This window comes from Anabrus simplex, chromosome 5 (genome assembly GCF_040414725.1).
Source record: "Anabrus simplex isolate iqAnaSimp1 chromosome 5, ASM4041472v1, whole genome shotgun sequence".
Lineage (NCBI taxonomy): Eukaryota > Metazoa > Arthropoda > Insecta > Orthoptera > Tettigoniidae > Anabrus > Anabrus simplex.
This window is the reverse complement of record NC_090269.1, coordinates 357,521,728-357,665,906: the sequence shown is the minus strand read 5'-3', so window position 1 is coordinate 357,665,906 and position 144,179 is coordinate 357,521,728. Positions and strand designations below refer to the sequence as shown.

Below are 144,179 nucleotides of genomic sequence, written 5' to 3'. Positions count from 1 at the left end.
CTGTGGGGAAGAAAACTAATGATTTAGAGGATAAGGCGGAGAAAGAGCGCCTCAAAATGCCCCAAAAGACGGAGTGGAAGTTGAAAGCGAGAGGCCACAATAACAAGAAGTAAATCAAGTAACGTGGCAAAGGGGTGGAGAAATAAGGTAGGAAGTGATGATGCAGGGCAAGATAGGTTATAGCTAGATTGGAAGATAGATTTTGTAAATATTGAAGGACTGTTAAGTACGATGGACAACGAAGATGTAATAAAATTAGTAGAAAGCTTCGATATTATGGTGCTTTTAGAGACATGGATAGAAATAGAGAAGGTTGTAACGTAGAGGTTTTTTGTTCAAGTATAAATTACAAAGAAAAGAGCGGACGAAGGGTAGAACTTCGGGGGGTATAGTTGTTTTAATAAAGGAAGGAATTAGTGAATTAGTTGAAGACATTGGAAATGAGATTGAGAAGGTGGTCTGATTCAGGTTCAATATGAGAAATGAGAAAGGGAGAGAAAAGAAGGCGTGCTTGGCTTTTCTGTATTCCGTACTGTCACCCAAAATGCTCCACATTACGCCAATGAAAACGTTTTGAGGTTTTATTATTGGAAATAAATGTCATAGAAGGGAAATGTGAAGATGGAATTTTGTCATTCGGTGATTGGAACGCTAGGGTAAGTGACCTTTTTCCAATAGAGCAAAGAGGATACGTAAATGAAGAGGGGAAGAAGATGTAGCAAAGATAAATCAAGGAATAGTTATGGGTAAAAATTCTGCTGCCGGTAAATTTTAAATTTTGAACGGCTGGTGGAAGGGGATAGGAAAGGGAAGCTGACGTATATTACATCGCAGGGTGGAAGTGTTATTGATATAGTGATTAGCTCGGAAGACATATTAACGATAATTAAGATAGAAGTAGGGGACTGGATTGAATGCTCCAGTTTGTGCGAAGATAAACCAGTGAGATAGAGGAAAAGAAAGGAGAGAAAAAGAGGAGTTTAAAAGGGGGTAGATTTATTAAATATAAATGTTCGGAAAATATAAGGCGGGATTTAGATGTCCTTATAGAAAAGGAACTGCAATTCATTAAGTGTGGATGGAAAGTAGCGGTGAGAGAAGACAATGTTGAAAGAGCTCTGGAATTAATTGAATACCCAATTAAGAAGGTAGTTCAGACAGCTAGATGTAAGGAAATAAAGACGAGAGGTGAAGACTGGTGGTACAATAAAGAGTGTGAGAAAATGAGTAAAATAGTCATGAGGTCTCTAAAAGAATTTAGAAAGCATGGAGGAATGCAAAAAGGGAACTTTTGTAAATTAAGAAAGGAATACAACCTTCAAATTGCTGAGCGGAAGAAAGTACGGCTGAGAGAACAAGCGGAAACAATTAACAGGGAGTATATAATGAAGAAACCTGAAGGGGTGTGGGACAGATTAAATACAATTAATAAGGGGAAGAGGGTTGACAAACCGAATATCGACTACGATTTAATGGTGGACTACTTCCAAGATTTATTAGGAGGAAAGGATAGATGGAAAGATACAGGGGGAGAAAGTCGTACATAGGGGAGTGGATATACAGATATGTGAGCTTGATAAAGAAATATCAGAAGAGGAGGTAATTAGGGTGATAGTAAATCTTAAGGGTAGCTCGGCTGGTGGATGCAATGGTATCAATAACTTGTTTCAGAAAGAAATAGGTAAATATAGTCAGATGATGGCATAGTAAAATTATTCAACAAGATTGTCGAGGGTGGTAGATTTCCAAAAATTTGGCAAACGGGGCTCATACCCCCATTTAACAACAAGAAAGGTGAGGGCAAACTCCCGAATAATTATAGAGGTATAACTTTACTGGACTCCTTGAGTAAGTTTTATACAAGTATACTAGCAAACACATTGAGAGACTAGGTGGAAGAGCAGTCGACACTGTTAATTTTTCAAGGTGGTTTTAGAAAATGTGGAAGGACGACATATAATATAATGACAGTCAAGATAATCCCGGAGAAGATGATCCTGAATAAGAAAGGAGGTAAAGTACTGTATATCGAGCTGCCATTGATTTTGAGAAAGATCTTGATACACTGAGTAGAAGAGCGTTGGTAGAAAAATTAGGAAGGCTGGGAGTTTCAGGAAAGATTATCAGAGCGTTTGAGGCTATATACGATAAAGTCTATTGTTGTATTAAACTAGAGGAAAATTTAGTAAGCGCTGTGATAGATTGCAAGGTTGGATTAAAACAGTGATTTAAGCTATCGCCGATTTTATTTCTATTATTTATAAATTATGTTCTGCAAGGTCTCGGAGAGAATAACTGGGCATCTCCGGTTGTTAACGATATAGAGATCCCAGGATTGATTTTTCTAATGATGTGATATTAATGAACTTAACAGGGTGGGATTGACAGAGAAGTTTGAATGTGGTTTTCGAATAATAAATCGAAAGTGCTGCTAGTTCGAAAGAACAGGTCGAGGAAAAGGAGAGGAAATGGGTGGTACAGGGGGAGATGATTGAAGAGGTAGAAAAATAGGAATATCTAAGAGAGCTTCTAAACAAAAAAGGGGGATGGGATGACCAAATCAAGACAGGGAAGTGGAATGCGTTGGCGGCTCTCTCAGTTGTTAAGATTTTGGAGACAAATTACCCGGGTATAGATTATAGTATCCAAAGGATGGTATTCAAGTCATTAGTGTAGAGCAGAGTATTTTTATGGAGCTGAACTATGGGGGCTAGAGGAACGAAGCGAAATGCTAAACCAGATTACTTATAAATTCAGTAAGATGTTGATGCGACTCCCGCAGTGTACAACAAATGCGGGGGTGATAGTAATTTGTGGGGAGTACGGTATATAGAAGTTGAATGCGCCATGAGCATACTTAATTATTAGATGAGATTAAAGAGAGGGGAGGGTGTATAGCGTTACAATCGGCTTATCGGCAACAGCTGAAAAGTATGTATGCTGGGAGTTGGCTGGTGAAGATCAAAATGTATGTGGAAAGGTTCGGTATGGAATACATATGGCACGTGGTTTGGAATAAAATATGTAGTAGAATTAGGAGATCAATTTTAATGAGGGTTAAAGATATTCAACTACAACGACAGATGGAGGAATACAGAAAGGGAGCATCCCTGAGTATATTTAATAAGACAAGTCAAGTATCAAGGATAAGTATTGGTAAAGCGGATAGAACATCAAGAGGAAGTTTACTGTAGTGGTTTTTGGGCTTATATAAAATTAACGGGTGGATTAGAATAAATATAATTCATTATGTTTATTGTGTGGTGAAGTGAATAAAGACCTGCACTTGCTAAAAAGATGGAAAGAAACAGGAAAAGTGAGAGTGAAAATATGGAATGTAAGTCAGCAGAAACTATTAAAACAGAGTAATGATCAGAAAATTATTAGGTGGGTGATAAAGGAATGGACATACCTGCCAACTTTTAGAAACTAAAAATAGATAGATTTTTAATTCTTGGATTTCATCACATATATTCCACCACAGTCTACGTGAAAAAGGTCAGGATAAAGGGCATACATATCTACAGTTACATTGCGAATTGACCATTAAATTTAAAATCTTCAAACTAAGAAAACAAAAATTGTTACGAGAGAATGTACCTAATCACTCTCATTTATGACACTTACATACGAATAATAATATTTATGTCACACCGAAACACACAACAAAATGCATAATACCGTATTTTCTCGCGTAATTGACGCACATTTTTGACATGTAGTTAAAGTTGACATTTACCTTTATACGATACATCAAATATAATATAAACACAATTGGTTCAACTCATTTGCGGTTATCGTCATTTGGCGTAAAATTCCGGCGTGAGATTTTTCTGAAAAGTCAAATAGGGTACATCAGGTAAGTTAGACACGTGAGTTTGAAGTACCGACACTAGAAAATATTCTTCTCATTACGAGCTGACAATACGACCTGAGTAACATACCGGCAAAGAAAGAAAACTCTCCAACACGAGAAGGGCCGGGCATCGAAGGAGGGATCCTGCTACAATACCCCCAAACCGTTCGTATCCAATCTTGCACGAGTGACGTGTCCATCCACCCTTTTTCTTGAATACGAACATAGATCACTCGCGGAAATTTTGCTTTAGGCATTGTTTTTTGCTTTAGAACAATGTAAGGTGCAAGTTTTCTGCCATCAGCTGTTACAGCAAGCATTGCAGTATCGGAACATCGTTGTTTTTTGCTTCCGGTAGCGCGTACGATAACACTGTATGTTCCTTTCTTATAGACTGTTCGACTTTGTGGCATATGGAAACTTATTGGCGTCTGACCTGTGGTTCCTAAAAGGTGATCAAATATTCCTTCACTTTAGGCTTCTCAACCACAAAGCGATGAAAATTGTTGAAATCGTTCGTCATTTTTTTGGCATAATGTTGTTCTTCGTCGAAGGGAAGTCCAATTCTCTTCATAAAATTAATTAAGCCTCGGCTAACCTTCAAATCCGAGACACTGATTCCCTGAGCCGCTGCTATTTATCATTCTTTAAAATGCAGCATTTCGTGAGAAACGGCTTATCCAACATTGCGTAACAACATATATTTAAGCAGATAATCCTCTACTTGCGCAAAATTGCCACTTTGTGGTGCGCGAAATGCTTTGCGAGACGAGTTGGCCGCTTGAAATGCACTTCTGTTACCGCGGTAGCGCACGTTTCATTTGGACACTAAATACTTGTTGCCCGCTGCTCTATTCCCGTATGTTTGGGTGTAAATGATCACCGCGAGTTTATATCATGCAGTATTACTCCAATACTGTGGACTGACAATTTTGAGATCACAGAATGTCTCGTACGCGAAACAGTCGTCGTAAAACTAGTGAAGTGGGATTTCCTGACGGCTAATAACAGCACGTTGCCCTGTGTTTTGAATGCCCGCTTTCGCAACAAGAAGCCTGCTACTTGAGTGGTTGACATCTTTATTTCGAAACGCATCCGGAGCTGAGTGATGGATGATGTTCGAAGTTGTGGGTGCGTCAAATACGTGAACATTTCTTTTTCTCACTTTGGACCCAAAAATATTGGGATGCGTAAATTATGCAAGGGCGTTAATTACGCGAGAAAATACGGTAGTTTCCTTTGTCAGACGGTAAAATGAACAGAAATTTATAGGTATCTCTGAAAACTTGGAGATAACGTTCGTTATAATTTTTGGCCATAAAAAAATGCCAGAAACTCTCACCTACACAACACCCTTAAAAACATTCAACTCATTAAAATTATGCACCCAAATACGCGAAACTACCACATACAAAACAATTCAGTATGTCCTATACATTATTAACATGTGACTTTGACAGAGGGGGAAAGCATAGAAATGCAAGAAAAACACGTGGCCTACAACTCCGACGAAACTACGCACAGAAACGATGTTAACAGCGCGCGAACAACACAATAACAAACTCATTCTTTCGTCCCGATTAACTGCGTCGTTAGCACGCGCTAGCCTCTTGCTCTGCAGGGCGATCGCCGCTCCGAATTCTCAGCTGTATCAAGCGCACACGCTGCTGTGTTGAGCGGGAAACACGATACACGAAGGCAACGGACGAAACACTCACGAAATAAAGTATCAAATAAATACGCTTGAAAATGAGGTCTCGTAAATTACAAAAGGACATAAGAATTTATACTTTATCCTAGGGAAAGGGTATTGGCCGTACTAGAGTTTATATTAGTCAAAAATTGGAAGAAGTAAAAATAAATCGGAAAATCGGAAGACGAGTTAAAAACCGTAAAGTTTCCGAGTAAATCGAAAAGGTTGGCAGGTATGTAGGGTAGCGAATCTGAATAGGTATTTAAATGCTGTAGAAAATTATGTGTTAATAAATTAAAAGAAGTGGTCGTGTGAGATTGCTAATGAGATAATTGGACACGAAATTAAATTAGTAGGACATTATATGTGAGAATCTGGAATAGTGGTTTTTGTATGATTAAATATCTTGCGTTTTCGACATTAGATTTCTAGGTAGTAAGTAAAAGAAAAGAGGAATGAAGGCTCAAGACTCAGCAGATTATAGGACCCATTAAGGCCCAACATTGCGTTAACGCAACATTTTAAGGTTTCAGTGAATTTTAATTTTAAGCATCGATATATTGAAGGAACATCCTAGAAATATTGTTGATCCAGTTGTCCACACTAAATACATGTAATGGCATTTTTTCCGAATTTTTTAAGATTGAAAAAATCGCAACATGTTACCATGTTGAGTTCGGAATTCTTTTTTTTCAGAAATAGAGTAAATATTTTGTGTCTGTTTTTAGATATTCAAATTTTATGGACATACTTGTAAGACAATAGGTCTTTTTTACACAATTAATCTATCACGTGAAACCGCTTTTTGGAATGTACATTAATGTTGCGTTTACGCAACTTTGGTATTAACAAGGTTGCATTCCTGATTCATAAACTGCGCACTTGACTGTACTTGCAACTCTGTTCCTTCCTTCATTGTTGAAGAGTGTGTTTGTAGTGCAGTGAGGAAGCAGAAAACTGTGATTGTGTGCTGATAAAGAAACGATATCGCAAGAAAGGTACCATATGATAAACTGTATTAAAAATAAATGATTTTATAAATATGACTTTTTTGTTTGCTGTGGAATTATGTATAACATCTTTCGTATTTATATAAGAATTTCATTGTTTTCCGACATGTGTTACATGTACCAGAAAAACTAACTGTGGCGGAACTCGTAGCTATCTAAGTAGAAGGAGATGATGATGATGAAGATGATGATGATGATGATGATGACTTGGTGAATGCAGATAACATTGACGCTGTCTATATTTCACATGATGTCAATGAAGTAACAGATGAAGAAGACTGTCTTGTGGAAGAGGAACAATTACATGACGTGGCTGGTACATTTGAAATACATGTAAGTACTGAACAAGAACCGGAGTATGAACCTGGAGGGTCAGCTCTAAAGAAACCTAAGAATCAAGCAGAAAGAAAGACGGAGAAGCTCCCAAACTGGAGAAAAGTTGCTCCTGTCTATACTTCTTCACCAACCTCAGAAGAACAGACTAAAATTGAAGAAATATATGTCTACGTAGGTGGTAAGTTACCTTACAAAGTATTTTCACTGTACTTCGATTCACAAGTTCTGTAAATGATGAAGCAGTTACTATAGAGTTTTTACTGACTGCGTCAAAACTTTGCACCATACTGCTTCATACTGGAGCAACTTCAACATTTGAGGAGAATCAGATATACAATCATCTGCATGACAATGGCATTGCCAATTACATGATTCGAGTTAGGGGTAAAAAGTTGTGGTGGCCTCCGTTCATAAATTTGTTTGGCAGTGTCATCGTCAATTATTGGAAAATACATAGACTAGCAAACGACGAAAAAGTCTCTCAGCTGTAGTTGAGATCATACATAGCTCTGGCGGTGATGAAATATGATGGTGATGACACTAAAAATGATGAAGTATGTGGTGATGACGGGGAAGGCAATAAAGAAACTGACAGAGAAGGGAGAGACAATTCCAATTATGGGCGACTGTCAAAGGCAGCTTTACCCACGGAAGTGCGTTGTGATCAAATAAGACATTTCATAAGCCAAAAGGAAAACAAAGCTAGAAGAAGATGTCGACTGTGCAAGAGCACAACGACTTACAAGTGTCAAAAATGCAATATTCATCTTCATTCAAACTGTTTCCAACAATTTCACTCTCACAAAATGAATTTGCCTACTAGGCCCAAAGTTGCGAAAACGCAACGTTATGCTGAAACTAAACTATTTGTAAATAATTCCTGTTCCCACATATTCTGGTATTTCCGATCTAATTTCATGAGAAATATACAATAATATTAAAAAACTATGCTTCTTCAGTGCTTGGTCCTTAATGGGTTATAGGAAGGAAAAGTTGAATCAGCAAGATCTTAATACGGTGAGGTAGGTTGCGACATTTAGCGGGCAGCCTTGTCGAGAATAAATGAAATATGATTCAAAAACGAGGTGTTGCTGTGCTCTAGGTCGTGACGGGAGAGTGTAGAATGGAAGTAGATTAAGACTTGTTGATTCAACCAGGATTGGAGAGGCGGGGTATTATTCTTTATTTTTGTTTCGTTTTGTGTTTGTTATATGCCGAAGAGGCTCATTTATTAGGGTTAATGTATAAATTCACAAGGATGTACACTGACTGACTGAGCAAATGTCATGGGATAGCGGAGCACTGATGCGCAGGTGTGTTGTCTGCGCACCACACGCCCCCTGTGCCAGTGGCAGTTGTATAGGAGACCTTGTGAGCAGTGGCTGTGCATGTGACAGGTATAACATGAAACGTCGTCGTGAGCTGACACCGTTCGAACGGGGTATGGTGGTCGGTGCCAGACGGATGGGAAGTGCGATTTCGGAAGTGTGCGGGAATTCGGCTTCACGCGATCAACCGTGTCCAGGGTGTATCATGAATGGTTGAATGCGGGTGTCACCGACCACAATAGACGAACGACCGGCCATCCAGCCACCCTCGATGACCGTGACCGGCGACATCTGAGACGGATTGTCAATATGGACAAACGGGCAACCGTGCAATAAATCACTGCTCAATTCAACAAAGGCCGTGCTAGACACGTCTCCCAGTGGACAATCCGTAGGAACATGGGTTCTATGGGTTATGGGAGCCGGCGCCGCTCACGGGTGCCACTGTTAACCCAACGTCATCTGGCACAACGACGCGCATTTGTCGCCAGTCATCAGGGATGGACACTGGAACAATGGTGTAACGTGATATGGTCGGACGAATCACGATTTCAACTGCACCATGGCGATGGGAGGCAGCGTGTGTGGTGCAGACCACATGAAGCGATGGATCCCGCCTGCCTCAAAGGTGTGGTCCAGGGCGCTGGTGTCTCTGTTATGGTCTAGTGTGCATTTTCCTGGTATGGAATGGTCCCCCTAGTTGTTCTGGAAGAGACTTTGCATGGTACGCGGTATGTTGAGCTGCTCGGAGACCACTCCACCCATTTTTGGCCTTCCAGCGCGCAGACGGTTCTGCGGTGTTTCAAGATGACAACGCGCCGCCACATCGCTCCCACGTCGCCCGGGAATGGTTCCAGGAACATGCAACGGAGGTCCAACGACTGCCATGGCCACACAGGAGCCCCGATATGTATACTATCCAGCATATCTGGGATGTTCTGGAACGCAGGCTTCGTGCCATGGATCCTCCACCCACAAGCAGACTAGCATTGGCTGCCGCTCTGCAAACGGTTTGGTGTCAGTTGCGTCCAGAGGACTACCAGGGACTTGTCGACTCACTTCCACGGCGTTTCACTGCAGTTCGCAGGGCCAGAGGAGGCGCCACACGCTATTAGGTTACTATCCCATGACATTTGCTAAGTCAGTATAAATTTTGCCATTATGCCGAGGGGATTGTATATTAGGGTTTAAAGTATTAACTTATAAGGTTTTATATTTTGTCTTTATTTGTTTTTTGTGTTCTTTCTATTTTCTCCGTAGGGATTAAGGTTGGAAAACTGTGAATCAGGAGAAATTAAAGATACAGATATACATAATATAGTGGGGTATGCATCAGAAGTTAGTTTTGGGATTTTTCTGGGCACTCTATTGGGATCACCGTTTAGCACAGGAAAAAATATCTTCGCTTATAATAGACTTAGGGTTAAAATATGTCATGCATACCGAAATATTACCTATCACTTCAAAATGCTCACGATGAATGTACCCAACCCATTTCTCTCGTAAAACTTTGCCCTTAAGAAACTTAAAAGTTTTAGTATTGGAAGATCCATAATTTGAACAACAACCAGGTACTGAACATTTAGTACCCATTGTAATTATCTAACACATTTATGCATTCCACCAGACCAAACTCAGTGAAGCACCAGCAAATAATATACGGTACTAATAACCTCTAAATACTACAAGTATATACTGTACACCACTAACACATTAATAATAACTAGATAACCAATTAAAGATCCAAATTCACCGATGCAGCAGCAGCAAATAATACTGTACACGGCATTAATAACTAGACCTCGGCTTTTAGGCAAAAACCTATTTTGTTCCTTAGATAACTTAAAATGAAGTTGTATTTACATGTTTCATGTATTTATAAGGTTAGAAACGGTGATCCTATAGTGCCTAAATTGCCTAAATTGGCGTTAGAACCTATTTTGCCTATTTTCCTATAATTGCTATATTTTTTCCCTACATCGATTACAAAACGCTTTTAATTTAGCTGGAGAAGCTTAAATATTTGCCGACTCGTTTTCAGTATCTTGAATAGTATTTTCTTGAAATTCTTTTCCGAGAAAATGTGAAGCTGTAAACCTCCCGCTGTGAATAGTTCCTTTGACCCTTAGTCTTTGTGCCACTAGGTGGGGGACAGTATCCATTGACCTGCTGGAAACGAAACTCTTCATTCCAGTCTGTGAGAAACTTTCAGTGCGTCCGTTTGCTCAGTGTGTGCATTATGCCGAAAGTGGCGGCTTCCAAGACATCCTTAATTAAACAGTGGTTGCAGGAGTTTCCCCATTTCACGTCAGATGAAAAAAATTATATTCTGCGACGTTTGCAGCAAAGAGGTAAGTGAAATTTGTTTTATATTTCACTCTGAAGTACGTACTTTGGTGTGAGAGTCGTACTTAATACGTAGGTGTTCTATCTCTCTGTTGTATTACGTTTTATAACTTACATCAATTCAGGGTACATACACTAAACGAAGTATAACAGTAAATATGAATTGGGGATTGTAGCGCATCCCGATCCCTCGATTTTTTTTATAGAATCGTTAAAAACCGACCATGTTTGTGTGGTACTGTAAGGTCTATTCATTTCGGAGAAAGGCAAATTTTCAAGCAGGTTTTAGAAGAGGAATACTAGTACAAACGTATTGAAAAATGAAAATATCATGCTGCCGTAGGGAACCTAAAAATACGAGGTGGAAATTGTAAGAAAATTAGATATGCACTTTTATCAATAATTGTAGGAAGTGTATATCGGATTATCAGGGGGGGGGGTCTCTTCCCGCATCACGCTCACTTGTTTCTCTCCCTGGTCGCCTTCTGCGTGACGTCATGTGATATGAGCACCGCCGTCTCAATCCTATATATTGCCTGCTCTATGCTATGCGGTTAACATGCTTCTCAGCGTGACTCTTAGTGTCACGAACCTCCACTAGGGGCGCCAGCTAACGCATTCAACTTATCTCCGTCCCCACGTTATTGTGTTCCAGTGCGTTTGCATCGAGCATCTATTATTTTGTGTCTCTCTGGTTGTAAAATGATTGATTGTTGTGTTCCTCTCTGTATATCAAAGCAGAGAATCCAAATTCTTCAGGTGTGAGGATTCCTGTTATCCCCCAAGCAAAGAACTTTGGGAAAATTGGCTTAATGCTATATCAAGGCAAGGATCAACCAAGGGTGATCCATATTCCATCCGATTATTCTCGTATTTGTAGCCTGAATTTTACAGATGGAGATAAAAGATAAAGCTAAAATTAAAATATATTGAAGCCAGAGAGCGTGCCTAGTCAGACTTCGAATTATCCCTATTACTTTCAAACCAGAAAAATAGCTCCACGAAAGACCAGACAGCGAAAAGATATTTCTTCGGAAGAAATCTGTAATGAAACAAGCTCTTCTACCGCAGGAAATACATTGGATGACGAGTACGAAATTCATTTGAACAACGATGTATCAATCCAAGTCAATATTCCAACCAGTAAGAATGACGGCAGTGATCAGAAAATCAGACATTAGAGGCTCCGATCAAGAATTGTGAGACTGCGATAACAGCTGATGAGTAACCATAATGAAGTTGAGAGCATACAGAGACAATCCGAAGACAACCCAGAAACTGATTGTCTGAATAAAGTAAAGGAAAAACAACCGCTTTTAAAAATCAAATCCATAATTTTCTCAAGACAAAATCCGGGCTGTCAGAACAAATCACACGGTACTATGTGGCCTGGGGAATAGTAGCCTACCCCAAACGGTTACGAATATGGCAGGACTCCTGGTCTAGTGTCAGCTCCGTCACAAAGTACTCTGGACAGGTAGCCTAAATGGAAAATGTTGATAGTGTTTGTCAGGATCAATCAATCAATACTGATCTGCATTTAGGGCAGTCGCCCAGGTGGCAGATTCCCTATTTGTTGTTTTCCTAGCCTTTTCCTAAATGATTTCAAAGAAATTGGAAATTTATTGAACAATTTTTCCAGTTAGTGAAGGAATGCTGAATGTAAAACTCTCAGACCAACAGAGAGGAGTGTAACAGTGTTCGCCGATTAAATGGCTGATTAGGTACGACTCCTCTACGACCGAACCAGTGACAAGTTCGTTTGCGAGGTCAATGCTGGAGGTGTATGCGGCACAGATATTGTAAAATCTCCTGCTCTCGCGAATAAACTGTTGTGTTTACGTGTAATCCGACTTTCAAATTAGTTCTCTAGTCCTTCTGCCTGCTTCCTCGTTAAAGGCTTAGAAATCTCCGATCCATCCCTTTTAGTTCAGAAATAGTTACTGTAATGTCTTTAGGCAAAACAATCCAGACTGTGTGCATTTCTATTCACCAGCAGATAAAATACTTACAGTGGTTGAATGATGATTTCATCGAGTACCAGTACATTAAAATAATTCGGTTGGAATCAAAACGTGAAACTGAAGTGTCTGACTAATGAGACGATTGATGCTGTCTCGCTAACTGTGAAATCTATAGTAGAATGTGTGTCTTATCCGTTACAAAATCGGTTATTTTATGTTCTCACTAGATGATTTGCTGGAGACGCAATAGAAGCTCTATTAAATTCAGTGAGATTGGGTGGTGGATTTAATGACATGACGAACGCACGCACTGCATTTTGTGCTATAAAACGTATCCTGAAAACTGATCATGAACAAAGGGTCAGCGAAATAATGATAGAAATTTTTTGCGTCCTCTGCTGGTGAAATAACAGTAAGAAAAGGACTGAAAAGGTGCTTCGTTACTCGTGTCGAGAAAATTCTGAAATTTGTATGTGCCATGCAGCATGGGGTGATCCTAATATATCTACTACAACTGGTAAGATTTTATATATTTTACGTTCCTATATCTTAAGCCAAGCTCACATGTGAAGTGTTAGTGCATTATATTCTCATTTTAGTAACATGTTAAATATTTTTCATTTTATATTGGTATTACGGACCAACTCTCATTTAACCAACATGTTCTTTGGGTGCGGTAAGTGCTGCCATCTGCAATGTCGCGGTAAACGCAATTCTCGCGGCACAGGGCAGGCAGTATGTAGAGATTGAGACGGCGGTGGATATGAGACAGCGCTGTTGACACGTATTACCACTACAGTCTATAATGGTCATAACTTCTGAACCATTCATGCAAATAATGTCTTGACAAGGTTATTGTAATCCTTATAAAATACTGGAGGAGGTCAAACAATTTATCTTGATGAGGAACTCGAGGATAATATCGCAATATTTATTTAATTTTAAGGAGTTATTTTTTTACCGCGGACTGTAGCATAAATACGCTTCTAGAGGGCAGCCGGTTGGACATAGGTATGTGCAATCGCGGACTTTTTTTGCAGTTTCTATGCTCTACATTTCGTACGCTTACACTTGGGGTCTATCGTTGATGGTTCACGCAGCGTAAGCCAAGAAAGCAAGTGACTTACCGACCGACCGACATTTTTGTCTCTTTCTACGTATTTACTGTATATCGGATCACGGATACATAATGATTTTATAGTGGTTCATTACGTTAACAGTGTTCGTGTTGTCAGTATCTGAAGTAGAACCACTGTACTGATTAAAATGCCGTCAACAGATTGTGGAAACGTGTGTGGCGCTATAAATTGTCGGCACGTAAAAGAACTCCCGTGGGACGAAATTACGGCACCTCGAGTCTCAGAAAACCGTAAATGTTGTTAGTGAGACGTAACACAAATAATATTATTATTATTTTGCATATTATAAAGACAGTAACGATAACAACCATCATAGCCAGTTAGTTTGCTACGGTGATGGCATAACAATACTTCCTCGTCAGCAATGCTTGGTTGTTGAAACACTTTGTAACAAACTCTTGAATATCTCCATTATTATAGCTCGTACGGCAAAAAGGTGTCAGATATAAATGACTGAATGAAAATCATATTTTCTTTATTATTGTTATGTGTTAATAGCCGGGCTGAGTAGCAACTCAAATGGTAGAGCGCTCGCCTTCTTAGCCCAACTTGGCAGGTTCGATCCTGTCTCATTCCGGTGGTGAAGGTGCTCATATAGATAGTTAGTGGGACGTAAAATCCAATAACATTAACATTACTATGAGCTAATAACTTATATTTCTGAATATATTTCGAAGCTCCTGAAATAATACAGTATACGTGATCCAATATACAGTAAATACGAAGAAAGAGACAAAAATGTCGTGCGAGAAGAGACCTGTTACTGGATCTCGGTTATTACGAAAGGGGACCTCACACATCCCAGTCATGAGTGGTTAAATCAAATACAGTACAGACAATACGCGACACTTACGGATTTAGCCTTGCTAAAATGGAAGACAATTCGACGGTGGCGCTCCTAGTGACTTGACCTGAAAAAATCGCACTAAATTCAAATATCAATGGAAATGTATATACGGAAATGGATAAATAAATTACGTCTAGAAAGAATGTGTTATTGAGATATTAACTTCGAAGTTGCTAAAGCAATTCTGGATAAATAAATGAAGAATTATTTAAAAGGTTATTATTCAAAGACTGAAATTAGACATATAAACAAGAAGTGAAATGGACTGCTGTGAAATGGCTTGATCTTTCATTTATGCATTACTTTTTTAGCTTTAGCATTCCTTCCTGAACTCATACGGTTGGATTTGTCTTTTTTCTCACTTAAAAACATTGTATCATCACATTAAGACACTTGTCAATAAAAATATCGGCACATTCCTTATACATATGATGCAATGAATTAACATTTAATAGCTGGACAATTTTCCTCTTAGCATGAAGCCTACTAACAGAAAGATAATCCTTACACATGATGCAATGAATTAACATTTAATAATAATAATGTTATTTGTTTTATGTGCCACTAGCTACTCTTTTACGGTTTTCAGAGGCGCCGAGGTGCCGGAATTTAGTTCCGCAGGAATTATTTTACGTGTCAATAAATCTACCGACACGAGGCTGACGTATTTGAGCACCTTCAAATACCACCGGACTGAGCCAGGATCGAACCTCTCAAGTTGGGGTCAGAAGGTCAGCGCCTTAACCGTCTGAGCCACTCAGCACGACGAATTAACATTTAACAACTGGACAATTTTCCTCTTAACAAGAAGCCTACTAACAGAAAGTTAATCTATAATATCCCAGCTTTAATCTGAGAAGAGGGATAAAAGAAAGAAAAGTATGAAAATGTTGTCGATAGTGATGCTTTGAGAAATATTTACGTACAATTAGAGTAAAAATGTAACACACCCTTGGCTGTATTGACGTCCGAAACGGGGGAGGAGCTTACGGTCAGCTGTTTCCAATATGGCGGCGAGATAGTGACGGGAAGTAAACATGACAGTGATCGGGTGTGCGTCTGTAGGATTTATCAAGTATTCAAAATGTCTTTGGTGTCGTATGCGCAACTGTTGAGAGTTGTCGGAGATTTCACGCGTCCATTGGTGGAAGGGAAAGAAATATTCAAGCGTAATTACTTGATATGTGTAGGTAAAAAGTTTGAAACCGAAGATGAAACTGGTGTTGTAGCGTTGTGTTTACAATCACCCCACATCGATTCAAAACCGCACAAAGTTAATGTTGTCTTGAACAAGAGGGTGAAAATGTGAAGTGCAACTGTATATGTAAAGCGGGTTTGTCAGAGAAATGATACCGTTGACACGCTGATTCACCTTAACAGTTAAGCTACTGTAATTTTCCACTATTAGAGGTTATGGAGTAATTTCTTGTTGATTTGGTCCATGCCAAGCCTTAGCCAGGTGACGGGAGAGTGACCTGTTTTGTAAACTGTAATCTTGGGGAAGAAAGAAAATAATAATTCTACTAAGTAAATGTTGTAAAGCAAATAAATCCTAGGCTTTATACAGGCTTGTGTTGGAACAGCCCACATAAACTTAATGTTATTCCATTTTTACCATCAGCACAAAATTTAGAACTTAGAACCGACAATAATAAGTATAAAAAATATAACTACCTACAGAATATGCAGACCAAAGTTGGAAAATTATAATTTAAGAGTACTATAACCTCTACAGTCACAGATGTTTGGGGTTGAAGAATACTTGGTTTGTCCAATTCTACCAAATAATTAGGTTATGGCTTCTAATTTAAGATGACCGGGCGAGTTGGCCGTGCGGTTAGGATCGTGAAGCTGTGAGCTCGCATCCGGGAGATAGTGGGTTCGAACCCCACTGTCGGCAGTCCTGAAGGTGGTTTTCCGTGGTTCCCATTTTCACACCAGGCAAATGCTGGGGCTGTACTTAATTAAGGCCACAGCCGCTTCCTTCCCATTCCTAGACCTCTCCTTTCCCATCGTCGCCATAAGACTTATCTGTGTCGGTGTGATGTAAAACAAGTAGCAAAAAAAGTTAATTTATGATGGAAAAATACTACATATTTTCTTTCATTGTTAGAAGTATTTTATAGGCAATTTAAATGCAGCGCTTAATTACTACCAGTTAAAGATATTACTCACATGTAGATAGTTAATTTACTGTCTGCTGTTACACATATGAATAAGTTTACAAAGAGTGGATTACATTCTGTCTTACGACTTCCTCCATACCACTCATTTTTCAATGCCATCGAATTTGTATGGTCTGTGGAAAAACAGTATTATAACAAAACAGTGGCTTCAAGACCTGGTCACGGATTGGACAGAGCTACAGCTGTGTGGAGAGAATCTCTTGATCAGGTAGGCCAAGTGGAAATGTTATTTATTGGATATAGGCAAGTTGAGTTTATAATATACTTGTCAGGTTGTGATACTTCAATATATCTTATAGGTGACAGCAGAGATGTGGAGAAATGAAGTGAAACACACTGAGAAGAAGATTGTCGATCTACTGGTACATAAAGAACTCTTGCGGGACGAAATACTGGCACCTCGGTGTATGTGAAAACGATAGAATTAGATAGTAGAACTAATATTCAATTCTGCAGTGAGCTTGAAGCTGACCTAATTTCCGTTCACGTAGCTTGGCACATTAGTATTCCTATATGTTTCCTGATAACCGTGAAGATATAACCAGCCTGCAGGCTGAAAATATGCCCAATCTCTCTCCTTAGGCTACTGGTTACCCGTAATGAAGAGAGAAGGAAATGTTCGCGCAAAAGAAAGGGAAGTCATTGGACTTTCGAAAATCACACTGCAAAGACTTATTAAACAAATTGCATCGTTTAACACGCCCCTATTTTCAAGAATATGGTTATAGTACGCCTACTGCATATCAAAATAAAGACAGATATATGTAACATTAATTTGAGTGAGAAAGGGTGTTTATTTCCTAAATTTCTCATTGAGCGTGGAAACCGACTTAATTATGAATATCTTGATTTATTTCATCTTAACTTTTATCATTTACTAGGGTAGGGAAACATTTATTATCGGTGTTTACATTGAGGTTAGTTTGTTATGGTTATGTCTGGTGATTTTAATATGTAACCAGGCAGGTTGGCAGCAGTGATCAGCCATTACAAAAAAGAGAAAAGAAGAGCATCGGGCGGCGATATTTACTTTCTGGGGTATTTCGTTACGTGGCGATTACTATAGTTCTCGCCATAAACGAAGATGCCATGTGCATCACTTCAGCCAAAAATGTTCTCAAGGATGTAACCATTTCTTAAGAAAAATTGCCTACATCAGGTCTCATTATACATTTTTTGGTCCCTGTTACCTCTGCACTCGAGTCATCCGGGAAACCTGTTTACGAACAATAGGATTTGTTAGAAAAGTTGAAAGAAAAAATCAGCTTAGCTCCAGGCCCCGCTGGGGATAGAATTCGGGACAAGCTTCATAAAGTACTACAGAACCCAGGACTGTCAATGCTTCGTGCTGTGGCTGTTTTGATTAGAAAAACTAATGTTGTATGTGACATCTCCCCACGTCTTGTACCAAAATTCAAATACAGCCCTGTAACCTCTGTTGACGTTGAGCGTACTTTCTCAGCCTACAAGCTAGTGTTGTCAGACAAGGGGTGTAGTTTCACAACAGAAAATCTAGAAAAAGTGCTAGTGATTTACTGTGCATCAAATTATGGGCAGTAACGTGCTTGTAATTCAATGTTTTATTTATTTAACAGATAAAAACTCAAAAATGCGGTGAACTATTGTGTATGTGAAATATTGTTTTAACATGTTTGCTAGTTGCTTTACATCACGCCGACACAGATAGGTCTTATGGCGACGATGGGACAGGGAAGGGCTGGGAGTGGGAAGGAAGCGGCCGTGGCCTGAATTAAGGTACAGCCCCAGCATTTGCCTGGTGTGAAAATGGGAAACCACGGAAAACCATTTTCAGGGCTGCCGACAGTGGGGTTCGAACCTACTATCTCCCGAATACTGGCCGCACTTAAGCGACTGCAGCTATCGAGCTCGGTTTTAACATGTTATTGCCTTATTAAGTTATATGCATTTATATTTATTATGAATTTGGAAAAATAAAAATGGTATTTTAATTGATAAGTGCTTATTAAAATACGTAAAATTGAAGCTGCCTAAAACATATTTTTACATATTTGAGAGCCTATTAAAGGCACCTAAAAATCTGAAGTCTACTTATGACATTAAGGAAGATTGGGGGTTGTATCAAAGGATCCCCAGACAATACTTGGAAATGGCAGTACCTGGAAGGAGACCTGTTGGACGTCCCTGAAGAAGGTGGCTGGACTAAATAAATGAACGGTACACAGGAAAAAGGAGGAATGTCATATTTTCTACGAACTGGGATAATTAAATTTGAATGTTTCAACCTTTAATACTGTCTACAATAATACATGTAGATAAAGTATTATGTTATGTAAGATTAGCCTAATGTATTGGTATTGTAAATAGATAATAAAAATATGGAATTAAGTTTTATAATTGAAAAAGAAATGGAAAATGAAGTAAATACACATTTGTCATGAAAATAAAGGGGAATGTCACTTTTAACAAAACCTAACAAATAACCTGTCAATTAATAGTGAGGAATATATCAATGAATGATCCCTCTGGTCCACAAAATGATCTAAGGACATGCAGATCAGAAAATTTTGCTGCAGAGATTGGATGTGAATCTGAAATAGAAATAAATTACAAATTAAGAATCTCAATATTGCCAGCATGTTTGCAAATGTGGAGCAACTTCATGTACACTAACTCTTGCACTTACGTTCATAAGATGCCTCTGGAAAAGCAAACTCATTAACTGATGTTTCTGGGAAGTGTGGAGTTGATTTTGGAGCATTTACAACAGATCGTTCCCAATGTCTCTATATTCCATGAATTGTGAATGCTCAATGGAGATGTCAAGTTCCCTTATAGGTCTTGTTTTATAAGGGCAAACTTTTCTGTACAAGGGAGTCAAAAACTTGGTCCACTGACAAATCATTGGTTGATCAACTTTGATTATATGGAAAGTGAAGGGCTTATTTCTGGCACTCCTAAAATTATCCACCCAGTCTTCTGGCGTTTCAGCTGCAACTTTTGGATTAATTAGTGCCATGTTTCTATCGCACTCTAAGTACGAGTGCCCACGAATTGGAAATACTATTTTTACATAATTGAGGCATTTGGCATGATGTACTATAAAGTGCAGAAATCTGAAGAGAGTCCAGTTCTTGTACTGTCCACATGCAGAATCACAGAAGATTGTCAAGTGTTTTATCTCGTCCCCCAAGTTCACAAAATATAAAATGATGTAACATAGAACACTTCATCTACTGCTTTATGTGCAACTGTCTCTGGGTGTGTATAGAATACCAAGTGTCCACTAGACAAAACATGTATAATGAACGAGAACAGTGACAGCTATGGTAATACACGTCGTTACGGATAAATTCTTTTGGAAATCAATCGCTATTACTTCCCTATCAAAATCTTTCTTGGAAACGAGCCTTGCACGTCGTTTACGTATTTTTTTTTAAATGTTCAGCTTTTTAAAGGTGCAATTTGAGTGAATGTCTAAGTTATATAAATGAGCTTCAATTTCCTTACGTTCTGCACAATCTTTAAGTGATTCTAAGTTTAACCTCAGCTGAATAAGTGTCAAATGTACTGCACGTATCCATGCGAGGATATCCAAAACTTGTTACATTTGGCACAGAATATTTTCTGGGAAGTTTCATATGACACAGGACTATTGGGATTCTTATCCACAAAGCATGCATTTTCTTAACTGATAAGCTATCTGGCAAGTACACTTTTCGTGAATCGTGGAGACTATACCAGCTGTGCCTTCCTCTAAAAGACTATGTGATCAATAGAACGCAGTATTAATTCTGAAGGCTTCTTTGGTCGATTTGTATGTTTTCCGCGTCTGTCAACCTGGGGTCACTAGCCTTTAGATTTTTTTGTATGGTCTCTAGCCGTTTGTTAGAAATACCGAAGATGGACAGAAATGCTTTGTAACATTTCTTTCAACTATACTTCCATCTACTGGGATTCTAACCTTATACTTGTAACTCTAATAATGAAACTGTGCTTCCAACTCAGTTTTCCTAGACCTCTTTTGAACAACTGGCTTAATGTCTATTAGACCAGATAAGCAACTACTCTGTCTCTAGTACTGAGCAGATTAAAGTCATGAAGAAGCCTTTTCTGTTGTCCTCGGAAATGTTTGTAAAACACTGCAACCTATTGCAACGACAATCTTCCCCTTGTTCACAAGATTGTACCTTAAGTTTCTTTGTTACTTCACTCACTCGACCAAAGCTAGGTCTCCCCTTGGTTGATGCCAGCCTTGTGTTACCAATCTCTTCTTTAGACATTGTATGCAAACCACATGCTAAACAAGTCATGAACAACTAACACACGGTAAGATGAATCATCTATTAACTCAGCGTCGTGTAAAACAGTGCTGCCACATACCAAACTGACATACCCCTTTCATCAATTGTACATGTATTCTTAAACTTGTTCTATTTCCGTGACTATTCCCTTTACTTGGTTGGACATTCTCCTGACCATAAAGTATATATGGGTAGTGTTAATTCACATTTTGTTTTACAATGACATTCCTCTTTTTCCCCATGTACCCTCCAAATGCAGACCTTATCGAGAAAGGAACAACACTGCAGGATGTGAAAGGAGAGGAACTCTATGACAGGAACCGATGGAGGCATATTGTCCACCAAAGTCCTACCACGCCTGCTGGGATACCCAGATGATCAAAGGACTCGAGTGTCGCAACATTCGAAGAATTTATTACTTGTGATGATATTCTAACCTCAGAACCATAAATGGATGTTTGAGACCTATGTGATGATCCAAAAAGACGAAGTACTGAAAAGGAAGAAGAGGATCCAGCAGAACAAACTTTTGGGGCAGCAGTGGAGGGACTGGATACTGTCTGCCGATACTTCTCCTCAAACATTGATGAAGATTTCATCAACAGTCTCAACCAAATTGGGAGAAAACTTCTTTCCGTGAGACACCTGGGCAAGAGGAAGCAAACTCCTGTACTGGACTATTTCAGAAAGTGAAGGTTAATATGCTTATTCTCATGCTCTATTTTTCACAAACCTCTTTAAAATCATGTTAGGTCTCTTTTCCTTCAATTTACAACTGCAAGTCAGTAATACCTATTTCTAGTGATGGGCAGTCAAACGAGGTCCGACATTTCGAGACTATCGCAGGCACTATTTCTTGGAAGAAATTTCAAGAGCGTTGTCTCCGCATTGTGTGGCGAACAGTGTCGTAGGCATATAGGCAGCCGGAGCTGAATATTGTTTGTGCCAAGTATACAAATAGCCAACCACAAGCCTTCTCCATTCCTCAACAAGTGACTAGGGCGTTCATTTCTAGAGGTCTATTTTGACGCAGTGTAACAATTATAAAGGATACGCATTCTGGCATTGTACGCAGCGGTAAGTACACGAATGCGAAGGAAAAGTACAGAAACTGACGGCTACTGTAGGCACACCTACCTGGATACTAGAGGCGTGCATTATACGAACTCGAGACGGAGCAAGATGTGCCTTGCTGCATATGCAACCACCATTACGCATGAGTGAATCATGTAATCTGAATTGCCTGAGTTCGCTCAAATTCTTTTGACGAGTAGGTGTACATCGTTATCAGACCCCACATTCAATATCCTACGACCACTGCTTGCATTTACCTATATTCTGGTGAAAAAGAAAACTATATTCCTTACACTGTTAGGGTATTTGTGTCATAATTGGGTGCTTCCGATATGACGGTGCAGTGTGTAATTGTGTCTAACTGTACGCGACAGCTTTAAGACAATGTTCAAAAAGCAACATAAGTTGTAAATATCCGTTATTTTGAAGAGATGCCACATAGCACAGCCCGCTGTGTTGTTTTTCAAAAGTAAAGTACGTTGGCAGAAATACTTCTGGGATGAGTCGACACTTAAAGCCTCACATCAATGAAGGGAATCATCACAGAACACATCTGGCCTGGTCTGCACCACAAGAAGCTACCCTGTCGACAACTATTGCGAGGTATCCACATAGGTATATATTCCATCTACAGTTATTAACAGATAAGGGATATTCAGCTAAGATGTCCACCTCAAATAAGTCTTGAACCGTTTAAGATACTGACATTCTGTTTTCACTTTCGTTAATGGTATTAAAGGGTTCATAGTTGAACATGCAGTACTTGTCCAGGCTTTTGACAAAATTTATCGGCTCACAAGTTTTCATATGAAAACGTTATTTAACGCAATAACTGCTTATGGTACACTATAAAGTTTCCACTCGTAGTTACTGGGACGTCGCACAGGCTTCAGTCTCGAGAGTCTCGTCCAACACACCTATTTCTCTTTTCCTTGCTGCAGGTTGTGCTCCCAATGGTCAACTAAGGAATTTGTTACGTCTGCTGTTTTGTAATATTTTCTGTTATTGTGTTACTTTTGAGTTTTTTTGTATTAATATGTTCATTTATTATTTCGTGACATTACATTAGTTAAAGACAAATGTATTATTATTTCTTGTGATACACAGACTATTTTCCATGAACCTCCTTTTAAGGAAAACCAATTTTTAATGGAAGAATATCAAATCCCCCTGAGATTAATTAAAAAGGGGTTCTACTGTACTACCATTTTTCAACTTTTAGCATCTATTTAAAGTCTTATTCTACATATGTAGACCACACAGTACAAGTCCTGTTTTACTTCACAAATATATCCATTGTGCTTCACGTCTCTAACAGTGCTGCTTCTAGGCATATTCTCTCCTTTCCGTGATACTGAAGTTAAAACGCCTCTTAACTTAAAACTGATGTCGAATCCACAGTTTGGTTTAAGTCTTCAGCTAAGCAAATTGCTCCTTTCCTCTATACTGTTCTTATCCGTCAAGGACAATACAAAAGGTGAAATTTTATTTTTTAAAAAGCAGATTATTATAGTGACGCCAGGAAATGGAATGGAGGGGAAACAACTTATCAAGTTAATGCTGTAAATAAAGATGCACACAAAGAACAGGACCAAATAAAACTAATGACTATTGCTCACGGTAAAATGTTTCGTAAAATTTGTTGTACAAGTAATTTTATAAAAATTTGGTGAAAACAAGTTGTGTTGCTCACGATAAAATTATTTTATAAAATCCGTGGAAACATCAGGATGGCCATCTATGAACTCACTTCTGAACTAAGAAGTGTATGTGCTGCCATGTATCGATAAACTTTTAAACCAGGAATCAGCTGTTCAACTTACAGTGTGTTTGAGAGTATGGCTCCAACAAACAAAGCAAAACTTGCTGCTTTAGCTGCAATTATATGTTGTACAGTGGTTAAAAGGAAGAAAAGAAATGCCATGAAATGCTGGACTCTGGATTGGATCAAGAAAAGAGAAGAAGCTAGAGGATTGCTGTCCTTGGTCGAAATTAGTTGAGGTTAGAAGACCAGCAATCATATAGAAATTCGGTGATTGTGTTTTTTTGCCTCTCTTCTTGCATTTCTGTTGTGGTAAAGTGGCGTTTTAACTTCGTACAAACAAGGATATTTCTGGTATTCGTCCAGTAAAACACTAGCAGCTTCCTTAGTCCACCCGGATCATGCCATTTTAGAAAGAAGTGTTTGTTTACAATCAAGCTTTACAATCTTCTCACAACGTAGCGCCAGCATCATCGTGATGTCAGCTTCACTGATTGGTTCGTTTTGTAAAATTAATTTTACGGAATAGAACATGTCCTATTTTATGAAAAGCTGTATCAAAGGTTTTATAAAATTTGAATTTGACCATGAGCAACAGAAATTTTATAAAATTAAATTATTGTACAATAAATTTGACAGAAAATTTTACCGTGAGCAACAGGCATAAGTTATGGCTACACGATCGACAGGTACCTTCATGACTCTGAAAGCAGTTAGAATATAATACTGGGAAGTGCAATGGGCTGGGGTTAACAGACTAGACATCGCAACATGCAAAATGTACTAAGATTTCCTTTTTTAATAAGTTCTTAAATCATATCAGACAGTATGTACATTTCTCTCTCCCTCGCTCCACGCTGGAGATGAATGGGTTTAAAAACACATTAAAACCACTCTAACAGAAAAGAACAAAACATGAGACTCTCTTCAGAAAAATGATGATTTTTGTTCTGCAACCGTGGTGCAAGAAGACAAGACGGAAACATGCGGATCTCTTGATTACATCACATAGTCAGCTCCTGTGAACAGAAGAAATACCAATGTGAGTGTAAAGCAAGACAACAAAGGTACCCTAGACATACATACAACAGTTAAATTTTAACAAGGAGAAAGCTCCTGAAGCAATAAAACCTGTCATTAATCCTTGTACTATCGTGGTAATGATATACCATTACCCACGTCCAGTGCAGAGACTGCCAGTGTTAATATATAGCACATACTGAAAGCTTGAATAATTCTACAATTCCTCAATATTTGGCACAAACTTGCTGAACCAAGTTCACTCCCAGATGTTGACCTTCACTTATTCAGAGTTTCTCACCTGTTTACCGCAAAAAGGAAGTTTATATTGTTAAGCAAGAGGTTAGATGAAGATTTCTACGTGTGATCCAAAGTAAAAGTACCCTATTATTTAATTTAGAATTACATTTTTCTGCATTAAAAAAAAAAAAAGGTCAACCTCGTAGATAAGCTATGGCTATGAACTATGTTTTCCCTGGATAAGTGTGTTGTTTATGCTATGTCTAATTTTTCTTGTAATATCTGTTAATGTGTAGATGTTAAAAAGTTTTTAAAAAATACTGTGTAATTTCATTTAAAAAAAAAGCAGAGTCTTCAAGCATACCTCCTGGAAAAACCTGGGAGCAAAAAGATTAAATCTTTCTGCAAGCTCCAGGAGATAACTGAAGGAACGTTTTAAACAAAATGTGCAATTAAATATCCAATTAAAACTAACCAATAGTGACATGAAGCAACTTTATACTTTTGTTCTTGATGAGTGCATTTTACATTGTGTATGTTGAAACGGGAATGCCCTGCGAGCATTCGCGTTCAAGTATTTCTTGAGAGGAATGCGCTAACACCCGACTGTATGGATTCAAAAAGAGCGCCGAGTGCGCCGGCATCATGGAGGACAACGTGCAAGTAAGCGCTGCTACAGAGTGCCAGCCAAGGCCAAGTGCCGTCACACCGAAGTTCCGTTCGATTCTATGTCGTTTCATCACGAATGGAAGGTCAGATCGTTTTTTGGAGAACGTCACCTTGCAGGCCTGGACAACAAATACTACTACCCAAAATTTCATTAAAATCGGCGGAAGGATGGCCGAGATATAATTTTTTAAGATGCTCATATTTCCAATCTCGCCGTCCGACCTTGGGCAATAAAAGGAGGTCGTCAGCCTCGAGGAAGTCAAGGTGTCATTGAATGTGTCGGTGTGTGTGCGAGCGAGCACATTGTCGTGAACCAGTCGCCTCGCTATGTGATACGGTTCGTTACTCTGTCCGGCTTAGGACCGGGGTTTTGAAAGTGCGTAATACGAGTGTTGAAAGCCTTCTCTGTGAACTCTAATTTCGGGTGTAAGCGAAAGCTTATTCACTGTTCATATCGGTCTGTCTGTTGAGCTGTGTAACATTATTTCGTTTTGTGAATTTTATAATTGAAGAGACTGTACATTTTGAAACTGTATTTAAAGGACTTAGGGCATAAAGACTGTGCTTTAATTATTTCCTCTACAAGAGACTGTGTTAGGCTATTTTGTGAAATTGTGCCCTAGTGAAAGTACAATTCTTTTTATGGACAGTGCTATTTGTTTCATAAAGGACAGCGCCTACTTTTCTTTCAAAGACTGTGTGAATTATTCCGCGAGAAAAACAGTGCCGACATTTTCTTTTCATAAGACTGTGTCAACCTTCGTTTTCAAAAGATTGTGTTAATCCATTTCGCAGAACTGTGCTAACATTTACTTTCATAAAACTGTGCCGATATTTCCTTTCAAAGACTGTGCTGATTCGTGAAATACGGTGCCCTTATTTCTTGTCAAGAGACTATGTCAGTTCCCCTCATAAAGACTGTGTCTACATTTTCGTGTAATATTGCCTCAGTGGAAAAGTTATCTCCTGAGAAATTACGTGATTTTTGTCAAGACTGTGTTGTAATAGAACTTGGTTCTCTTTCACAAGACTGTCATAAAATGTTTTTTCTGTCTTCGCAGAAACTTTAACCTATTTCTACGTGTGCGTGTGCTAGAACATTGCATGTGCTCATTTCAAACAGTACAAAGACTGTGTCTGTGAGGACTTAATTTATTTTCTTTTGCACTGTATCTCTGAAAATTCGGGATTATTTTCATCATCTATCACTTAGAGTTCGACAATGACTATTGCACGAACAATATTAATCATTTTCATAGAACTGTGATTTTGAGTCCATCTCTTTTCCAAAAGTAATGTGCGTCCAACACCATTCCCGCTGGAACTTGTTCGACCAGTAAACAGTGTCTCGCCATAATTTGCAGTGCAGTGCGGTAGAGAAGCGTCGCATCAGATTCTATTGACATTCTGTGCGAAAGTGTTACATTTCTCTCCTCCCTTCATGGGACTTAGTGGAATACAAAACTCAACAACTATTCCACGCTGCACTATCATCAGACGACCGCCCCAGGTTCGACTCTCCTTCAACATCAAGGGCTAACAACCGCCGTGGGCCGATGCCGACAACGTGGGACGACGCTGACGCCGCAGAACAACGCCTTCTCCACATCTTCGAGAACATTCAAACCCATCGTCTGATAATTTCCACGCATTTTTTAAAAATAAACTGAAAGTTCCACTTTAAATATGAAGTCATTTCACTACCCTTCTCTCGTACTCTCTAAAGCATGGGCGTTCCTGTTTCAATGTAAAGTGAAAGCTGTATCTACCATTTCCCACGCGAGGAAAAAACTTTTCCACTGGGGCTTATGAAAGCTACAACAGAGTAATAAACAGTATGAAAAGCAAGGGAGAACAAATATGAACATATTTTGCAATAGGGCCCATAAAAGTAATAGTGTATTAATGCAAGTAACTAAAATGTGTGTAATGAAGAACTGTTAGTATCCATATGTTTTGCACCAGTGGGCTATTGTAAAGGGAGGAGATAGGACTAGTGAAAATTCCTCCTAAAATGATTAACACCATGGAAGTGGACAAAAATTAATAATTAGCTGTTAGTTTAATAAGACCAATCATACTAACCATGATAGCATTTACTATGTCGTTCTGATTATTCTTGAGGGCTTTAATGGCTTTTCCACGACTCACAAAAGCCTGGGACATTACAAGGTCCACATCCTTTTCCTCTACTCCAGTCTCATCAACGTCCTCTTCCTCAGATTCCTCCTGAATTGGAGCCACAACCTAGAAAAAAAAAAAAAAAAAATCAACAACATGAATGAAACAATTACACATTTCAATAGTTCTAAAACAAAAGTATCAGTGGAATATACTGAAGAAAGAGCATAACATTATCCACCTCACCAAGATTCCACTAAGTGAACATTCGAATAAAAAATCTTCATGAGACTCTCACTTAACTACAGAACATCTTAAAAATTAAGTTAAATGGAGCATAATGAAAATCAATGTTAAAATTCCTAGCAAGATCTTGTTTACTTCTCATGACATGGGAGAAAAATATTAAAAATCTGGAGCTGACAGATGAATCACCATCACCAGCTTCAGATGCCTTCACTCCATAGGAGCATTGTGGAGAGGTTTGGAATTGAAACCAGGCTTTTAGTATGCAAGCTACTGATTAAGAATGGTATACCATCATCTCTCCCATCCAACCGACCACATTAAGACTGTAACAAAATTTTCAATGGGATTCAAAATGGTTAACCACAGTATCAGACCGTTAAAGACTTGACCCTCTATGATCATAGATACCACGTAGGCCCGAACATATCTGCTACCGACGACATTACACCAAGGAAGATGATGATGCTTGTAGTTTAAAGGGGCCTAACATCGAGGTCATCGGTCCCTAATGGTACAAAATGAAATAGCAACAAAAATTCAAAATCATCCACTGACCAAAATAAGAAACTGTCATGAAGAATGAATGGATGGACACAAAAAAACCTTAATATTATTACTGACCAAGGGACCACTTATAAAGCATAATCCTGAATCGAGGATGCTTGATGTCTAAAGGGATCCAAAATCCATGTCTACAGCCCCACAGAATGGTACATGTCGCTAGTAAAGTAGAACCATGGTATTTGCTCACGGTGTTCCACACAACATGGTACTACTCACAAGTATTGTACTTCGTACAGGTAACGCTGACCTATGGTGTTTCTCACACAATGGAGCCACTCATAGCCAACGCAAACCGATGAGATTCCTCACCTAGGTGTACTAGTCACGGGTGCCGGTATTCCCGTGGTGTTCCTCACATAGTGGGTACTAATCACAGGCAACGCAGACCCACGATGTCGCTCATATAGTGGTACAACTCACAGGCAACGCCCAGACCCGCGTGTTGCTCACATGGGTACGACGCACGGGTACTGGAAAACCCCAGGCCAGGCTCTTGGCTGCTACTAATCACAAACCTATTTCGTACCTAAAATAGTGGTACTACTCGAAAGTACAGGCAATCTATGGTGTTCCCCGCAGGATGGTACGAATCAAAAGTAGTTTCATGGTTCTAATTCAATCATCCCTTGGTCGCCCCTTTTAGCCGCCTCTCACGACAGGCAGGGGGTACCGTGGGTGTATTATTAGTCTGCGTCCCCCACCCACAGGGGGTAAGAAGAGAGAGAAAATAAGAAGGGATCCGTCACTTTGAAAGATGAAGTAACGGATGAAGAAAGGCATGGGCCACAAAGTGCGTGAAAATGAAAGACTCTCTAGGCCTCAAATACTCTAATACCGCCGGGGTCGGAAAAGAACGGCGTTGACCAAGAGAGGTTGGATAGGATAGTCGAAAGTGAGGAGCCTGGCACAAGTAAGTGGAAGCAATGCCAAGACTCAGCTAAGGGCCCCGTGGTCGCCAATCTACCCTCCCAAGTTGACAGCCCCTTGGGCCCCTGTTCGTCGCCTCTTACGACAGGCAGGGGATACCGCGGGGGTATTCTGCATGTGCGTCCCCCACCCGCAGGGGGTACACCAAGGAAGAAAAGCCAAGAAATTCCTGAATAAAATCCAGAACAGAAGCCCTATATAAGAGGCACAGTCTGATAACTGCAGTCTGACAAGTTTAGTACTAGTAGATGGAGAAATATCTAAGTGGCAATACTGAACTACAAGAAAGTGTGAGACAAAATAGTAATGATGAATCTCATGCAGAATTGTCACCCCCTCCTCAGATAAATACTTTTTCCCCCAAATGCAAATGATTTTGATCATACCAGTTCTTGGATCAACAATTTTACATTTCAGTAGCTGCGCATATTAACATGCTACGGCTATGGAGCCAAGCTGTGCACTCGGCAGGCGAGTGGGTTTGAACCCCGTAAGCTGTTCCGAGATTTTTTTTTTTTTGTGGTTTCCCTTTTGCACTCCCAAGCAAATGCCAGGACAGTTCCTATTCATAAGCCACAGGCAATTCCTTCCACTTCCTCATACAGTTTCATTCACCATCATTCATTTCATATTAATCATCTTCTCGACTGTGGTTTGCATCAGGAACGGCACCCGGCCGTAAAAATATGTAAAATATAATCTCACTTCATCCCTGACCCCGTATTGGGCTGCTAAGAGGATGATATGCATTCCATTAATAGTATCGGTAAAAATGTATCTGTAAAAGCGCTTCTTCCTTAAAAAAAAAAATTCTTGTTTCAAAGTGGTAGTGGAGCTGTTATTGACAAGGCAACGCTAGTGGTTTGCTAAAAATAAGAAGTCAGAATGTCCCTGTGTCAGGAACAATGATACAAGCAAAAGCATTAGAATTCGCGGCAGAATTAGGTATTGGAGATTTCAAAGACTCGAATGGCTGGCTAGAAAGATTCAGAAAGCGACATGGTATCAACTTCAGAGTGATTTCCGGAGAATCATCCAGTGTTAATATGGAGATTGTTGAGAACTGGCAAGAAAAAATACCTTCAATCATAGACGGGTATGCTCCAGAAAATATTTTGAATGCCGATGAAACTGGATTATTTTCCCATGCTTTACCAGACAAAACTTGTGTTTCAAAGAAAATCGTTGTACTGGTGGAAAAGATGCAAAAGAACGTCTTATGGCCTTGTTATGTGCAAGTATGAGTGGAGAATGGGAGAAGCCCTTGTGATAGGAAAAGCTGCAAAACCAAGGAGTTTTAAGAATATGGACATCCAGACAAATAATGACAAAGTGGCTAGGACAATCGGACAGAAAAATGATACGCCAGGAGCGAAAAGGGTTGTTAATGCAGCACCGCATCCGGATACAATTAAATGGCAAAATGTGAAGATCGTCTTTTTTCCACCAAATGTAACATCAGTTTCTCAGCCGCTTGACCAAGGAGTGAAAAACTTCAAGGTTATGTACAGACGGTTACAGTGATGAAGCACACAGTACCAGAACTTAACGGTAATGAAGTAACCCTTCACGCGCTGACAAAGGGATTGAATGTTCTCCAAGCAATTTCGTGGATAACCAATGCATGGAAAAACGTTACAGCCTCAACAATTCATAACTGCTTTCTGAAAGCTGGGTTTCCTGCTAGTGGTGGACATCCCGAAATAAAATCAGATACCCTTCCTGACAGCATGAAAACAACACAACAGTTGATTAATGCAGCAGGTTACAGTGTGCAAGTGAACACCTATATGAAAATTGATTCAGATATTCGAACAGTGTGAGAGCGGAGACACGAAAACAATTCTTCAGTCAATCCAAGGGAAGAAGGACAAAAATGAAGATTCTGACAAAAGCGGGAGTGAAGGTGATGCTAACGAAGACTTTGAACAAAATATGGGAACTAATGTGGTGCCAATAACCTCGTACAGTGAGGGTCTCTGCTTTGTTAAGCGACTGAAAGAATTCTGTTATAAAGAAAACGATGAAAAAGGTAAATTTGACCCAGGATTTAATTGCACATAGTGAAAATATCATTGCTAAACCGAAATGGACAAAACAAAGAAACATTAGACTTTATCAAGTGCTTAAGTTTTACTGTTCTGTGCTAGAGATTGCTACATCTACATATTGATTTAAAGTTTCAAAAACTTGTACGTTCTTAATTTTAACAAGGTGAATGGTAATAGTGTATAGTGTGCTCAATAGAGGTATCCATAGAAGTGTTTTTGTCTCTTTAATACAGTACATTGCAGCTGCAGCAGCCCACCTACAACCTCATCGTGAAGTTACCAGTGTAGCAGAAGGCTCATCAGTTGGATTGCTACACCTTTCCAAGACGCTTGTGGCTAGTGCGTAATTGAGACACCACTGCAAGCCTCTTATGTAGGACAATGCAGGGACTGTGCACTAGAAGACGCCTGTGCCTCCACATGTATAAATGCCTGCCTTGGCTTTTATATAAAAAAAATGAGGTATCTAGAAGGAAATCATAATTTAATTGAGAGAGACAGGTTTTCTGCCCACGACTGCAATGCCGTGAGCCTCTGCACATCCAGTGTACATGCTCATATGCGGCGCAAAGAGCTCTCAATCTGTCAATCCTTCCGGTGTACAGGCGCGGTGAGGTTTCCCGTGACGAGTCAAGCCACAAGCTCCACTCGTGGTGGTGCCCTTCCATCAGTTCCTTTAAATTTCAGCTTTGCAATCATACTTCCCCAGGAACCCAAGAGCTTTGGTTTCCCAGGAGTTGCACACCGAATCATTGGAGGAACTTCGGCGGATCGCTAGCTAGCATCGTTTATGGTCAGAACTAGGGCGGTATCTGATCGCCTTTGAACCTCTATTTTCATTCTTGATTAATGAAAACATACTTGGCAAATGCTTTTGCTTAGGCCCGTCTTGCGACAATCGAAGAATTTCACCTCTAATGTCGCAATACGAATGCCTCCGCTTTTCCCCATTAATCATTACCTTTCATGTTCCTAAAACCAACACAATAGAACCGTGGTCCTATTCCATTATTCCATGCACTCAGTATTCAGCCGCAGCCGGCCTGCCTTAAGCACTCCAATTTGTTCAAAGTAAACATGCCAGGCCCACCTCGACATTCAATGAAGAGCAGCGGGGTGGGATTTCATTGGGGTCCACTTACGGCGCGCAGGAACCGCATGCGGATTAACCACGGTAATGTAACAAGTACCACAAGTACCACGAGGCATTGTAGTAGCAATCAAAGGGACGCACCATCATTTAAATATTGTAAAAAGAAAACATATATCAACACCTGCTGTCACTGAAAACGTCCGCAGCAATCCCAAGCGCTACTGGAGTCTCATCAACACACGGAGAAGGACGGAGTGGATTCCTGTCAGTGTGAACGACAACGATGCAACAGCAGACGGCGCCGATTGCAATGAACTGTTGAACAGGTATTTCTTCTCCAACTTCTCCCCTCCCTTACAAAACCAACCGCTCCCTCACGTAGGTACAGCTTCAAACAGAACCCTATCAAGCATAATTACCACATCAAGTGAAGTTCATAACCTTCTTCAAACTCTTCGTACCAACAAAGCTACAGGTGGCGACACTATAGGTCCTCCTTTCCTAAAAAATACTACCAGCACTCTTTGCGTCCCACTCTCTAAATTTTTAACAGATGTTTTGCCGCGGGCTATTTTCCTACTACCTGGAAACAGGCAAATATTGTTCCACTTTTCAAATCAGGCAACAAATTTAATGTTTCATCTTACCGACCAATTTCTATCCTCCCCACACTGTCCCTTATCTTTGAAAAAATTATACACCCGCATCTCCTCACATTCACTTTGCCGTATATCTCAACCAAGCAGCATGATTTTCTACCAGGTGGATCTTGTCTAACAAACCTGGCCACTCTGCATAGCTTTGCATTGCATGCCATTGCAGCTAAATCACAGCTGGATATCTGCTACGTAGACATTTCGAAAGCTTTCGATTCTGTAGACCATATTCTGTTGCTCCATAAATTCTCCGAACGATTTAATATACGTGGCAGTCTTCTGGCCCTTCTTGCTGGCTTTCTACATAACCGTTGGCAGAGAGTGGTAATATCAGGCACTTTATCCTCATGGTTACCAGTCACCTCCGGTGTGCCACAAAGCAGTACTCTTGGCCCCTTGCTGTTTCTTTGTTTATGGACGATCTGCCGTCCGAACTCAACGAAACAGCGAATACCCTACTCTTTGCTGACGACTGCAAGGTATTTAGGGAGATCAGGAGTCCAGCAGATGCAGCTCTGCTACAGTCCTCACTTAATGCTCTCTCGAACTGGTGCCGTACTTGGAAACTTATTCCCAATCCACAAAAATGCAGTCACATGACCATAACACTATGTAAATCTCCTCTACCGATATCATATTACCTACTCGACAAGCCCATCACCGTAGTTACGCAACAGCGCGACCTAGGTGTAATATTCGATACAATATTACAATTTAAGACCCACACAAAAACATATACAACCAAGGCTATGAAATTACTAGGCATTCTCTATCGCTTCACAGAAATTTCTGACCCCATTGCTCTTTGTCACTTCTTCCTCACGATCATTCAACCTCTCAAACTACTGCTCTCCGATTTGGACAACAGCCTCCCCCTCCAATACTAAGCAGTTAGGCAGAGCCGTGTCCTTCTTTGCTGCAATTCTAAGGAACAGAAACCCCAAGCTCCGAAATCTGTCTACGCAGCAGGTATTAATGACAATTAATATGTCATAATACCAGTATAAATGGTCCGTTATTGGACATTATAAATTTTCCAGCTAACTCATTCCTGGTTGCCAGCGTTTCGCCCCCATGTGCTAGGCTGGGCTCATCAGTTGGTACCTAGCACACCTACCAAGACGCTGGCTAGTGCATACCGTGGAGGCCACTGCGTAGGCTAATTGTAGCCTAGCCTATATTGGTATTATTAAAAATCAAGACTAGTTCGAGGAAACGACCAATAGTTGCATTTCACCGTCTACAACTAATAGATTACAGAAGCATGCCTCAAATCAACACATGAAGCAGAATATTTGCAACGCATTTAAGATTTTAAACTTTAGACACTATTGAGTTAACAGAATTTACGACTCAAATTCTAATACAATACGTCAACTAACAATTGTTTTTAAAAAACAAAGAACTTTAGAATTTTAGCCAAATCTCGTTATTGTGAAGATATTACTGTGTTTTGGATGTCAATGTTATTAGAATCAACAAATATCCCAATTTTAGCACTGTCATTTAAATTGTTAAACTGTCCATTGTGCTTACAAATGCCTATGTTTACATACTTTACCACTTAGTTTTCAGAATCATAATTAAGTACAAATTAGTTATAAGCAAATTAACAATGACAGGTCTTAACCTTCAGATAAATTACAAAGGCTGAGGATGTTTGAAACCAAGTGAAACATGTTCCTTTTAATGTAGTGTTGTAGCAATGTGAACTTATCATCATCATCATCATCATCATCATTTCCCTTTATCCAGCTGTAGCTGGGTAGGGGCAAATATGGTTCGTCTCCACTTTCTTCGGTCTTTCCACCACTCCTCCTCCAACACTGTGTCCCAGTCCAGGTTTCTTTCTATAATGCTGCGTTGGATGGTATCCTTCCATCTCAACCGTGGTCGTCCACGGCCTCTCCTTCCTTGGATTTGCATTTCCATCACCTTTTTTGGCATTCTTTCGTCGCTCATTCGCTTTATGTACCCAAACCACCTTAGTCGGCTCTTCTCTATTCTATCATTCATTTTTTCCACTCCAATTTCTTCCCGGATTTTCTCATTCCTTATTTTGTCTCTTCTACTCTTCTGTATCATACTCCTCAAGAATTTCATTTCGGCTGCCTGTATTCGACTCTCATCCTTCTTTGTCATTGTCCAAGTTTCTGCTCCGTAAGTTGTTATGGGTACGTAATACATCTTGTACATGGTTTCCTTTGCTTCCATTGGCACATCTTTGTCCCATAACATGTTTCTTGCACTATGATAGAAACAGCTTCCAGCTTGAATCCTCTTACTAATTTCAGCTTCCAGTCGAGCATTCTCCATTAATTCACTCCCCAGGTATTTAAACGTCTCCACTACTTCCAGGGGCTTGTCTGCAAGTCTAATCTGACCTTTCCCTTCTTTCTCCCCTCTAGTCATAACAAGAGTTTTACTCTTTTCTACACTTATTTTCAATCCACATTCTTCAATCTTCCTATTCACCACATTCAACTGTTCTTGAACCTTCCTGTCGTCTTCTCCCCAAATCACAATATCATCTGCAAATAACATCATGTTCATTTCTCTTCCTCCATATACTGCTTTTGCTGTTCTCATGTCATCCATTACTATTGTAAACAGGATTGGTGATAGAACATTCCCCTGTCTCAGCCCACTAATTATTTTGAACCAACTTGTGTTTGCACGCAACTACAACATTCCTTATACAATGCCATGATCATTTTTATTAATTCCTGTCCAATTCCTTTTTGCACCAGACTGTCCCAAACTTTCGTCCTAGGGACACTGTCATATGCCTTTTCAATATCAATGAATGTCATCACCATATCATTCCCGTACTCCCAATGCTTTTCCATTAGTTGTCTCATAATGAAAATGGGCTCTATTGTTGACCTTCCACTTCTGAAATCAAACTGATTTTCCTGTATCTGATTCTCAACCCTCAACTTTATTCTACTTTCCAGTATCCTTTCCATTATCTTAGCAACATGGGGTATTAGAGTAATTCCCCTGTAGTTCTTCAAAACTTTATCACCTTTCTTGAAAATTGGGATGATTATTCCTTTTTGCCAATCCTCAGGGACCTCCTTATTCTCCCAGACATTCCTGAGAACCCGATATGTCCACTGCAGGCCTACAGCTCCAGCTGCCTTTATCATCTCCACTGAAATTTCATCTATTCCAGCAGTTTTTCCATTCTTCATCTTTCTTACTGCCATTTCAATTTCATTCATTGTAATTTCTTTATCCATTTCTTCGTCAACTAATTGCCTTTCCTGGTCGTCCATTGAATGACTGTCATCCGTTCTTATGTTCAGCAGCTTCTGAAAATATTCTCTCCATCTATTTCTTATTTCTTCTGGCTTTGTTAAAATTATACCACCTTCATCCTTCACAAATCTGGTGTTTACTTGATCTCTCTTTTTGTTTCTTAAGATACCATACAGTAATTTCTTGCTGCCCTGCGTATCATCTCTCAATGTCTGTGTGAATAAGGCCCAGCTTTTCCTCTTTTCTTCCTCCACTACTTTCTTGGCCAAATTCTTTGCCTGCACATATTTTCTTCTACTTTCTTCAGTCTTAAATGTTTTCCATGCTTTCCATGCCATTTTCTTTTCCTTCACTTTGCCCCTGCCTATGTGAGTCCCATTCGGTACGGCGGAGATGGCGGAAGGGGCATACCCGTAGCGTCTGTACTCCAGAGGAGTGGCTACGAAAGGCGTCTGTCTCCATGTTAGGGGCGGCCTAATTTTGAACCTGGCAGTAGGTATAAAATGCCTTTGGGTGTGGCGAGCCCATCGTAACAATAGCCTATATGGACAAAGCAGATATGGTGCCTCGGAAAAGGTTAGGGCGTCCCCTGTTAAAAGCGACGCGCAGCTCTTCAGGTGCTGGGGGAACTGTGAAAAATGGGCAACCAGCACCAAACTACATCAAAATTGTAACAGTTAATGTACTGACACTGACGGGAAAGACAGAAGAACTGGTTGACTTCATGATAGAAAAAGATATAGCCATACTTGGACTGTGCGAGACCAAGAAGAGGGGTATAGGGGAGATCCCTCTGAGAGAAGGATACAGGCTGTATTACAGCGGAGGACCTGAAGCAAAAAATGGAGTGGCCATCATACTTAGAAGAGAAATCCATGAATATCTGGAATATACAAAGTACCTCAGCGATAGGATGATGATGATGATGAGACTCCACTTTGAAAATGGCGTGAAAGATCTACTTCAGTTGTATGCCCCACAAACTGGTTGCATAAATGAACATCTAGAGGACTTCTTAGAGGAAGTGGAGAGACAGATAGAAGATAAGGAAGTACTATTGATGGGAGATCTAAATGCACAAGTTGGAATGGAAAGACAAGGAAAGGAAGATGTTATAGGGCCCTTTGGATATGGAACTGTAAATCCAGAAGGCGAGTTGTTGGTGTTGCATGAGGAATCAAATGATTGTTGGAAACACCTGGTTTAGGAAGAAGAACAGTCAGAAGATTACAAGGTATGATTAGGAAGACAGACGAACAAAGACCATGATTGATTATATAATCATAGAGAAAGAACACCGGAAGAACCTTGTAGATGTAACAGCCATGCCTGAAGAAGCCTTTGGTAGAGATCATAGAGTTGTGATAGGAAAATTGAAAGTTGGAAAGACTGAAAAACCCCCAGGAAATGTGAAAGACAAAGAAACACACTGGTGGAATGTGAACTTCTAACAACACAAAATCAATTGTATTGAAAAGGCCGAATAGAAAAATAAAAATTTGTATGCAAATTAACGACGGTGGCTGCACATTTTCGACTTACCACCACCGGCAGGACGTCCCATGAACCATGCCAGTTAGACACTGACAAGCGATGAACCGACAGCGTGGTATTCCGACACTACCTCCCTGTGTCGGGAGTGGTAATTTGTGCACCTGCTGCCTTCTCTGGATGTGGTAGCCGTTTCTCAGGCTCCCTCTCCGGAATCAAACCCTGATTCCCCGTTACCACCATGGTAGGCATAGAACCTAGCATCGACAGTTAATATGGCAGACATTTAAGATATGTCGCTGGTACGAGCAGACAGATTGATTTTGATCTAATAAAAACGTCCCTTCCATTTCTGGTCGGGACTGTTGGCATGTATTAGCTCTAGATTTACCATAGTTATCGAAGTACAGTGGTACGATCTGAGGAACCATAACTGATTTAATGAGCCATTCACGGTTTCACCTTAATTTGGCTTGCACTGAGACAAGCATATTACTACTGGCAGGATCAACCAGGGAGCTGGCTGGCTCGAGAGCCGAAACCGAACGCCGTAGTCCCCCGCTGCTGAGTGCGGCCCGCGGGACACAGACTTGTTTTGCTCAGTTGGCCGGCAGAGTGACCACCGACCAAAATTCCTTAGGCCGCCAAACACGGGCTCTCACCTAGCCGGTGGGCCTGCCATAGGAAACAGGTCCCTTCACCATCCATCGTCACGCCTCCACTTCGTCCGCTGCTGAGGCCAGCAGGACCATACAAGAGGCATAGGACACAACATTCTCACGCCCAAGTGAAGGCGAGCGGTTACCAACATTACTGAACGCCGCATCTGAGCAAGAACACTGGGTGTGCAGAGGCTCGCAGCATTGCAGTTGTGGGCAGGTTCCTGCCTCTCTCAAATTATGCTTTCCTTCTAGGAACCATATTTTTCATATAAAGGTCAAAGGCAAGCATTTATACAAGTGGAGGCACAGGCTCCCTCTAGTGCACCGTCACTTCACTGTCCTACATAAGAGGCTTGCAGTGGTGACTCAATGACGCACTAGCTGCCAGCATCTTGGAAAGGTGAAGCAATCCAACTAAGTCTACTGCTACACTGGGGTGAAACACTGGTAATTTCACAATTGTAAAAGCCTAAAGAACTTAATGTTCATAGTATGGAAAGTAATGCAGCAGAAAGTATTTGAAAAACAAATGAAAGAATATGTGCAAGCAATGTACAAAAATAGTTGCATCTGCGCCCAGAAACATCTAGGGAGTATAGAGTAGTTTTCAAATAAAACTGTACGTCAAGGATGATGCTGTTACCACTGTTATTCATAATGGTTAAAGACGAAATGGTGAAGGAGATAATGGTATTGGCTTTATGTTCCAGAAATGCTGTGGTACCGAGCACCTTCAAATACCACCGGACTAAGCCAGGATAAAACATGCCAAACTAGGGTCAGAAGGCTGGCGCCTCAACCGTCTGAGCCACTTGATCCAGCTTGTGGAGGAGAGAAAGGAAAAATATGGGGATAGGGAGCTAAAGGTAATACTCTTTACAGATTGTATTGTGGTGTGGGAAGCAAACAGAGGAAGTACAAGGGCAACTTGACATGCTGAGTGAGATCATTGAATACTATGGAATGAAAATCAGCATGACTGAGCAGGTGGCTGTGCTGTTTGGGCAACGTAGGGGGTGAGCTGCATTAAGGAGATATTGGGTTCGATTCCCACTGCCGGCAGTCTTGAAGGTAGATTTATGTGGTTTTCCATTTCTACACCAGGCAAATGCTAGGTCTATACCTTAATTAAGGCCATGATCACTTCCTTCTCTCTCTTAGCCCTTACCTATCCTATTGTTGTCGCAAGACCTATCTGTCTTGGGGCAACATAAAGCAGATTGTAATAAGGGAAAAAAAAAAAGAAGAAAAAAACAGCGTGGAAAAGAGTAAAACAAGGGTGTTGACACAAGGAGAAAGAGAAGGAAAAAGAATGATAAAACTTAGTGAAACAAAACCTTGAAATTGTAGAGTGGTTCAGGTAATAAATAGGGAAGCAAACCAATGATGCAGGACGAAAGGCAACATGGAGTTCAGAAGAAGGATGCAACAGGGAAACAGTGTGAGAAACCTGGTGTGGAGGAAGGAAGTATCAATGAAGTGTTAAGAGGTGATGAAGATGTACTAATGGCCAATACTGACATATGCAGTGGAGATCTGGACAATGACAACAAGAGAATAAAATCCTGGCCAGTGAAATTAAATTTTTATGTACGATGAGTGGCAAGAAAGGACAGAGTAAGAAATGAAGATGTCAGAAAGGAAATCAAGAGTGTAACAGCTTGTAAGACAGAATGGAGAAAAAATAAATTTAGATGGCTTAGACATGTTCAGAGGAAGGATATTGAAGTGATCGATGGAGACCCAGATAGCAGGAAGGAGTGCAGAGACTAGCAGGTTGAAAACAATCAAGAATAGTATTACAACAAACCTGGGTTGGAACATAGTTGAGGAAAAATGTTGGTTGGATAAATGAGAGAGAAAAGTGCCATAAATATCACAACCCAACCCAGCAGGAAATGAAGAAATCTGATGATATGAAGGACGATCTAGAGCAACGCGATATTCGAGTAATTCCAACCACACTTTTACTGTGGGAAGAAAAAAAAAACTCCTTAAATCATAAATTTACAATAATATTTAAAACTTTTACCACAGTTCAAATGACAGCAAAAAAGAGTTTTACCCCCCAAGTTTTCAGTTGTGAAGGAATGCTTTTCAGTAAATACTAGCCTGTATGTTGAAAACAAGCATTAACATCACAGCCATACACACCACTCTCCTGCAGACCAGGCTTCTGGAGTATTTCTGGAGAGTAGATCTCCTGGACAGGACATTTATAACCTAGGATATAAACACAGTATTGTCATTTTTGAAGACATTCTAGTCTGCAGCTCTTTGCAAACTTTTGCATCACAGCAATGTTACTTTGCCGACTGCTGTAAGAACTAGAGATCAGCTGCATGCTGATTTTTGTCTGAGGGGCTGGAACCAAGCTGTTTTTTTTTTTTTTTTAAATTACAAAGATCATTAGGCCTGTCAATTTTCTGCACTCAAACAGTGACCTAATGTGAAACTACTTACTTCCAAGAAACCATATCTCTGAAGATAGATAGCAAGATAGCCAAGTAGGAAATTACCAGGGTTGGAACGTCAATAGTGACTACTTATTTACTACTAAAACCATACTGTTGGTTTCACAGCACAATCCTGATATTGGCCAGTACAGATGCAGGCGCCTCGCAATGCCCGCGTCATCGTTGAGACTACGTCTCGGTTTGCTCCAAGGTCTCGGACTACTAAGACGTCTGGCTCCATGGCTAAATGGTTAGCGTGCTGGCCTTTGGCCACAGGGGTCCCGGGTTCGATTCCCGGTAGGGTCGGGAATTTTAACCATCATTGGTTAATTTCGCTGGCACAAGGGCTGGGTGTATGTGTCGTCTTCATCATCATTTCATCTTCATCACGACGCGCAGGTCTCCTACGGGTGTCAAATCAAAAGACCTGCACCTGGCGAGCCGAACATGTCTTTGGACACTTCCGGCACTAAAAGCCGTAAGCCATTTCATTTTTTTCATTTACTAAAAAGAAAAAAGTGATACCTGTGTGAAATGTCTACATTCCTTCAAAGTAGTCACCAGCGTTGCCTAGAACTTGTTGAAAGTGATGTGGAAGTCGCACAATCCCCGTAGCAGTGCCTGTTCTTTTGATGTCTCTGATCGAGCGATCTGCTGCCTGCAGAATCTCGTGAAAAGTCAGGAAGCGGATGCCACGAAGTGGTTCCTTCCTCTTTGGGATCAAATTAAAATCATAGTGGGTTAAGTCCAGTGAATATGGTGCATGGAGAAGCACTTCCGAACCCCCCAAGGATTATACTGCAACAGTATGTGTTAGAATGGCACAATTGCAGTTGCAGACCAGAATCATCATAAATTTCACTTAGTAGGGGTTTTGATGAACTTTTATGTGGTGGCCCATAATGATGCCACTAATTAAATTGGCATTGAAGTTCATGTTCATATGATCTGGCTCATATCTTATCAAGTGCAATAATATGATGTAAGAAAGTATATCCTTCACAAAAATAGTGGACTAAGCAAGTGTCATTGCATCGTATCCATCACAGCACCTCCATCAACTCCAGGGAACCCGCCACAATGCAATTTCCTGCTATTATTAACAGCCTTTTTTTTTTAGAACAAAATGCAGCATAGTCTTATGTGATAACTCGTCTCATGACCCAACTTGTGTATCGTCTGATGTCAATCTGTGGCTGATAATAGTATGGCAACATCCTATACTTCCTCTTCACTGACAGTAGGGTGACCCAATCAAGCCATGTCTACTAGGCTTCCTCGTTCTTTATTAAATGTACTAATCAACCTTGCCAATCTTCCGTATGGTAATGCTGTTTTCCTATATGCCTTATGAAGACCTTCATGGCATTGCTTAGCTGGGTGGCCATGGGGCAGATTGAAATTTCAGCCAACTTCGCTATTCCTGTTTCGTGAATCAACATGGCAAACGCACAATACACAACTGTTTAGAGTGCCAACTTGCACAAGATTGACGAAGTCTCACCACAGTGCATGCACGCTGCATCGGGAGAGTCCATTTACTGTGAGGTAGGTTAGACATACACTAAGAAGTGGTATAAGGGACAATGATCAATTCCATTTTGTTTTGCATCCACAGTAGTACTGCCACTGAAGTTCCAACCCACCTACATGCAATATACAGTACTAAGGCGGTTTGAAACGTCCGTGCAAAGTCCGAAAGATGGCACCACCGGCGCGTATCGAGATCATGTTTAGTTAGTAGCATCTCTTGAATGAACGCACACCAAGTTTCAGCCATATTGGTCTATTTCTTTGTGTTTGGCATTCTTGTGAATCAAGGAAGTCGAGTGATTTTCAGGAAATGGATGAAAAAGAATTTTGTGTGGTGATTAAAGATTACTTTATGAAAGGAAAAATGCCTCAGCAGACTAAAGAGAAGCTTGATAAATATTATGGTGATTCTGCACCTTCAATTAGAACAGTTTATAAGTGGTTTGAAAATTTTCGGACTGGCTATATGGGCACAAGTGACGCTGAACGTTCTGGACGGCCTGTGGAGGTTACGAATCCAGAAATCATGGATCAAATTCATGATATGGTGATGGATGACAGAAGAGTTAAGGTGCGTGGGATTGCTAATGCTGTGGGCATCTCGACTGAACTACATATTTTGCATAAACATTTGAACATGAGAAAGCTATCCGCAAGATGGGTGCCGCGTTTGCTCACGCTTGACCAAAAACGGTATCATGTGAAGTGTTGCAAGGATGGTTTGCAGCTGTTGCAGAAGAATCCAGAGGACTTTAAACGTTTCGTCACTGTGGGTGAAACATGGATACATTACTATACTCCTGAGACCAAACAAGAATCTAAACAATGGGTTACCAAGGGGGAATTTGAACCAAAAAAGGTGAAGACCGTTCCTTCAGCCAGAAAGGTTACGGCGACTTCTTTTGGGATTCGCAAGGGATAATCCTCATCGACTATCTGGAAAAGGGTAAAACTATTACAGGTGCATATTATTTATCGTTATTGGACCGTTTGAAAACAGAGCTGCAAGAAAAACGCCCGCAATTGGCCCACAAGAAAGTCCTTTTGCATCACGACAATGCACCAACACACACCTCAGCAATTGTGGTCGCAAAATTAATGGAAATAGGATTCCAACCCGTTTCACACCCCCCCTATTCTCCAGACTTGGCTCCTTCAGACTACTATTTGTTCTCTAATTTGAAGAAATGGCTGGCGGGACAAAGATTTTATTCAAACGAGGTGGTGATTGCAAACACTAATGGATATTTTGCAGACTTGGACAAATCCTATTATTCGGAGGGGATCAACAAACTAGAACATTGTTGGACAAAGTGTATAAGCCTAAAAGGAGACTATGTCGAAAAAAAAAAAAAAAAAAAAAAAAAAAAAAAAAAAAAAAAAAAAAAAAAAAAAAACAAACCCAAACACGTAAGTAGTTTTTATTTTTGCACGGACTTTTCAAACACCCCTCGTAGAACCTCGATTATACGTTCCCAGAAACAAAGTTTTCTCTTATTGTTAGTTCAAATTACGTGGTCCTGTGAGCATCCTAAAGAAATCACGTAGTAAAAATCCAGCACTATCCATTCCTCGAAGAAACAATTTCCCGGATCAACCGTCCAGAAATTTCAGGCCCATCAACGCTAAATCCTCGTTCACGCGTTTTTCAAGAAACTGTATCTCATGAAAGGATGGCTATGGCATACTTACAGATCTTGGTGTTAAACGTCCCGTCATTGCGGTAATTTGAGGAAGTACTGCACTGGAAAAGCGATCAGCTGTGAACTTGCGAAGGGACTATCTTAGCACCGCATTCGGATGATATTGTTTAGAGAATCCTCGGAAACCATAAAGCAGTGTGTCCACAACAACTGGAAGGCGAGAGAGCGCATTTCAACAGCTCCATTTGAAGACAGAACGAATTTAGTCAAATGTTCGTACTTGCAAAACGTCTACATGATGTCCAGGGTTAGATGTTTATTTTTTTTACTTTTTTTTTCCCCGAGTGTATTGCTGAGCAGGTTTTCAGCATTTCCCTCAGGGCACTGTATAGTCACTGGACCTTTCAGGCAGGAATCTAAACGGCTCCTCCTTAAGTAACAACACAAATTTAGTATTTAATATTATCGTATACGATATCAGAGCAGATGTTGCACCTTACAGACATAAAGCTATCAGAGGTTTTGGGATTGCCTATTACTGTTTTCGTCCTAATATGAGACTGGGAATTTGATGTTTTTGTCTTAAAATATTATCAAAACTGCAAGTAGTTTTATTTGCACACGTTACATGTAAAAGCTTTGTATCATTTCGCACTCGTACCGACTTGTACAGAGAGCGCGCTTTCCAGCTGAGCTCAAGGTCAAGAATAATCGTAACTTCGGAAGTATTAATGATATTTTTTCTCTTTCCAATTTGATTGTGATTAGTGACAGGCAGAATTGAATATAATGCATTTGAGAACTTGAAGATCGATACTTACATTCAAAACCATATTCTGAAGTTCAACAAATCTTTAAAAGTCGATGTAGGCCTAATTTACGCAGTACAAGATTTCCATAAACTGACTATGAACAGCATACAGGTGACCAAATTACAATGGAAGATAAAAATGGATTTCGGCATCATATTGGGCGCTTTTGCACCTAATGTGCTTTATTTCATTAGATTAGAGAATTAAAAACTACTTGTGGCCGACTGTTGTTTGGCTTGGCATTACTGGTACAGTAGAAGTCCACTATAGCGAGTACGGCATATAACGACAACTCCGTTATAGCGACGACTTTTTTCTGTCCCTTCAAAATTCCTATATTAAACTGTGTATCGTCCTTCGGTTACAGCGAGAACCCTATCACTGGCGCATCCGTTATTACGAGCGATTAAGCACGCACGATTTTTTCCGTTACCAATATTTATACACCCCAGTGATGATATTGCATGCGATAGATTACCTTCGGCATCGTTTCCTCGCTATGTGCACTAGCGATTTATCTCGTCGACATTCGTAGGCGATGTCGGATTAGATTAGTAATACCCGTTGACAGCTATTCTGTAAAGAAAATTCGAAATGAAAGAGAACATAATTTCGTAATAAATGCGTAAATAACGTGTCCGATAACGATTGTTAACTCGAAGGCTGACTAAACTACCGCTTAATTTTGAGGCTAAATACTGCAGTTAAGAATGGGAAAAACTTTGATATACGGCAGAGTGCTTAATTGATTTCAGAGGTTAGTTTATATTTTGTTGTGTCTGGTTAAATTACGGAAGGCTATTATGCAAATTTATAGCGAGAAAGTTATAATTTCTCTACTGGCGCTTGAAGTGTGTTTTCATCACATGTATAGTACGGTTAAGTTAGGATACATGACGCTGTTTGAATAAGAAAACTGAAATGTTTGCAACAAAATGGGATCGATCATCTTCGGTACGGTACAGTTTTCTCACTTTGTGCACTTGCGATCTCTCTCGTTGACATTCAAAGGCGATGTTGGAGTTGATTAGTAACACCCATCGACTGCTGTTCTCTAAAGAAAATTCGAAATGAAAGAGGATAACACGTTTTCGTATTGAATGCGTAAATAACGTGGCCGATAGCAGTTAACTCGTTAAAAATAAAGACTGAAGTAAACGATATCTTCCTTTTAATGTTATATACGGAAATTAAGTAACAATGTAATACACCTCAAGATATGGCAGAGTACATCACTGATTTCAGAGGATATTTCATATCTTCTCACGTCTAGCTACGGCTATTTACATGTAAATTTTTCGCGTAGAGGTTACTTCTCTACACGCGTTTCAAATATATTTTCATGATAGGCTACATATACGGTTAGGTGACGCTGTTTGAAGAAGAAAGCTGAGGTGTTTGCCACAGGAATCTCTGGAGTGATGCCGTATTTTTCCGAACCAAAGACTTTTTTTCTCTCAGAATCTCATGCGAAAACTTAAGGGTTGTTGCATTCGCGGCCTAACAGTAAGTTAATTGATACCACTGGCAACTACCGCAGTAACCACGCTGCTTCCTTTCACATGCGCACAGACCTCGTTGACAATAAACGACCGCCTCTTTACTACACTATAAATGGTCCGTTATTGGACATTATAAATTTTCCAGCTAACTCATTCTTGGTTGCCAGCGTTTCGCCCTCGTGTGCTAGGGTGGGCTCATCAGTTGGTACCTAGCACACCTACCAATACGCTGGCTAGTGCATACCGTGGAGGCCACTGCGTAGGCTAACTGGAGCCAGCGGCAGTGCCAATGCACTAAGAGACTTTGTCTCATTATCAAAAATTGATGCCTGCTTGGCCATCAGATGACATAGATATTGATTCCCATAGGGAATCTGATGAGTTAGCTGGAAAATTTATAATGTCCAATAACGGACCATTTATATTGGTATTATAAATTTACTCATTCAGGACAAATATTTCAGATTCCCTATGGGAATCAATATCTATGTCATCTTTACTATGCATCGCTAGCCGCAACAACCGGTTGTGCAGTGCCTGTGTGTTTCTCAAATCTGCAGAATGGCATCAAAACATGCGGCCCTTCGAATTCTTAGAAAAGCCATGGCTACTCAGTGGCAGAGTCATAACGCGTCTATTGTACTTGACGCTTAGTAAAATTAAGGTTTATAGACAGCAGGAATATTTCCGTGATGGATAGTCGTATTGTAAAGATACGTGGAAAAGGTATTGTCGGCAAATTTTCAACGGGTTCTAGTCGATATTATGATGCCAATTTTAAGTTAAAGTTTATTAAACACTCGAAAATGTAAAATAATTGTGCAGCGGCAAGATTATACGGCATAGGCCTAAAAAATTATAAAATCCTTTTAGTAACAACCACCTACTCAATACAATACATTACTCATTGAATTATAAACACCTCATGATTATTGTTACTGAAAGGATTTTATAATTTTAATATATTGTCCTCAATACGGTTCTATTATGAGATTAATTACATGTAAAATAGGCCTAAAAAGCCAATATTTGGCGTTAGCGTGAAGACAAAGAGCTAAAAAATGCGTACTGTACAAAAAATGCATTCAGTGGTCCGCAACAAGGACACTTTAAAGAAGTCGAAGATGAAATTGTGAGGTATGTGCACGAAAAACGCAAGGGCGGTTGGCCATACCGTGGCGCAATAAACTCATTCGTTGACTTTCAACGTTCGCGATTAGGCCTATACATCGCTAGCCGCTGAATTTGGCCGAACCCGACAAGCGAGATGTGCCGGTTATATCGGACGCGGCGTAACAGTAACAGTTTTATAGACAGCAAGAATAATTTCCTGACGGATCGTTGTATTGTAGAGAAGCATGGAATAGGTATTGCAGGAAAATTTTCAACGAGTTATCTTCGGTATTATGATGCCAATGGTCCTTAAACCCGCGAAAACAAAGAATTGTGCAGCCAGAAAACAAAAAAAGGAAATACGGCGTGACGAAAGTCAATGTTTGGCGTCTAAAAATAGTCTAAAAATGCGTAGGCCTACTGTACAACAAGGCATTCGTATGATTTTACCTACTTCTTTTTGAGCTTGATTTACATTTTTTGAAGAGAAAAGTGGGCTTCATCTTGGATTCGAAGAAATACGGGACTATATTTTTTTCAGAATGAAATTAAACATACACTTTCACGTAGTATCGGATTATGAAAAATAACAAACAAGTAAGCCGTAGTGTGGATATCATCTGCGGAAACAAAAGTTTTGAACAAAATGATTGCCGTTTCGTACATATTTTAATGTGCATGAAGGGTTTTCCGACTTTTATACAAAAATCTGATATAACGACAATCCGTTATAGCGAGTGAATTTTTCGCTGTTGTGAATTCTCACTATAACGGACTTCTACTGTATTTGATTTTTGGAAGAGTTTGGCTGATCGAAGTTGCTGAACGGAAAGAAGTTTTCAGAGGAAACTGACAAAGTTTCCCCACTAAAACTGAATGTATAGTTTCAAGATTTAAGTCACGTACCGGTAATTAACGTTCAAAGCCGGCCCCGCAGTCTAACTCGCCTGCCTCTCATCCGGAGGGCCCGGGTTCGATTATCAGCCAGGTCAGGCATTTTTACCAGGATATAAGGGCTGGTTCCAGGATCATTCATTCTACCAATACCTTTAATTGAGGAGCTATTTAATGGTGATATGGCGACCCTGGTGTAGAGAGGCAGGAATAATGGCCGAGAGGATTCGGCACACTGGCCATGCGTTGCCCCGTAATCTGCAGGCCTTCGGTCTGAGGGAGGTCACTTGGTAGGTGAAAGGCTCCTTGGGGCTGTAGTTAGGTTTGGTTTAGGGGTGTTTGTAAGATTATAAGTATACATATTTAATTTTTGTGATGTTTAGCCAAATCGATGAGGGTTCATTCGTTCCCGGATTTTCCATTTTCCCGCGTTGTACGTTGTTTTTTGCGGGGTCCCTCCAAAAACAGAGAATCAAGGTTCCACAGTACGGTAAAATTAATAATGGCATTTTTTCTCCAAAAGTCTAAAAAAAAATGCAAAATAAATATATTTTTCAAATATGATACTTCAATAAAAACATGCATTTTTATGCAAATCCTTGGTTTATGTACAAGACAAATCAAAGAGTAGTATTTTTTTTTAAAAACCTTGTATTCATTTCTTTTGTCACCCATTGGGTAGTTTCATTGGTACTCATCTCTTAAGAAAGGAAGTTTATTTAAAAATTATTACAATAATACACTTTTTCCTCCAATTATATTCTTCGCAAAAACCAATGAAAAATCCCAAAGTTAATAGAATACTTACAGGTACGCCATTCCAGGGAGCTGTACTGCCACTGGCTGGTGCTTGTGACATCACCCTGAGGATAGTGCTACCGCCAGATTCAATGCATTGTGTGTTAAAAGTGTACAGTTAGCCGAGTGGTTCTTCTAGTGAATCTTGTTAGGTATTTTAATTACACTCCACTTTGTTAAGTATCTTTAGAGGACAACATTTATCATTTAAAATTAATAAGAAAACATGGCGCCTCATATCTGTAGCTGTGATGATACACTCACAGTGGCGACTACAAAATTGAGAAAACATTTTATGAACAAAGTACTCGAACTAATAAACATATAAATGAGGTAAACGCTGAATTCAGCACTTTTTAACTTAACATAAAGGACAATTAGTATACAACTTATTACAGTTAATTATCACAGCTTCAAAAGAAAGATTCGAGAACGTAGTGGAACACACAATCATCAGTAATAAAAGACACATAGCATGCTGTTCTAACATTCAAAAGAAGCACAAGAACTGTAAAGGCAGAAATTTTCCCAATGCTGCTTCAAATGCAACAAAGCTAGGACTAAGAAAACTAATACAATAATTTTTTTTGCAACACTTACTGTTGTACTGCCACCAGCTTCAGGAACAGGTGATACTTCCGGAGCTTTGAACTTCTCAGCAGCAGCCACCTGTGCTTGTTGACTCAGGTCCTCAATCTAGAAACATAAGAAGTACTCAAAGGTATGAATTACATCAAATGGAATGCCAATATTTAAGCTGTCAAACAGGGATAATTTGTATGAAAAAAGTTTGCACCAATGACACATTACAAACAGTGACAGTGAGTTAGACTTTGTCTCTCCACAACACCATGAATTCACTAAAGGTTTAGTCAAAAATAATCATCATCATACATTACCTTTTCCAGATTCTCACATTATTGTTTCTACACCCCACTAACTACAGTAGAAGTCCGCTATAGCGAGTATGGCATATAACGAGAACCCCGTTATAACGATAAGTTTTGTCCGTCCCTTCAAAATTCCTATATTAAACTGTGTATTATCCTTCGGTTACAGTGAGAACCCTATCACTGACGCATCCGTTATTACGAGCTATTATGCGTGTTCCATTTTTCCGTTGCCGATATTTATGCACCCAGTCATTATACTGCATGTGATCGATCATCTTCGGTACGGTTTCGTTTTTCTCGCTATGCCCACCAGCGAGCTCTCTTGTCGACATTTGAAGGCAATGTTGGAGTCGATTAGTAATACCCGTCGACTGCTCTTCCGCGAGGAAAATGAAAGGGGGCAACATATTTTCGTAATAAATGCGTCAATAACGTGTCTGATAGCCGTTGTTAACATGTTAAAGATAAACACTGAATAAACAATCGCTTAATTTTAATGCTAAATACCACAATTAAGTAAGAATGAGATAGGCCTACACCTCAAGATATGGCAGAGTGCGTCATTGATTACGAGGTTCGTTTATATTTTCTCGCGTCCGTTAAATTACGGAAAGGCTATCATCATGTAAATTTATAGCGAGAAGGTTATAATTTCTGGTTAAGTGTAAGACAGGGACACGTGTCCCTAACTTTGCCAGTTAAAATAAACCATATCTATTTATCTATCTATCTTATAATTTCTCTACTTCCGCTTGAAGTGTTTTCATCATACATATAGTACAGATAAGTTAGGATATGTGACGCTATTTGAATAACAAAACTGAAACGTTTGCCACAAAATGCAATCGATCATCTTCAGTACAGTATAGTTTTCGCACTATGTGCATTTGCGAGCTCTCTCGTCAACATTCGAAGGCAATATTGGAGTCGATTAGTAATACCCGTGGGGCCGATGACCTTCGATGTTAGGCCCCTTAAAGCATCAAGCAGTAATACCCGGCGACTGCTTTTCTCAAAAGAAAATTCGAAATGAAAGAGGATAAGACGTTTTCGTAATAAACGCGTAAATAACGTGGCTGATAGCAGTTGTTAACTCGTTAAAAATAAAGGCTGAAATAGACGATCTCTTAATGTTAATAGTATACCGTATACTGAAATTAAGTAAGAAAGTGATACACCACAAGATATGGCACGGTACTATCACTGATTTCTGAGGATAGTTTATATTTTCTCGCATCTCATTAAATTTCGGAAAGCTATTCTCATGTCAGTTGTTAGCGAGGTGGTCATCATTTCTCTACATACGTTCCAAATAAGTTTCCATGATATATATACGGTTAGGTTAGGTGATGCCGTTTGAAAAAGAAAACTCAAATGTTTGCCACAGAAGCCTCTGTATTTCTTCGAATCCAAGACGACCTTTTTCAGAATCTCTTGTGAAAAATCAAGGGTAGTTTTGCATTCGCGACCTGATAGTAATGAACACCACTGGCAACTACCGCAGTAACCACGCTTTTTCACCTCCCCCCCCCCCCCCCCGCGCGCACACACAAAACTCGTTGACAATAAACGGCCGCCTCTTTATCATAGACGTACATCCCTAGCCACGGCGACCAGTCGTACAGTGCCTATGTGTAACATCACTGGATCTCGGAAAATAGTGAAGAGAGAATGACATTCTACTTTTCTCTACAAAAACGTTTCTCAAATCCAGAATGGCATCAAAACATGTGAGCCTTCGAATTCTTAGAAAGGCCACGGCTATCAGTAGCAGAGTTACAACGCGTCTGCTGTACCTGACGCTTAGTAAAATTAAGTTTTATAGACAGCAGGAATAATTTCGTGATGGATCGTTGTATTGTAAAGATACGTAGAACAGGCATTGCCGGAAAATTTTCAACGTATTCTCGTCGATGTGATGATGCCAATTTTAAGTTAATGGCTACTAAACACTCGGAAATGTATAATAATTGTTCAATTGCAAGAAAATACGGCATAGCCCTAATTAAAGCCCATATTCGGCGTTACCGTGAAGACAAAGATAGCTTAAAAATGCGTACTGCAAAAAAAAAGGCATTCAGTAGCCCGCAACAAGGACGCTTTAAAGAAGTTGAAGATGAAATTGCGAGGTATGTGCACAAAAATGCATGGGCGGAATTCCCATACTGCGGCACAATAAACTCGTTGGTTGACTTTTGAAGCCCGCGATTAAGACCTATACAAGTAATAATAATAACGTAAACGTTTCCACCTTTTCAATACTAAAATATATTCACAAAATTATAAATTACACGGTACTAGTTTCGACCCATCTAGGGGTCATCATCAGCCGTATTGGAGCAAAGATAACTTTTGGCGAAATCCTAAGAAAATGTTATTTTAAAGAATAACAAGTGAAATGAGATATTATGGTAATAGTTAATAATACAAGGAATATACATACTAAGAGGTTTTTAACAAAGAATAAAGTATAAATGGGGTGTTGTAAAAATTATAATCATGGAAATCAGTAAGTTCTTGTATTGAAATGACATATATAAAATTATATATGGCTTAGGAAGAGGGCTTACGGTGGGGCTGAAGGGTGCGGGAGAAAGTGTAATTGTCTTGGAAAAGTACCTTTGATTAAATTTAGGATTGAGTTTAGGTTGGCTGCATTATTGTTTCTGAGGAAAGTGATAAATAGATCGAAGAGTATGTTGGGTTTCTCTGAGATTTCATTGAGATTGTGACTGGCATTAAAGTATTGGTCTAGGTGTATGTAATAATTTTCCATTATGTTGAGTAAAGGGCCCTTGTTTGCTAATACGAGGATGTCCATGTCTTGTTCAATATTGGTGAAATTATGGTTATAATCTTGCATGTGTTGGCCGATGGCTGAAAACCTGTTGTATTTTATTGCGTTAGTGTGCTCGTGGTATCTGATAATGAAGTTTCTCCCGGTTTGCCTGATGTAGGTTTTTTTACAGGTGGTACATTTGATCCTATAAACTCCTGATTTTAAAAAACTGCTGGTCTTGTTGATGTGTGAAGTATTGTATAAAACGTTCATGTTCTTATTGTTGGTTTTGAAGGCTATTTTAACGCCTTGTTTCTTAAAGATGTTGTAAAAAAACCTACATCGGGCAAACCGGGAGAAACTTCATTATCAGATACCACGAGCACACTAACGCAATAAAATACAACAGGTTTTCAGCCATCGACCAACACATGCAAGATTATAACCATAATTTCACCAATATTGAACAAGACATGGACATCCTCGTATTAGCAAACAAGGGCCCTTTACTCAACATAATGGAAAATTACTACATACACCTAGACCAATACTTTAATGCCAGTCACAATCTCAATGAAATCTCAGAGAAACGCAACATACTCTTCGATCTATTTATCACTTTCCTCAGAAACAATAATGCAGCCAACCTAAACTCAATCCTAAATTTAATCAAAGGTACTTTTCCAAGACAGTTACACTTTCTCCCGCACCCTTCAGCCCCACCTTAAGCCCTCTTCCTAAGCCATATTTCATTTCAATACAAGAACTTACTGATTTCCATGATTATAATTTTTACAACACCCCATTTATACTTTATTCTTTGTTAAAAACCTCTTAGTATGTATATTCCTTGTATTATTAACTATTACCATAATAACATCTCATTTCACTTGTTATTCTTTAAAATAACATTTTCTTAGGATTTCGCCAAAAGTGATCTTTGCTCCAATACGGCTGATGATGACCCCTAGATGGGTCGAAACTAGTACCGTGTAATTTATAATTTTGTGAATATATTTTAGTATTGAAAAGGTGGAAACGTTTACGTTGTTATTATTATTACTTATATATTATTCTCAGTTCAATACGGACCAAAAACATGAAATTCATAACCATTAAGACCTATACATCGCTAGCCGCTGAAGTTGGCCGAATCTGGCAAGCAAGACGTGCGTGTAGCGGCAGCCAGTTATATCTGACGCTGAGTGAAAGTAACAGTTTTATAGTAAGCAAGAACATTTTCCTGGTGGATCGTCGTATTGTAGAGGCGTGCAATGTGTATTGCGGGCAAATTTTCAACGAGTTCCCTTAGATATTATGATGCCAAGTTTAAGTTAATGTTTATTAAACCCAATGAAATAAAGCATAATTGACATAATTTACGGCATAACTAAAGCCAGTGTTCGGCGTCTACAGTCTAAAAATGCGTACTGTATAAGAAAAGACTTTCATATGATTTTACAAAGCACTTTTTAAGCCTGATTAATTATTTTGAAGGAAAAGTTGTAGTCGTCTTGGATTCGGAGAAATACGGTAATATTTATGTTTCAGAATGAAATTAAACACACACTTTCACGTAGTATCGGATTTCGAAAAACAAAAAACAAGTAAGCCGCAGTGTGAATATTATCCGCGAAAACTCAAATTTGAACAAACTGACTGTCATTTCATACTGAATTTAATGTGTATGGGGTTTTCCCCAACTTTTACAAAAAATCGGATATAACGACACTCCACTATAGCGAGTAAATTTTTCGTCATTATGAATTCTCGCTATAACGGACTTCTTCTGTACTTTGATGGTTTTCAGAGGCACCGAGGTGTCCTACAAGAGTTCTTTTACGTGTATCTCTAGAGACACGAGACTGACATATCTGAGCACCTTCAAATACCACTAGAATGAGCCAGAATCAAACCTGCCAAGTTGGGTGTCAGAAGGCCAGAGCCTAAACCCCATCTGAGCCACTCAGCCCGGCTTCCAGATTCTCTCTGGGTAGGGCAGTGTACCAAAGTTCTCCACCTTGCTTGATCTTTCTACCACTGCTCTTTTAATACTATATTGCTGTCAACTCCTCTAGTTTCAACAGTCCTTTTAGTACAAAATAGGATTCATAAATACTGCCACGAACTTGATCCGTATAACCGGAGGTAACAATGCATGGTTGTGTTGAAGCCCACCACTGATGACCACGTCTCCAGCTACTAGAAATATATTTCATTATAATGCTGAATATGGAATGAGGTGAATATGACATCAGAGCTGCTGTAGTTCTTTGCAGAAGTTTGGCAAGTCAGCAACCAATATTTTCAAAATCCTGAAAATCACCAAAGTGCTTGAATATCAAAACAATAATAATATTTCTTGTTTTACATCCCACTAACTATATTTTTACGGCATCTGGAGATGCCCAGGTGCTGGAATTTTATCCTGCAGAAGTTATTTTACATATCAGTAAATCTACTGACACAAGGCTGTCATATTTGAGCACCGGACTGAGGCAGGACCAAGTTTGATTCTGAAGGCCAGCACACTACCATCTGAGCGACACCCTATATGTAAATCATAACTTGTAAAACAACAGCTCTTCAATACGGAATACTATGAAATTTATTACCTATGATTAGTCTTAACTTTGTCGATAGATGGTACAAGTTAGCAGCGGACTGTTAGTACCTCTTAAAGTGGCCGATAAAGGGCATGGAGTTTCTTCATTGGTAGTTTAGTTTGGTACGCAGCCAGTGGTGCCAGTGCAGTCAACTATGTCACTTAATGCTAACAGATTCATAATTTCATTTTAATATAGATATTATCTTTGCTCTTCCAGGTACTCAAATGGAAGGGAGCCTTTAAGTGAACAATAAAGTGTACCTCAGACGATAATATAGATTGCTGGTTGAAGGTAGGTTAATTGAAGTGTCTCTTTCATTTGAAAAGTGATGCAACTGACTGTTCTGGGCACCTCAACTGCCAGCCGGAAAACTGTTGAAAAAGTGCAAAAACATTGTACATATGACTATAAATACATGCAACTGGAATTTACTGTGCTGAATTTTGTATCTGATGAGAAGCCCCAGTGTGTGTTGAAGGGTAACATTTTATTTACGAGTGAATGAAAACATCGAAATTAAAACTACATTTCCAAACCACGCATGGCAGTGCAGCTGACAAGCCAATTGACTATTTTTGCAATAAAATCACTGAACTTAATGAAACGAAGAAAGTGTTCATGGACAATGTTATGGGAGGCAAGGAAAGTGTGATTTTAGCATCATACCAAGTTTTCCTATTAATGGTAAAACATAGCTAAACACACGTCAAAACTGATGGTAAAAACTGCACTTGGGTAAAGAGTAGTAAAAACAACTGGGTACTATATCGCTGTACGATATCACTGTCAAGCGAATAATAGAAGAAATGACAGGAAATGTGCGAGATAAATTGTTGGATAAAACGAATTTTTAAGGGTACAAACAAAGGTTCTACCTTTACAATACTAAAAAAGTATGTTTAATTAGGGTGACATCAACAAGTTTCTGGACGTTTCATCTCTTTTGGACATCAGCCAAAAACTCTTATAAGTAAAATAGACAAAGTTACAAATACACATTAAAATACGACTTGGGTTACAGAATACTTCAAGTTAAAATGTTGGAGCTCAATTGCTTTTATGTTCTGTTGAACCGTTGCCTACGCAATATACAAAGCCTGGAAGAACGGGCTATTTTCCGCCAGAATAGCGGGGCACTTTAGGTTTGTAGTCTTAGCAGTAGATGTCAGGGTTATGGGCCGTTGTCAGTGAATTAGAGCCGTAACTTTGTATAAGATTCGCATTACATGTGATAACTTTGCAGTTTATTAATGGTTTTCATGGTATCTGTTGGGATGCTATAGCTGTATGAATTATATAAACCTTATAGATGGATCCTCTTATTGTTTTTCCTTCATTAATTACAGCTTTAATAATGTTACGTCTTATTCTGTCTAAGTTTCAATCTGCTTGGTTATTTTGTAGTTTGATGATTGTTGTTTAAAGGGGCCTAACATCTAGGTCATCGGCCCCCATTTTTTTGTGGTTTGTTCATATAATTTATATTGACCGAGCAGAGTGGCCTTCAGCTCAACAGCGGCTAGCTTTGCTAGCCTTGCAGTTCTGCTATCGGGAAGGGGAGTGTCTGGTTTTGAGGAAAGGCAACAAAAAAAAAAAAAAACCCTAGGTATTTTATGGTTACCAACAAGACTGTCGATAGTGGATAGCATTTCCTTGAATATGATTTTATTGTTAGCCCCACAAAGAAGAGGCTTCTTCCAAATAAAATATCATCCATATTTAGTGGTTAGCCCACTCAGAAACAAGTATGTGCCAAACGCAAAAGTGATCCTACCCCAGTTTAGATTAATCTAAACCAGAAAGAATTCAATCAGTGGCAGCTTCACCTACGGGAAAACCTTCTCAACCACCTAAGACCAAGGTAGCAATTCTAGTATCGACACCAACTCCAAAAGCATCCCGAAGAGCTAAGTACAATAGAAACAGTAGGAAATCTATCTTGCTGAGAATGTCAATTGATAGATATAAGAAAGAAATTCATTATCTTCGACAGAACTGAAAGAATTAAAATATGAGAAGGTAAAAACAACAAAATTAGAAAAGAAAGAAGCTAGAGCCGTATGGAAAGGAAAAACACATCAAATTTGGTGAGACTACTTTGGAAAAATAAAGTTTGGTGGCATAGAAAAGCAGCTGAAACTACTAAATAGGAATGCATTAAAATGTTACCTTGGCAACACTAATGGAGAGGCTGGAACATCTTGAAAATTTAAACAATTCTTCATAATATTATAGACTGACAGGTATGGGATAAGTATTATGTGATTTAAACAGATATTTTTTGTAATGGAACTATTACGTGTGTTCAACAATGTTATCTTCAGTTCAACCTTTGTCTACGTGATGTACAAGGCCTGGAAATGCTGGCCAGCTGTTGGGGTCACAGAGTTTCAAAATACGCCACTAGATGTCATCTTTATGGGCTGACCTACACAATGCTCTTAAATGGGAAGGAACACAGGTATATTGATATTCACCTGATAAACTCATTAAAATGCTATAAAGGGAAAAATTTACTCAGATACACAAGGCAACACACAGTCGTGAACCTTTTTATCACTTCTTAAAAAAAACTCGACGAAAGTGATATTTTCGATATTGTATGATATAAGTTTATGTGCAAATGAACATCATATTGACATATGAATTTGAAACAACTTCTTACATGTCATTATGACTGGAGTTCGTTTTACGGCCTAGCGCATGTTCCCGTGTATTTCATATTTGCGTGAATACATAAGATTGTCTACGTATTAGTAAAGTTGTCTGTTTAGAAGACTGTATTTTCTCTTTTTCAGAAGTCTTTTGTGGTAAATGGAACAATAATTTTACATTTGAGTAACTTTTAACAAAATTTATCAATTAAAATAAAATTTCATAAGAGCTCCCATTTTCATTATTGTAATTATTACTATTATTTTTATATCATACTCATTGTTGTTTTGTAATTGCAATGCACATTTTATATTAGCAAAATAGGGAAAATATAACTGTAATTCAGAAAACTGTACTTGCTTAGTTATCCATCATACCTTTCATCTATTCGCAAAACATGGTATAATATATAAACAATTTTAAAATCTCAAGTGATAGTTGACATAATACAGTGTTTTTCAAAATTAGATGCTCAAACAAGCACAAAGAAAAAAAGAATCATGCCAATATCTCTTACAGGTACAGAGATATGTTTTAAAGAGCCTTAAAAATACGCAGTCCAGAATGTTTGTTAGGGATATTAAGGCCCAGACTGGAATGGGTTAACCAGATTCCACTCATACTTTGAACTGCTAACTTGAGGCCATAATTTTAGCCATAGACTTTCTTATCGTTCATATAAGTAGGGAGAGATTACAGTAAAACCTCGTTAATTCGAAGTCGTTGGGACTAAAAAAATCGGACTTTGAATTACGTGATTTCGAATTAACCGCAATTCGCAATTCAGAAGTACCAAACCTCGCCGCGTTACAAAATATTCTAAGGCCCGTTACTGCATGCAGTTAACCTTGATTCACAGTTTATACCTTCCCAATGCTATGAAAAAAAGAACTATTTCCAAAATGTATCCAAGAAGGTGCATTTACAGTATTCAAATAATGCACTTGGATATCTCACTGGCAAACATAACCTCACGCAACGAAAGAAAGAAAGAAAGAAAGAAAGAAAGAAAGAAAGAAAGAAAGAAAGAAAGAAAGAATTAGCACGATTCAAAGACGAGCAGAAATCTATGCTGGCTCCCATGTGCAAGTGCTTTATTTATTGCATTACTATACTGTATGCATTTTATATGCCTTGTATTTACACAGAAAGTACCTGATGCCCTTAAAATCAAACTTTCCTACGACTCTATCCTTGGAATCAAACTTTCCTACGACTCTATCCTTGTACGATTTCCCGCCATGGCACTTCTCTCGTTCTTCAGAAATGTAAACACTTGCCGCGTCACTAAGACCCATTAATACATGCAATCACCTCGATTCACAGTTTAAATCTTTCAAATGCCATGGAAAAAACTATTTCCGAAATGTGTGCAACAAGGTGCATTTACAATGTTCAAATAATGCACTTGGATAAATCTCTGAAAACATAACCTCGCGCAACGAAAGAAAAAAAATCACACAATTCAAAGATGAGGATAAATGATGCTGGTTCCCCTGTGCAAACGCATTATTTTTTGGATTTCTGTACTGTTTGCATTTTTAGATGCTTTGTACTGGCATGGAAAGTGCCCGACGCCTTAAAACATTGTGAATTATCAAACTTTTCTATGACGAGAGGATAAAGTTTCTCGCTTCCATGTGCATTGCAACGCACTATAATGACCCCCATACCCCTACCCTTGTACGATTCTCCAGCTGGCACTTTCTCCTTTAAAACCATAAGACCGTTTGGGCTCGCATTAAAATAAAGCAATGCAGTTTCATCGGCAATGACAAAGTTGTTTGGTGCCTACGAATTTATTATATGAGCCATGCTTTTTTCGTCAAATGTCGGCATCGCCAGTGTTCGCAGATTCTGCTTTTCCGCACACTGCCTGTTGCGCGATATTATGGCGTTTCTTAAAAGGTTGAATACAAAATAATTCCGATTTCATTCAACTTAGCAATCATGAAGCGCAATGTAGACGCACCGAAGTGAGTGTAAGTGCGTAAAGCTACCCCTTCATGTTCCGGAACACGCGTTATATTATAACGCGGATAAATTTCGAGTTGAAATTACACTGTAACATACTATTGTTTCGAATTAAAAGTCTGAATTTCGGTAATGGGGCCGACATTGTACTTCGAATTACGAATTATCCGTATTTCGAATTAAACGATTTAAATAACATGCAAAACTGTATCTCATGTTTCCGGGAACGAGAGCTTCTTCGAATTAGGCGGGATTTTGAATTAACTGATTTCGAATTATCGAGGTTCTACTGTAAATATATTTTAAAATAACCAAAGACCTCAATGTAAGATTGTACCAACATAAACTATTTTTCTCATACATATTTTTAGACGTGTTTTAATTACACTACCCAGCATGATTTTTGCGGCAAAGTATCTGATACGTGATTTTAACTAAATAAGGTCTCCTGATTTCAGAAATGTCATTGGTTCTATTGTATCACATCTAGTTTTCGTGTTATTTGCCATTTATTGTCTGAAAATGTGTCATTGCGGCACAGTGCTGCTTTGTGATAACAGCGAATCGGCTGTTTGTGGATTCCTACAAGTGGAGCTTAAAGGCTGTACTACTTCATAACGGAAACATTCTAGCTTCGATTCCTGTGGCACATTCGATTTCACTAAAAGAAAATTGCAATATATCACAATGCAAACTGTTTTAGATAAAATGAAGTATCATGAGCAACGGTAGGATGTGTGTAGTGACCTGTGTGGTATTGTATTAGGACAACAAGCAGGCTTCACTAAATTCCCTTGTTATTTATAGGGAGCGGATTTTTATGTGCTAAAAATGTGAAAAATATTTAATTTTTATGCGCCTAAAACTTCAAAATATGTGATAAAAAATTGAAATTATTTTCCTTTAAATATCACATAAGTAGTCGCACTCAAGAAGTAAATAAGTATAATGTTTTGTATTAGAATATGGTGCTACCAAACGGGCTCCTTAAGGCAAAATGATGTCTGTGTATGGAAACGTGCTGTATGGTATATTAATTTTTGATATGCCAGAGTAGATATTATGAATAAGGCCGCCTCTGTGGTGTAGTGGTTAGCGTGATTAGCTGCCACCCCCGGAGGTCCGGGTTCGATTCCCGGCTCTGCCACGAAATTTGAAAAGTGGTACGAGGGCTGGAACGGGGTCCACTCAGCCTCGGGAGGTCAACTGAGTAGAGGTGGGTTCGATTCCCACCTCAGCCATCCTGGAAGTGGTTTTCCGTGGTTTCCCACTTCTCCTCCAGGCGAATGCCGGGATGGTACCTAACTTAAGGCCACGGCCGCTTCCTTCCCTCTTCCTTGCCTATCCCTTCCAATCTTCCCATCCCTCCACAAGGCCCCTGTTCAGCTTAGCAGGTGAGGCCGCCTGGGCGAGGTACTGGTCATACTCCCCAGTTGTATCCCCCGACCAAGAGTCTGAAGCTCCAGGACACTGCCCTTGAGGCGGTAGAGGTGGGATCCCTCGCTAAGTCCGAGGGAAAAACCGAACCTGGAGGGTAAACAGATGATGATGATGATGATGAGATATTATGAATGGTTATTTGTTTAAAGGTAATGTTTTGTTTAAATATGGCAAAAGCAACCTATCATCTTTGAAAAAAATAGTACCAGTTCGTACTAACCCATCACACGCTGGAATATTAGTTGCTAGAAGTAGTCTCAGAATTGCAGTGAACAACAAAGGTCATCCAAATTGTCCATTACAAATGCATGCCGATTATCTCTAAAGAACGCCTTACACTGCAAAAACGATCGCTTCACATCACAGGAAGTCAGACGAGCATAGTTAAAGAGAGGAATGTCACCAACAATAACGCCATCAATTTCGCCAACATGAGCACCCTCCAATACATTACAAATTTGGCACATTGTTTGAAATCCTCTGTTTTTCCTGAACAAATTTTGATATTTGACCTTTAACAGTCCCTGTACCTGCGAAGCCGGGAGTGAATCTAATTTATTTTCAACAGTGCGCACTTCCTTCACTGTTTCGGAGAACAGGTTAGTGGATTTTTCAAGTATGTCTATAGTTTTACACAAGAAGCTTAGATTGGCAGATATAAACGCCAAATCATTTTTCAAAGAGCTGTCTTTTAGTATCTCTTGAAGAATCTCAATTGACAACGCGTCGTTTTTATCTAGGACGTTCACAACGGATGCAAAACTTTCGAAATTGTCTGCGTAGTATACCATAGCGCTAAGCCAGGTACCCCACCGCGTAACAATAGGCAGAGGAGGAAGCGCAAGATCCGGGTTTTTCTCTTTAAAGAGATCGATTCTTGAGGGTGCTTTTATGAAGACTTTTTTGCCATTAGACACTAATTTATCCACTTCAGGATACTGAGCCAGCACAGTTTCACATAACCTGTATAGAGCATGAACAACGCAAGTTACGTGTATCATTTTCGGAAAGCTCACAGAAAGGCCTTCGGCTGCCTTTTTCATGCAAGCTGCACTGTCAGTAAGGAAAAGCAATACATGGTCGTATTTTATACCTTTTGGCCAAAGTAAGTGCATGGCTTCATTGAATAACCTAGCTACAGTGACATGGTTTGCAACAAGCATTTCTTTACACGCTAGCAAATAAAAATGTTCGCAAGCAGTTTTGTCATTCTTCAACACACCAACTACAACATTTCCTACTTTTCTGCCACTTGAATCAGTGGTTTCGTCAATGCTCACCCACAGTTTTTCGCTATCACATACTGCCCGAATTCTCTGTAAAGTTTCTTCGTAACATTTTGGGAGATAGTTTTTCTTAATGTGGATTCGTCTGGAGGCTCGAAATTAATGTACATTGTTAGGAAATTTCTCAGTCCCGGATTATTTATTTTACCAAGAGGAATGTCGGCGCAAACAAATGCTCTGCACACATCTAAATAATACTGGGAATATTTAGATGTGCCTGCATTTGAAGTAGCTGGTTCAGCTATTAGTAATTGTCGCGAACGCACACGCGAAGCAGCCGCAGTATGCTTATTTCCAGACAAATGCTGGATTACTTGAGAACGATCTTCACGTACTGTTTTGCCACATGGTTGGCAAAATAAATACTTTTCCATCGGTAGTGAAAATGCTGTTAAATTCCACTACATATTGTTGAAGACGCGACCTTGTACTCGACTTCTCTTTTGGCATTATTTTGCAGGTTACGACACACACATTTACGGTGAATCACTGTTTCAATAAAAAGAATAGCAGCGGACACTGAAGGAAATATTTCTTATAAATCCATACAAAATCACACGACCACGGGAATGATATATGGACCCGAACAGCTAACCTTACTCTTAGGAGTGATGAAATTCCACTACCTAATGGTGGGGCAATATTCTTCCGAGTCTCCCATGTCGTAACGAAATTACGTCACCTTATCTCTCCGTGATTGCCTTTCACTGATATTCTATAAACAAAACCCGAGAGGGCTGACTCATAAAGAGTTGGAATGACATCATGCAAAGAAACATCTTGTGCAGCAAATCAAATCGCTGTCTAAATGTAACGACGTAGCCAGTGACCAGCAAGTTTTAGAAATGGAGGGAAGTCCATAAACAGCCGAAACATTCAGATACATTATGTTAAATACACTGTTAAAAACAATACCGTAATCGTAAAATGAAAATATGAACATTGTTTTATAACACAGAAGCATTTTAAATTTTATTGATCAACAAATATTGCCGATTTATGTGCTTATTATAGATTTTCTTAAAATATGTATTTACATAAAAAAATGTGAAAATATGTGTTTTTATAAGATTCAGTTTTTACACTTGGGGATGCACAATAGGAATAATGAACTTCGTAACTTGCGTTAAAACTTACGCAAAAAAAATATATGTAATTACATAAAAATCCGCTCCCTAGTTATTTATGTGAATGGGAAGCAGAGCTAGGAACAAACACTGGTCTACACCTTCCTGGCCCAAGAGACAAGTTTTGACACTTGGTGTGAAAAATGTTCCAAATGTTACGAATGCTTCATCAGTTGACCCACAAAAAATTATTTTGCCACCGCTACACATCAAACTGGGAATCATGAAGCAGTTCGTTAAGGCCTTGGACAAAAGTAGCCCCTGTTTCAAGTACATTGCAAGCAAATTTCCAGATTTATCTGATGCAAATGTCAAGGGAGGCATTTTTAATGGACCACAAATTAGAAAGCTTCTGAAAGACAGAAACTTTGAACGGACGATGAATGCCGTGGAACTTGACGCATGGAATTCAGTAAGAGACGTCCTAATGAAGTTACTAGGAAGTGTAAAGGATGAACAATACAAAACAATAGTGAAAACGATGTTGGATGATATGAAAGAGTTGGGGCGTAGAATGAGCCTGAAACTGCATTTCCTTCACTCTCATCTCGATCACTTTCCGAAAATCATGGAGCTATTAGTGAAGAGATGAGAGAGAGGTTCCACCAGGACACCAAGGGGAGGTGGGATGAACCAATGATGGCCAACTACTGTTTGTGTTTGAAAAGAGAAGACAAACTTGATGCAGTCAGATGCTGGGCGGCCAGGCGTTCATTCCAAGGGGACATCTAGGACTGTTAAAAGTTTATTTTGTTCACATTTATGAATTCATAAAGATACTGAGTAAAAATTACATTGTTTGCTTGTAAATCACGTTTAATTGTCAAACTAAAAGGCGCTCATTGCCTCATAGTTGTTTATGTGTTTTTGTGTAAATCAGTATTATATTACAATAAATGCTAAATATTCCATTGTAATTTTATACTCAATAATTATTCACTGTATATAATAATTCTTCTTGCTAGGGGCTTTACGTCGCACCGACACAGATAGGTCTTATGGCGACGGTGGGATAGGAAAGGCCTAGGAGTTGGAAGTAAGCGGCCGTGGCCTTAATTAAGGTACAGCCCCAGCATTTGCTTGGTGTGAAAATGGGAAACCACGGAAAACCATCTTCAGGGCTGCCGATAGTGGGATTCGAACCTACTATCTCCCGGATGCAAGCTCACAGCCGCGCGCCTCTACGCGCATGGCCAACTCGCCCGGTATATATATAATAATTCAAGACAATCTTCAACTATTTCAAAATATATATAATAATACAAAGAAATATAAATATTTCCAAAATTATCAAAATTTTTCAGTACTTTTTAAATGCAGTATTCAGGTCTAGCTCTTATTTTGATATACTTATTGCGAGAAAATGTGACGTGATACGTAGAAACAGACAACGGATTCGTGTTCTGCGACCCAAAATTAGTTAAGATTACCTATCACACCTCTTGCCGCAAGAAAAAAGTTTGAAAATGCTGGGTTGTGTTATATAAATTGTCATTTGAGAACTTAACATGTCCCGTTAAATTAGTATGACAAGATATACATTTTAATTTTAAGAACCGAATGTGTATTGAATAGGTGGATGTCAAACTTTTGTAACATTTTTGAATTGATGTTTTGTTGTCGTGAAGATGGCTTCAAACAAACATGCGTGTGAGTGGGAAAAGCTCAGTAATAACAAAATTCCAAGCTTGCTAGATGTTTTAAATTCTGATTTCAGCAGTAATAAGGAAGAGAAGTTCCTTGTGATGCTCTGCACGTATAACACAAGATTTATCCGATAGTGAAAGTGATGTTAGCGAAGGGGGTGAACAGCATGTTGAGTGGGACTGGTTACATGGAAGAGAATATTCCAGTTATTAATTCCTTTTTTAGGAACAAGTGGTGCGTGACCTCTGAGTGAAATTTGGGAAAATGTAAGTAAGGGAATTCATTTTCAGGCAGTACTTTGATAACATTACAGAACAAATGAAACAGATTGCAGATGGAACCAATAGGTATGCTAGTATTGATCTAGACTTTTTACTGATGAACTTGCATGAAATACGTGTGTATATTGCGTTCTAATGGTATTAGTACAGAAGCCTAAAATTCACAGTTACTGGTGCAAAGACGTACTCTAAGAGTTGACACGCTGTATTCTGAAACTGTCTTGCCTCATGCTAGGTTCCTCGAACTGAGTAAATAGTTACATCATTGGAAATTTAAGATTTTATATGAGTTGCTTCATGTTTTAATTCTAGTTATTGTTCAGTTAGTGTATTGGAATTAATTGTGTGACATTTGTGAATAACATAAAACAGGCCATATGATAATATTTGCAGATCACCCACAGTACTGTTTTAACCGAAAGCGTGCAACACCAAAGCTGCACACTTGAAAGATGGCAGATTTCTAGCAATGTCAGTGTATATGACAGCTGGGTACATATGGGTTAAAAATCACTGCTTATGAACATTTACTTGGAATCACAGAGTGCCTAGTTTCACTTTTGTCTCGTGGATACCAGTCGGGAATGCGATGTTCTTCGGTAATGTTTTGCATTGAAATATAATATACAGACGTAGTAATGTAACTTTTTGTTGCCAGATTTTTCAATTAGAACACTTGCTGCTCCCTTCTCAGAAAGAGTAGTGCTCCTTGACATGTAAAAATACACAGGGGTTGGCAATCTGCAGGAGGAGATACAAGTTCTGCTGCCTTAAGCTAATCACGTGCCCGTGAAACTGTAACTTTATCGGAGCAGTCATGAGGTATTTTTTTTTGGCACAAAGACATTTCAGCCGCTCGACAAGTTATTACACCGCATAAACAGAGTAACCCACCCGCGATTTGCCTTGAGTAAGTTTCCCAGAATATCGTGGGATGATACCGATTTCGATTCCCTTAGGGAACCTGAAATATTTGTCCTGAATGAGTACATTCCTAATTCCAATATGAAATTAATCCTCCCGATGGTGTCACCATCTTCAGGAAGGCAAAATACATTTTCCCAGGTGTTTTGGAGGCTTGCGTGTTCAAATGATCCTTAGAGCCATGCTGGCTCCTGCAACGCCATGGTTCTGGTAGAGCCACCCAAGACGGACAGGTCGAAGGTGATGATCCAGACTAAGGCCGCGTGCACACCGAGCGCGCTTCGCATAGTGTGTGGCGTGTAGCGTGAAATGCTATGCATAGCGCAAGGCGTGCTTGCTGTTCACACCGAAACTACGCCGTGCTCTCAGCTTAGTTCGGCACGAGGAGTTTTAGGGTGGTCATAAACTAATACCGTTATCCAAGTACACTAGAAACTGTTTACTGATAGATAGCAGTTACCTAAAATTGAAAATGATAAAAAAGAATCGAAAGTGGGTTCATAAATTTAATGAAGAACGAATTACTTTCGGAGAATTCCATCGTTTGTGCAGAGATGAAATACTTTATCACGATAATTTTTTTATTACTTAAGAATGACGAAAAATACCCTTGACCTTCCAAACCCTGCAACTGAAATGTGGCGACTAATAGCAGAGAAGTATTGGGAGAAATTCAATTTTCCCAATTGTCTAGGAGCACCGGGCAACAAACACGTGAAAAATAAATTTCCGACTAAATCACGCTCTTTATATAATAACCTATAAATATTTATTTATTTACTGTTTATTTATTTAATTTACTTATAAATACAAAAATTATAAATATTTGCTATATTGTTACAATTAGCATGCACAATTTATCACCGTAACAAAAGTGGAGTAAATGTGTAACAAATATAATTCATAAACAGAAATATTTACTTCCAAGCCCACTACTAGCCTGCAGAGTGATATTCTTCACGTTACCATCCTTCGTTGGCAAAATTATAAACCGATATGACAGAGTCTGGGAGATTCTATGCACTTTGTCGCAGTGTCCGGCTACATGGCTAAATGGTTACCGTACTGGCCTTTGGTCACAGGAGTCCCGGGTTCGATTCCCGGCAGAGTCGGGAATTGTAATCATAATTAGTAAATTTCATTGGCACGGGGGCTGGATGTATGTGTGTATTCATAATCATTTCATTCTCATCACAACGCAGGTCACCTATGGGAGTCAATTCGAAAGACCTGCACCTGGCAAGCCGAACTTCTCCTCGGACACTTCCGACACTAAAATCCATACGCAATTTCATCCTGTCACAATGTTAAGCCCAGTACAGTGTGACAGTAGAAGAAATATTATTGTATATGTTTACTGTAGGAATGCCATAAAACTGTTGTAGATACTTAAGTCCACTTATTTTGCAAAAGAGTTACATTTCTATAGTTTTTGTGTCTTGGGTTCCATATTTCTTCTCTTTGAAACACTGCATGAATAATTTCTTCTCCCATAGCTTCAGAACCAGCTAGGTAACGCTAAGCAATTAACCAACACTGCGCGTTATCTGGCGCTTCGCTTAGCTGTAAGGTAGGCGTTCAGCGCAGCAGAGCGCAGACTGTATGAACACCTGGCTTAGGAACAAAGCACTGGTTAGGCTTAACGTGACGCTTAGCGTTGAGTAACACGCGACACACTATGCAAAGCGCGCTCGGTGTGCACGCGGCCTTAGAGTTATACCCCAGTCCTCCAGGTTGGGGGTTGGGCCTGAGGTTAACACTCTCTTCCAAAAAGAAAAAACACCAACACAACTAAGGTATGAAAATCCAAAGAGCAGAAGCCGGACGGATTAACAGGCGACGACATGTATCCTGGACAACGAATGGTATACACAAAATTGAATGGTAAATACAAAATAGAAAACTCACCTCTGAATTGAATGTTCGATCTGTATATAGCTCAGGATCCCTTAACACTTGATTACCGTAGTTACTCGTGTACCAGACCCCCCCCCCCCCCAGTTTTTCATGACTAAGAAAAGAAAAAAGAATCTTGCGTACAATACGCCCCAAAGATAATTCGTTGGAGAAGAATGATTCCACTTCAAAGTGGGTACTAGTCTTATTGCAGCTCTGATGACATCGCACAAATTTGTGAATAGTTTCGTCCGTATGACCCACGCAATGAAAATGCATCGAAGTAATGCGGTACATCTGTGTTTCGCAGTTAAGAAATGTCCGCCTCCATAGCGTAGACCTACTGCAGCTCTGAGGACATCGCACAAATAGGCGAATGGTTTCGGGCCAAAACCGCGCATTGCAAACATGCATCAGTCATACTATACGAGTTTTGTAGTTAAAAATGTTCGCCAGCGTAATGGTTAGCACAATTAGCTGCCGTTATCAGGAGTCTGACTTTGATTCCCGGTACAATACTGCCAGAGATTTACAAATGGCAGGAATGACAAGATGCTGATTCCCATAGGGAACCTGAAATATCTGTCCCAAATGAGCAAATTTATAATACCAATATAAATGGTCCGCTATTGGACATTATAAATCTTCCAGCTAACTCACTCCTGGTTGCCAGCGTCTCGCCCCTATGTGCCAAGTCAGGCTTATCAATTGGTACTTAGCACACCCACCAAGACGCATGGCTAGTGCATACCATAGAGGCCACTGCACGGTGCACGCTGATACATGAAATATGTGAGACCTGTTGGTTACGACTGTGTGGGTCATAATTTAAGAATTGTATCTGACTTTGTTCTCCGAACAGCCGTTCGCATTTTTATTTTCCGATGCCCTCATATGTGTGTGCGTGTTAATGAGTGAGGGGAGAGAAAAGGTGGTATGTCGGTCAATGCTTTGTTTATATCTGTGCCCTATTTGGTTCTCGGTACAGATTTGTTTATTTCATTTTTCGTCCCGTGGCGTGTGCTCGCCCGAGTGGCCGCCATGTTTGCTGCGTGTTCTGTTTTGCGCATGCCTGTAGTAATCTTTGATCTTTTTTGCTATTTGCCTCACGTCGCACCGACACAGATAGGTCTTATGGCGACGATGGGACAGGAAAGGGCTAGGAGTGGGAAGGAAGCGGCCGTGGCCTTAATTAAGGTACAGCCCCGGCATTTGCCTGGTGCGAAAATGGGAAACCACGGAAAACCCTTTTTAGGGCTGCCGACAGTGGGATTCAAACCTACTATCTCCCGAATACTGGATACTGGCCGCACTTAAGTGACTGCAGCTAGCTATCGAGCTCGGTAATCTTTGATCTATCATCTTTGATTTGGTCCAGAGATGTTTATCTCAGTTTCGTACCGATATCTACATTCTTTTTATCTGCCTTTTGTTCTCCGTGCTGGGCGGATTGTTGACGAGGTAGTGATATTGTTGATAGCATACTGGTGTAAGTAAAGACGTGTTATGAATGGAAAGGCTTCTTGTAAAAGGGGCGACCTAAATTGAGATATGAGAATGGTAATTACGCTGTCCTATGATGTAATGAAGGTGTTGTTGGAAGGCGCTGAGCTTATTAATGTGTGTGATTGAGTATTGAAATAAGTGTAATCTTGCGCTCACGCCTTTATATGGAAATATTCATTTCTGAAAGGTACGTTCTTGTTAATAACCATTACATTCCTTTTATTTTCAATTATGGGTTCTTTTCTTGTTTAATATTTGATTTTAATCTTATTAATAAACCTTAAGTTTTAATTCATTGTTTTTTTTTTATTGCTGGTAGTTGTAGTTTCACCCCTTGTTCACCGACGAGGGTCATTTCCAGCTCAGGGCTATGTCTCGGCCTTTCCTAGCCGGGGTCCACGCCTCAATTATTCCCGATGTGTTACTTTCGGTGTAATATATTGATTTTCTTGGGGATAGTATAGGGGGTGGTTTGGCACAGCATTCGTATGCAACTTACACTGCAGTTCCATTTACCTTTTAAAAAGACTGATAAGCAAAATTGGGATGTGCGATGATTATGCAATGAAATTTTAAAATCAGATTTTTGTATTGAAAATAAAGGATGCGTCTATTACACAGTGGTGACAATTATGTGACGAAATATGGGGATTGCCACATCACAAGCCCTGAAACGAGTGGGGGTTGAGCAGTAACGCACGAAGGGACAATATTTTTCTTCTTTCCTTTATACAGGATAACGTCGCTTTTCCATCAAGTTACAGCTTTGACTGTAATGCTGTGAGGTGAAAACTGTTATCATAGACAATCTGCAATACTTGACACCTATGTTAATATTAATAAATCTACCCTCAACACTCATTATACACGTACATATAAATCTACCCTCAATACTAATTACATATTGCTCAGTCTGCCAAGGAATATCATCAAGAGATTTATGATGACTATGAAACCTTAACATTCATCACTGCAGCTTTCAAAAGCTGGGCCAATAAGCTCAATGTTAGACCCCTGAAATCACACAATCAGTTTTCAAAAGCATCGACACATTTTAGGCATATAAAAATTGGGTTCTTACCTTGGCCTCTCCAAAAACTATGTAAGTATCTGAAGCTGGATTTTTGTAAACGTCTGGTTTGTTAATGACGAAGAGGATATTTTTTGACTTCCGGATAGTAACACGACTCACTCCTTGCACCTGAAAAAAAAACAACCATTCTTAATTACTGAATATGGGAAAGAAAGTATTAAACTTGGAAAGAATGTAAAAATATTGCTCAGCCTGCCAAGGGTTTTTCATCAAATACAAAATATGGTTTAAACACAAGACATCTCATCACTGCAATAAAATAATTTAAACTCATAATACATGTAAAGCACATATTTGCTTAAAAACATAGGTTTAACAATCCTTCATAATCCATATATTCCCACAGTGTCAATACTCTTCTAATACATTTCGGAGAGGGACTAAAGGGACCTCAAAAATCTGAGACTGCTAAGAAGATGACAGTGTATGAATAGATGTTATTTGTCTGTCCCTTTCTTTTTTTCTTTTCCGAACTTAGAAATGTGTTTATCTGTCATTTATATTCTTCAAATGATATAGGAAAAATGTTGTATGCACTTAGAACTCAACCTTTTTTCTATATTATTCATATTTTTGTTGTCAGAATCGTGTTCCTAACTTTACATGTCTGATATACAACATTGGGCCAAATATGAGTGCTTTTTAAAGGAATGAAAATTCTCTTGAGTTTTGATTTTTTTAAATTCCCAATTTATGGCTCGTGATCAGCGTCAGACAGATTCAAATAAAATGCATTCTACACTGAACCCAATTGGTTCATGTCATTGGCATATAATTGTTAAAACTGAATGGAAGTAATATTATATGAGGCAAAGTCAGTATGGGAAGCAGGATGCACGTTGTAATCCAGCTTGCTAAATTTAACAGTCCAATAGCGCACGTGTCAAGGTTGGAGGATATTGCATAAGAAGGTAATGAAATCTTCCACTCGAGAGAGAAGCATAAGATTTAGGCGATAGAGATATCCAAAACTAAGTTGGCAGAACTTTCGAACCAGCGAATCACAAGATAGTGCACGAGGAAAGAAGTGATGCAGCGACAGGGACACCAATATGAACGCGCTGCGATATTACCTTAAATCCACAAGAAGATATTATCAAAGATAAATAAGACTTTTACATAATTAGGAAAATTAAATTGAAATATCCTGGCAAACCTTTTAATTTAAATATGTGGCTACTGGAAGCAGGATATGATGAAACTAGTCAGGGGAATCCCCAGACCCTGTGCCACGAGGAACGTGGACGGAAGAACGCCAAGCGGAGAAGCAGACCAGTGCTGCCAACTTAGCGGATTTTCCGCTAAATTTGGTGGAATTAGAAGACTGCCGGCGGAGAAATATATAATTTAGCGGACAGCGGTTTTTTGGCGGAATTCTAGATTTATTATAGCGGAATTTAGTGATTTATCCATTTTACATTTTTTTCTAAATTTTGTACTCCAGTCCGTTTCTAAGCTATTCCGTATATCTTGTCAGGAGCTAGCAGTCACATGAGGGAAAACATGTTATTTGGATTTGATGTTATGAGATCATGTTGTCATAAATTTGTAATGCGTGGGGAAAGGGTACTTTTATCTTAGTTGACAAATGACGACATAATGAAACTGTGAGAGAGTAGCATTTATATTTATGCTATGAAGGAAGACAGTTGAATGAACTCGTCTGTTTTGTGTGTGGCCGTTGAGATAGGGGATTCACCTAGTTTGCACCCGGCACTAAAACGCCTACAAGCTTTAGCTTGCCGGCTCGCAGGCAGGGGGTTAATCCCAGTAAAACTCACAGATCAGGTGAATGCAGACATTTATTATAATTGCTCTTTTTTTGCTAATGGCTTTACGTCGCACCGACACAGATAGGTCTTACATAAAATCAGTTTCATGGTCCGTATCGCACTTCAATAGATTCACAATTAAGTATTTATTATTTTCCACCTAGTCGATACAATGATTGCTTAAGGCAATTTAATGGTTTAAAGTGGTACATGTTTCGTATTTTATCAACATCTTCAGCCACATAACACTGTTTAGATGAAAAATATATAAAATTGACAAAGTAATGCTTAAGAGGAAGTGTCCTTAAAATTAACATAAGATTGACAACATTAAAACAAACAAAAACTCAAGAGAAAATATATAAATTATTACTACAATTGAAAGCAGTTGTCAGGGAAACACTTGTACAATATTCCATAGAGAGTATGTCCTAAATGAATATTCTTTTCTTAATAATTCATGAAAAAAGGTCAAATTATAAATTATACAGTTTATAGGTAATTGTCGAAATGAAGAAAACCAGATATCACAATGTGGTTCTTATTATTAATGCAGATGAAAATATAACTAATTCCTAGTTGTCAATTCTTATTAAGCCTGCTTTCCTTTGGAACAGTAATCTGAAAGGAATAAAGAACTGTTGTTTATCCGACAACAAGCCCTCTTGAATGGTTTCAACAATAACATGATTGATAAAATAATTAATAAATTTTCGGAGAAGCAGCATTATAAATTAGCAATCGAACCTAGTAAAACTGAAAAATACATCAAGTTCACATATAATAATCCAAACATACACGTAATAACAAATTTAAGAGAAAAAATTTTCAAAATTGCATTTTCCACCAATAACAACATGAAACATAGTATTTTCAACCATGATACAATAAATCACTCGGAAAAAGATAAATTTTTTGATTCGGGAATATATAAACTCGCATGCTTCGAATGCAAGAATACATACATAGGTCAATCTGGCCGCAATTTTAAAGTTAGATATTTGGAACATGTTAATGCTGAAAAACATAGAAGATTCTCAACTATGGGATCACACATGACTGCCACAGGTCATAAATTTACCAACATAGAACAAGACCTGACCATCATAAAGAAATTAAAGAAGGGCAGCTTAATGAACACATATGAAGATCTATACATTCATCTAGACCAACTTATAAAGAAAAATGATAACCTTAATGAGGCTGTAGAATATAAGAATCCTTTATATTATCAAATTCTAGTATATTTGAAAATGCTTGAGAAAGATCACGAAAAAAGAATTGGAATTTCTCCATCTACAAATAGCCCTACAACTTATTCCTCCTCAGTTGAAGCTATAGGTGGCAGCAAGGAGGTTCTTGATACACCTATATCCCCCGCCCCTCCACCTCCTCAGGTGCAAGAGCAAGGAAGAACGCATCATCAATATTACACCAGACACAAGACTGTGAAAGAATGACAGGAGTTACTGTTCCAAAGGAAAGCAGGCTTAATAAGAATTGACAACTAGGAATTAGTTATATTTTCATCTGCATTAATAATAACCACATTGTGATATCTGGTTTTCTTCATTTCGACAATTACCTATAAACTGTATAATTAATAATTTATAATTTGACCTTTTTTCATGAATTATTAAGAAAAGAACATTCATTTAGGACATACACTCTATGGAATATTGTACAAGGGTTTCCTTGACAACTGCTTTCAATTGTAGTAATAATTTATATATTTTCTCTTGAGTTTTTGTTTGTTTTAATGTTGTCAATCTTATGATAATTTTAAGGACACTTCCTCTTAAGCATTACTTTGTCAATTTTATATATTTTTCATCTAAACAGTTATGTGGCTGAAGATGTTGATAAAATACGAAACATGTACCACTTTACACCATTAAATTGCCTTAAGCAATCATTGTATCGACTAGGTGGAAAATAATAAATACTTAATTGTGAACAGATAGGTCTTACGGCGACGATAGGATAGTAAAGGCCGAGGAGTTGGAAAGTTAGCGGCCATAATGGGAGAACACGGAAAACCATCTTCATGGCTGTCGACAGTAGGGTTCGAACCCACTACCTCCCGGATGCAAGCTTACAGCCGCGCACCTCTAACTGTACGTCCAACTCGCCCGGTTTGCTCATTTTTATGAGATCGGATTTCTTGGCGGAATTTTAGCAGATTTTCAGTAGTATTTTGAGGATCTTGAAAATATAAGTTGGCAACACTGAAGCAGACACTCACTACTCTCTTAACTTTGGACACGGATGTGTGATTGTCGCCGGAAAAACGTGGACTGAGTATTTATCACATAGAGAAATAATACTGGCTAAATGCAGAACTTAATTTGCCTGGTTTACTCCCATAAGGGAATTAATTATATTCAAATTATCGTAGATTTGAAGAATTACATAAAGTGCCGATAGACTTGTCCGTCAAGTAGCAGTAATCATGGTTTTAAGTGAAGTATGGGGCACGGAGTGTAGTTCTAGGCCCCTTTAAACAACAAGCGACAAGTGTAGTCCGCCAATGAGTCACGGTTTCGTGCTGAAACAAAATACTAATTAAACTGTTCCTGAAATTGTACGCGAGTGTGAAGACGTGTACCTAATGTGCCGTACATAAACTGTGTCAAGAACATGGACCTCAAGAGGAGAATTTTCAGACGGTAATGTCAACGTCATGATGGTGTGAGCACGACATCGGTGGGTTGACCTGATGGCCGAGATGGTGTGTGGCTGAACGTGGAACGAAACTGGACTAATATTAGTACATTTGATTATATATTATTCCCATATGCATGATCAGCTTATGTAAATTTGTAAATAATCATTTCTTGCATGTGATGGTTAAATTTCCTTTTGATTTAAATGTAGCAAGGGTCAGCTATGGTCAGATAGTTAATTTGTAGTACTACTGCCTTGGGGGGAGTGGATATTTTGTTCATATGATTTGCGTGTGTTATGTTATTGCGATCTTTAAAATATTTTTCAAAAGCATGTGGTACTGATCTTCTAAAATAATACTCGTGTGTGTGTGTGAATATTGTGACAAGGATAGACAGCATGTAGTTCATTTTAGTAGTTCTTGGGGTATGTTAATGGTATTGTGGCATGTTGCATGAATAATCTTAAATCTTCGAGAATGTTCATTGTTATTGTGCTGTGGATATGAACCAGCGACCATCTACGGACATTACAGTGAATATTTAGAGTTTGTTCATTGGTAAGTGACTTGATTTTGTTAGGCTAACGATGTGTGCTGTGAGTTACTTTATATTTTTATACATTTCATCTAGTAGTTTGTTTCGAGCTCAGTTTGGGATAAGGCACTTTAACACTCAAAACGCTAATGGTAGGCAGTGAACCAATGATAATATGGAACGAGATACCATTAAGAATATTGAAGGCAAAGAAAATAAGTGTTCTCGATGAATAACAGTGTGAATTCTGGAGAGATGTGAACCAGTGGATATGATGATTATAGGCTAGACATTGTGCATTTTGAAATCCAGAACACAAAGGAACAATTGAGATTATAAGCCCTGGGAAGGCTAAATTATGTGGAGTACATTGAGAGGAATTACAGTAGAACCTCGATAATTCGAAATCAGTTAATTCAAAATTCCGCCTAATTCGAAGAAGCTCTCGTTCCTGGAAACATGAGGTACAGTTTTGCATGTTATTTAAATTGTTTAATTCGAAATACGGATAATTCGTAATTCGAAGTACAATGTAGGCCCCATTACCGAAATACAGACTTTTAATTCAAAACTGCCTTTACAGTTTAAAACAATAGTATGTTGCAGAGTAATTTCAACTCAAAATTTATTCACGTCATAATAGAACGTGTGTTCCGGAACGTGGAGAGGTAGCTTTCCGCACTTCGGTGGGTCTACAGTGCGCTTCATGATTGCTAAATAGAATGAAATCGGAATTCTTTTGTATTTAACCTTTTAAGGAACGCTGTAATATCACGCAACAGGCAGTGTGAGGAAAAACAGAATCCGCGAACACCAGCAATGCCGACAGTTGAAGTAAAAACGTGGCTCATATATAAAATTCGTAGGCACCGAACAATATTGTCATTGCCGACGAAACTGCATTGCTTTATTTTAAAGCGAGCCCAAACGGTCTGGTCTTATAGTTTTAAAGCAGAACGTGCCAGCCAGGGAATCGTACAAAGGTCGGGGATGGGGGTCATTGTAGTATGTAGTGCATTGCAATGCACATGGAAGCAAGAAACTTTATCCCCTCGACATAGCAAAGTTCGATAAGCCACAATGTTTTAAGGACGTCGGGCACTTTCCATGCCAGTACAAAGCATCTAAAAATGCAAACAGTACAGAAACACAAAAAATAATGCATTTGCACAGGGGAACCAGCATAATTTATCCTAGTCTTCGAATTGTGTGATTTTCTTTCTTTCATTGCGCGAGGTTGTTTGCCAGTGAGATATCCAAGTGCATTATTTGAATACTGTAAATGCACCTTCTTGGATACATTTTGGAAATAGTCCTTTTTTCATGGCATTTGAAAGGTATAAACTGTGAATCAAGGTTAACTGCATGCAGTAACGGACCTTAGAACATTTTGTAACGCGGCAAGAGTTGGTACTTCTGAATTGCGAATTGGCGGTTAATTCGAAATCACGTAATTCGAAGTCTGATTTTTTAGTCCCAACAACTTTGAATTAACGAGGTTTTAGTGTATATGAATTACCGAAGACATGGAGATATTGGTGTGTTGACAGATATACCGCAGAAGGTGTGAAGGAAATAAATGTGCTCAAGTTCCAAGATAAAATTTCTTCACTGCTTTGCGTTTCATAAAGATAAACCCTGCTGTCATAGGATAATAGTCACGATGTCATTTATTATTTAATTCAAATTGATCAATTAGGTAACAGCACATAGGTGTTTATAGAGATTTAACGTCATTTGTAATACTCCAATTAAAGGCAGTGATTGTCAAGTCACTGTAATGTCACATCCCGACGGTTGTTACTTCGACTCTCGACCAGGATTTCCTGTTGGTTATTATTGATGGATTTATTGGTTTTTACATTATGGTGTTGATTGCATATTTTTGGCAATACAAATTTTGATTTGTGGTTGTAATGAGTTTTGATTTGTGGATTTAATTCCATGTGGTTGTCATGTTTGAAGCAGGGGTTCTGTCCTACTGCTGTAGACTTAGTGTAGATATAGGCTTTTGGAGGATTTTGTGTTAGTTGTAAGACCTTTCCCTACCAGTTTGTGTTTATTTTGTGTGAAATATCAAACAGCTGATTATGTATGTGTGGAATTAATACTTCGTACTCAAAATCAGATGTTAGTCCGTAATAGTTGTGTTTGATGTACTCGTCAGTCCGGGTTCGTTTTGTGTTAGAAGTTACAGATGGAAGGTATGAAGCGATGAAAGAGAGCTGAAGATTTAATATCGATTGAACAATTTATGTACAGAAGAAGTGTAATTATGTTTTGGATTGAAATGTCACTCAAATGAGGTGGATGTAAATACCACAGGTCAACTATATTTGGAAAAATGTTAATAGATTACTAGTAACAAAACCTGATAGGTGGTAATTAAATGAATTAAATTGACATTGGCAGTATCTTGTTTTAATGAAGTTGTCAATATGAATTTATTAAGTGATATAAAATATTTCAACCACTCGATATGCATTTATCTGGGTTTAGAGTTTACGAAAGAAGATTGTTGTTTTTATGTTAATAACTAGCTGATGTACCCGTGCTTCGCTACGGGATTCTCAGAAAGACTGACTTTGTGGTTTTCCTAACTGAAATCAACATAGGTCATTACAAAAACGTAAGTATGAATGTAGCGATTAAAAGCAATGCTATCATATAAAATACTCGATCAAATGGAAAGCCGCACGTTTTATCACTTTTAACAAACAGTGCTACGGTTAGATTACGATGCCAATCTAATAGTCCAAAGTTCCAGAGCTGGGATGACCAGGCTGCAGATTGCCATGAACACTCATCTGTCATTATTCCGCTAAATATGCACACTGTTCATTCCAATCAGTACCTCAGAGTAGGCATTGAATAGCCCGAATGCTATGATGACTCAGTGTGTTACATACCAGTAGTATCAGAAAATGTATAAACCAGGGGAATGGCATGCTAAAGAAGAAAGTTATCTAACTCACCAGCTACTTCCCATCAATATTCAGGCAGGCTGTTATACTCTGTCCGACTGGGCGAGTTGACCGTGTGGTTAGCGGTGCGCAGCTGTGAGCTTGCATCCGAGAGATAGTGGATTCGAACCCCATTTTCGGCCGCGCTGAAGATGGTATTCCGTGGTTTCCCACTTTCACACCAGTCAAATGTTGGGCCTGTACCTTAACCCTTTGGCTTTCAAGGTAACGATCTATCGGTACCCACGGGTCCTGCGAAAACTGTCAGGGTAACGATCCGTCGTTACCCGCCTTTATTATAATTATTTCATTATTTACGCGCCAAATAGCGTTTTTTTTTTGCATGGAATAAGATGAGTACAGTTTTATCTCACGTTATACTCCGCAGGAACTGCCGGCTAACCGTATTTATCGTTATTCTTGAGGTCTGATACATGTGCTCACTGGAGTTCCGTGTCTTGTTTACATCGTGGTTGGCGGCAAACTTGCATTCATTTCTCTCCGTTTTCATTCGTGATCATTTAGTGAAATTAGGCTGTATCGTAGGCAATATATTTAGTTTACTTGTTAGTTCATTATTGAAATAGTTTTCTTAGGTAATTAGGTGCATAGTGATAGTGAAGTGTAAGATATAGTTCATTTAGGTTAGGCCTAGTTATTTATCGCACGCGACATGGCGAAGAGTGTTCATTTAGCTGACGATGATATCACTGAATACCTTGAGAATTATTCAAGTGATGGTGATGTTTCTCTGTCCGAATCGGAAAGTGTAGACGATGATAATAATCCAGCACCTCCAGGCAGTGATGTTAGTGTGGATAGCGATATCAGATTTAAGAAATGTGTGTTTTATGCAAAAATGGCTGACATTTTTCAGTGTTACATCACTTTAAACATTTTAATCTATCCTTGGATGTAATGGACATAGAATCGTGATATTTACCATGATAGTAAACAATAATATAACCTTCCTACTGACATGAATAACAAACTCGGATTGTGAACACTATTTCCTAGAATTACTTCCAAACTTTCAAAATCTGAAATTTATAACTTTGGTTCTGTATTTATTATTTTTTAACATTATACGCTTTTGGTTTAGGGAAATGACTTACATGCAGTGATACTAAGTGATGTATATTCTATAAGTTTGCCACCTTTCATATTGATATCTTCATTGGTGTGCCTTCAATGCAATTTTAAAAGAAGTGTATGCACAGTGTGCTAAATATGGCTGTCAGTTTTCACACATCCATCAGCTGAGAGCTTGAAAGCGAAAGGGTTAATTAAGGCCTAAGTCACTCCTAGCCCTTTCCTATCCCATCGTCGCCATAAAACCTATCTATGTCGGTGCGACGGAAATCAAATACTCTGTACGCAGCAGTAATCCTATCTACCGGAGATGAGGGGCAACAGAAGACAAAAAGCACATCATGACAAACAATGGTCAATGTTATTGTTGATCAGTGTTATGAGCTTTCTATATTGTAGGCCTACATATTTAGTTTTCTTTCGACTCTGTGATTTGTAAAATATTTTATACCGTAAACTGTAGTTTCTTATTCTCCGACTTTACATACCGATTTTCATTAAATACTGTTTACCCATTTTCTCGTTACTCGGCGCTGATATGGACTTAGTAACAAAAATTCAAATTAATGAATATCTTGGTGATCATAGCCAGTACGGTAACAATGTATGAGACATGAATAACAGGAAATTTCATACTATATAACCTTAGTTATCTAGCATTCATCGACTACACTTCTAATAAGAAATATTTGAGAATTATTTTAGGTCTTCCCCTAAACTACCATTTCACTCAGCGTGAATAAAATAATTTACAGCCTAGACTATAGCGACTTATTTCCTGACTTTGCATACCGATTTTCATCAAGATAGGACTACTAATAACAACAATACAGCAAAACCTCGTTAATTGGAAGTCGTTGGGACTCAAAAATCGGACTTCGAATTACGTGATTTCGAATTAACCGCCAATCCGCAATTCAGAAGTACCAACCTTTGCCGCGTTATAAAATATTCTAAGGCCCGTTACTGCATGCATTTAACCTTGATTCACAGTTTATACCTTTCAAATGCCATGAAAAAAGAACTATTTCCAAAATGTATCCAAGAAGGTGCATTTACAGTATTCAAATAATACACTCTGATATCTCACTGGTAAACGTCACGCAACGAAAGAAAGAAAAAAAGTACAATTCGAAGACGAGGAGAAATCTATGCACGCTTCCATGTGCAAGTGCTTTATTGATTGGATTACTATACTGTATGCATTTTAGATGCCTTGTATTTACACAGAAAGTACCCGATGCCCTTAAAATCGAACTTTCCTATGACTCTATCCTTGTACGATTTCCCGCCGTGGCACTTCTCTCGTACTTCAGAAATGTAAACACTTGCCGCGTCACGAAGTATTCTAAGACCCATTAATACATGCAATCACCTCGATTCACAGTTTAAACCTTTCTAATGCCATGGAAAAAACTATTTCCGAAATCTATCCAACAAGGTGCATTTACAATGTTCAAATAATGCACTTGGATAAATCACTGACAAACATAACCTCACGCAACGAAAGAAAAAAAATCGCACAATCCAAAGACGAGGATAAATTGTGCCGGTTCCCCTGTGCAAATGCATTATTTTTTGGTTTTCTTTACTGTTTGCATTTTTATTATACATGCTTTGTACTGGCATGGAAAGTGCCCGACGCTCTTAAAACATTGTGGCTTATCGAAGTTTCCTATGGCGAGGGGATAAAGTATCTCGCTTCCATGTGCATTGCAACGCACTACTATGAGCCCCATCCCTCACACTACGATTTCCCGGCTGGCAATTTCTCCTTTAAAACCATAAGACCGTTTGGGCTCGCATTAAAATAAAACAATGCAGTTTCACCGGCAATGTCAATTTTGTTCGGTGCCTTCGGATTTATTATATTTGCCACGTTTTTTCGTCAACTGTCGGCATCGCCAGTGTTCGCGGATTCTGTTTTCCCGCACACTGTATGTTGCGTGATATTACGGCGTTCCTTAAAAGATTGAACACAAAATAATTCCGATTTCATTCAACTTAGCAATCATGAAGCGCACTGTAGACCCACCGAAGTGAGTGTAAGTGCGGAAAGCTACCCCTCCACGTTCCGGAACGCGCGTTCTATTATGACGCGGAGCGGATACATTTCGAGTTGAAATTACTCTGTAACATACTATTGTTTTAAAATGTAAAGGCAGTTTCAAATTAAAAGTATGAATTTCGGTAATGGGGCCGACATTGTACTTCGAATTACGAATTATCCGTATTTCGAATTAAACAATTGAAATAACATGCAAAACTGTATCTCATGTTTCCGGGAACGAGAGCTTCTTCGAATTAGGCAGGATTTTGAATTAACCGATTTCGAATTATCGAGGTTCTACTGTATTTGAGAATTAAATTTTAGGCCTTCCCCTAAACTACCATTTTTCTCAGCGTGAATACAACTATTTGCTAGTTGCTTTACGTCGCACCGACACAGATAGGTCTTATGGTGACGATGGGACAGGAAAGATCTAGGAGTGGGAAGGAAGCGGCCGTGGCCTTAATTAAGGTACAGCCCCAGCATTTGCCTGGTATGAAAATGGGAAACCACGGAAAACCATTTTCAGGGCTGCCGACAGTGGGGTTCGAACCTACTATCTCCCGAATACTGGATACTGGCCGCACTTAAGCGACTGCAGCTATCGAGCTCGGTGAATACAACTATTGACAGCCTAGATTGTAGCAATTTATTCCCCAACTTTGCATATCAATTTTCTTTAAAATACGACCACTAATAACAAATAGTTGAGAATTCAATTTTAGGCCTTCCCCTAAACTACCATTTCACTCAGTGTGAGTAAAATGATTTATAGCCTAGATTGTAGCGGCTCATCCCCCGACTTCACATACCGATTTTCATTAAATTCTCTTCAACCGTTTTCTCGTGATGCGTGTACATACATACATACAGACAGACAGAAATTACGGAAAAAGTAAAAAGTGCATTTTCTTGTTACTATGGACATGAACGATACAGAAATACCATTATTTTCAAATTCTGAGCAATGTACAGACAAAACTCTTATTTTATATATATATATATATATATATAGATTTTACAAGTGGAATTGTATTAACTTGAAATTAGGCCGACTTGTTTAACCCTTAGCCCTCCCTTCTTTCTGAACACTCCTGACTCTCCAGCTCCATCTAAGAATCTGCTTGCAGAGGGATAAGTGACAGCACAAACATATTGATAGCATATTTATAAAAATCAACTAAATCGAATACAAAATATAATACAAGTACAATACAGTACTGTGGATTTAACATTACCTATGAAATACATTTCCATTTTAAAAACAGGGAAAAAACGAAGTTCTGCATTCTTCTATATTGCAATCTAGCAACAGTGACAACTTACTGGCTTCAGTCCCAACTTGGACATTATTTTTCGCGCTTTCTTCTCGCCACGGCTCTGTTTTGCCTTGCTGACCATATCCATAGGAAGTCCTGCAGCTGCCGCACCAGGAAATACTCCTCCAGCAGGTCCTGTTCCAGGTTCCTCCAGCTCTGGTATTGTGTCATCCGAGTCCGATTCTGTACCAGAACCACCACCTGACCCATCTCCTCTGGGTTCAGTCATGGAGGCTGTGGCCTTGTCCAGCTCCGTTAGTTCGGGCATTGTTGTTAATCTGTAATGTAGGGAGTATAATGCCATGAAACTTTAAAATCAAGCAGAAGCAATATATTTTAAATACAGCTAAAGCATAGCCATCATGCACAGAATTTATTCAAGATATTTCCTCAACTCTCTATCCCAGACATCATACTATGTCATAGATATGACCAGTGTTTGGAATACGGTCATACCGTGTATGATAAGTACACTGAGGATATTTCCTAAAATGCCAATTTGTTCCTGTAACTGCTAAAAACACAGAGGAAGTTAAAAAGTCCATTTTAGGTCAAATTATCATATGATGAATAAAAGGCATTTGTCAGTGCCTATAAAAGCCTATTTTGACTGTTAATGCCAATTTTGCACATTCATGCCTAAAACATTACTTTAAGTTTTTTGCTCCGATGTATCTAGTCCGTCACTTGGGAGTATAGTCTGACCACATCCTTTGAAGTTGAGAGGATATTCCCTCAATTTAGGAATATCCTGACTGAAATGAGACAAATTTACACCAGAAAACCTTGAAACATACATAGCAGTCAACTGCTGAGTAACTGAAGAGCAAGTTGTTTAAAAGGTTCAGTAGGCTTATAGATTCATTCCGTCTTCACAGAATTGAGATCAATAATAAACTGGCACTTTGAAATAGAGTTCTTTCTTAGCTCTTACTTATTATCTAGGCCTGGTAGTAATGCAGATTAAGCCCAGTTTTATGGTTGAATACCCTTCCTGATGCCGATCCTATGCAAAGGGATATATTCAGTATTGCATGTTTCTGCAGTGGTTGGTAGAGGATATGTATAAAGACTATCGCAACTATCTTGCCACCAAGTTGGAAGAAGTACCCAAACATGGCTAAAATACCCTATCAGGAATAGAACCCACGGCCCTAGAAGAGAAAGTCACTGCAATGACCATTCAGCAAAGAGGCTGGACCATTTTCAAGTAGGCTACAGTAAAACACTTATTTTATATTAAGATCACTTAAATTTTAAACAGTTAAATAGTTGATAAAAATACTAGCTCTTTGGTAAATCTTACATTCCACCCTGTCAATACTTAACAATTTATTTTACTATCAACTGCACGTTTTGAGAGCTCTCTTCTTCAGTGGTACAAAACAACAAAATACTTTGGACTTAATCCATCTATAAATAATTGATTCTACCTCATTAACATCATTTATATAATTTAAACATTCATGACACTATTAAAGTATCGACCAATATTCGAATTCTCCAAATGTGTCCCTTTGACATAACCGTCAATTTTGTGCAAAATCTACCAATATTAAACACCACTGACAATGTAATATCTCGAAATGGTAAAATAATAATGATCTGTGTGACTGCTCAAGATAATTGATGGTTATGAATTTCATGTTTTTGGTCCGTATTGAACAATATATAAGTAATAATAATAATAACTTAAATGTTTCCACCTTTTCAATACAATATATTCACAAGATTACAAAATTATACGGTACTAGTTTCGACCCATCTAGGGGTCATCATCAGCCGTATTGGAGCAAAGATCATTTGTGGCGAAATCCTAAGACAATATTATTTTAAAGAATAACAAGTGAAATGAGATGTTATGGTAATAGTTAATAATACAAGGAATATACATAATAAGAGGTTTTTAACAAAGAATAAAGTATAAATGGGGTGTTGTAAAAATTATAATCATGGAAATCAGTAAGTTCTTGTATTGAAATGAAATATGGCTTAGGAAGAGGGCTTAAGGTGGGGCTGAAGGGTGCGGGAGAAAGTGTAATTGTCTTGGAAAAGTACCTTTGATTAAATTTAGGATTGAGTTTAGGTTGGCTGCATTATTGTTTCTGAGGAAAGTGATAAATAGATCGAAGAGTATGTTGGGTTTCTCTGAGATTTCATTGAGATTGTGACTGGCATTAAAGTATTGCTCTAGGTGTATGTAGTAATTTTCCATTATGTTGAGTAAAGGGCCCTTGTTTGCTAATACGAGGATGTCCATGTCTTGTTCAATATTGGACATGGACATCCTCGTATTAGCAAACAAGGGCCCTTTACTGAACATAATGGAAAATTACTACATACACCTAGACCAATACTTTAATGCCAGTCACAATCTCAATGAAATCTCAGAGAAACCCAACATACTCTTCGATCTATTTATCACTTTCCTCAGAAACAATAATGCAGCCAACCTAAACTCAATCCTAAATTTAATCAAAGGTACTTTTCCAAGACAATTACACTTTCTCCCGCACCCTTCAGCCCCACCTTAAGCCCTCTTCCTAAGCCATATTTCATTTCAATACAAGAACTTACTGATTTCCATGATTATAATTTTTACAACACCCCATTTATACTTTATTCTTTGTTAAAAACCTCTTATTATGTATATTCCTTGTATTATTAACTATTACCATAACATCTCATTTCACTTGTTATTCTTTAAAATAATATTGTCTTAGGATTTCGCCACAAATGATCTTTGCTCCAATACGGCTGATGATGACCCCTAGATGGGTCGAAACTAGTACCGTATGATTTTGTAATCTTGTGAATATATTGTATTGAAAAGGTGGAAACATTTAAGTTATTATTATTATTATTGCTCAAGATAATGGAGGTACCAGGAAGAACAAGGATGTAAAGAGAAAGGTCTGAACGGAAGCCAACGCCACAGCATCTACTGGAGCCTGTGAGACTCCATGTCAGTAGCCGAGGGTAAAGTGTTAAATTAATGTATATGTTTGTTAATAATAATAATATTGATTTTACGCCCCACTACTACTCTTAATCCCGCCTCTGTACAGGGCTGCCACAGTCTGTGAAATTAATGAAACCGTGAAATTTGAAACTGGCATGTTACTGTATCAGTGACATCTTCATTAATTCAAGTTTTGTCCTCTCTTGAATGAAAAATGTACTGCTGTTAGAGGGGGAAACTAGAGGCCCGCCGGCCGCTTCACAATTCAAACCTGAGGACTTACACCCTCAAACCAATGGTGTTGTCACTAGCAGGATGTAAGTTGGCAGTCTTGTGACATCGTGCCATGTTGGATTCATAGCCTCTCTTTCGCAAATAATCAATAACATGATAAAAAATTTGTTAAACATTTACAAGAGAGATTAGAAATAAAACATGGTGCGGATCAGAAGACTTCATGCATAATAAACAACATGCTGCAAACGTCAGTGCATTCTATGTTCAGGAGCGCACAAAACTGGAATTAATTTCTTGCCTGAACTTTGACAAAAGTTACTAGCTGATGTACCCGTGCTTCGCTACGGAATTTGACATTGTATACGGAATTCTAGGTTGGGTAGTGTACACGTAAGATTGTAATAAATTGCTTGGCTCTTAACGTTACCCTAGAAACATGACGGGGAAGTCACCCAATGTCCTTTTTTTATGTTAAGACTGGGTTAGGGAATTTTCATTGTAATGGTAGGCCCACTTGCCTACCATCAGTTATAATCGTTGGGGAATTCCATTATAATGGCAGACACTCTCCACCTGCCTGTTTACATCCTCAGAAAGGCTATCTTAGTGGTTTTCCCAACTGAAATGAACATAGGTCATTCCAATGACGTCAGTAGGAATGGCGCAAGTAAAAGCAATGTATTCATATTAAATACTCTATCAAATGCAAAACCACACGTTCTCACTTTTAACGAACAGTACTACGCTACCGATCTAACAGTCCAAAGTTCCAGAGCTGTAAAGACCAGACCGCAGACAGCCATGAACACTCTTCGTCTTTTTTTTTTGGGGGGGGGGGAGTCCCAGGGCAAAAACTATGCCCTTTTACTAATCAGTTTCCTATGAGTACCCGATGAGTTGGAAAATCTCAATTAACTACACTGGCAGGGGAAAATCTATCACACTTGGAGGCAAACTTTTTACCTCCAAGCCAGAGGAGAAACCCCCTCTTCGCAGCTAATTTGGAATAAAATGAATGTAGAATTTAATAAAAGTGAAGAGCAAGAAGCTTTTGTTAAGAGACAGCTCATTTCAGGGTTGAATTTTGAATTTTTTCATGAATAGTGGTCTTATAATTTGGAATAGGCCAAAATTGTAATTCTAGACCAGGTCATAAGTGAGCCTCTGCTATTATTCCGTTAATTGTGCACATTGATCAATCCAATCAACGCATCACAGTAGGGATCGAATAGCTGGAATACTATGATGAACCAGCGTTACGTACCAGCAGTATCAGAAAAAGTATGAACTAGAGGAATGGCATCCTAGAGAAGAAAGTTATTTAACTTCCCGGCTATTTCCCGCCAATATTCAGGCAGGCTGTTATACTAAGTACGCAGCAGTAATCCCATCTATTGGAGATGAGTGGCAGCATAACAGACAAAGAGCAACCCTAGTCAACGTAATGTTATTGTTGATCAATTTTATGAGCTTTTGATATTATGGGCATTTAGTTTTCTTCCGAATCTTAAATACCATTCTTATAGTCAGTATGGTACAACCATAGTGTATCGAGGAGGAAGTGCGACATCATCTCTGTTCGCCCGTAAGAGAGCTCAAGAGGTTGATGGGACACCCGCTTGGTGGCAGCACAGGCGATTGTGATGTCAACAGAGACCCTTTGCCATTAGCCCGTGGTATATTCGCCTTCAGCTGTTGTAATTTTTATTGCTCATTACTGTCGCTGTCAGAGATGTTTCAACAGTTTGCATTATTAGTGTATTCACGATTGAGTGGTGTGAGAAGTGTTATGTTTTAAATACCCCGGTCTTTGTCGCTATTGTGCTATAAGGCAATGTATGTCAGTATGGGAGGAAACTACCATATCATGCCCTTGTGTTTTGTACCTGGCTGCAGATCTGGATATGACCAATTGTCTTCAGGTAGACATTTCTTTAGGCCCCCTAAAGAGAGTGGGGTTTTACTGAAATGGGAGAAGGCTATCCATAAAAAAGACAGAAAATTAACTCACGACTGTTTTGTGTGCGACATTCATTTCTGCGATGACTTTCCAGTAAAAGTAGGCTCATTTACGGTGAATGGTGAAAGAGTAGAGATACCAAGACAGCGCTGGAAATTAAAACCAGAAGCATTTCCTCACGTTTCCTATCTACCCAAGTATATTTCTAAGGCAGTTAAGAAACAACTCCCCCACGAACAGGCAATCCACACGACGAGATCTCTCTAATAAAAGCCCTGAACAGATCGTAAATATCAGTGATAGTGATCAACCTGTATGCTCAGCAGTTGAAGATAGCTCTAATGTTGCAGATGCTACGAAAACAATTGCGCTATTAAAGAGGAGATTGAAGAATCAGAAACGTAATTTCATTAGAACGCAGTATCAACTCAATGCCGCTGAAGCTATGATACATTTGCTTGAAGAAGACATTTCTGATATAAAATCAAAGAGAAATTTCACTTAGTCAAAACAATTCAGTTCTCTCAGCAAAAAACAGAATAAAGTCGATACAATGTTAAAGAAATGTCAAACAAAAAATAAAAAAAGGAATGAGATATAGTGATGAATTTCTTCTTGATGCAATTCTTTTAAAAATAAAATAAAAATAAAGTCTCCCAAGGGTTATCGGCACTGTTTAAATTATGACTTCCTGCCTTTGCCTTCTGAATCCCACTTGAGAAATTTGGTGAAGGGCCTAAAATGTTTGTACCCCATAAATGCCACAGCAGATTTTTTAAATGGAAAGGAGGAACATGAACGCTTAGGGATGTTGATATTAGACGAGGTAAAGTTAGGAGAAGAAATTCGCTTTAACTCTGAATCGTTGCAAGTGAATGGTTTTGTTGATTTGGGGAAATTTACTGAAGATAAAAGCAAGGGTCAGTTGGCAAATCATGCTCTAGTTTTTATGTTTGTTCCATTTCTGTATAACTGGATACAACCCATAGCGTTATATGCAAACTGTAACGCCACCCCTGGTAATATAATTGCAAACATTCTCATTCAAGTCATCATACAATTAGAGCAAGTAGGTGTCCAAATCATTGGTTTCACATTGGATGGTAGGCAGTCGAATAAAAAGTTGTGGAAATGCTTAGGAATATCTGGTAACGAATCTGAACTGTTATATTTCCGATCCAGCTGACTCAGACAGAAAATGGACATTTTCAGAAGTGCCACATATACTTAAATGTGTAATCATTTTCATGACAAAGGACAGATTAATTATAATGGCAATATTGTTGATTATTCATTCTACAGGAGAGAGGCACGGTGTCGTTCATGTATCAGTTATGTGAAAAAAAATTGGATTTTTCGTACCAACATAACGCATACACAACAGGCTAAGAAGTTACTACAAATACCGTATATACATATACGTAGTACAGTAATTAAATTCTGAGACTGACTGCATTATAGCGCTGTGGTGCACTATAGCGCATAGGTGGCGTATGGTACCATGTCAGTCAGTCTCTCATCCCTGCAGGAGACAGTTGAGTGCATGCACTGGAAGCAAACATACGGCCGTTGTTATAGTGATTTGAATGCGCCAGTCGGACCTTTAAAGATAAAAATTTCATAATGTTCTGTATTGAAATGTATCACAATTAAATTGAAATAATAAATAAGGTAGTTCAACTTATTCAATACAAATAAATACGAAATGTAGTGTTACATTCCTATTTAATTATAAGCGGAAGCGGTACCGGTTTCGACCCCCAATCCGGATCATCATCAGCCAAATAAAACTCAAAAAACAATGCATAGGTAAGAAAGAAATTAAAGATCAAGTCCCCACAAAAACAGTTGAAGAGGCAATATAAAACAACGGGGACAGGCACTGTAAAATTCAGAAGAAGTAAAAGGTATGTCACTTAAAAGAAGCAAGGCGCAATCTTCTGAACAGCAGCATAGCACACGCAAAGTTCGGCATTGTTTCAATGTTTACGAGAAGCGGAGAACAGTTAAATGAGCCACCTTGCATACACTATCAGGCGCGAAGTCACAACACAATCCAACAAATATGAAGATCCAAAATCGTGCAGAAGCCGAAGACGAGTAGCTCAATTGAAGTAAATTGCCACCTGCCGAAGATCAGCGAGACATATTCAATGCCAGGCACTGTGCTTTCAAATGCCGATGGAACTTGATGAATAGCTTAATGATCCAGTATTTGCTTAGGTCGCAAAAATATACATATAATACAATTCAATATAATTGAAATATGTAACTAGGATCTTGTATTTTAGAACAGTGAAGAGAAAAATGGTATAAAGCGAAATACCGGAAACAAATGAAAAGCATATCTGCACAGTACGCTATTTCTTGAAGATAAAAATTCAGGTCGTAATTGAAGAAGTCAAAGTCAGCACAAGGCATGAGTTTAAATTTGAATGTGAAGACCCAAAATGCAGGTGGCACTAAAGTACATTGGTATACAGTTCAATTCGGAAAGTGGGTTTTTTTTTAGAGGAGAGGTGAAAAGAAAAAGATAGGATAAGTTAATGAAGGCAGAGGATTAGTGGATAAGAGAAGATTAAAAAGATTTGAAGTTAAAAGATGATGGGAAAGGATAAGATAGGGAAACAAAGGACGGGTAGTTTAGGGTGGGTGGGTTACTGGAGGTAGAAAATGTGGGTAGGAACTTTGTAAGGCATGGAAAATTGAATTCGGGCAAACATCAAATTCTGCCACAAATTAAGCAAAACTGCTGCCGAAATGTTTGAAATGATGCAGCAGGTTTATGGTGAGGACGCATTGAATCTCAGTGTTGTGTTTAGGTGGCACCAACATTTTGTGCAGGGACAGGACAGTTTGGAAGATGATGTGCCTACTGGTCGGCCACAAACAGTTTGAACGGAACGCAAGATCCAAGAAGTTGCAACGTTGGTGCGTGCTAACCGCTCCCAATCAGTAAACTATCTTGCAGCAGCAATAGGGGTCAGCCATGGTACATGCCACAAAATTCTGACGGATGACCTCAAAATGTCTTGTTACCCAGCACAGTGTGCCACGAATCCTGTCGAAGACCAACGTGATGATCGCATGACGATTTGTGGTGACCTCATCAGTAGTGCTGACGATGATCCGATGTTTCTCAACCGGATAACTGGAGACGAAACAGGGCGTTTCCTTTACTATTCGCAACTGACACTGAATTTGTTGAAGTGGGTTGAAAAAAGTATCCACAATAGGACACAATTCTGAATCACTTGGTTACTACAGTCCAATACAACTGAAAATACACCACTTTTTAGTCAAGCAATAACCTTCACTTTTTCTTCATTGCACATGTCTGCACAGACGGCCAAGGTTTTAGTTTTGGCAGAGCCATATTTCTTGGCAATTTTTGAGTCTGGGAACATCTTCCTAAATAAAGGACTGACATAATCAGAACAATTAACAGGCAGGTTACATTCAATAAGGAACAACATGAAATATACTTCTGCACGTGTTATACTCTCACCGTCTTACTAATAAACGGTGTATAACTTTTATACAAGGTTTATACACTGTTTATGTGAAATTCGTTACTAATAAACCTTGTATAAGCCTCCTGTGTATACATCTGTTATAGTTATTCATTGAATTGCTTATACAGAACAGGACCCTTGTATAAGCGTTATATAACAGTGAGTAGCGGAAAAAGAAACGAGTGAGCAGTTTATTTTCGTGGTATTTATTGTCTAAGTAGTGAAATATTCGACTTATCCATTTAACATTGAACACACATTGAAAGAATGGACGATAACGTTGACGATCTTCACGATATTTTAAACATCAGAAGACATACACCATTCAGAGGTTATGGAGGCTAGACATCTTCGTAAGTAAAATACTTTAAAGAGACGGAATGGCAATGAATAACTATAAAAGAAATTATGGTTGGGCGTATTTTTGTGTAATAATGTGTTACTGCTTAATAGACTTTTGAAATTGCGATTTTATTATACATTATCTGCCCCTACAAAGATCTTTCTCAAATTTGAGTACCTATAAAATTGGACATATTCCTCGAGATAAAAAATGACATAACTTGAAAACCATACGTAATATGATTTCCATACTTTGTAGTTGAATACGCAGAAATATGATGTATAAATGCCTAATAGAAACTTTTTTGATCAAACCTTTCGTTTAGCTACAAAAAAGGTTTTCCTTTCTCCTGAAAAGTAAGGATTTTGGAATTTGTACCCTTTTCAACTCGCCGATTCAATTACAATTGCTTGCGTTTTCCGTACTATCCCAGTTAGGAGCTATTGATCTTTTCTTAAGCCTTTCCATTTCTTTTTTTTTTGCGTTCATTACACAAGCAAGCTGAAGAAATGTTGATCTCAGTATAAGCCAATTTCCAGCTGTCTCACTTAGTGTTGCCACTGCCTTTTCGATATGCCGTGCTACTGTGCGACTTTCCGGAAAGTTTTGCTCTAGATAACCAGCAGAAGCGATCATAAAGGCGGTGAACGTGCGAAATACATCAGTGAACTGCAGGAAGAGATTCCTACGCCTTGGAACGAGTGTATACGTGCGGTACCGTATAGTAATACAATGCGTATACCTCGTTTATTAGTAAGAAAAATGTAAAACGCTTAGGCCTATAAAGGATTTATTCACTGTTTAACTAAACAAGGGTTAAACAATTGTACAAGGACTTTTTATTAGTAAGACGGTCAGTGTCTTCCTCCTTACACTTGAAATTAGGTTTCTTCTTGTTTTTTTTTTTACATACTGGGCATTGCTTTTATGTTTCTTTGGTAGCACGTTTTGAAATGTTGCCCTCCCCCTCCCATGCCAGATACTGAAATCACACTTACAAATGCTACAAAATGCATATGTTGAGCTTCTTCTAGATTCAGTTATATAAGAAAAATGATCTTACTACACAATTTTAAATGTAACGTCATATTTCTTTGCCATAATAACGAGGAACTGACAAAATCACTCAGGCCAAAAATCGCAATAGCCTACCAGTCTATTTAGTAAATGAATGAACAGAATACTCTTCTCTCATAGTCACAGACGAACATCAACTGGTGAGAGAGCATTCATTTATTGTAATCATAATATATGCAGTTTGGTTTTTAGATAATATAAAAATTTTTTTTTTAATATTACAAACTTGTTACATCTTAGCCTTCTGAGGCATTTACCAGACCGTAACCATGTTACCGAGTCCAGGATTCACGCTCATACTACATATGAATGGATGAAAACAAACAAAATTCTTCTCCCAATTGGTCACGGATGTCAACCAACTGCGGAAGAGAGCACCTGCCCATGTTAGTTTTATAAAATACCAAACGTATTCTTGATGCATATGAATATACGAAGACAACGAACTGCAATCACCTCCTCAATCACCAGTCACAATCTCCAAACTCCAGTCAGACAACTAATAGAAGTGAAATTGAAAAGGTTGAGATTTCTCTACGAAGAATTAAACACCACATAGAGAGAATTAGAAATTAACGACGGAGATGGACATGATGTGTATAGAAAAGACTTTGAAGACCTTTACAACTTACTGGAGGAAAAAATTATAACCTTCATAAATGCAGTAGTTAATACTGGGTGAGCAGAGTAAAGCGGAAACGCTCCATCCTGTGCGCGGGAATTCCTGAGTGAGTGAGCCGCCCGGTTACGAAATACAGTGCTGGAAGTACTCAAGGCCGTGCCCACACAATAAGGAACTCATTCTTTCGTCCCGATTAACTGAGTCGCTAGCCTCTCTTGCTTGTAGGACAATCGCTGTCCCGAATCCCCAGCCGTAAAGCACACATGCTGCTGTAGTGAGCAGAAAACAAGATACAGGGAGGCGACGGACGATACACTCTCGAAATAAAACATAAAATAAATAAGCTTGAAAATGAGGCTGGGTAAATTACACAAGCATATAAGAATTTATCCTTTATCCTAGGGGAAGAGTATTGAACGTACTGGAGGTTATATTGGTCAAAAATCGGAAGAATTAAAAATAAATCGGAAAATCGGAAGGGTTGGCAGGTATGCAAAATAGGAGCGTGGTGCACTATTAGCAGCGAGAGAATAAGCCCAATATTTTTATTTGGAAACTATCAATAGTGATAGGCATGTGCAAACCATTTTGCAGTCGTTTCTTGGAGAATTAACTGAGAGGGAAAGAAGTGTGTCATTTTTCCAGCAAGATTCTGCGATGGCACATACAGCCCACTTCTCCTTACAGGAAATCCATGCAGTGTTTGAGATAGTGTCATCACTAACAACATATTGGCTGCTTGGTCTCCCGATTTAACCCCCTGCGATTTTTATCTGTGGGGGGCATTGAAAGAGGAAGTGTACAAAACAAATCCACACACTTTAGTTAAACTTCAAAATAACATTTGTCAAGAAATTGCTGCAATTTCTCAACGGGAACTGCAGAGGGTAATGGAACAATTTCCTAAGCAAATGCCAGAAATGCTTGAACAATGAAGGGAGGCAGTTTCAACATCTCCTGGCGCGATATATGCGAGTACTTTTATTTTTTGTGTTGGTTGTTTGAAACAGCTTACGTGACAATGTATTTGCTGTGGACTTCCTGTCAGGCACGCACCTTCCGTGTGCATGGTGCACTGCCAGGCTGTGGGACTGGTTCCACTTTATGTTGTTCACCCTGTATAAATGGAATTGAATAGGTAACGAAGAAGAATGCCAGGCTTCCAAAAATAAATACCAAATTTCGATGGAGACCTAATAACCTGGCTACATTTGAAGGACACTTTTGAAAATCTAATCACTAAATATGGCCAAACTTGAATTGAAAGATTTCATTATCTCACATCGTCCATGAAAGGTGAAGGATGATAGGAAAAACTTAAAACGGTCCACCTTTTCAATACAAAATGTTATGTTTACATGAAAGGTGAGGCGAAGGACACTATGAAACACATCGTGACCAGAGCCAACTTCACTATAATGCATAAATTACTTCAGGGTCGTCTCACCACTCTTAAGCTGATCGCATCAAGCACGTGAAGCGCACCCTTGAACTCATAAATAAGCTGCGCATCACTGGACCAGAACTACACCACACCATTTAACACAGAAATTCCAAGGAAATTTAGATGCTCTGTGCATCCCGAATGATGAAGTAAACGTTCTTGATGCCATCCTACACAAACTACTATTGTCAAATGTAAAACTCAGACTGGAGTTAGAAAACTAATTTTCTCAACAAGCAAGATGTCATGCTTAAAGAGTTAATCAGTTCCAAGACAGAAAATGCCAAACGTTGCAGTTGTGTTCACCTAATATTGCAAAGAAATTGCTCCAAACTTCAGTTCAAGCCAAAGCACAAACAAGACAAACATATTTAGCAATAACCAAACAGTGTTGCTCATGTGGTGGTCAGCATCGTGTTCTCCAATATCAGTGGCGTAATCAACTAAACAGTCAGTAAATTGCACTTTTTTCAGTAATTAAGGTATAAATCTAGAATCTACCGGCGCAGGCTCCATGGCTGTGAGCCGTGCGTCTGTGCGACGTCATTGGAAGATTGAGATTTACAGTAATGGCGGATAATTTGAAAGGAGATTTGACGACCTGGTATGTTTTGGCTGTTTAACGTACAAATATAATATACAGTAGATCAAGCGTAGCAAATCATTGGGCCATTATATTGGGTAAACGTTTGTAAAAGAGAGGTTTACAATGCGGCTAACACAACGTAACAAAACCATGACCAAGGTTAGTGACAAGAACATGACAACATGAGGTAAGTCTGGCTAGCGACCAAACCATTGGTCTGGGGGAACTAGGCCGTTAGCAAGTTTCCCTGGTTATTACGTCATTAATCCTAAGTCCCAGGTCATGTCCCATTAAATACATGCTACAGAAATCTGGATAGCACATTTATGTCAGTACTGGCTAGTGAAAAGACCACCGTAATCCACCAAAAACCACTGACAGAGACAGGTTAGGTTGTGATCCACCAGAAACCACTGGCAGTGACAGGTTAAGTTGAGATCCACTGAACGCTACTGATGGTGACAGGTTAGGCTGTGATCCACTGAAAACCACTGATAGTTACAGGGTCAGGTTAGGTTCGATTACACGCAACAGAATTACTAATTGACTGACTTTGCCATTGAAACCACTGTTCGTGACAATGACAGGATGCAATAAATATAAAAGTGGAATCAATTATTGGTCGGTCAAGATTTTGTCAGGTAGAAACGCCAAAACTGGCGAACCAACACCATACATAGTTTACAGAAATCAGTAAAACAGGATATTAATTCCGGGTACTCACTGTTCTTTAAGGAAAAGAACAGTACATGAAACCCAAATCGCGAGTTTCATTACTAAGACACATTCCTCCTAGAAAGGAGATCTTGAAGCTTATCCACCATCATTTCAGTCATTTACAGTTCAAACAGGTTAGGACATTCTATCTAGCAAGTTTCCCTGCTTATTACATCATTATTTCATAGGTCCCAGTTCATGTCCCATTAAATACATGCTAAGATATCTGGACAGTACATTTATATCACTCTGTAGTATGTCCGCAACAACTCCCACCATAAGGAATTTAAATTAGCATTCCGGGCCACATTGCGTGCATGATGCACCAGTGAGAGTTAGCCAGGGTAAGGATTTGGTAGACAACATAATTTGACGGTCGCAGACTACCTGGACTACATAGTGCACTAGCGTTGGCCTACAGCTACAAGGGATTGCATTCTAGTTAGTTTGGCTACAGATAGCATCAGTCCCAAGCCAGTCTTTGCTGTGGATCTTTGATTAACTCAACAGTACCTTGGCTGATGGTTGGTGCTTTATTTTCGTTGGTAAGTGAATTGTGTAACAACGTAATTACGCCAACTGTACTTATATATATAACCGAACTGTTGGCGCTTAATTTTACATTCATATGTGAATTAGGCCTACTGTACTTACACATAAGACTAGTGGTTTGCAGGATTGGAGAAGAAAGCTAGAAAGTTTACCAATGATGAAAAATTAAAGTTTATTGAGAAAGTGGATGGTTACCACGTGGCTTCTCAAAAGGCTCCTAGATAACCAGCAAAAGCGATCATATAGGGAGTGAATGTGATTAAATACGTCAGTGAACAGCAGTGTATATGTTTAGTACAGTAATAAAATGTGTATACCAAGTTTATTAATAAGAAAAAATTGCAATGTTTACCTATACGGGGTTTATTCAATATTATAACTATACAAGTGTTAAACAACTGCAGGATTTCTTTAAATTAGTAAGACTGTATATGTATGAATACTTCTAGGAGTGGGCAATCATAAAGGAAGAATCTGTCTGCTGACCCCACCACCCTCCTCAACAATTTCATAGAAATAGTAAGTCTAGATATGAATAAAGAATAGCCCCGCGGTTCATGTGAAAAACTGACAAAAGTTGTTTTACAGTACATGTTCCGCAATAAAGGCTAGGTGTAACTCCTGCGGTTGTTCCGAGCTAAACAAACATGAGTTGCACTGTGCACACAGCTTGACACCAATCACATGAAACAAAAACGAAAGTTTACAAACCATACGCAAAAGGAGTAACACATGACTCGTGTCTAAAAGAAACCAAAAGAAAATCCTACGAAGAATAATTGTTTAAACTAAATTGTTTGCATCAAAACTTCGCGGTATTGTCAAGTACAGCACAATATCTAGATGCAAATAAGTTGAAATTCCATACTTCGGCAGTGGCATTTCTGGCAATTCTTCAATAGACTATTCTCAGTCACTATGAATTAGCCGGTATGAGAAGTCTATAGATTGAAATGTTTTAAAGTTCAACGTGAGTTCGGCAGAAATCGATCATGACTGTAGACAAATGCCGCATCCACACTCGCGACACGAATAACCACCTATTTCACTGAAACTGCAAACGGGTTGAACACGTATGCTGACCAGAATTCCAAAGTAAAAGCGAAATAAACTGTTGCATTACCTATAATATATTAAAACACACGGATGATCAGGATATTTTGAAATATAATCATACACACACTTTCATACTAACCCAGTTATGAACAAATGGCGTATGAAAGAAAAGGCGCCAGGCGGTGATAATTGTACAGTGACACCAACTGTCCTTTCTGCAGAAAGAAAAGTTATGTTAAAACCACCGCCGTCTCAATCTCTATGGGCTGGATTACACGGGTAGAGTAGCAAGGCGAGTAGAGTAGAAAATAGAGTAGCTACGTTACTCTACCACTATCTGGTAGAGATGACACTCGTGTCGTTCGTACGGGAGTAGAGTCATACAGTAGAGTAGAGTAGTAGCAACATGTCAAGACGTAAGCACATAGTAAGGAAGTGTTTAAAGAATTTTGCAAACATATTAATGCAAGAGGTTAGTGAAGCTTTAGAAGAAGTAAATGAGGAAAGAACGGCATGGGTAAGAGTCTGGCTTAGTAGCAGAGATACACTCGGGGCATCAACATTAATTCTGAGAGAACTTGCGACAGAGTATAAAGAACACAGAAAGTGTATGAGGTTGACGCCTGATAACTTTCAGACATTGTTAGATGCTACAACACCACAAATTCAAAGACACGACACAGTGATGAGAGATGCAATAACACAGAAAGTTAAGCTTGAGGTGCCTCTGAAGTTCTTGGCCACTGGTAATAGCCATCAGTACACTGTAAATCCTGCTGGCGTAAGCGTAATTTGTAGTAGCTTCTTCCCCAAAAAGACCCCAATTATTGATCTATGTATATCCTTTTTTTTTTTTTTTTGTTCGTTGCTTGTACGGCCCAGGTGTACAGTTTAAGCTTCAAGATCTGACATTGTACAGTACTGTAAACAATAATTATTTTGGATATTCCAAACAAAATATGAAAATTATTCAACTTTTTGGGGAAATCACTTTTATTGCTGAAAATGAATGGCAATGGCAAGTGACATGTAGAAGATCCCTATGTATGTTATTAATATAAATAAAGTACACAGTCCTGCACCATTGCCTTGCCTAACTTAAACACATCGAGACACATGTTGAACTCGCTGTGTAACACTGAAACTTGACAAACCTTCACTTAAAGGGACAATTCAGCTGACACTTCTTTATATTTTATGTTGCATCTTCGAAACTATTATAGGTGTAGGTATTTTTAAAATCCTTCCTAGACAATACCCCTGCATTTGTTTGACCTCCAAAGGTGTACCTCCCCTTAATATCACTCAGGTATAACGTTACGTTGTGGATGAATAAGCCTAATATACCTAGCTTTTGGTATTACCTTGCAAAATATACTTTACTAAATCACTTAAGAGGGGCAGGTAGATGGCTGCGGCACCACCTCCCGACTTCTTGGATTTACGAATTTTCATCAGTTACATCGTAATTTTTCATTTATTTTCTGTTTAAGTTCCATTAAACCAAAAACCTCTTTACCCAATTTCGTAATCAAGTCCTCTTCCGCCGTCCGTCTCATATTGTTGTTTCTGTAAATAATGCTGTTTATGTTCCATAAACATTCTTTTTCACGGTAAATTTCTACAAATTTGAATGTTTCTTCTTCCGTCCATTTCATTTTACCGCCAAACAAACGCACATATTCTCAGTACACTCAACGGAATACCATCAGAACACAATCATATGGAAATAGTCGAACGACGCGCTAACTAAAAAATCGAGCGTCCTCAGACTCCTCCGCTAGCTCTCGGAGCTCGGTTCCGGTGGAGGGGGAAGGATAGTGGTAGAGTTACTTTACCACACCGGAAACCCACTCTACTCTACTACCTACTAGCTACTCTAATCTACTTGCTACTATCCCAGTCGTTTACACTATGCTAGTAGCTCTACTATCCACTGTACTCGCCTCGCTACTCTACCCATGTAAACCAGCCTTATGTACTGCCTGCTCTGTGCTGCGAGATTTGAGTTAACAGCGACATTGCAGGTGACAGCACTTCCCGCACCCAGAACATGTTAGTTGAATGAGAGTTCGTACGTAAGACCACTATAAAATGAGAAATAATCCTTAACATGCTACTAATTGAGAAGATAATGCACATACATAAAGTAACATTTCACTTTTGAGCCTGATTTAAGATAAAGAAATGTAAAATATATAAAATACCTTAGGACGGTCCACTGACCCGCATGTTCGCCGACTTAGCTGAGTTCGAAGCTCCCATCGGAAGTGTTCCATTCTCATATCATATTTATGAGCCGCCATATTTAAGTACTGAAGCCTTGGACAGGTAGGTATATAACTTGGCGATGTAGGCATCTTTCTATTTCCGCCTATGTGGTTTTGTCCTGACCCTTATTACCCGATTACACCACTATTGATACCCACCACCTCATCTTGCCTGGTAGCATGCTGAGCATGGGGACAGGCAGATACTCCTGTAGTATCACACTTCCACTCCTCCCTGCTATCTTTCTCTTCTTAGAACTAATAGCATGTCGGAGGCCATGTAGATTGAGTCGGTGGTCACGCGGGGGGAGCGGGCTTCGGGGACCCCAAGGAAGAAAGGTGGGACCATATTGTTGTTGGGAGAAACGCGACAACGCCTTTGTGGCACCAGTAACATGGCTTAGCTCATATCCTGCCGGTGGACAGTGACGTGGAACTTCATTGTTGTTTTGTGAACAAACACAACCAGATATTAAGTCACAAGTTCGAATACCACCACCTAATAAAGTAGGATTACCAAATTGGTACGGTTAGAACTGAAGGAATGGAAACACCGAATCAATCCGTATATTGAATTTGTTAGGAGAGAGGAATACGAAATAGGACCAGAGCGCGTGAACATGATAGCTAATATGAATAATGTGTCAAGTCAAGTCAAAATACCCGTCTCCCCTAATCTTGACAACAATAGATTAGGGAGAGGGTATTGTTTATTGTAATCGTTTCATAATTTGTGATACATGCAGTATACAAAATTAGAAGGAGTAACCTGAAATAATTCTTAAAATTGTGTTAAATGATACATTCAATGAATATTAATATAAACGCAGATGATTAGAAATTGAACAGAGAAAGGATAACCTGAACTGAATGTTGGAGTTGCGTTGATAGATGGCACTTTGAAAGAAAACCGAAACATCTATGAGTATTAATATCTTCTCAGATTATAAACAAAACCTCAAATAATCTCAATATTGCCTTTTGGGATTATTGAGAAAAGGGGAAAAACATTGAAATTAGTATTCGGCAATACGGAAGACTAATAGAACTATAGAACTACTTTTTTTTGCTATTTGCTTTACGTCGCACTGACACAGATAGGTCTTATGGCGACGGAGGGACAGGAAAGGCCTAGAAGTTGGAAGGAAGCGGCCGTGGCCTTAATTATGGTACAGCCCCGGAATTTGCCTGGTGTGAAAATGGGAAACCACGGAAAACCATCTTCAAGGCTGACGACAGTGGGACTCGAACCCACGATCTCCCGATTACTGGATACTGGCCGCACTTAAGCGACTGCAGCTATCGAGCTCGGTAATAGAACTACTACGACAAAGTAGTTCCATACTATACCTTAAGTCTACGTACCTAATAGCTCTAGACTTCAACGCAGTTATATTGTCTAGGTTACCTTAGGCAAAATTCAGTTCCTGGCTGACATGCATTTTGCGATTCTCCCCGGGTGCATCCATTCCCTGTTCAATAACTTTACGATTGTATACAGCTGATTTTCTTTCTCAATTTTCCTTAAATCCTCCTCATCTATAAATTTTCCTCGCATTTGCTTTGTCATTGAACAATCTTATAAGGTGTGCCCATCCCATTTCTTCAGAACATAGTAAACATTTATTTTCATCTCTGTTTTGTCTGTATACCTTATTTTTATGCATCCCCATTAACCACCATATTATACCCCTCATTCCCTCTTTTGTTATAATCTCTACATTTATCCTCATTCTCCCATTTACATTACAAAATTCTTATAATGACCTCTTAATTCTACATTGTGCAGCAATACTTTGCTTTTCTATATCCTCAACTCTTAGGACTATTTTTTTTACATATTCTCATCTTCTTTATAGTACAGTCTCTTTTCCAGTAATATCCCATTCCTATCGTTTCCAAAATATTCCGTACCCCATCCACCCAGTATCCTTGGTTCGGATGTTTCATTTGGTGTTGATATGCTATCTGTAATACTTCGCCACCTTCTCGCAGCTTTAGCCTCAGCCAATACTTTATTATCCTTTTAATAATATCCGCTTGCAGATTTATATCATTGCACATCATTCTCACTCCACAGTTAGCCGTACAACTGGGTAGACCCATAATTATTTGACCAAATCTACTAGTGATTGTATCAAGTGAATCAACCCTCCCTTCAATTCCCCACATTTCCACTCCGTACAACACTCTAGATTTAACTAATGCATTAAAACATTTGTATACACTCTGTAATCTGTGTTGGGCATCTTTTTCTCCAGTATGTTAATGGCTGACAGTGCACTCATACTTTTAATTTAGCTCTTTTTATTTGCTATGTCCATTTTCCATTTCTACTTAATATAAACGTGTAGGGGTAGCGTGCCTGCCTCTTACCCGGAGAACCCGGGTTCGATTCCCGGCCAGGTCAGGAATTTTCAACTCTGAGTTAACTGACGGTGAGATAGCGGCCCCGGTCTCGAAATACAAGAATAACGGCCGAGAGGATTCGTCGTGCTGACCACACGACACGTCGTAATCTGCAGGCCTTCGGGCTGAGCAGCGGTCGCTTGGTAGGCCAAGGCTCTTCAAGCGCTGTAATGCCATGGGGTTTGGTTTGGTTTAATATCAAACCCAAATATTCCACTTTCTTGACAACTTCTAATCTCGTCTCGCCCATCCACCATTTTTCATTCTTTGACAGTTTATATCCTTTTTACACGCAATTACATTGGTTTTCTGTGCATTGAAAAATGTGTCCGATGGCGTGCTTACGTCAATACCATAGACAGTTATGTCACACGTAATGATAATTAAATGAGTGACTACAATAAATTACATTTAATACATATAGGGAGAAGAATAAAGAGATCGTGTGCCCAGATTAAGTGGAAAGATACACGATAGTCGCTCAGAAGTATGGCAGACCTGATAAAGGTATGGAGTTGTGAAACTTCAGGGGAAGAATAAAAATTTTCCCATTATTGAGGATGAAAAGACTGGACAGAATTTTTAAAATTCTTCTGGTTATAGTTCTATGCCGAAGGGGATGCATTTATAGCAGGCCTTGGTAGTTTAGGGGACACGTCTCATGTAAACAAATTAGATACATACATACATACATACATACATACATACATACATACATACATACATACATACACACATACATACATACATACATACATACTGTAACCTTTCCAAGGCGTCAGTACATGAACCAGTTACCATTGTTCATAAATATGACGTTAGAATGGAGCACCATCGGTGAACTTCGAACTCAGCCCGGTTTGTCGAAGCCTCACCCTCCCCTACTGGAATAGTTCGCTAGCCGAGTCGGTATCGCATTTTCGGGTCTGTGGACTGTCCGATGGGGCGGTAAGTCCTTTAGTAATAGTCTCTATAGTAGGGGGAAAAGTTAATTATAAAAGGAATACCATTTCATTACTAGTGAGAAGAGAGACAATATCTTGTATAACAAATCTTTACTTATACTAGTGAAACACATTATCTACATGAGTATGCCATACAAACACCTTACATATAGTAACTTGGGTGATCTTGACGTTTAAATGTTCGGTAGTCCTTTTCTACACTTCATTATACGTTTAAATATTCAAATTAAGAAGGCGTTCCCTCTCGAACTATTACACTACCTCAGACTTAGAGAGGCGTTTCTTCTCTAATTATTTCACTCTACACTTATATTGCATCACACACATATTTAATCATTATGGACACACCCCGCTGTAAATCTGTTTACCTACCAAGAATTAATATATTCAATTTGCATCAAATTATGATATAAGTTTGCTAGTATCGTATGAACTGAAATAGGCAATTTACACTCCCAATCCTTTGAAAGTCGCGTTACAACACTACCTTAAGTTAAACGTTGCCAAATATGCAGTATGATAAACACGCTCATTTCATTAGGATTTTTATCAACACATATATCAGGACATTATTTACACAACGATGTTACCTATGGACAAGCATTTAGCGACTTCAATACCAGACATCATAAACAAAGTATTATAGCACTACCTGCAACAAATGGACAAGAATATATACATTCCACATACACACAATGGGCCGCAGGTGGCCTTATTTACCTGCCGCTTGTGACAGTAAGCTTTACTGTCTCCTGCAATGAACTCAGGATCTTCTGAGACAGGGTATATCTGACCTGGAATTCCCTATACGCTGTGAATAATTAAAGAAATAAATTGGAGGGATCCTTCATTTAATGCTCATTTGGAATCTCTGCGACGTTGGCTCTATTTAAATTAACACGCGTAATCTTTGTACCAAAAAGGAAAGAAACTCGCCACTTGTATCTGTTTACTTTCAATGTAGAAAACACTTCTCTTCGTCCCTACAGCCAGGCTCGTAAATCTATTCAGCTGATAGCCTTCCAAGACCCATTTCTAAAGGGCGGCCACTGGGCCGTCTTCATACAATGACTTCGCGGTAAACGACCTTACTTTCTTTTTTTTCAAGCCACTATGGCCTCACATTCAATATCGGCTATGTCCGGCCGTAATTAACATATTCACAACACGAGATCCACTCCGTGTACATTACTAAAGAGTTCCAAGGGAACGCAACATTTTCATTTCACACTATATATTATGGCTACCGCCTGTTCACCCATTTCGTTTCTCCTCTCGGTACATTGACTACGATGCAGATTTATTGATGATCTCCTGCCACCAGGGTCCAAATTAACTTGCGCATTCGCGAACTAATTAGCGATGTAAGATATATACCCCAATCTCATGCTCCATTCGTTGTTCCAGCAGTTTTAATTTCTAGTAAGGAGGATTTCCTAAGAGCTTGTGAAGTACAAAAAAAATCAGTTACTGAGATATCTTTGAGGACTCCTATTGGCTGTAGAAAGATGATAACTGGAGTCGTTTACGTAGAATATTTAAGCCCTTTTACTTGACAGTACTTCACACATAATTAATCTGAGGTCCTTAAATTTACGTCATGCATTATCAAACCCTTGTAAAAAAAAAGGAAGTAAAATATGGTCGTTCCCAAACCATGAAGAAAGTATTCTATAAAAGACCCAAATAAAAATGAAATTATAATTATTATCCCTCTGAAATGGCGTGCTTGCAGTCTACGTTATATTTAAGTGAAAAATTTACATATTTACAATGGGACACGACCTTCAAAGAAATAAATACTTGGAAATGTACTCAGCCTTCTGGATACCACGTTCACAGCTTTACAGGAGGGCACTCCATGGATTTAAGCTGCTTGCATCACGTTATCGGCGATGTGAAGACCCATTATGACTTCCTGGCAGGTCATACACATGACAGCGACGTTCCAGACGTTCTCGGCTACCAGACGAAATTCCGGCAAACAGCTAGATGACTCGTTCACTCCGGTACACAGGCAAAATTCTGGCATTCAACTGGACGTCGGCGTTCACTCCGGCGTTCACGTAGACATGTAAATGAGGGGAAATTATCTCAAGTGAATGCGTTAGTTTATCACACACCACTATTTGAACATATGGTTGGATTTGCTCAATAGCACGAGCATTCCAACCCAATGTCGGTAATGTCCCAGAAGCCCGACATTAATCCCTTCTCATTTATCGATTCTTCTTGTAGGCAGCGATTATAGGCCCAGAAATTTCTCTAGTTTCCCTAGAAACGACAGTGGTTAGGCCACTAATGTATTAGCATTCTCATATTCATGATACTAGTTCAGGCCTGTTCTAATGCACTTAGCCGTGAGTCGAGATCTCAACTGTACTACGGATTACTTTAACGTGGCGCTGTCCTCAATTAGGCCTACACTGAGCCGTTCACTGACTTTCTTGGTAATTCATATTGATATCAAGCACGTTCGCTCCACCCACTTCGCTAAGTACGACCCTATATTGTTAACTGAGCCGTATTAACTTTGACACATAGGAGGCTCGATGTACGACCTTTTCTACACACGGACATCGGTTATAACGGTTTCGTACCGTTCCTATTTATTAGTTTGCGGCACACTGTACACGCTAACATCTCACTCAGAGGATGATTATTTCCACATACTCACAGACTTTAATGAATCACTGTATTACACTGCTCAAATTACAAGATTATTTCTTCACAAACGACTCACACACAAACCACGACGAAATACTACCGTACTGGCGCTACATTGAAAATGCACTGGGGTAGTGTCTCCTCCTCAGCTCATGAATATATAGGCGCGCTACGCTAGAGACCCGATTGCTGAGGGTGGGGGAAAAATGCAATCCTTTCTCACACATTGGTCCGTTAATACGCAACGCACAGTGACGAACAGGATATCAAAATGTAGCTCTTGTATTCCCATCTCCACTGAGTGACTGTTATTAAAATAACTTCGTAGGTTTTGAAGCAATCTTAAAAGCGTCCTTTAGTCTCTGGCGGTGAATGACGACGAGCACAGGGGATTCCTTGTGTTCCTTGGCACGGTTAGGGTCCAACATCTGTTAGTCATTAAGACGCGCCCTTGTTTACAGCGTAGTTACCGCTCTGTCAGTTAAGTAGAGCACTTCTCGGTCTCATAATTATGCGTAAAATTCCCTGATTCAAATGAATGTTTGCGCTTAATTATCCATTGGGTATTTTGCGATTTATGAAAATTAACAGAAATAAAACAGTTGAATGCGTTAAGTTGGCAGTGGTGAATAAGCGAGGAAAACAGGGTATAATGTTAGTTTTCACGTTGGATCTACTCTCTGGGCTCAGCTAGTGACCTAGATTCTTTGTCACGTGATAACGCGTATCGTTTCATCTCGCTCGCGGTGGGAGTGAGAAAACTTCCAGTATAAGCGCTCTTGCACCGCCTTGCTGCTAATTACCAACAACTAGAGCTGGTTCGCGCGACTCTGGATATTGCAACTCGAGTCCTGGAGCGGGCAGAAAAATTCTAACTTGGGCAGTTTTTATCGTAGAATAACGCGGAAAACGGCATATTTCATCTCCTGGATATCATGACATACCATAGGTGACGTTGTGAACGGTCACAATACATACATACATACATACATACATACATACATACATACATACATACATACATACATACATTATCATTATAGACTGTTATGCCTTTCAGCGTTCAGTCTGCAAGCCTCTGAGAATTTGCTAAACGTCGCCACAATCCTCGATTTGCAACTAGTGTTGTGGCCTCATTTAGTTCTATACCTCTTATCTTTAAATCGTTAGAAACCGAGTCTAACCATCGTCCTCTTGGTCTCCCTTTACTTCCCTTACCCTCCATAACGAAGTCCATTATTCTCCTAGGTAACCTATCCTCCTCCATTCGCCTCGCATGACCCCACCACCGGAGCCAGTTTATGCGTACAGCTCCATCCATCGAGTTCATTCCTAAATTAACCTTTATCTCCTCATTCCGAGTACCATCCTGCCATTGTTCGCACCTGTTTGTACCAGCAATCATTTTTGCTACTTCCATGTCTGTTACTTCTAACTTATGAATAAGATATCCTGAGTCCACCCAGCTTTCGCTCCCGTAAATCAAAGTTGGTCTGGAAACAGACCAATGTATAGATAGTTTCGTCTGGGAGCTGACTTCCTACTTACAGATTACTGTTGATCGCAACTGCGAGCTCACTGCGTTAGCTTTACTACATCTTGATTCAATCTCACTTACTATATTACCATCCTGGGAGAACTACAACCTAAATACTTGAAATTATCCACCTGTTCTAGTTTTGTATCACCAATCTGACATTCAATTCTGTTGAATTTCTTACCTACTGACATCAATTTAGTCTTCGAGAGGCTAATTTTGATACCATACTCATTGCACATAATTTCAAGTTCCAAGATCAAAATCAAAATCTCTTTATTTGCAAATGAGGTGTCTACCTCGGTGGCAAATGGTACACTAAAATACATTATTGTCAAGCACTAAATTTTAAATTAACAAGAGACAAAGAAAATTTTCCTAGAATACAATATTATGCAATTTACGCTAATAATTTGTTCTATTAAACACATACATCATCCTTAATAAATTTATATTGTTTACAAAATTCTACTTATAATATCTGACAAACATAGTCAACTCATATACAGTATGTGAAATTACTTCTAATAATAATATACAACTGGTATAAGATTAAAATTAACATTGAATTTATTTACATATTTATATTTTACCCATTTCGGAACATAAGTAGCATAACGACCTGCTGCGTCTTAACCAGAGCCCCTTTTGTTACCACTTTCCAGAGTTCCTGAAGGGCCTTCACAGCTACCGTAGCGGTCCCAGGGCCCTCGAAGTCCCCACTGTACTTCACCCCTACAGGCAGTCCCCTACTTGGGCTGTCCAAACTCCATAGACCAGGGGATGGAATTAATTTAATCACACACATTTTTATTTACAATATCCTGCACTGGTCGAATGCCCTCTAACATTCATTTATTTTCTCTGTTGTTGTTTATTCTCTTCTTGAATATCTGTACAGATTTTGGAAAAGGATCAAACACTACCCCTGGTAAACTGTTCCACTCCTTCACGCCCTTCCCAATGAATGAAAATTTACCCCAATCGCTTCTGCTAAAATTCCTTCTAATTTTGTACTTGTGGTCAGCTCTACCAATATAATTATTTTCCAACTGAAGCCTCTCACGGATATCTCTCCATGCTTCTTCTCCTGTATAAGCTCTATATAATCCTATAAGTCTAGTTTTCTCCCTTCTCTTACTTAAAGGTTCCCAACCAAGTTCCTTTAACATTTCTGATACACTACTCTTTCTCCTGAAATCCCCTGTTACAAACCTTGCTGCTTTCCTCTGCACACCATCTAGTTCTTTTATTAGGTATTCTTGGTGAGGATCCCAAACACTGTTTGCATATTCCAATAATGGACGAACCATACTTAAGTAACTTTTCTCTTTTAATTCTTTGTTGCATCCTTTAAGTAGCCTCATTATGACATGTAACGATCTGTATGCTTTCCCAACAATGTCATCAACATGACCCTTCCAGTGCAAATTACTTTCAAATCTCAAACCTAAGTATTTGCACTTGCCATATTAGACTGCAGGCTTTCGGCACAGTCTGCCACTAAGACCAAGTCGTCAGCATAGGCCAAACTGCTTACTACATTTCCACCACAGTGAATCTCTCCCTGCCATTTTATACCTTTCAGCAGATGATGGATGTAAACTACGAACATCAGAATGAAAGATTACAGCCTTGTCTAACCCCTGTAGGTACCCTGAACCAAGAACTCATTCTACCATCAATTCTCACTGAAGCCCAATTGTCAACATAAATGCCTTTGATTGATTTTAATAATCTACCTTTAATTCCATAGTCCCCCAGTATAATAAACATCTTTTCCCTCGGTACCCTGTCATATGCTTTCTCTAGATCTACGAAACATAAACACAACTGCCTATTCTTATCGTAGCATTTTTCAATTACCTGGCGCATACTGAAAATCTGATCCTGACAGCCTCTCTGTGGTCTGAAACCACACTGGTTTTCATCCAACTTCCTATCAACGACTAAAATTACAAATTATATATCGTGGATAATATGGGAAGCCTCATTCCAATACTCTTCTTTTTTCAAAATGAACAGTGCAATGTTGTGAGCTCGTAGAAGGGCAACTGTCCGCAAAAGCATCTTGCCTCTATTGAAGCTGAGAACATCCAATGTTTATTGAGTATACCATATTTCTGGCATACGTAGATTGCCGAGCCCATTTAGGTCGCGAATGTAGGTAATATTTAATAAAGGGCTCTATGGAATTTATTTCAATAATGTTTCGGGATAATATTTATGAATTATTACGGAAATACTAAGGAAAGAAAGTAGTTATTAGGAAGCTTGATACAGCTTTTGTGAAGCTGGTTTCGGCATAATAGGACTTGATAATTTTCAAAAGAAATGCACCTTCCTAAATTTAGGAAATAAAAAGAATCATGTGAATTGAGGCATCACGAGCAGCTCAATTCAGGGGACAAAGATTCCTCAAATAGGTATCGATATGGATATAGAAGCGATAAGGGAGATGATGGCTAATCTATTGGCCGAACAATAGGAAGAGATGAAGGCCGAACAAAATGAAAGGCAGGCAGAACTTCTTAATAAATTAGAACAGACCAATGCGGACATTAAGGAACAGATGAAGGCCTAACAAAATGAAAGGCAGGCAGAATTTCTTAATAAATTAGAACAGGCCATTGCGGTCATTAGGGAACAGATGAAGGCGGAAGTTGAAAAACAAGCAGAACGTTTTAATAAACTAGAACAGGCAAGCACAAAACTTGACGAACGCTTAGGTCAAGTAAGACAGCTAACTGCACGTTTAGTTGGATACGAGGCGTCGCGTAAAGCTCAAGCAGCGGAGCATAAAGAACACTTTACCTCCCGCATCAATGACGTAACACTACACATAGACTCCCTTACGTTGAAGTTAAAACAAACCAGTAGCCGTCTAGATCAGAGCATTGTCGGAGTTGAAACAAAAATGACAGCTCAGGAAAGCAAAATGGAAGAGATGGAAGTAAAGGTTAACGCCAATGCAGACAGCATGATAGACGTACGGGGCAAATTTGAAGATTTGTCATTAAGGTCTGAAGAGATAGAAGGACAGAGAACACAGGTTCGAGACAGCACGGAAACGAAGTGCAAAGAATATATAGACCAGCAGATAGACCGAGTGAAAGTCGAACTGAGTGTTACTGTTGATGGAAAACAGCGGGAAACTCAAGGAAGGGTTCAAAATTTAAAGGAGAAAATAGATAAGTTCGAGCTGAAGGCTCACAAAGCTACAATTAAAATAGACGTCCATGAGAAACTGATCTTGGAACTCCAGGAAGAGGTAGAGACTCTCAAGATGCAAGAATCTCGATGAGATGACTTTTAAAAGTCGATATTAAAGAAGACCGAGAAAAAGGATCAGGAACAGTCGGGAAAGCATGACGAATCCGACATGATGGGAGACTCTGCTCCAATAAACGAAACTAATCAGACGCGCTTTATGCCAGGGCGTAGCTCAACGCCGCAGGACCTTGGTTCGATCCCTTTTTACAATTTTCTGCGTCTTTGTCATGATGAACCTAAGAAGTTCGGGTCAAATGTTCAAATGACACCGAAAGGGTTCCTCTCTGAAATGGACCAATATCTTACCGACCACAATATCCCCGCAGAAAAACGCCTGCGAATAGTTGAACGATACCTCGGTGACCTGCCGCTGATATGATTCAAAGCGTTGAAAGATTGCTTTGATGTATATGGGGAATTCCGGCGTAGGTTTTTAGAGAAGTAACTGGGGCATCGAGACCCAGCAGAGACTACGTCTAGAGTTGTTTTCACGACGATATTCGGCAACGGGACAAACGAGTTTTTGATAGGGTAGATCATGGGAGACTACTGGCAAAAATGAGTGCAATTGGACTAGACAAAAGAGTGACTGAATGGGTTGCTATATTTCTAGAAAATAGATCTCAGAGAATTAGAGTAGGTGAAGCTTTATCTGACCCTGTAATAATTAAGAGGGGAATTCCTCAAGGCAGTATTATCGGACCTTTATGTTTTCTTATATATATAAATGATATGAGTAAAGGAGTGGAATCGGAGGTAAGGTTTTTTGCGGATGATGTTATTCTCTATAGAGTGATAAATAAGTTACAAGATTGTGAGCAACTGCAACGTGACCTCGAAAATGTTGTGAGATGGACAGCAGGCAATGGTATGTTGATAAACGGGGTTAAGAGTCAGGTTGTGAGTTTCACAAATAGGAAAAGTCCTCTCAGTTTTAATTACTGCGTTGATGGGGTGAAAGTTCCTTTTGGGGATCATTGTAAGTATCTAGGTGTTAATATAAGGAAAGATCTTCATTGGGGTAATCACATAAATGGGATTGTAAATAAAGGGTACAGATCTCTGCACATGCTTATGAGGGTGTTTAGGGGTTGTAGTAAGGATGTAAAGGAGAGGGCATATAAGTCTCTGGTAAGACCCCAACTAGAGTATGGTTCCAGTGTATGGGACCCTCACCAGGATTACCTGATTCAAGAACTGGAACAAATCTAAAGAAAAGCAGCTCGATTTGTTCTGGGTGATTTCCGACAAAAGAGTAGCGTTACAAAAATGTTGCAATGTTTGGGTTGGGAAGAATTGAGAGAAAGAAGAAAAGCAGCTCGACCAAGTGGTATGTTCCGAGCTGTCAGCGGAGAGATGGCGTGGAATGACATTAGTAGACGAATAAGTTTGAATGGCGTTTATAAAAGTAGGAAAGATCACAATATGAAGATAAAGTTGGAATTCAAGAGGACAAACTGGGGCAAATATTCATTTATAGGAAGGGGAGTTAGGGATTGGAATAACTTACCAAGGGAGATGTTCAATAAATATCCAATTTCTTTGAAATCATTTAGGAAAAGGCTAGGAAAGCAACAGATAGGGAATCTGCCACCTGGGCGACTGCCCTAAATGCAGATCGTTATTGATTGATTGATTGATTGAATACTTTGCCCATCAGCTTCTCCGTGTGAAAGAGTTGGTCCACAATCTGAGCTGGAGCTGATTTCAGCAATAGGGAAACAACCTCCACTTGAAGTTCAAAAAATTCTCATCTCAGCCAACGTCAAGACCACAGTAGACACTGAGAATATTTTGCGTCAGCTGGACCAAACGACAAACAGGGGACACGTTAGACAGAGACATCTTGAGGCTGTACATACGATAAATGTGAAATAGGAAGGAGGAACCCCGAAGCGTCAAAATTAGGGTACGAGTACCGAATAGAGTAGGGAATATATCTCAGCATCGAGGACTAGCCACAGGAATCCTTCAAGATGTCATGAACCAAGGGAGAGACACCGTGAAGGATGGAACCCCAGGGGTTACGAGTATCGAAAACGGCCTGAATGAAGGAACAGATTTAGGTACAGTCAGATCGACCATTTCAGACGGCCATACTGTAGATGGAGAGGAGAAGACGGACGGTCATGGGATAGACCGAGAAATACAGACAATCAAATGCGTGATCGACAGGCTGAATCGAAGTGTTATGTGGAACAGCTTCGTGATCAACCCACAGGAATTGACAAGTGGCAGACGCCCATTCAGGGGAGGGCGTCATCTGAGGAAGTTAGAGGAGCTGACATCTTCCAATTTCAAGCTCAACGGGAGCAAGACCGAGAAAACCGGCTAAAGCCTCATGCACCAGAATACTTCGCAGGGGGTGGACCGTATAAAAAAGCAGAATTAGGTATAGAGGAAATAGTTTTTCTACCTATTAGCAGCCATGGAGAAGAGCCAGAACTGATCATTGTTACTTTTGACTCATGGGAAATTCAACCCGAAGATTTGTTAGAGGATACAAGTCAATGTTTTTTAAAAAAATATCCGAGAGCTTCCAGTAATCTATAGTCGTGTCCAAGAATTACGCATACGCGTTTAATAGACACAGAAGCTAGTGTCATCGTAGTTTCAAGGACGTTTGTGCGTGAAATGCAGTCAAATTCAAAATTCCATCCTAACCAGTCTCTAAAATATAGGTGCGAGGCATCATTCCTGATCGCACGGCAGTGTGTGACACACACGTATATTTGGACCTACAAATAGGCAACGCAACATTTTCACATCCATTTCTGGTCATGGACAGAATGGAGTACAACGTTATATTAGGAGCTGACTTTCTGCGGGAATAAAAGGCAGTCATCGACACGGATCAAAACGATATTAAGTTATATATCAACATGATCCAGGAGAATGTACAACTGAATGACAAGCCAGAGATCATGGACGGAGAACGGATACGGACAACCCCGTTGTTGCAAGACGAAGAAGATGTCCACCACGGATTCCCGAATTGGGACGAACAGACAATTGAAGAAATTAGAAAACGATTCGACGAGATGGTTTTTAATCTGGGGAAATTGGAAAAAGTAGAGCATAAGTTTGAAAATATTGTACTGGTCAAGTTGAACGAGGCGAAGATTGATGAGGAGAACAAGGGTAAATTGAAGGACATTTTGGAAAGTTATCAGGACGTTTTCGGATCACAGCTTGGGAAAATGTTATATTTCAAATATAACATGGTTGTGACTAGCAGGGAACCATTCAAGAAAAATCCCTGTCCCGTAGCAGAGAAACACTACCCGAAAGTGCCTGAGAACATAAAGGAGATGGAAGATAATGACCTTATTTCTAAGGCTCCAACACAATTTCTAAGGCCTTTGGCCATTGTAGCTAAACCAAACGGATCTCTGAGGGTACGTTTGGACGCAAGAGCCATAATCGTGAGACCTGTGCTGGAATACGACCTGCACCCAATATCAACCAGCTCTTAAAGAAAATTCAACATATGCTGTTCTTTTTAGCGTATATCTGCGAGCATTGAATCATCATGTAGAGTTGTCTGCCGAGTCAAAGATCTTGACTGGTTTTCTGTTTGACCAGCAGACGTACGTTTATATACTTCTCCCATTCGGACTCAAGAACGTTCGATCAGCCCTAATTCGAGCACTTGATCGCACCCTAAGTGATAAGGTGAAGAAAATCACGGTCCAGTTTGTGGACGATATCTTAATAGCCACGCAGACTCTGGAAGAACATATGGAACATTTGCGCCGCGGTTTGGAAGATGTAGGTCGAAACAATTTCAAAATTAATATCGAAGGTTCTCACTTTTGTCAGCAGAGCATTCTCTTTTACGGCATATTATTGATCCCGTAAAAATCAAGGCAATTCAGAATTTCCCAAAGCAGACCAGAGTTAAACACCTTCGGCAATTCTTAGGGTTATGTAGTTTCTTTACGGACATTGCCTGTCATATACCACCATGGTTGCTCCGTTACAAGAGCTGTTGAAGAAAAACAACCGGTGGAAAAAACAGCGTGCGAGGAAGCTTTCAATAAGAAAAAGGACTTAATGAGTGATAGCGTCAAATTAGGGTATCCTGATTATAGCCAAAAGTTCATAGTACAGACGTATGCGTACATGATCTGTGTCGGCACGGTATTATATAAGGAAAGGAAGGACGCTGAACCACGGATAAATTATTTGGCCTTCATTAGACGTAAGTTGCGCGGGCATGAGCAAAATTACACTGTTACTGAATTAGAAATGCTTGCAATTGTAACTGCACTAAATCACTGGCGCAAGTATACTTATGGGTTTCCCACGTTGTTACGAACGGATCATCGAACCTTGATATCTGTGCTCAAATCCACTATGGCATCTGAAAGTATGAATCGTTGGACCTTGTTCGTTCAGCAATTTGATCTAGAGATAGAACATTTCACGGGCATCAAAATATCATTGTGAACGCCATTAGCAGAAATCCTAATTCTAAGAGCGAAACTATACATCATCTGCAGCTAGTTGAGGGAGATCCAGAGACCTTGGGTCGACTAAGGCAAATTTCAGAAGAAGAAAAAACTTGCTGGAGACCCGCCGAATGATTCAGTTTTTGCGAAAACAATTGCAAGCACGAACACGAGAGTATCAGGACGCTGATAGAGACGCCCAAAACTATAACTACATCAATGGGATCCTACACAAAATGTGAGCGAAGTCCACACCCGTCTCACAGTGCTTGTTCCATCCGTTCTCCAGGTTGACTTAATATGGCTGATGCACCATTCAATAGGACACGCCGGAGTAGATAAATCATGGCTACGCATAGAGAAACCTTTACATGGCTTCGAATGAGGAGGATGACTCGTACGGTTTTAATGACTTTTGACGTCTGTCAACGTATTAAGCCCAACTCTTATTTGCTCAAACAACCACCAAAGCCGTTGATTCCTGAGAAGTCCAGTGAGCTATTTTCAATGCATTTCTATGGTCCGCTCCAGAGGGCTCCAATTCATCTTGGTTTGGATGGATGTGCTCAGTAAATACGTCATGCTGTGTTCTGTACAGAAAGCAAATACCCGTACGATAGTCAACCATATAAAGAGTAAGATCATACCAAGATGGGCAAACCCGATAAACTATTGACCGAAGACGGATTGCAATTCACAGCAGCCGATTTCCGTAGAGACATGGAACAGACGGGGATTCAACTTATCATGAGTTCTATCCGACATCTAGAGTCGAACCCGACGGAAAGGATCATGCGGGAGATCGGCAAGTTTTGCAGGATCTATTGTTCGAGGCAGCATTGTTGGTGGGCTGATGTCATTCCGACCATCATGGATTGTATCAAGTCAACAGTGCACGAATCAACAGGACAGGTTCCCAGCGTGGTTCACTTCGTCGAACATCCTGAAAGATCATGGAAAAGTGTTGTGCCATGCAAAGAGGATCCAAGACCTTCAGTAGAATTGAGAATAAGGGATACTTTGGAGTCTCTGAAGAAACAGGCAGAAAAGCTACTACGACGACTACGACGCAAACGAATTCACAGACCTCTACTTTTGGGAGAACTCGTATTGGTCAAACGTCCCGCAATTTCGGATCCACCACGGAAGATTTACCACAAATTTGCAGAAATGTAAATTGGGCAATACCGAATAATTCAACATTTAGAAAATAATGCATACAAAGTACAGTCTATAGATGGGAATACGGAAGCCATCTACAACGCGTCGAATTTGGAACACCACCATGTACCAGGATAGTTACCAGCGGAGAATCAAAACGATCTAGTTGACCGAGGAGACGAAGGACCACCCGAAGAAGAAGACGACGAGGACGACGACGGAGCAGATGTCGCGGACGAACTGGATCCTGAAGAAGAGATGGATGAAATAAACTGTCTGGTACCAGAAGATCAATGTGATGCAGATCGTAGTAATGACGAGTCAGAAGCTCAAGATTGTCTAGAATGCGCGAAAAGGCGAAATATCATGACCCAAGAATTCTTGCGTATCCTTATGTTGTGATACACATTGAGGCAGGAAAATGCCATCCTTCGAGATATTCATGTTTAACAGCAGGAGACCCATGTCATTGGTAAGAAAAAATTCCTACACGTGATTTTTCTTAATCTAAGCGGGGGAGGGATGTGACCGTTCACAACATTACCAAGAGTAAGTCGTGATACGAAAAAGATGAACCACACCGTCTTCCGCGCCATTCTACGATTAAAATTGTCCAAATAAGCATTTTCTCACCTGTTCCGGGACACGAATGACAGCACGCTTGCTCGCTCGACTCAACTCTTGTTGCGCGTAATTAGCGGCGAGGAATGCAAAAGCGCTAGTACTTGAAGTTTTCTCACTTGTGTGCGAGAGAGCTCACTGAGGCACACCATCACGTGACTGAATCTAGGTCGGGAAGCAGCACTCATGTAGTCTACCCAACGTAAGAACTAGTATAATCCCGTAATTCCCTTGGATTTTCACCAGTACAACCGACAGTTTTTCATCTGTCTTGAATAATAATAATAATAATAATAATAATAATAATAATAATAATAATAATAATAATAATAATAATGGCGAAGTATTAAACGGATATTCACGTGTAAACATTCGTTTGAATCGGAGAATTTTATGCATAATTATGAGGCAAAGAAGTGTCTTACATAATCGAAAGGATAGTAATTACGCCGTAAACAAGGGTGTGACTTAATGGTCGACAGATGTTGGGTCTTGACTGTGGGAGAAAACTCGAGGGTTCCCCAGCACTTGGCAACGCCCATTGGCAGAGGCCAGAGGGCGCTTTCAAGATTACTCGAGATTCCACGATGTGATTCTAATGAGATTCACTCAGTGAAAATGGAAGTACATATGCTATAATTTAATACAGCATTCATTAACCGGCGTCACCTATTAGTGGAGCGCATTTTGAGAAGTAGGCGTAGTTTAACCTCTCCACTTGCTCCAGGGTGCCTTGCCTATATATTACGGAGCCTCAAGACAGACTTCACTTCACTTTTACTTTTATACTGGTGTTCTTCCGTTCGTTGTTGTGTGACTAGTGCGTAAGTTCTTTGTTGAAGAGATAATTTTGAGGTGTGAATAGTGCACCACAGTGATCTACTGAGTCTTTGTGATTTTATATAGAAGTAACCACAGTTAAATGAAACGATTTTACGCGTACAGTGTAAGGTAAAGTTTGCCGCTGGTAAATTCGTTAGAGACTGTTCGAAACTGTGATTATCGTTGTCCGTGTGACGAGGAAGTTGAGCATCAAACCTAAGGTATGGCAAAACTAGTGCGGCTTAATTGACACGAGTTATGTACGTACTTAACTCAATGCGAAAAGGGAGTGTGTTACCAGCAATCGGGAGATATCTTAGGACAGAGAGTGAACGGCTTATTGTCGGCATTATAAATGGGCGGTGCCTGTCAGATAAATCCCTAACGCAGTAAAGAGCTCGTCTTACTTATGACTAGTGCAATGGAGTAGGCATGAATTCCTGTTATATAACGCGGGAATGTTAATAAAGTTAGTAGTGCATCCAGTGACGCTTCAAAGCGAACGAGTGTAGTTTCAGGGCCTAGATCAACTGTCAAGAAGGCGGATAGGTAGATGAGGAGGAGATAGTGATGGGCTACTGGACAAAACCCTTATTATTAGGCTGGAATGCTTGAGCTAATGAGCAGTTCCAACCATATTTTAATCTGTGATGTGTGGTATAAACTAACACATTTACGTAGGATAAATTCCTCTCATTTACATAATCGAGCCTACAAGAACGACGCAGATTGAACGAGACATTCTGCTGTTTGCCTGATAATCAGCCTGTACAGGAAGGAACCTCTAGACTGTTGAAAGAGCTCAAGCCACCAAGCGCTGTAAGATAAAGGGGTTAAATATTCTGTAAAAATGACTCCAGTTATCATCTTCTCATAAGCCAACATGTGTCATCAAAGATTTCTCAGTTATTGATTTTTTGGCACTTCACCCTGGGATAGGAAGCCCTCTTAACTAGTAATTGGACTGTGTTATGCATCACTTGACCAAGCGCCAAATCTCAATTTTCGAGATATCTACACCACCTGGTAGTCGAGGCTTCAAACTACATGGAAAAAAATATTCGTACTCTCGAACATCATTTATATCGAAAATAAATCGATTAGGACCATGCGCCAATCTAAATATCGCCTGAAGATATTTCTGCATCAACTGACCAAAGAAACTCTCATGCAGTTGAATTTTGCATCACCTGACTAAACGACATTTGGCGGTCGCTTGGTCATGTTATGCGTATTGCTCTTTCCCGCCTTTTTATTCCTGTGACAACAGTGAAGTTTCTCCGTGATTCTCTACCGTCTTCATATCAAGAAAATTATTTTGAGAGTGCTTAATAACAATATTCACTTCTATTTTGGCATGGATCACTTTAGGTCTTCCTCAAGAGCCCATCGAATCGTCGAGTTAGCAAGGAAGGAAATCTACTTGCAAACATTATTGCAGGTTAGTTGTTCAGTCTATATAACAGTACCACTAGCATACATGACAAATACATGTTACTTATGGATTGTTTTTCAAACAGTTTCACCATTCTATATCCTCTTCTCATTACGCAGGAAGATGAGCCGGATTTACATCCACAGACACCAGCTATTGCGACACCCGTTTACGAATCTCCAAAAGATGTCATTTTCTCCAGCAGTCTGATTGTTCTAAGTCCAATGAAATGCTGTCATGCTACCCAAAGTACTGTTCTGAGGTGTAATAGAGCCACGACTAGCAATCTTCAGGATGATTATTCAGATTTAAAACTGAGATGCTCTAGTGATTTAAACTTTATTGAGGGAAGAATAGATGCAACAACATTGTTGAAGGTAAGTACGATTTAGTTAATGGAAAAGAAACACCATCATATCCTATAGCATTGCCAGGCAGATACTGTAGATTAGAGTCGGGTAAGGTTTTTCTAGGAAGAAATACATTCTTACTCCACAATATAGTGTTTCTGTTTTACAGGAAAATACACGGTCTGAAGATCAACAGCAGTCCGTTCCTGTATTACTGGACGAACATCACTTCTCTCATTCCCATACAGACGTTAGTTTCGATTATAGTAATGCTACTAATGAACATGTTGTTTTAGACTCCAGCATCTCTAATTATGCGGCTAGCCAGACCCATTATTCAACTCCTCAGCCAATGAATGAAGCATCTCAGATATTGGAAGCTCAAAATAATGATTCTCTGGGAGAAGGGAGACCAAGAAAAGGTCGGAAAAGAAAATATCCATTTCAGAATCGAAGAATTAAGAAGATGAAATGTGTTCAAAATGAAACCTTTATCACACATCGGGGATATCTTAAAGAACCCAAAGAATTTAGAGAATACATTTGTTCATGTAAATGTCTGAACAAGATAGGAATTGATGTAGTGAAAGAAGAGTTTAAAAACTTCTATAGTACTACATCACACGATGCACAAACAGCTCTTATTTGTGCCATGGTAACAACAAAAGATGTCAAACGGAAGAGAGTGAAGGACTCCAACAAAAGAGCAGCCACAAGAACTTACACCATCCGCGGTGTCAAAGTATGCAAAAGTTTCTTCTTGCAAACATTTAGGATCTCCAGTGGAAAGGTTCATCTGGTAATTAAGAAGATACATTCACCAAGGGGCGTTGTGGTTCGTCGTGGATTGGCTGGTGGAAGAAATAAACTCCCTGAAAATAAACTGAAAGAAGTTGTAGACCACATAAAGAAGTTTCCACGTTACAAATCTCACTATAGGAGAAGCGATACACAAGCAGAATTTCTTGCCCCTGAAATAACGGTCAATGTCATGTATGATATGTACAAGGACGAGGTTTGAAATCCTGTATCAAAAGCAAGTTATAAGAAGATATTCCTCACGAAGTTCAACATCAAAAGGAAACCACTGAAAAAGGACACATGCAATGTTTGTGACACATTGGAAGTTCAGATCCAAAACACAACTGGATGCGAAGCCGAGAATTTTAAATAAAAAAAAGAAAATCATCTTGAACAAACCAAAACTGCGCAGGATATGAGATCATCGGACATGTCGAAGGCAAAACAAGATGGCGCCCTGGAAGTTCTTTGTTTTGACCTAGAGAAAACCTTGCCATTGCCTAGAATTCCTACAAATACAGTCTTTTATAAAAGGCAGTTATGGCTTTATAACTTAGGAATACGCAGCGGTAAGGATGGAAGAGGACACTGCTTTGTCTGGTTAGAGGGTGAGGCAGGCCGAGGGTCACAGGAGGTATCCTCATGCCTGATGAAATATTTAATGGAAGAGCTACCAGCTGTTGAAGAAGTAATCTTGTGGTCAGATTCCTGTGGAGGACAGAACCGAAACATAAAAATGGTTTTGATGTTAAAAGCTATCTTAGAACAGCATCCCACAGTGAAAAAATTCACTCAACGTTTCCTTGTTCCAGGACACAGCTTTCTCCCCAATGACAGTGATTTCGGGGACATAGAATGTGAACTGAAACTTCAGCAAAGGTTGTATACAGCAGAGGACTACATCAATGTGATGAAATTTTGTAGGAAGAGGAATCCCTTAGTTGTTCACAGAATGAAGTCTGAGGATTTTAAAAGTACAGATTTACTTGAGAAACAAATCGTGAACCGGAAGACAAATAATTTGAGAGAGAAGATAAACTGGCTGAAAGTAAAAGAGATAGAGTTACATAAAGACAAACCATTTAGCGTTTTCTTCAAGCAGGAATATAAAGGACAGCCAGTTTAAATAAACATTCAGAAGAAGAAAGCTGTTGGTCGTCCTTCGCAAAATGGCGTAACCCACTATTTTAGCAATGTGTTAACACCTCTGTGGCCGAATGGAAAACCCATTTCAGAAGCGAAGCTCAGCGACATACGCTCTTTGATGTCACTTATTCCACAAGATGCCACTGATTTTTATCGTAAACTCTGCAGTCATCCGGGTATTGAACACGATATTGATGGATTTGATTGCCAGGAAATTGATTTCATTGTTGAAGAGGAAACTTAGATGAAGCTGATGATACTTCCCATTCCTGTGTCAGATTGAACATTCTGAAGTTTATTTCAATTTCTGTTGTTAGTGATATCAAGTAGATAGACCGGCATAAGTGAAACCCATCTGTAAAATTTCAGTATGTAATAGTGTGGATAATATGTTCCTTTGTATGTATGCTAACGGTATTGTAGAATAATAAACAAAAGTTTTGTTAAACATTACTCATAAAACTATTTATACGTCTGTTTACCTAGATTATTACACTTCCGTAGTAACAATCCCCAATGTAAAATATAAGTAAAATCATAACATTAATATGCATCACATGACCAACCGACAAATTTGTCACTTGGTCAGTTGATGCGAAACAGAAAGAATGAATTACATCAGAAATTTAAAATTGACTAAGCGACATTTTATGGAAAATCAGACACTTAATGACTTGCTATGCAGTTGGTGATTGGTCTGTAAATATAACTGGCCTTAGTCCTTCTTATGGTGAAAGAAATCTGCCAATTCATTCATGACTCGAATTTATATGCTAACAAACGCGTTCACGTCAATATCTCGAAATGACAATTTGGCGCTTGGTCAAGTCATGCATAACACCGTCCAATTGAGGCTGCTGAAACAACGGATGGAGACATGCCATTGGGGTATATATTGTTGAATTATTTAGCTCGTGAGCGCGTGATGTAATTGGGACCCGTGTGACAGGGGTTCGTCGCTAAATAGCACTGTGCTCGATGTACTGAGAGGAAGGGCTTGTTAGGCAGGTTGTAGCCCTGGTATGTATTGAGGAGTGAATTTGATGACGATTACGGCGGGATTTAGAGCCAATGTGTAATGTGCTCCCATCGTGGCCAGGAAAGAAAGAAGTGAGACTTTTGCCGTTAAGCAAGACTATTAAAGGACCCATGGGCCCACTATTTGGAAGTGGGTAATGGGCGGCTCACAGCTGGGTGATTTACGAGCCCGACAAGAACGGATAAAGCAAAGTGTTTGCTCCATTGAAAGGGAACGAAATGCAAATGGGTGGTTGATTCCTCTCGGCACAGCGATTACGTGTGTCAATTTAAATATCACCATCGTCGTCTAGATTCCAGTGTTAATTAAAGGAAGAGTCCCACCAATTTCTTCCTTAAGTATTTAAATCGTGTAATACATTTCCTGTTAAATATTCCCCATGCCTCCTATTGGACGTTTTCCATTCTGATATATTTATGAGCCATGATATTTATTTATTTACTGTAGCCTTGGACAGGTACAGCATGTTGTGAAAAATTGGGTACATTTAAGTATATTTATTTATTGCTGAACATAATAGGCTTCCGCCGAAATACATGTTCCAATTCAAACCAAATTAAAAATTAAAATGAATTAAAATAAAATAAAATTCTAAATCTAGTATGTGGGCATTCACTTGGGCGGGAGACCGAGCCACATGTAAGTGCCACCCCTACACTGTGTGGACACCCACATGGACGGAAGTCCGTGCCCAATGTGAGCTCCACCCCTATAACTCTAAATAACTTAATCTTGTGGCCCCTCACACAGGCGGGAACAATTGGGTAGAGTTCTCCATTTTGTCCGAAGATCATCTTGGTAATAACTATTCCTCCTCAGAATAGTACCGATTTTTCATGTCAGAAGATTCAACATATGGTGGAACATGTGAGCTGACTGCAGCAGGCAAAATATTTCCATTCCGCTTTGAAGTTTAACGTGATCAAAAGTTATACTGGACATTTGGTGATGAAGCTAATACCGTAAAAAGATTTACTCATTACTACGGATATTTTGAAGTATATGAATGTCTGTGCGAAGAAACAAGTGCTTCATTCGTTGTTACAAAAGTATCCAAAGAACGTCGTACTCGATACTCAAATGTTACTAGAAAAAACACTTTAAAATGCAGCAGCAACCTTTTTACAGAATAATCCTTCCGCATATACCATTACTGCAAGTAAATACTAAACGAAAAATCCCGAAATCCATAGAGTAGCAGCGGACACGTACCGGAGGAATAATCCCGAGGTTCATAGAGCAGCGGCAGTCACGTACCAGAAGAATAACCCCAAGGTTCATAGAGCAGCGGTATCGACATACGGTACCAAAAAAATAATCTCCAGTTTCATAATGCAGCGGGAGCTACATGCCAGCAAAATAATAGCGAAAACACAATACAACTCAAACGCGATTAGAGCAACATCACCCTGGGATAGGAAAAGAAAGACGATTGCGTCTATGGAAAATGAAGTTTCGTTCCGGGATATCTTACGATCCTGTAACTAATTTCGAAGAAACAGCTTGATATCCATCGGTACAATAATCAATGTATACCAATTCTGTAATGCTCTCAAGTAGAAAGATTAAACACGGGGCATGTGTTGCGATTCTGGCAAGGTTCAGCTGCCACCACTCAATCTCCACCTGAACCATTGTACTGTTTACCAATGGGTGCACATCCAGGTCTTGGTCATTTTTTGGATCGTATCAGAAAATATAACAGCTGTTTTCAAATGACATCCTTTGGTGTTAAAAGTCATCCAATACGGCTTTATGCCAACTTTCAAAGTACAAGGTCAAATTTATTATTCCATAGGCAGTCTATTGCCAAATGCTCATCAAGGTCCTGAATGTTTGCAGATTTACTTTGTTGGAGAAGATGAAAGAGAAGCACTAATACGATGTTCTAAGATACCAGATGTTAAGCCGGCTTTGGTTAAACAGTTGCAAAAATGTTCCGTGATGTTATCTGTAATGTGAAGAACTTGAAAATAGCCCTTGAGAAGGTGCCTTCAGGATGTCAACATTTTAATGTAGTTATTCATGCGAACAGAAAGCCGGATGACGCTCACACTGGACGATACAATGCTCTAACATCTAATTAGGTTGCTTTAGTAATTGTTGACGAACAATTCGAAAAACGAGATATAGTTATTCAGAGCCACAATGATAAACTGTAACGTATCCGTGAAATTCATCTGTGTTATGATGCCCTTGAATATCCTATGATGTTTTGTTATGGTGAAGATGGCTATTCAATAAATATTCCTCAACGTGATCGTCATAAAAATATTTTTTGAACGAAAAGGTATGAGCGGCGAGCTATTATGCTTTACGGATAATGAAGCGAGAGGGCGAAGATAATTTATACTTACGTTTTGCTGTTTTGTTAAATCAATATTTAGTTCATATGTGTGGAAAAATAGAAACTGGGAGGGTAAATTTCATTCGCTACAATCAAAAGCAGCTAAGGACAGAAAATTATATTCATTTAAGAGATGCAGATATCAGGCAAGATCAAAGTGCCGATCAACTTGGACAAAAAGTAATTCTGCCTTCATCATTTACAGGAGGACCTTGAGACATGCACGAACGTACGCAAGGTGCAATTACATGCGTACGTCATTGCGAAAGTCCTGATATTTTTGTTACATTTACGTGCAATTCAAAATGGATTGAAATTTCGGAAGCAATCTAGAAAGGGCAAGAGCACTAACATCGTCACGATATAATTTCTAGGGTGCGCCGATTGAAGGTGAAAAACGAATGGACATTTTCTATAAAGCAGGAATTTTCGGTTATGTGCCTTGTTACATGTACTCAGTTGAACGGCAGAAACGCATATATTACTCTGGTAGGTGGAAGGCATACCGTCTAACAGGATCGATAACATCATTTGTGCCGAAATTCCTGATCCAAATAAAGATCATATTTTACACGATATTATCAAGTCTACAATGATTCATTGACCTTGCGGTAGTTTGAATCCCAATGCACCTTGCATGAAAGATGGACATTGCAGTAAGAGATACCCACGACCACTTCGTCAAACACAAACTGGCCATGATGTTTATCCGCTGTTTGAAAGATTTTCTCGAAATGATGGAGGATTCACTGTGCAGATCAACTGTGTAGAGCTTGACAACAGATGAGTAGTGCCTTTGAATCCTGTTTTATCTCGCTTATTAAAAGCTCACGTTAATTTGGAACACAGCAGATCTGTTAGATCGTTAAATATGAATGAAAGTACATCAACAGAGACTGCCACAACCAACTTTTTGAGTACAAAGTGAAACACTTGATGATTTAAAATTATATGAAACAGGATGGTATATTAGTAGATCGGAGGCAGTGCGGCGAATACTGGGATTTCCTATTCATGAAAGACATCCTGCAGTTTTCCATCTCGATGTACATCTTGAGAGTGGGCAACGTGTCTATTTCACTTCGGATAATCTGACAGAAAAAGTGAGGAATCCCCCAAAACTACTCTTTTGGCTTTCTTCGATTTATGTGATACGGATTATTTTGCAAAAGCTCTCATATACCATGAGCTCCCATCATACTATGCATGGCAGAACAAAATATTCGTAAGAAAAGACGAGGCGATGACGTCGAAGGTTGGCCAAGAGTTAAAAAATATTCTGCATTAATAGGGGTATATACTATTCATCGAAATTATACAGAATGCTTCCGCCTTCAACTCCTTCTTCACGAAGTTCGAATACGAACATAGTTTTCTTCAATAAAAAATGTGGATGGTGTCCTAAATCCTACATTTCAAGGTGCATACAAAGCTCTGGGATTATGAGAAAATGACGGACATTGGGAGTTGAGTGAAATGAGCAAATCTCCTTATAAAGTACGTGAATTTTCGTTGCTCTGCTAGTAGGTTGTCAAATTTCTGATCCCGCCGATCTTCGGGAAAAATTCAAAGTTTTTTGTCAGAGAACATCTTATGGCAAACAGAAAAGCAGGTGGAAGATTCTACTCTAAATCACAGTGAAGTATACAACCAATGTATATTATTAATCGAAGACACAGTATTATCTATAGGAGTACAGAATTTAAATCAGTATGGTTTACATCAACCCGTAAGGTCAGGAAGTAAAAAGAGTAGGTATTACATAAAGGAAGCCAATTATGATACTCAATCTTTGGAACTATTGATAACCGCCAGCGAAAAATCTTAAACTACAGAACAACTTGCAGTATATCGTAAAATCCTGAGTAGCATACAGACTGAACCCGGAAAAATCTTCTTCTTAGATGCTCCAGATGGTACGGGAAAAATATTCCTGCTAAATTTGCTATTGGCAAAAGTCAGAAGTACTAGAAACGTTTCTGTAGCTGCCGCATCGTCTGGGATTGCCGAAATATTACTGGAGGGAGGTCAAACAGCGCACGAAGCCTTCAAGCTGCCTCTTAAACTTACTCCTTGTGAGATCCCATCTGTTATATTTCTAAACAATCTAACACGGCCCAGGTTTTGCGAGAGTATAAGCTCATGGTTTGGAACGAAAGTACAATGGGACATAAATGCGGGTTTGAGGCTCTCGATAATACTCTCCAAATCTTTAGCAGTAACAGGTTCAGTACTGTGCTACTCGTTGGAGATTTTCGTCAAACTTTACCAGTGATACCGAGAGGGACACGTGCTGACGAGGCAAAGGCATGCGTAAAAATTCATACTTACGGTCTAAAGTACACAAATTTACTTTGAGAAAAAATATGAGGGTCCATTTGAGTGGTGATCTTTTGGCTGGCGAATTTTCCAAATTCCTTCTGAAAATCTGAACTGGAGAATTATCAGAAGTCACTGGGAAAATTTTTATTCCTGAAGGTTTAGGTTCAGTAGTAAACTCTCGTGCCATTGAATTTTACCGCATGTAAAAAAATGTCGCCTAATGGTATGAATAAAGTTACGCGTAATGGATTTAGGCGCAGAGCGAAGGCAAACAAGATTGTGATTTATAAGTTAATACGGGACTAACTTAGAGAAGAAGAACGTGATCAATATGGCAGTGGAGGAGAAGACAAAGAAAAGCGAGCTAGATTGTTAAAAAATTGCAAAACTACTACATCATCGCCAAGAAAAGCAAATGCACGACAAATTTTAAATCGTATGTAATGATAGATAATAAGTAATATTTAAAGGGAAGAAAATGAAAAGCACTTCAGAAAGAAATGTACACATTCAAGAAAAGAAGAGAAGAGATTGACAACCAGACCAAGTTGCTATATGATGGCCGAGATAGTAGTAGTCGGCGAAATACCGAGATTGCCGAGTGGAATCCAAGATATATTCAAGAAGAAAGAAGAGGAAATAGAAATTATCATGGAAAGACAAGCGGATTGTTAAAACCTGATCATCTTGGAAATAAAATGTAAATTGGGAGCAATACCAAGATTCTCATGATACAATTCAGAGCAGTCTTATATAGAACAGCAGAGTCAGAAAAGCAATATATCGCGCGGTTACGTGGTTATTGGGTATCCTAAGTCTCTTCTATTTATTCCACGATGGCGTTCCAGAAAATCCGCAGCTAACGACGGAGAACATCTCAGGGATTATGTTATACGCAAGATATTTTACGTGACTTCAACTGAAAATTACCCGTCATCTCTTCTTCATTCGCGATATCTAAATTTAACGGACCTTTATATCATAAAGAATCAACTGCAAATACATTAACTTACTATCAACAATGAGATTATCTTATATTACTACTGTAGTCTATAAATAATAATAATGACTTAAATTCTTAATTACTAATATTTATTCAAAATAATATAGTATACTTCAGGTAATTTAAATCAGTCGTCCCAATATTTTTATTTAAATTGATATTTCTCTGAGAGTATTGTTTCGTAATCTTTCTCTTGATTTCGATATTCTAGTCCGCAATCATACATATACTGTCATTTTCCAAGGTCTTGACTTCGTAAATAAAAAAATTCCTCACCTTGAAGTTTGTTTGGATTGAAATTACTTAATGAAAATCATCTTGACCTCGCATACATTACAATTTATATCTCCTATGCCTCTTAATGAACGGTAAAAATTCAAGAGTTCTTTATGATGAGGTGAAAAAATAAATAATTCAATTAACATATTTGGAAGTAATGAAATTATGCCATAAGATTAAAATAATATTCTTCAGGATCACCAAGAATGTTCAAGAGAAAATATTTCATTCATCTTCAATGTACACGATCAAATTATTTGACTAAACATTTGCAGAATAAGATCAGTTTCGTTTCTGTAGCTTTCAATGGCTACCTATCATAATATAAATATATTTTTAATCATGACTAAATATACTCAAAATATTTTCTAATAACAAGGTAAAATTACCCTAAATAGGTTCAACAAGTTTGTTGACAGGTTGTATTTAAGTCACATCACTTCATAAAATTCAGTCGTATGATTGTAGGTCGACAAGGAATACCACTTCCTAATTCTTTAATAGTGATAGGTTAACATAAGGAGGACACTAAGATCGTATCTGACATCAATGATGTGCTATTTCAGCTTAATTAAGCTTAAACCTAAAATATTCTCTTTGAAATTGCCATCAGATTCTTAATTATACGCTACTTGAAATTATTTTTGAAGACCATAATCTATTATTACTGTATAAGTCCATTATCAAATTGCCATAAACGCAAAATATATGTTATTCCATATTTCACATCATTACTAGCATCTATTATAACCTTGTTCCATATTTGCGTTACTTACTCTTTCATTAATTAACCTTACATAAAAATCTTTCCTTATACGTCGTCATGTTTATGACAATTCCTCAACTACATTATCCAAGATAATATTATTCCTTGACCTCACATTCCTTACCTCATATTTTCATCATATCTTTATATCGCCGCCTATGCAAATATTATTTAATCAATTCAATGTAACGCTCAACTCGATTAACCTCCCAACTCAGTAAAATTAATATTTCATGGATCAACAACTAACATATTCCTAGAAATATGCATTTCACTTGTCAAAACATTACGATATTTAACCTATATTGACTTACGTTCGGCAATAAAATGTCGATATTTATGACCTCGGCAACCTATAACTTTATATGAACCAATGTCGTACTTTATATTACTCAAAACACACATTCTTTGGTATTACTTCTTGAGAATAAACTGAAATACTGTTAGCATAACACTTCAATGACGTACGCATCCCTCCCTACACTTGGATGTGTTTAAATATATCGGAGGCTACCTATAACCTTCCTTAAAACATCACTGTTAATTTACTCGCGTGGAAACTACATATTTAAAGCATTTAACGAAAATATAACGTCCTATTCCTTATAAACATCACAATAAACAACTTACTACAAGACAGAAAAACATAATTAATTTTAAAGATAATTCGTAAAAATTATCTTATTCTGCGTGTGTTTATGGGGTGGGATAGTTGCTGCTTCGTCCTACCTCGGGAAGTTCATCGCTGGAGTACGACTCTGTCATCTCCGCATCTCGGCAGTTGGACTTGTAATCACGGGAAGAGTCGGCTGGATTCCATCAGATGTCAATCCCATATCTGATTTAGCAAGCCATCATGACGTTCTCAGACACATGCATGAAAAATACATCCAAAGATATTGTTAATATCATCTTCTTCTGAGTTACAAAGAATTCTTGTACTATTACTACGTTTGAAAGATATAATATGACGTCAAATGATCTGCTACAAAGATTACAATGATATTAATGGTAGATTATAATTGTCTTATTTATCGTTAATACGCTTTAAATCTTAGCGTTTTCTTAAAGTGTTACCTAAAGAAACTTTCGTATTTCTTCAGTGCAATTATAGTATACACTCAGCTGTATCCTATCTCCTTCTGTATATTTCGCTTGAGATCTCGTATATTTGAGATGCACAGCGTTAGGATTCCGAAATATGTTTGGCTTTATCGAAACATTTTGAAATTTTCCCCTTAAAATTTGTTATTTTCTTCACGTAATTTATCTCTCGTACTTCACCGTGGCTTAATTCAATTCAGTGTTCGATTGTTATCTATTTATTTATTTATTTATTTATCATAAGTCTGTACAGAGTTCTCCTCCATTTTCACAGACACTATACATGGGTGTACATAAATGCATGAATGAGTTTTTTTAATGTTTCCATGACCGAGTAATATTGTCATGCATGCATGAATAAATGAATGAACACTTCCCTCCCAGTCACGGATAGCCACCAACTGAGGAGAGAGCATTCTGTTGGCAGGATAAATGCATGGATGGGATTATGTATGACTACTGCCCGGTCGTGTTATCCACCCCTGGTGAGAAAAAGGAGCCACCTTCCCAAGGATAACACGTCCGGCCCTTTCCCTTGAGGCCTAAACGGAAGACCCCACCTGATCTAATAGCTGTCAAACACTAATTTCTCACCATTCCCTAATTTCTGCGAGGCACACGTAAACGGAAATCCCGCACCCCATGTGCCCCCCTCCCTATTCTTCTTTCTCTGTTGCATTTAGATCACTCTACATATTCGATTGGGATAGGCCCGTCCTATCCCGTCCTACTTCGGTTATAGCCTTACATAAGTGTATGAATTAATGAATGAATTAATTAATTGGCTATGATTCCCTACCTAAAATAGTGCCCTTTGCACAGGCGGATCGCCATTCCACATGCAAGAGCCATGCCTACGATTATCTACATGAGTGTATGAATAAATGAATTAATTAATTACCAATTCCCTAACTGTATTGAGAAAACACGTATGGATGGATTTATGAATGGGTATATGGATATTCATGCATGCATGTTAGGAAAAAATACTCATCCCTCCCAGTACGGATAACCAGTAACTGGGGAGAGAGCCCTTATTATGAATTAAATAAATGATTGAATGAATAATATATGTGGAATGAGTAGTGAATGAATGAGTGAATGTTATCAACCTACAGCCACGGATCACCAGCAGCTGAGGATGAAACATTATATCCATTGGGCCCTGTCACATTACAAACAGTTTGACAGTTAATTACGTTCTGGCTTACTAACATATCGACTTTACAGTGCTATATATACTAATATTCCTTTTACTACATAGCCCTATTAGCAATTTCTTAACTAATCGGTTCGCAACACAATCATCCATCCGTAATATGACCTACCCTCATTGTAGGCTCTTTCAACACTCTTCTACATGAATTTCTAATTACAATTAACAGTTTACTGAGATTACCAGGTTTATACCATTCTTTGCTTATCATCTTAATAATCCTATAGCCATTCTCATCCTCATTTATCATATATTGTTCCTTGTTATTCAAAAATTTCCTTCTCACCGCTATGGTTTCTTTACATGATTTCAACATGTGAAATTCTTCTCTGTTTTCACCACAGAGAAGGCACCTTGTTGCATCTTTCACTTTAATCCATCCCCTATTCTTGTAAATTCCCATTAGCCACCATATCAAACCCCTGATTTCTCTTTTATTTACAGTCACAATATTTATGTTCATATCCGGCCTTATCCTAATAAACTCTGAGAGGGTCGCCTTGCTTCTACACTCGGATACCAACCACTGTCTTTGAATATCTCTGAGTCGTCTAATGATTAGTTTATTCGTTGATCTTTCCAACCTCTCCCAATAACTTCCATATCCCAACCTATCTAATATACTTCTGATTTTCGTTAACCAATACTCTCCCTGGATATTATCTCTCTGATGTTGATATGCGATCTGCAGAAGCTCGCCATCCTCTCTTCCTTTCAATCTCAACAGATATTTCAGAACTCTCTTAAGAACATCTACTTGGATATTTTCTTCACATATTAATCTTACTCCACAATTTGCTGTACAATTTGGTAACCCCATTACAATTTTACAGAACTTACTTATAACCTGATTCAGCATCTCACACTCTTTCTCTACACCCCATAGCTCAGCTCCATAAAGCATTCGATTTTTAACTACGGTTTGCAGGACATTTCTCTGAATCTTATAGTCTATATTTGGGAATTTATTTTCAAGAATTCTAATTACTGATAATGCTGCAAGACCTTTCCATTTGGCTTGTTTTATTTGATGGATCCACTTCCCGTTGTTTGCTATATATATTCCCAGGTACTCTAATCTATTTGTGACCTCCACTTGACAACCATCAATCGTCCATTGTTCATTCTTCGCTCGTTTACAGCCTTTCTTACAGATCAGAACTTTCGTCTTGGAAATGTTGATTTTTAATGACCACATTTTAGCAAACTCTGTCACAGCATTAATGCTTTTTTGCATGCCTCCGGCCGTTAACGTCATCAGCAGGACATCGTCCGCGAAAATTAGGCCAGGTATTTCTTGATTTACTAAAACTGGACTCATCCAGTTATCACCTCCATGTCCATTTAATATATCGTTTATAAATAACAGAAATAAAATAGGAGATAGCTTACATCCTTGTTTCAAACCCAATAAAGAATCTGTTTGACCACATGCTACCCCGTCACCTACCCTTATACTGCATTGCACCCTTCGGTAAACTGCCTCCAATGCTTGTACCATCTTACTGGATACCCCTAATAGGCGTAATTTTGCGAACAATGCACCCCTGCTGACTGTGTCAAAGGCCTTTTCAAAATCTATAGCCGATATATATAATTTTCCTGCTTTCGGTTTTATATACTTATCTATTATTGTTTTTACAATCATGATGTTATCTATTGTTCTTCTGCGTTTTCTGAAACCACTTTGATATTTCGAGAGGATGGAGAATTCTTCCGCCCATTTCATCAGTCTATTTGCCAGAATTCCTGTATATAATTTACTTAGGGAGTCCAATAGTGTTATACCTCTGTAGTTGTTTGGATTACTTCTCTCCCCACGCTTCTTGTAAATTGGACATATTATACCTGTCTGCCATGCCTTAGGAAACTCCAAAGAATCAAATATCCTATTGAACAATTTTACTAATATTTCCAGCATTTGTTGACTTTTTACTGCTTCTTTCCAAAATTCATTAGTTATACCACTGAAGCCACCCGCTTTCCTACATTTGACCTTTCTAATCATTTCTAAAACCTCACATTCTGTTATTTCTTCATCTAAGCAGGGGATACAAATCTCTAAGCCCCTCGAGATATCCATACATGTTCTATTATTTATCCAAGTATCCTGTCCTCCTAGCAATTTATTAAAATAATCAATCCAGACTCCATTCTCAATTTTAACATTGGCATATCCTCTCTCACCTCTACTTATTTTGTTAATTTTATTCCATACCTTATCACTTTGATTATTCTTACAGTCTATGTTGATTAATTTTGCCTCCTCCTGTTGCCATATCCTCTTTTGCTCTACTAACAACACTTTATATTCTTTTCTTAGTTTACAATAGTGTGCCCGAACCTTAGGGTCCCCCTCTTTTCTATATGCCTTTAGGGCTCTAATCACCTCCATTTTCTTTGTTTTACACACATCAATGTACCATCCTTTCCTTTTATCTTTACTATTATTATTCTGTTTCCTTTTCACATGAGCTATAGTTTTAAAGGGTTTCTCTACCAGTTCTACCGCTAAGTCCACCTTACTACTCAGTAACGCAACCTCTATTCCACTCTTAATTATCTGGAATTCTTCTCCCTTTAAATATGACTCTACTCTTTTTGGGGTATTCTCGCACCACTTGTATTTATAGATTATCCTAATATTATCTTTTTCTGTTACAGTGTTACGTTCCTCCTGTTCTTTCTCATACACTTCTAGGGTAACAGATACCGGGGAATGATGTGATTCGGCCCATTCTAATACCTCTATTTCCTTTACCATCTCTAAAATATCTCCCGTACACACAACCAAATCAATTACACTACCTCCCTGCGCTGTAATATATGTTAGCTTTCCCGTTTCATCTCCCCGCCACCATCCATTTAGAATATATAAATTCTCTGCGGTACATAGTTCTAGTAGTTTATCCCCATATACATTACGTTCCTTATCCCGACTGTTTCTGCTACCTCTCACTGGCTCTATTCCTTCTTTACTATATGCTGGAATTGACTCTCCAATTCGTGCGTTCCAATCCCCCAACATAATGATTCCTGCTTCTTCATATTTACCTCTCATTAGGTTAATCTCCTCTATTAAATCCTCAAAAAAGTTCACATTGGTATATGGTGACCCCATCGGATGGTTATATATAAAGGCTAAGCATATGTCTCTCTGTTTACTCCCTTCCAGTTTAAGTTTGATCCAAATTACATCTTGCATATCGTTAGGCAATTCTTCTATCTGACTACTAAACTCTTCCTTTATCAGAAGTGTTATTCCTCCCGGAATTCTCCCTCGAGTCCCTCGTTTTCTTTTTATTACACTTCTCGTAACATAGCCCTTCCATGTTAAAATCTTTCCTTCCGGCATCCATGTTTCTAAGAAAGCAAATATCTCAAAATTTTCCACAAGCTCAGACACTCCATCATTCCCCAGTTTACTTAATATGCCTTCTATATTTACAAAACCAATTGTCAATGCTAGTTATTTCACTTTCCTATTATCTGAGACACTACCTGTTTTACTACGTGTGTTTATTGTTTTATCAATTTGTACTATACTTCCATGAGGGGAACTATAAATTTTCCCTAACTTCTTTCCTTCCCGTTTATTACATTTTCCATCTGAGAACACTCCCTTCTTAGCCCATAAGTCCTTCAAGCTCTGTCCCTGCTTCTTTTTCTTATCGTCCTCTGTCCTGCAGCTGCTTTTTTCAGCTACCGGAGTAGTACACGAGCTATTACCCGGTTCCTCATCAGGTGTTAAACATTTACTTACAGGTCGTCTCTCCGTAGTAGTGGCAACGCCCTCACTGTCAGTAGGTGTCAGCAACCTTGGCGACACGAGCTCTGCTCCTGTTTCCTGCACGTCATCATTCTTTCTTCCGTGTTGCGCCGGTACCGCACTTCCTCCTCGCGCCAGGGCTTCCAGCTGGGATGGCGTGTAGTTCTTTCTCCAACCATCGCCTGTGATGAATAGTCTCTTGCCTCTAATAAACGCTGTAAGGCCCTCCCTTCTTGCTCTTCCCAAGTGAAATCGTAGTATTTTCATCTCTTTCCTTTCTTCAACTCCCAGGTCTCTCTGGATCCAGACTTCCGTCCCTTTTAAATTCCTGGCATTCCGGAGAATTTGGTGGGTTTTCATTCCAGATACCAATTGTACTTTAATCGGCCTGTTCCCTTGGATCCTTCCTATTCTCTGCACGTCGTCCACATCGGATTCCGTGCAATTTACTTTCACTCCTTGTGTGAACACTTCCAACACAGCATCTAGTAACGCCAGTTTGTCCTCGCTTCTATTGTCCTTAATCCCATGTATGACCAGACATTTGCTACGTTGGGCAAGCACTGAACTCCGGACCTGCATCTCCAGCTCCCGTGTGCGCTGCTCCAATACCAGTCGGTGTTCCTTAGCAATTTTCATTTCTTCCTGGTATTTATCTAGAGATTCTTTTATACCTGCCATATCACCCCGAAGGCTGTCTTTCATATCCTGAATATCTTTTTTCTGTGCCATAATGAGCTCCCTCGTTGTGTCTGTTTGGCTGCCCTCTTTTATCACCTCCTTGATCTTAGCTATATCTTCCCAATTCAGTAGCCCAGGGTTGCTTTCCACTCCTCCAATTACTAATAATGCAGCAATCACTAACGCTGCCAGCACAATTTCAGAGTATTTTATATCACGTTTTAAACCACATACCTGATATTTTATTCGATTGTTCCATCGGCCGATGACCGCTCGGTAGAGTTCTATGCTTATTCCCATTATGCTTACGCCACAACATTCAGCACTCCGCACACACGTCTGCTTCGTTTGCAGGGCTCCAATCGACTGTTCGATTATTATATCTGTTGTTTTTTAACAATTTGAAATTATACATTCAACTCGGTCACGGCCACTTTGATTCCACTTGTTCGTATCTTTTAACTCGTATTTTCTGACGTTTGATATACGAAAATTTTAGCGTTATTCACGGCAAATGACGACTTTAACATTCCGTTTTAAGTAATCAGGGCAATGAAATGGTACAATATATTATCTATTTTATAAGGATATCGATATGAATTCCCGTATTTCATCTGTATATTTCTTTTTTAAAATGAGTTCAAGCAAGAAGATCGTCATGAATTCCAGTTAAATGTGCAGTGGGGGCCCTAGAGATGTGTTAGACACAGAGGGATCGGTCCTGTCTGAGAGGGAATGAGGAGGCAGCGGGTCGTTGGTGTTCCGAGCGGCCGAGAGAGTAACAGACCGTGGATGGACGGCAGCTTAGTCACCCCATTCGGAGAATGATTGAGCTAAGTTCCCATAAATTACAATTCTTACTTGAAATAATATAATAAAAATGTCTCTAAACTAAAACGGTGAGTATATAGTTGCAGTATGGATGTATTCAATGTAAAGTAAATTTTAAGTTAAGCTCTCCCATACTAACCTAAATCAGAGTCGATACATAATAATGGAACAGTTTTCAATGACTCTACAATGCTTACAATGGTGTAGATAGGCACATGTCGCCTTGATAATATTGAATAGGTAAGGTTTACTACGTCAGAGAACAGCAGTTTTTGAGAGCTAGACATTATAAAGTATAAGGCAACCTAATGTTTAGCAAGAAAAGCATATTTAGGGATAAGTATGGATATGCAGGCAGATATGTGTTCTCTTTGTCATTGAAAAGCAAGGAGTAATGTGTTGGTAAACTCGAGAGTTAGATGTCCTCGGAATGAAATAATATGTGACCCAGTGTAATTTAAGTACCTATAGTTATGTATGCCTCGTTGAGGGAGATATATTTATGAGAAGATATTGAGACATTTAACAAGAAATTAACATATACAGAGAGGATTAAAATTGAAATATGTAAGCTGCAGTTGTACTAATTTAAGTGTATAATCGTCGAAGAGAATTACGATTAGCAATGCACGGAAGAAATAGATTGGGATACGAGATGTAGTATTGAAGAATTAAGGAATGTCATTGAGGAAACATAGAAGTACCATGATGACATATCTGACCTAGAATAGTGAATGCTAATCCTGGTCCAACTGATAATATGGGCATATCCATGCAATAAAGATTAACATGTTAGGTGACACCTATATCGAACATCTCACGTGTGTCTAATAATATAATATATTGAGAAAATTGTTGAAATAATTTAATGTTGTTGTGTGATAGTCGTAGTCAACCTGTTCATTGAATTTTTTTGCAAGTTGGTTTACGTCGCACCGACACAGATAGGTCTTATGGCGACGAAAGAACAGGAAATGGCTAGGAATGGGAAGGAAGCGGCCGTGGCTTTAATTAAGGTACAACTCCAGCATTTACCTGGTGTGAAAATGGGAAACCCAGGAAAACCATCTTCAGGGCTGCCGACAGAGGGGTTCGACCCCACTATCTGCCGAATACTGGATACTGGCTGCACTTAAGCGACTGCAGCTATGGAGGTCAGTGTTCATTGAATTTAAAAAGCTGTATATATGCAACGGAGTATTACACTACATTGATGTGGGAGCACATGATTTAAAAATAGAAGCCGTAATCAAATAAGAATTGTTAACTTAGAAGTCAGTTAGAGATTTTCGTTTTAGAGATTATTATATAATTGAAATATCCTAGTAAATTGATATCAGGTTAGTAGATGCAAGATTTGGCTGTTAAAGGAAGAAGTGGAACTTAGCACGACATTTCGAAGGTAGTCATGGGGAATAGTCATGAGGATAGAAAGATAAGTTATGGTCTAGTATACAAAATCAAATCAGGAAATTGATAAATATTCATGTTGAAAACAGTTTTGTTTCGAGTGATCTATATATTAGTGGATACGTGTTTGGAAAGGAAGTGAGGCTAATCATTACAATATAGGTTTTGTACGTTGGTTAGCTAATCTTAAAGAAAGTGGATGGTCATACTTAGAAGATAAAAGAATAATATATTGCACATATTATTTCCCTTGAAATGTATTTGACCATCAAATATTATGACATTATTTATATCACAGTAATTTTCTAATTTCCAAGATATTCTAGTTATTTAATGAACCATTTTAGTTAAAATTTACCATGTGACATGGTTATTTATTGATAGATATTATAAGTTAAGGATATAGATTTAAGTGATTTTTTTATAAAATCTTTCGCATCGTATGGTACGTGGGTGGAGACGTCCACCTGACTCCACGTTAAGCTTAGATTCGTCAAGATGTATCCTGAGATCATCATGAGTAGTCGGAGTTTCCTTTCACTCTCCCAATGGACGCGGTAGAGTGGTGCACTCTTTAGGAAGTCTTATTTCAAGGATATATCCCGATGTCGCTAATCTGAAAGATAAATCTATGCACTGGCTATGCGAGCGAGCAATTCTCACACCAAAAGTGAGACAGGTAATGAAATAAATGAAGCATTGCTTACATATTTTCATGCAGAAGAAATATAGTATAAATCAGTCGACACGGTATTACACACGGACGATGCTCTGAATTACCCAGTAAAATTCCTAAATTCTTAATCCTCCAGGATTCCCATCTCATAAACTTCGTTTGAAAGTAGGAGCACCTGTAATGTTGTTACGTAACCTCAAACTACCTTAGTGGTGCAATGGCACTAGATAACGTGTGTCTGGTTTAAAATAAATTAAATAGATTCTACTGTTAATACAGGTTGTGATCGAGGAGAATCAATGTTCTTTCCACGAATACCACTCATACCATCAGATTCCCCGTTTGAGTTTAAAAGACTGCCATTTCCAATTAGATTATGCTTTGCTATAATGTAACTGTACAACAGGGTTACAGATTTCATTCATTATTTATTATTATGATTATTATTATTAATTGACCCGATTCATTAGATTTTATATTCTCTTTTTCATCATTTAGACTGTTATAATTAGGTATCATGCATATTATATTATTTAATCATTGGATAAGGGAATTTTATTTGTAATTATTCTGTATATTAATAAGTGAGATTTGTTGGTTTGAGATAGTCATACTGTAACTTGTCACTGTGGCCAGATGAGCTGGCATATTATTTTGCAATCGAGGATAAGTTTAAGGGGACCCGGCAGGGTCTATATCTATAATGTTAAATTTACTGCTTAGGTACATTTATCTCAGAAACGGTTCATACTAAAGGCTTCACTTTTCTCATGCTTTTTATACCCTCTTGCGTGTTTTAACACAGCGGTTTATTCATTATAGATATTCGTCCATTTTTTAATTTTTCTATTCAGTGCAACATTTTTTGGAAAAAATATCGCTCACTTTTTAGCCCCTTGTTTCTGTACTAAACACTTCTCTCCAAAAACGTTGTGTTAAAGTGTTGTCATGCATCTCATCCTCTAGTCTTCTTCTCACAGCTCTCTTAGTTTGTCTTGGCAGTTTTTTACAGACTGTGATGCAATTAAATTTTCCGCTGACACATGCTATATAGTCATCGTTTTTAAGCGTGGTCAAGCTTTTCGACACATGACTGATGACATCAGTGCGTGGTCACATGGTTTCGACCGAGTGTCTTTATTCACTAGCTGCCGTATATTTAGGGGGAAGGGATGACCAGATAGTAGGGAGATGTGTGGTCATTACGAGTTGATAAAAGTAGAGGTAAGAATAGTTGGCCCGTCTAAGAGTGGTGGTCAGATGTCGAAGAGTGATAGTCAGTGGTCCAAGAGTGGTGGTCAGAGCTAAGAAGTGGTATAAGTTTTCTAAGATGTGTCTGAGGAGGTCTTAGAATCGTCGAAGGAGTCTACGAGTGGTGGTTGGATCTGAGTAGAGACTGGTATTGTGCTGATAGTGAAACATCATCTACTCGTGAGGATGGACTTCACAATGTGTTTCAATCATATTTTCCAATTTCTTACAGTCTATTGAGTGGACGTAACCGCATTGGAGGTAACTACACTCGGGAAGGAAATGTAGGTCATCTCCAGGTTACATAAGAAGATAAGATTACAGCAGACTACTTTTGACTTCAACTCAGTAGTTTTTCCAGGAATTTCAAGTTCAACAGTGGTGTGTGCAGCTATCAGGTAATTACAGCATCCGACATGTTATGCTTAAATAACATTAAGAAGAATGTAATCAGCGGCGATATCATATTTCACTTCACGTTAATGCCAATAGTTTTTTATTTAGATTAAATTTTCTTTTTCTGTAACAGCAAATCTCACAAGGTGTACTTTTTGTGTTAAATTAAAGTACGGCAATGCTAGTTCATCGAGACGTAAAGTATAGTCATAAATTCAGTTTTCTTTTAATAATAATAAGTTATTCTATTTCCAAATACAATCCTCAAGTGTGGAAATACAACCGTAATCTATTATTGTCCTGATCCGTATTCCTGTATATTGCCAGATGTGTGAGTTTATACCTCACGCCTTGAGAATAAGTGAGATGAGATGCATGCTCTCCGAATTTTGTTGTTTCTTACAGCATATGGCGCTCAAAAATGTAATGTATGTTGGGTGAAAGAGATTAAGGTGTAAGAGTAGTGGTAGGAGTAGTCACAATAACAATTAAAACATCTCAAGACCAGAGTTTATCATTTGCAGGAATAGACCTACGCGAAGTCTGTTTTTCCCATGTACAATTTTATGTTGCCTGTTCCAGAGTAAGTTATAATATATATTATTTCATCATTATTTAATTACATTCATAAAGCAGGCAAAGATATTGTTACTAAGGAAGTAAAGTAAAATATTAATATATTTACATTTCGAATTCACAGAGAATTTTAATTTTCATTTAACAGCGAACTTGGAATACACGTTAAATTTTTCAATTCCGGCCGAAGCCGGGACGGGAAAACACATCATTTGTGTTCACGTCTTACATTTCTTAGGACAGTCGATGCACACATAAGGTTGGTTTTGTGGCCTTCAAAAGAAAATGGGAAATAAAAAATATAATGGGACATAACTCAACTATGATGCGAGCGAAGACGCCGGCAAAGCGCCAGTATTTGATATTCAGAAATTATCCTCCAATCAACTTTATCTTGAAATTTTCTTATAAAATATTCTGATAATTCATGCTTTTCCGATATTGTTTCCGACCAATTAGATCTATCAAATAGCTTCATTTTTTATTATCCAATTATATACAATAAAATTGTGAAAGTAATTGAAACCTAATTCATCCTTTACTTGAAACAAATATTGCACTGAAGTCATCGGAGAAGAAAGATGACAGAATTTATCGTCGTTGTGTAACGAAATAATAATTTAAATAAGAAGATTGAAGCAAAATTGCGAGCTATATAGCAGAGAACAGCAATCTAGATACGAAAAATATCTGAGATCTTTAAATTTAAATACTGACGAAAGGTGATATTGAGACCGCTGAAGAGAGGATGCGGGAGGGCAAAATTCCGTACTACAGGCAATATAGCACACTGAAGAGTAATTAAATTAGCAATTGAAATCCATAAGTAGCCTGAGAAAATATATTTATTAACAAGAAACCATATCTGCATAATAATAAAGACGCAATTCCTCATAGATACAATAATATATATTAAGAGGCTAAATTAATATTTCAAATTACCTGGGATGCCATAACGAACCTGAACAGCAGCAATGCATTGGGACTAGAGATGACGTCTGGATGGCTGGAAATCGGCCTCGTGGTGCACGTGTAACATCCGAGGAGAAGACAGCAGTCCCAGAGGAGAGACGAGGTATGAGATAAGTTTCTTGTTTAAAGGTATTTATGTCATTTGATAGAAATATTTTCATTCGGTGAAATATTTAGTTCAGATGTATCCTATGTGTCAAATTCTAACCGTTAGCGGCAGGTCCTGGTCATAATAACTACGAATATTAATGTTTTTGAGTAACATGTATACTCACATGTGAAGTGACATGGTTATGTTGATGTTTTAGTGAGTGTATACCAATTTACCTACCAATCAACTCGGAAAGGCTATTCAGTTATGAATCTGGAAACATTGGGAATAATGCATGTTTTATAAAACGTAGATGAGCTCTAGGAGGCAATTATATTGACAAACATGATCGCACCTTCATGAATTAAAGGATGAGA

The 144,179-nt window shown here is 38.9% G+C and overlaps 1 protein-coding gene across 3 annotated transcripts; it reads right to left on the bottom strand.

Annotated features, from left to right (window-relative positions):
• Nucleotides 1-24,603: 24,603 nt before the first annotated feature.
• On the bottom strand, nt 24,604-99,438 carry Nacalpha (nascent polypeptide associated complex protein alpha subunit). 3 transcript variants are annotated; one of them, XM_067147667.2, is made up of 6 exons: nt 99,302-99,438; nt 84,099-84,369; nt 71,681-71,800; nt 50,183-50,278; nt 27,839-28,000; nt 24,604-24,843 (listed from the first exon to the last, which is right to left on the bottom strand). In XM_067147667.2, the coding sequence occupies exons 2-6, from the start codon at nt 84,357-84,359 to the stop codon at nt 24,829-24,831; spliced, it is 654 nt and encodes a 217-aa protein (XP_067003768.1). In that variant the 5' UTR covers nt 84,360-84,369; nt 99,302-99,438; the 3' UTR covers nt 24,604-24,828. The 3 variants fall into 3 exon arrangements, with proteins under 3 accessions (XP_067003768.1, XP_067003767.1, XP_067003766.1); XM_067147666.2 differs by having other exon boundaries at nt 99,230-99,337; XM_067147665.2 differs by lacking the exon at nt 99,302-99,438 and adding an exon at nt 98,975-99,003.
• Nucleotides 99,439-144,179: the final 44,741 nt, after the last annotated feature.

Excerpts from the sequence above, each read along its gene's own strand:
- Nacalpha (XM_067147665.2), bottom strand. Across the intron at positions 50,279-71,680 it reads TAGTTTTTGGAGAGGCCAAG|ATTGAGGACCTGAGTCAACA; the intron begins GTAAGAACCCAA and ends TTATGTTTCTAG. Across the intron at positions 28,001-50,182 it reads AAGCTGGTGGCAGTACAACA|GTTGTGGCTCCAATTCAGGA; the intron begins GTAAGTGTTGCA and ends TTTTTTTTCTAG.